Here is a 112,902-nt window from a genome sequence, read left to right as displayed (position 1 = left end):
ACTCACCAACGAAGACAGAAACACAGTACTACAGACTGAAACACTTCTACAGTTCACTGTTCAGGACTTGAAGCTTTTCAAGGATTGAAACGGAGCCAGTTTTGCAGAAACAGCAAATACAAACTTTGAGGCCTCCTTTTTTTCAGCCCTCACTTGTTGTAAGGCATCTAAAGAAAACAAAAACAAACAGGAAGTTAAAACTGCACAATGTTCTTAAACATTTGATCTGTAGTAGTGTACGACTGACTGAAGGTGGGTCATAAATATTTGGAAATGTGACTGTTACAACCCACACAGCAGGAGACTCCTAGGCGGATCCGCATTCAAGTCGCCAAACCCGCGTGACTGTCACATTCGGTTTGGCGCCGCCCAGAGGATCAGCTCAGCCTCCGGGCGGCGCCGTAAATTCTACTGTCAATCAGCAGATCCTGAGGGCTCAGACTAAATACTTGGGGTTTCGAGTCTGACGACAGCACGAGGGCGTGGCTTGTTCGCAAGGTCAAGGATCATGCGCCGTTTACATGCCCCGAAAAGACGGCGAAACAGCCCCAGAGAAACAACGTCGATCTAGGTTACTTAAAGGTTTGTTTAATATTCTCTTTTTTCAAACATGAACGGTCAAATGTCATCAAATAATTACTTACAAAGTTCATTTGTAGAGTGAACGTCCTAATTACGGCTCACAGGATTCAAACACCTGTCTGTGTAGTTTGGTGTTTCAGCGATTGTAAGTGTCTGCTGTTTTAACGTTACTTATCTTAACTGTATACTGAAACGTTATTACATATTGGCAATTGGTAATGTTTTATATGTTGCGTGGTGTCTCAGTCCAGATGCTTGGTGTTTCAGTCTAGATGCTTGGTGTCTCAGTCCAGATGCGTGGTGTCTCAGTCTAGATGCTTGGTGTCTCAGTCTAGATGCTTGGTGTCTCAGTCCAGATGCTTGGTGTCTCAGTCTAGATGCGTGGTGTCTCAGTCCAGATGCGTGGTGTCTCAGTCTAGATGCTTGGTGTCTCAGTCCAGATGCTTGGTGTCTCAGTCTAGATGCTTTTGGTGTCTCAGTCCAGATGCTTGGTGTCTCAGTCCAGATGCTTGGTGTCTCAGTCTAGATGCTTTTGGTGTCTCAGTCCAGATGCTTGGTGTCTCAGTCTAGATGCTTGGTGTCTCAGTCCAGATGCTTGGTGTCTCAGTCCAGATGCTTGGTGTCTCAGTCCAGATGCGTGGTGTCTCAGTCCAGATGCGTGGTGTCTCAGTCTAGATGCTTGGTGTCTCAGTCTAGATGCTTTTGGTGTCTCAGTCCAGATGCTTGGTGTCTCAGTCCAGATGCTTGGTGTCTCAGTCTAGATGCTTTTGGTGTCTCAGTCCAGATGCTTGGTGTCTCAGTCCAGATGCTTGGTGTCTCAGTCTAGATGCTTGGTGTCTCAGTCTAGATGCGTGGTGTCTCAGTCCAGATGCTTGGTGTCTCAGTCCAGATGCTTTTGGTGTCTCAGTCCAGATGCTTGGTGTCTCAGTCCAGATGCTTGGTGTCTCAGTCCAGATGCTTGGTGTCTCAGTCCAGATGCTTGGTGTCTCAGTCTAGATGCTTGGTGTCTCAGTCCAGATGCTTGGTGTCTCAGTCTAGATGCGTGGTGTCTCAGTCCAGATGCTTGGTGTCTCAGTCTAGATGCTTTTGGTGTCTCAGTCCAGATGCTTGGTGTCTCAGTCTAGATGCTTGGTGTCTCAGTCTAGATGCTTGGTGTCTCAGTCCAGATGCTTGGTGTCTCAGTCTAGATGCTTGGTGTCTCAGTCCAGATGCTTGGTGTCTCAGTCTATATGCTTGGTGTCTCAGTCTAGATGCTTGGTGTCTCAGTCCAGATGCTTGGTGTCTCAGTCTAGATGCTTGGTGTCTCAGTCCAGATGCTTGGTGTCTCAGTCTAGATACTTTTGGTGTCTCAGTCTAGATGCTTTTGGTGTCTCAGTCCAGATGCTTGGTGTCTCAGTCCAGATGCTTGGTGTCTCAGTCCAGATGCGTGGTGTCTCAGTCCAGATGCGTGGTGTCTCAGTCTAGATGCTTGGTGTCTCAGTCTAGATGCTTTTGGTGTCTCAGTCCAGATGCTTGGTGTCTCAGTCCAGATGCTTGGTGTCTCAGTCTAGATGCTTTTGGTGTCTCAGTCCAGATGCTTGGTGTCTCAGTCCAGATGCTTGGTGTCTCAGTCTAGATGCTTGGTGTCTCAGTCTAGATGCGTGGTGTCTCAGTCCAGATGCTTGGTGTCTCAGTCCAGATGCTTTTGGTGTCTCAGTCCAGATGCTTGGTGTCTCAGTCTAGATGCTTGGTGTCTCAGTCCAGATGCTTGGTGTCTCAGTCTAGATGCGTGGTGTCTCAGTCCAGATGCTTGGTGTCTCAGTCTAGATGCTTTTGGTGTCTCAGTCTAGATGCTTGGTGTCTCAGTCCAGATGCTTGGTGTCTCAGTCTAGATGCTTGGTGTCTCAGTCCAGATGCTTGGTGTCTCAGTCTATATGCTTGGTGTCTCAGTCTAGATGCTTGGTGTCTCAGTCCAGATGCTTGGTGTCTCAGTCTAGATGCTTGGTGTCTCAGTCCAGATGCTTGGTGTCTCAGTCTAGATACTTTTGGTGTCTCAGTCTAGATGCTTTTGGTGTCTCAGTCCAGATGCTTGGTGTCTCAGTCCAGATGCTTGGTGTCTCAGTCTAGATGCTTTTGGTGTCTCAGTCTAGATGCTTTTGGTGTCTCAGTCCAGATGCTTGGTGTCTCAGTCCAGATGCTTGGTGTCTCGGGTTAGATGCGTGGTGTCTCAGGTTGATGAAAGATGTCAGTGTTTCTCTCTTGTGGCATTCTAGTACAGTGCTGAGGTCTGATTTATTGGTGACGAAGCCAGACACAGTGTTTTTTTAAATGTTCAGCACTTTAAAACAATCAGGGAGCCATTCTGTTCCAAAAGACTTAGGAAGGTAGTCTGTAAGGAAGGACTAAGGGAGAACATTGTGCATTTGAATAGACTTTTGAACTTGAAATGATATATTATAAGATATAATGTACACCTATATGATATGATACACACCTAGAGTATTTCTGGTCTGCCTCTGCCATTATGCACAGGAAACAGAGGACCTAAAAAAAATGTATAAATGTGTAAACAGATTCTTCTTATATCATATATTGTATGTGCACTTATACATTTTTTTTTTAGGTCCTTTGTTTCCTGTGCATAATGGCAGAGGCAGACCAGACCAGAAATACTCTAGGTGAGCTTATAATATATAAAGTTCAAAAGTCTATTCAAATGCACAATGTTCTCCCTTAGTCCTTCCTTACAGATTACCTTCCTAAATATTTTGGAACAGAATGGCTCCCTGGTTGTTTTAAAGTGCTGAACATCTAAAAAAACACTGTGTCTGGCTTTGTCACCAATAAATCGGACCTCAGCACTGTACGAGAATGCCACAAGAGAGAAACACTGACATTTTTCATTGTTTGGTAAGAATGACAATAAGAGATGATTTGGTTGCTTTTATAGAACTGAAGATTATTATTACAATTTATTGTCTTTTCATTGTAGGTCTGATGATAAAAGAAAGAAAGAAAAAGGGCCACATCGTCTGGTTTGGCAGGTGGAAGATTTATCAGAGAATGTACCACTTACCACACGTACCACCTACCTAAGCATTGTTGCAGACCATGTACACCCTTTTATGGAAACGGTATTCCCTGGTGGCTGTGGCCTCTTTCAGCAGGATAATGCCTCTGCCACAAAGCAAAAATGGTTCAGGAATGGTTTGAGGAGCACAACGAGTTTGAGGTGTGTATATATATATATATATATATATATATATATATATATATATATATATATATATATAATGAATGATTCCACCAAAACAGCTTATCTTTGTAAAATGGCACATCTTTTCACATTAAAGGGATAGTTCACCCAAAAATGAAAATTGTCATCATTTACTCACCCTCAAGTTGTTCCAAACCTTTATAAATTTCTTTGTTCTGTTGAACACAAAGGAAGATATTTTGAGGAATGTGTTAAACTGAACAGTTTTGGGGCACCATTGACTTCTATAGTAGTTTTTTTCCTGCTATGGAAGTCAATGGTGCCCCAAAGTTGCCTGGTAACAAACTTTAATCAAAATATCTTCCTTTGTGCTCAACAGAAGAAAAAAATTTATACAAGTTTGGAACAACATGAGGGTGAGTAAATGATAACAGAATTTTCATTTTTGGGTGAACTATCCCTTTAATGTAAAAAGATGTGCCATTTTACAAAGACGAGCTGTTTTGGTGGAATCATTCATTATATATTATACATTTTATTTTTTCTTATTATAAAACTTAAAGGAACACTAAGTGACAGCGAGTCATGCACATTCACAGAGTTTACGGTACGTCAAATACATTGCATCCATTGAGATTAATTGAAATAGTGCAGAGCGAAACTTTCAAGCACTCAGTGTTAAAGACAAAGCAAGTGAAAATATATCTGTGCTAAACTTATACTGGACTTAGCATCTAATTTAAACACTGGCCAGTTAAATGTAATTTATTAACCAATGGCTGATGATAGACATTTAGTCTCCTAGCATTAAAGTTTAATCGCATATTTACATTGTAGTGGGTTGCTTGTTTATCGGCCATCATATTGATCTTTAAGGGCTTTCACACTGTCGTCATCGGCTAAACCACATGCCCAATTTACTTTACTTCCTGTACAAATGCGAACCTGAGTTGCTTTCATATTCACGTGAATCATGCCATAGTGATTAGTGCTACAGTGATTATTAGTTCCAGTGCTACAAAACTCGCTGAGCTCAGACCACCTCCTACAGGTAGTCTCAGGTTCAGTACCCTGGTGTGCTCCAGGGTGTTATAACAGGTTTCACATTATCAATTTTTCATGCGACCTGTGCTCTGTTTAGAACTAAACTGCCAGTGTGAAAGCACCCTTAGATGTAATCTAAAGTTGAACTAGGCCAAATTATGGAAACATTATAAATACTCAATTTAACATTGTAAATAATTGAATGTATTCCACTTATTTACTCAGGAGGTATATGGCTGTGAGGTACAGTCATACTAATGAATTGGGAGGATTCTGGGAATATGGTGGTCTCTGCTCTGCACCACAAAAAGATGCCAGCAGTTGGGGGGCTTTTGTACTACTGGTAAGGCATTACAAAGCTTCATAGCCGCAACTTGTTTCTTTGTGCAACATTTTCTTTTGAATACATAAACGGACTTTTATTTGGCATTAAATATTTTACTTTATCTGTCCAGAATGCTCTTGCCCTGACGAGAGGCATCAGTCCAAGCCATCTGACACAACGCCATGCAGTGGAAATGAGGAAGTTTGTGTACCACAAACTCAAACAAAATGCATTATGTTAAAGGTTAAGGTAACCCAAAAATGACAATTCTGTCATTAATTACTCGCCCTCATGTCGTTTTATACCCATAGGCCATCGTTTATCTTCAGAACACAAATTAAGATATTTTTGATAAAATTGGAGAGGTTTCTGATTCCCAAGAGAAAGCAACATAATTACCACATTCATAGATGCAAACTCCTCACCTTTCAGTGACAACTCACCTTTTTGAGATCAAAATGGGTCACTTATGGGATTTGCATAGATCCAATGTTTTTATGGGGTGGGGGGGTCTGAGATGTGGGAACGGTGAAGAGAGAGAGGGCAAACAGTTTGCAGTTTAGCTCAGTATTGCCGTCTAATCAGCCAATATTGTCTTAAATAGCCATAGCACTTCATCTTTTTATAACATGAGGTTTTGACCAAATGTAGCCTATTCAATCTTGATTTTGGTGAAATGTTGCAACATTTTTTTGTGTGTGTGTGAAATTACAGTTTTGGACATACATGGTAATAACAAATAAATTAAAAAATCAAAGTAACTACAAATGAGCATGTAAAGCAAATATCTTTAAAAAAAACTATGTTCGGAGCATGCCCCCGCCCTAATGTTCTCACTTTTTTTCCCCCTTACCTGTTTGCATCCCTGAGGTCCAGAGAAGTAGTAAAAACATAATAGAAATAAAATAGTCAATGTGACTACAGTGGTTCAACCTTAATGTTATGAAACAAAAATAATGACTTTATTTAATTTCTTCTCTTACCTGTCCTACTCTGTTTACGTTGTAGAGACAGAGAAGTGTTTCCGGGTTCTACATCAGAACGCCGGCTCATAATTGGTCTGCCTCAGTATCACACACATGCGTTGTGTTGCTCATGTGAAGAACATCGGCCAAATTGAGATTCACGTTCTGATGTATAACCTGGAAGCGCTGCACTGTCTCTACAACTGTCTCTGTAATTAATAACAGAAATTTCACTTTTGGGTGAACTAACCCTTTAATGTTTGTTCTTTTCTTCCCTTGAGTGCTTTCCCTACTTTTTACTTTCTCTTTCATAGTGTCACAGCACCTGACTCTGTGTTTACCGTTACGTCATTGACCCCATCTCCAATGTGTTTGCTGCACCGTGGCATAAAATTGGAGTCAAGACACCACTCGCGAGGCCTTCTGTTGTTGTGTTATAGCCTCTGTCTGTGTTTTCTATAGGGACTACAGTGTAGACCCTGTGAGATTAGATTAGCATGTTCCCAGTTTGTGTAACTGTACTCTTGTGTATCTGTAATCATTCATCTTGCCTCTCATGTCCCTTGACCAATTCTCCTCCCCTTCCCAATTTGTTACTCATTTGTAATTTGTAATAACTTTTTTTGCATATGTGTAAATAGTATATTTTCTTTTTTATTTCTATTTCTTCATTGTAAACACATTTTCCCCTTCTCATGCTATTTTCATACCCTTACATATTGTAAATAAATCATTTGCTTGTTCAGACTTGTGTCCTTGCCTTGTACACATCACCTGGTTATGACATATTTGTGTATGTGTCTTCTCCCAAGTTTAATGTTACAACCCTTTACCCCTTGATTCAACACTATCAGGGGTCGTAACAGTTGGTTTTGTGTTCCAGGAGTAGCAGAGGGTTACTTAAGTTTCATTGAGTTTGTTGTTCTCTGGGTGCATATAAATGAATTGCATTCCAAATAACAATTTAACCACACAAAATGCTCTTGTCTTTTGTATTAACATGCAAATTGTGTAAACTTGATTACCTTTAGATATGTTACTGAACACCATGTATTATTTTGTACTATGAATTTGTGTGAGAGACCAGTGAAGAGTGCATGTTTAACATTTTATTGAAACATCTATAAATGCCTCCTAAGCTAATAGATGTGATTGACACATTTAACTGCCTTCTATAAACGTTTACTTTTGAATAAACAGTCCTTTTAACAATACAATGTTAATATAGTTCAGATTTATTACACTGTCATTTGAAGACATGGAAATATTACTTAAATAGGTCTGACATCACACCAGTGAAATACAATTGATCTGAAATTACACTATGAAAAATGTAAGCTGTGTCAAAGGGATTATTAAAATCATTTAATCACCCTCAAGTTGTTCTAAACCTGTGTTAGAGTTTCTTTTGTTGAACACAAGAGAAAATGTTTTAAAGATTTTTGGTAACTAGACAGTTCATGGTGGCCATCAATTGTCTGGTTACCAACATTCTTGTTCAACAGAAGAAAGAAAGAAAGAAAGAAAGAAAGAAAGAAAGAAAGAAAGAAAGAAAGTCACAGGTTTAGAACAACTTGAAGGTGTTTAAATGTTCATTTTTGGGTAAACCATGCCTTTAAGCAAGTCTATATATTCATTTATATATACACTACCAGTCAAAAGTTTGGAAACTACTATTTTTAATGTTTTTGAACAAAGTCTCTTATGCTCAATAAGGCTGCATTTATTTCATAATAAATACAGAAAAACAATACTATTGTGAAATATTATTACAATTTAAAATTATGGTTTTCTATTTTAATATACTTCAAAACATAATTTATTTCTGTGATAAAAGCTGAATTTTCAGCATCATTACTCCAGTCTTCAGTGTCACATGATCCTTCAGAAATCATTGTAATATGCTGATTTATTATCAATGTTGGAAACAGTTGTGCTGCTTAATATTATTTTATAACCTGTGATACTTTTTCAGGATTCATTGATGAATAAAAAGTTAAAAAAAAATATCAGCATTTATTTAAAATAGAAATCTTTTGTAACAATATACACTACCATTCAAAAGTTTGGGGTCAGTCTTTTTTTTTTTTTTTTTTTTTTTTCTTTTTTGAAAGAAATTAATACTTTTATTGAGCACGGATGTGTTAAATTGATAAAAAGTGATAGTAAAGATTTATATTGTTAGAAAATATTTATATTATGAATAAATGCTGTTCTCATAAATGAATCCTGAAAAAAGTATCACAGGTTCCAAAATAATATTAAGCAACACAACTGTTTTCAACATTGATAATAACTGAGTATCAAATCAGCATATTAGAATGATATATTGATATGAATTATATTTTAAAGTATATTAAAATAGAAAACAATAATTTTAAATTGTATTAATATTTCACAATATTATTGTTTTTCTGTATTTATTATGAAATAAATGCAGCCTTGCATAAGAGACTTCGTTCAAAAACATTAAAAATAGTAATGTTTCCAAACTTTTCACTGGTAGTGTAACGTTACGTGCCCTTGACACCAAGCAACAGTGTCACGTGATTTTACAGTATTATAAAACATTATTCGCAAATGCCAAATGAGCTTCTTTTTTCAACGTTTAACATAGTACTATCATTCTTGTTTTAAATGAGTAAAAATGAAACAAACACAACGAGGGCTTCTGCGCGATTACTATAGAAGTTTGCGGTGTTCCGGGAGCATGTAAACGGCGCATGCTCCTTGAACTTGCGAATAAGCCACGCCCTCGTGCTGTCGTCAGACTCGAAACCCCAAGTATTTAGTCTGAGCCGATCCTGAGCGGACCCATGTTGGATCCGCGGACGCGCACGCGCCTTTACTGTAACGGTTGAACCACAGTACACCAAGAGCCGAGACGAGAGTCGTATCAGTGGAGACTTTCTTTGCTGGGACACGGTTGCGCTGAACCCTCTTGAGTAAGTTTATTGATATCATCATGTATATTAATCCCAGATAGCACACATACGTGTGGCCGACTTCGGCCTCATATCTGTAACATCTAATAAGGATCGGCCAGGCATAGGCGCGTGTCTTCAGTCAGTGCTCTATTTCCAGCTCGTCGGCTTTGGGTCGGATCACGACTGCAGGCCGATGCCGCGCTTATCTGTTTGCGCGTGACCATTCATCTCTGCAACCGACGAGAGAAATGGCGACTCCGGCGACATCTGTGGTTTTCAGGTAAGTTTTCACTTTAAGTGAATTAGAAAAATCTTTTGTTAATTCTGTGACACTTAAAAAGTTACTAAGGCACTCGCTTTACTACAGGCAGTTTGTAATCACAATTTATCTGAATTTGTATCCAAATTATCTGAACATATCTCGTCCTCTGCAAAATAAACGGATCAGGTCATAAGCCGGTAATGGTAGATGTTTATTTGTGTAAATGCTGCGTAACTTTGACGTGTTTTAATGGGCGCGCGCTTTGAAAATTCAAACACTGGAGGAGTTACCATGGTAACGCGGCAAGGCAGAAACGGACAAGCTGCAAAATCTCCGTCTCTCGCTGTTGTTTTCTCTGCTTTCGGCTGAGTTTAGTCCCCAAAATCACATAAATAATATAAAAGTGTTCTGGATACGTTTCTTACCTGTAATTGACAGCTTCTGTCGAATATTTACTTTATTGAAATAGTTTATTTTCTTCGAAAAAGTCCGTTAGCATAACCGTTTTCAGAACTGTTTGGCTAATATACTGAGCTCTTATGAAAGTTTGCGTTTTTAATCACATCTTTCTGTGCAGAAGAGAGGCTTTGATAGTTTTGTTAAGGTTTTGTTGGTAATCTGTCAATGGGTAATTGGAAGTGAGCTAATTTATTTAAACTGCTGTACTGACATCCCTTACAGGAAGCGCGAAAATCAAATGAAACGAAATGAAATGATCTTTCATGGTAAACAAATTACCTCGATTACATTTAATGTTTAATAATTTAATACCAATCACATTGAAGAAAAAATGTTCTGTGATTTCAGGAGTGAAAAAATAATTCTACAACACCGGAGGGGGAAGAGCTGCTGACAGAGGAGAAACTTTATGAAACTCAGGTGAACTGAGAAAGCTCATTAAATAACTTAATACACATTTTTTCCACAAAGGGTAACACTTTAGTATGGGGAACAATACTCACTTTAAACTAGTTGCTTGTTAGCTGTTTATCATTACTTATAAAGCAGATATTAATGCCTTATTCTGCATGACCTTATTCTACAACATCCCTAAATCCTACCTGATATCCACCCTTAAACGCTATAACTACCTTACTGTCTATTAATAAGCAACATATTAAGAGTTTGAGGCAAAAGTTAATAGTAAATATGTTTCCCATACCAAAGTGTTACCCCACAAAATATTTTACCTATATCACCATGCATGTTATTTTCTTTTGCAAAATTATTTTTTAATATTACAGTTTGTAAGGTTCTGACATCCAAACGTAAGTAACACAGAGCAATATAAAATGAAGTAAGCCTAAAACAAATTCTGTTAATAAATTTTTGTATATTCTGTATATTCTACTTTCTCTTACCTGCATTTCACCTCTGCTGTAGCTGGTTTGAGTCTAATGAACCTGACATTAAATAGGCTCTGTGATAAACTGTTTATGTTCCTAGATTCTTCCATGCTGATGGCCTGCACTCCTCTCAAAGAAAATCTCAGGCTAAAAACCATATAACCAGTAAGCAAATCCTCAAACATACACTACTGTTCAAAAGTTTGGGGTCTAAGATTTTTTTATGATTTGAAAAAGAAAAGAAAAAAAAAAAAAAAAAAAATCACATTTTAAAATCATTAAAGGGTTAGTTCACCCAAAAATGAAAATTCTGTCATTTATTACTCACGCTCATGCAGTTCCACACCCATAAGACCTTCGTTCATCTTCAGAACACAAATTAAGATATTTTTGTTGAAATCCAATGGCTCAGTGAGGCCTCCATAGCCAGCAATGACATTTCCTCTCTCAAGATCCATTAATGTACTAAAAACATATTTAAATCAGTTCATGTGAGTACAGTGGTTCAATATTAATATTATAAAGCGACGAGAATATTTTTGGTGCGCCAAAAAAACAAAATAACGACTTATATAGTGATGGCCGATTTCAAAACACTGCTTCAGGAAGCTTCGGAGCGTTATGAATCAGTGTATCGCCAAACTGCTGAAATCACGTGACTTTGGCGCTCCGAACAGCTGATTCGACACGCCAATTCATTATGCTCCGAAGCTTCATGAAGCAGTGTTTTGAAATCGGCCATCACTAAATAAGTTGTTATTTTTTTTTTTTTTTTTTTTTTTTTGGCGCACCAAAATATTCTCGTCGCTTTATAATATTAATATTGAACCACTGAACTCACATGAACTGATTTAAATATGTTTTTAGTACATTAATAGATCTTGACAGAGGAAATGTCATTGCTGGCTATGCAGGCCTCACTGAGCCATCGGATTTCAACAAAAATATCTCAATTTGTGTTCCGAAGGTTAATGAAGGTCTTACGGGTGTGGAACGGCATGAGGGTGAATAATAAATGACAGAATTTTCATTTTTGGGTGAACTAACCCTTTAACCCCTGGTTGTTTCAGTGAGAGTGTCTGAAAAGCCTTTAGGGTAAAATAATCAGCAAAATGAGATGAGGTGACAAATAATGTTATATTGTTTGTATTTATGATAAACTATTATGATAACAGGATGTTATGGTCATTAATATATTTTCTCTAGGTCTTTTTGAGTTATTAATGTATATGTATTTTTTACTAATACATTCTTAAATACGTTTTACTAAATATTTGGTAACAATTTACAAGATGTTTCATTAGTTAATGTATTAACTAACATGAACTAACCACGAGCAATACATTTGTTGCTGTATTTACTAATCTTCGTTAATGTTAGTTAATGAAAATACAGTTGTTCATTATTTGTTCATGCTAGTTCACAGTGCATTAACTAATGTTAACAAGATTTTAATAATGTATTAGTATCTAATGTTAACTAATGAACCTAATTGTAAAGTGTTACCAAATACTTAAATACTTTAAATGCTGACTGGTTCAGGGGGTCAACAACTTTAGGCATTTAAGTTATTTTTCACATAAATCTTGTCAGTTTACACACTGCTCATACTCTTAGCCTTTAAAATGTTTGAATTGAATCACAAATACAATATCAGGGGGTAAAGATGTCATTAGAGTTCTTACAATTATGGCTGTGCTCTTGTTACTAGATGAGATGTGATCCCCAGCGTTTGGCGCTGAGATTCTTCAGGACAAGGCCTTGATGCCATGAAGATGGTGAGTTTCCCCAATAGCTGCCACTACCCAGATCAAGAGATTGAACACAACTTCAAGCTGTATTAGTCTAATTTTGATAGGTATATATGTAGTGCTGGGCGGTAAACCGGTTCATACCAAATGCCGGTATTTATTTTTGTTATGAAATTAATTTTGATGATACCACAATACTGGTATGTGTCGCTTAACCAACGTTCGGAACGCGGCGCAGCCTGTCACTAATAAATACATTAATAAATACACTGACAATTCAAAGAAGAATGAGCAAAAATTTAACTGCTTTATTCTTTCTGTGTTAAACTTACGTGTGTCATTTATTCAGAGACTGTAGTGCTCTTAAATGTACTGAAAATATCCTTAGACAGTCTAAATGTTCTTCCGTGTTTCTCCCTCGTTTTGGCAGTTTGTTGTTATATAGGGTTAGATTTTTAAAATGCTTAAGGTGCCCTCAACTCTTTTTTTTTTTTTATCCCTATGGTCATATTTTAATATTCATGTGTCTGTAACGAGTGTGTTGCAGGTCTGTGTTTTATTGATTGTTGTCTCCCCACAGCATCATTTTGTGGGGCTTTGTAAACCTGTATTACCTCTAGTGTGGAATTTTTCTACAATATTCACTCATCATGACAGTAAAACAGGGCATTCTAGTCAATCTACTGCAGTTTTTCCTCTCTCAATCAGTAGAAAATGTGGTTAACGCCCGGTCATGCATAGGGGAAAAAAATACCGTCATATACTGTGAAACTGATATCATTTTGAAAAATACCGTGATATAAATTTTTGGTCATACTGCCCAGCACTAGTTAAGAGTTTATGTAATGTAATGTTAAGAGTTTACCTCCAAATAGAATGTATGTAGGACCCTAACAAACTTAAAACATTACAAAACCACACTGATTTATCCACATACAATATGTGCTCTGATCAAGGAACCATTTAATACCACTGATATTGTTTGAACATTTTGGATGTCTTTTTTTAAACATCCGATAGCAAAAGGCGCAGCACACCTTACCCTGATCACGAATTCATAGTTTACCCACCTCTTATTTTAACCACCACAACCCTGTTTATGGCTTTGTAAGTCATGTTTCTTTTTTAATTTAATCTCCTTAATGCCTATCTCATATATTGTATTGTGTAAGCATACTTGGCTTTGGATGCTACATTCCATAAACATAAACATATCTGTCTGTTTGATTACAGGTGCTGTGAGGAAAAACACGGTGACACAGTCAGCCACGGATGTGGAGGTCACCAAGCACGCAATCAGGTGGTTCAACCTGGCGGCGGATCGGGCAGCGAGGAGACGTGTCCCGCCTCCATCCACACAAATGGAAAAATAAGCAATAAATAATAAATGTTTTTATTGAACTTCTTGTCATTCGCCAGTTATTCATTTTCTGATATTTTAGCTGTGCATTTCATTGAAGGTGTAGCCTAATAGATAAAATATTTTATGTTTACACCGACCTAGGCCTATAAAGCACTAAATTAGGTTTTGACCACAAAATGAATGTAGAGTAGCCTCGCCAACGTAGGCTACTTAACAAAAACAGAATAGGCTATAACCAATAACTTAACATAAATATAAATATCAATTTTATATTTCCATTGAGTTGTGATTACTTTTGTACAGTAAATTCATGTCTTGTCTTGACTTGAACCTTTTCTGTTAGGCCTATTTACAATATTGTTAGGGTAAAAATACAAGGCAATGCAGATTTAAGCTTAGGCCTATATTGCTGTAGTAGCCTAGGCCTAGTGATAGTTTTAGTTTTATCCTATTTTATCCTACAGCAAGAACAGAAGGGATTTTGAAAATGAGATAAACGGGTCCAAAACGGACCCGGGCCTGATGAGCCAGGATTTTTATCAGAGTCCGTTGCGGGAGGTAAGGTTTTAATCGCGGATGCGGAGCGAATGCAGCGCGGAGCCACGGCGGGTCCGCGATCCGCCTTCGTTGCGGATCCGTCACTGCGCGCAAGTGGACGCCGATACGGGTCCGTTTCGCGGATACGTTCCGGAAGCCGCGATACCTCCGCGGCTGATCCGCCGCGGAGTCCTTTTGCTGTGTGGGAATGTACTACAAAATTAAGTGCAACTTGAAATATGATAAATAATAAAAAAAGGTTTGAGTTAAAACACGCTGAATTCAAATGTATGACTATTTAATATAAACCACTATAGGTTGATGTATATCATACCCAGAAGCAGGGCACAAGCTGATGTGACTGAAGTGAGTTGATTCAAAACTTTAACTCCCTCGATCACAATGTCAATGTCAGCAGGCGGTTCGTGAAGTTCTCCCCCTCCTTCAGAATAATGAACACCACCACGAAGAGCTGCTCAAGGTCACCCTCACAATCATCTGTCTGGTTATCCTAAAGTTGTGTACATAAAACAAACAGTTTCATTGCCTTTTGCTAGAATGACTACAAAATAAACAAATTTATACTTTTTCTAAAAAAATATATAACACATGGGAACACAGGCAAAACAAAATTATTACAAAACAGATATTTTCCAGGAAAAAACAACACAAAAGTCACATGCATTTGGGATGGCATAAAGGTGAGTTAATGAACATCTGGTTTGGACATTAGTAATTCATTATCTATTAACAACTATCAGTTTTTTATAGAAATTGCTTACCATGTATTGTAAAGTGTCCTCAGTCATCAAAAAAAAAACATTGAAAAGCTTTAGGTCCTAAGGGGAGAAACATTTTTACAGCATTATTAGCGGTCGATAGTTGTTTGCAAGGTCAATTAATTAGTTGTGCAAATACTACTATTATAATCTACTATTTCTACTACTACTACAAAAAAAATCATGATCATAATTTATACTAAAAAAATCCTAACATTTTTCCCTGGACGAAGCAAAACACCAAGTTAGGCAAATGTAACGTTAGCTCTCAATGTCTTTACTTACAGATTTGGATTTTGGGCAAACATATACATGAAATCAGAGCTAACATGTCAAAGACAAATAAAAGAACAGACAAATATTAATTCAAAAACTTAACTCAATATTATAATGCAGGATTCCCCACAGCCTCGGGCGTTTTCTCCCGCACCACGCGCACTTCCCACCCACAGCATTTCAAATATCTCGCGCTGCTACACGGTAAAGGAGGAATTCATTTTGAATTCGATTAATTGCGATTTTGTTAGGATTCATGTCCACAAACAACTTTAATGAACTATAAATCACACATTCAAACGCTGCATTATCTAATATATTAAAGTAAAACAAATTTCCAAATTCAACCTACCTTTCAGTCCGAGAAAATCGATCGATTCGAGCAGAAAGTTCAAGACTCTCGTGCGTCGTGACATCAGAAAAACGTCTGACGCGGGATCCTTAAAGTGCAGGTGAGATGTTTTAAGTAGTTGTGAATTTACTGTTTAAGTTGAAAGAGTGTAGCGTTATTATAATAATAATGTCCAGCTTTTTCATCTCACTGACTTCAAACTGGTTGGAGTTTATCTACACACAGATAAAGTGTTGGCAGAATTATTTATTTATTTATTTATTTTTTTTTTTTTTTTTTTTTGTGGGACTAGAGGGAAGGGTCATGAGGAGCATGAATGCTAATGTGAATAAAGTGTTGAATGAGGGGACAGATGGATTGACATAGCTTAGTCTAAGTTCCACCAGTGATGAAGCTGACCAAAAATCAACATTGATTCAATGTTGTCTTTTTCAACACTGACAAGCATTGAAATTTCAACGTTGATTCAATATTATTTAGCATTGAATTTTCAATCTCAACCAAAATGATGATTCTGATGGAATTTCAACATTGAATCAATGTCACCTTGCTATCTGGGTCCACTTTTGGTATGGCAAGATGTCTTAAAATGTATTTCTTTTTTCTAACATTTAAACTTAGACCACATTATTAGATTACTCTTTGACTTTGTGAATACACATAAATGACAGCTTAATGAATTTTTTTTTTTTTTTTTTTTTTTTTTTTTTTTTGTGCATTTACAAACCCGATTCCAAAAAAGTTGGGACACTGTACAAATTGTGAATAAAAAAGGAATGCAATGATGTGGAAGTTTCAAATTTCAATATTTTATTCAGAATACAACATAGATGACATATCAAATGTTTAAACTGAGAAAATGTATCATTTTAAGGGAAAAATAAGTTGATTTTAAATTTCATGGCATCAACACATCTCAAAAAAGTTGGGACAAGGCCATGTTTACCACTGTGTGGCATCCCCTCTTCTTTTTATAACAGTCTGCAAACGTCTGGGGACTGAGGAGACAAGTCGCTCAAGTTTAGGAATAGGAATGTTGTCCCTTTCTTGTCTAATACAGGCTTCTAGTTGCTCAACTGTCTTAGATCTTCTTTGTCGCATCTTCCTCTTTACGATGCGCCAAATGTTTTCTATGGGTGAAAGATCTGGACTGCAGGCTGGCCATTTCAGTACCCAGATCCTTCTTCTACGCAGCCATGATGTTGTAATTGATGCAGTATGTGGTCTGGCATTGTCATGTTGGAAAATGCAAGGTCTTCCCTAAAAGAGATGACGTCTGGATGGGAGCATATGTTGTTCTAGAACTTGGATATACCTTTCAGCATTGATGGTGCCTTTCCAGATGTGTAAGCTGCCCATGCCACACGCACTCATGCAACCCCATACTATCAGAGATGCAGGCTTCTGAACTGAGCGCTGATAACAACTTGGGTTGTCCTTGTCCTCTTTAGTCCGGATGACATGGCGTCCCAGTTTTCCAAAAAGAACTTCAAATTTTGATTCGTCTGACCACAGAACAGTTTTCCACTTTGCCACAGTCCATTTTAAATGAGCCTTGGCCCAGAGAAAACGCCTGCGCTTCTGGATCATGTTTAGATATGGCTTCTTTTTTGACCTATAGAGTTTTAGCTGGCAACAGCGAATGGCACGGTGGATTGTGTTCACTGACAATGTTTTCTGGAAGTATTCCTGAGCCCATGTTGTGATTTCCATTACAGTAGCATTCCTGTATGTGATGCAGTGCCGTCTAAGGGCCCGAAGATCACAGGCATCCAGTATGGTTTTCCGGCCTTGACCCTTACGCACAGAGATTGTTCCAGATTCTCTGAATCTTTGGATGATATTATGCACTGTAGATGATGATAACTTCAAACTCTTTGCAATTTTTCTCTGAGAAACTCCTTTCTGATATTGCTCCACTATTTCTCGCCGCAGCATTGGGGGAATTGGTGATCCTCTGCCCATCTTGACTTCTGAGAGACAATGCCACTCTGAGAGGCTCTTTTTACACCCAATCATGTTACCAATTGACCTAATAAGTTGCAAATTGGTCCTCCAGCTGTTCCTTCAGTGTACATTTAACTTTTCCGGCCTCTTATTGCTACCTGTCCCAACTTTTTTGGAATGTGTAGCTCTCATGAAATCCAAAATGAGCCAATGTTTGGCATGACATTCCAAAATGTCTCACTTTCAACATTTGATATGTTATCTATACTCTATTGTGAATAAAATATAAGTTTATGAAATTTGTAAATCATTGCATTCCTTTTTTATTCACAATTTGTACAGTGTCCCAACTTTTTTGGAATCGGGTTTGTATTTAAAGACCGCATGTACCATGTTTTTGTCACTGGTGTTATCTTACTTCTCTGGCAATTTTAAAGGTTTTTTATGAAATATTATTTCTCTTTTTTTTTTTTTTTCAGCACATGCAGTCAGAGTTGCAGAAGAATAATGATAATGCAAAAAATAATGTAACCCAGACAGTCCATAGAAAAAAAATCTTTTTGGCATATTTACCCTTCTAGTAAAACTTTTATATGTGAAAAAAAGAGACAAAGATAAAAAAAAATTCAGATAAATAAAATGTTTTATTAATTATATTAGTATGCAAATTACTGCAGAAAAATATACCTCAATCCATCAGAGTTTAAAAGTGATGATACCACTAAGTTGATGAGAAGATAAGAAGTTGAAGATCCAAATTCAGTCTGGGGGACTCGCCATCTTTCTTTTCCATCAGCGCGGCTTGATGAATCCACACCATGCACGTAAATCACAGCAGAAAAACTTCTACACGTACAACAAAAACTGGCCTGTACACACAGGATAACATTTTTAGAAAACTCATTTTTAACTCTGTTTCAACAGTATTCACTCTTCACACCAACATTTAACGTTCATTTACAACGTAGGCCATACTTCACCTACAATGAACATATCACCAGAGGTGGAAAGAGTAACAAAATTTTGTATTCAAGTAAAGTTACTGCTACTTCAGTAAAATTTTACTTAAGTACAAGTAAAGTTACCAGTAAAGTAAAAAGTAGCTCAGAGTAAAAGTTACCAAGTTACTTTTTTAACAGCGGGGGTGGGGTGGGAGATTCTAGTGTAGTTCAAATAAAGACAAGGGAATATGAATCTCAATCTATTTGTTTTTAATTGAAGGAACACCTTTACAAATGAAAGTGCAATAATAAAAAATGTAATAACCTAAAACATGATGATCATATTAAACACTGACTGATTGATGTTCATTTAGATGATCTAGTGTTATTAGTGTTTGTCTGTGATCAGTGTTGTGTGTGATTGTGTTGTATGAGCAGCTGCAGTATCTCTCAGCTGTATCAGTGCATCACTGTGACGTCTGACTGACCGAGGTTTTTGTACCACTCTTTATCACTGTGTGAACACAGCTTTACTGTTGATGCTGTGTGCACTCTGACAGTAATAATCTCCTGTATCTTCAGTCTGGACTCCACTGATGGTCAGAGTGAAATCAGTTCTGGATCCACCGCCACTGAATCTAGATGGAGTTCCAGTATGACGGATTGATGCTGCATGTATGAGGAGTTTAGGAGCTTCTCCAGGTTTCTGCTGGTACCAGGCCATACAAGTATATGAACCTGTACAGCCATCAACCACTGCTGTGTTTGTTTTGCAGTTTATAGTGAATGATTCACCAATCTGAACCATTTTTACAGAAGGAGTCTGAGTCACAGTCACCTGTCCACTGAAACCTGTTAGAAGCAGGATATTTGTGTTAGATTTACTGTTAAAGATATTATTATATTTAGCATTAAATTTTGTTTAAACATTTACCTTGAATACACACAGTCAGAGTCCAGATGAAGAAGGTGATTGTGTTCATTGTTGTTCTTTTGTCTTGTGTGATGATGAAGATTGTGTTCTGTTCTGCTCTCAGTCATGAAGTGTTAAACTCACAGCACTATAAACACTCTCAGAGCACTGAAGCATGTGTGACAATGCAAAGAAGTGGGCAGGATTTACAACAGACAAACTAATATACACTAGAATTACAGAATGATCATTTACATTCTGACTAATGTTAGTTTTAGTTAGTTCAGTAGTTTTATTTTTACTCTGACTATTGAGAAACTGAGGATGTGCAGATGAACATCTATCCCATGTAGGAGGGGACATTCTCATGGCCTTGCACACCATTCCCTAAAAGTTCTCTAAATGTGACGGAAATCCTGAACCTTCACATTAGAGATGTTTGTAAAACATCCTCTTTTGGTTATGAAAGTGCTGCAGTTCAAGTTTCTTTATATGACTTTAGAGGGACGTTCCATATTGGTTATTCTATGGTCACATAAGATCGTTACAAAGAGGACATTTGGGACATTAACAGAACGTTCCCATACGGTTCTCTGTTAGTCAGATGGGGATGTTTCATTCGGGACCGTGCTGCTCCTGAACCTTTTTTGAAACGTCGTTTAAGAAGCACCCATTTCACCTATAGGTGAATTGAAAATTTCTCATAAAAATAATAAAAAATAAATTACATTCAAATAGTAAATCCTTACTATCTGTAATTTCCCTATATTTGTGGACCATTGGATACCTGGTGTTTCTTTAAACCAATTAAAAAGGTCCTGGGTGGCATTTACGCCCCAATGGACACAGTCACTTCCACATTTTTCCTCAGGCAGCCTATTTACATCGGCGCGGCATCGGAAGTCATTGTATTTAATATTAATATTATGTAAAGTAGTTTTATTGCACCATAATCCATTGCTACAAACTCCTGTACAGTAGGTGGCGCTATGCACCTGATAAGTCATGATTGCAATCCGCCAAAAAACTAAAAGAAGAAGAAGAAGGAAGTCATTGTTCCTTACGCAGAGCTTTCAAAATGATAGAGAAGATGACTTTTCAGCTTACAAGAACATCGCTGGATTACTGTAAATGATCATCATCATGTTGCGAGTCTGTCAGCTGTCACACCTAAATGGAGAAGATCATTAAACATTTCAAGTTACATCAACAACTTTAGGGTGAGTATTGTGCTTTGTCTACTAGCGAATCTAGTTATTAAAGTTGACTTTGACATGCTAAAATTACTTGATTTTGAGTCATTTTACTTGATTAGCTAGATTTAAAACCTTTTCAAACTTTCAAATGCAGATTGACCACCCAAATCAAGACTAGGCCTACATGGTATATCAGCTGGTATGTACGGGTGGGCAAGGGGTGGGTAATATGACCATAATATGATAAATTTTATAATTGTATAAGTTATTTTTGTTAGGCTATATAAAAAGAAAGAAGCAAATTAGCAAATTACAAATACAATAGTCAATAGCCTAAACTCTTTTTTCAGATACAGTAGGTTTATTTAACATTTATTTAACATCTTCTGTTGTTTGATTTACATTAATGACAGACAGGTATTTAATTGGGCTGCTGAATGCATGTATGATATATACTGACACATATCCAGTTTTTACCCACCTGTTTACGTCCACTTGAGCCATAACCGACTGTATTCACGCGAGATACTCCAGACGATGGACATTTTGACATCTCTGTGTGTGCGTGTATTTGACTATTCAGGCACAAGGAGATCTGATCGCGCACGCGAGAGAGCTTCTGTAGTCATTCAACGCGATTCCGCCAATCGCCTTCACTAACTGCAAGTTAATCGATAAAGAATTGTGATTGGATTGTAATTTTGTCTTGATTGTAATTTTAATTGGCTACCTTTGATTAGGCTGTAAGCTGAAATTATATTCAACCCGCAAAAGTGGCTGTCTTACCCGCCACAGCTGAAATCTACCCACATTTGGTGGGTTGGTGGGTGTTAATGTCAAGCCCTGTGTATGTGTATATATATATATATATATTATTGTTTTATTGACCACAATATCATTGATGATGATTGTTGTGAGGGGCACTTTTGGTTCATTTTGAAAAAGGGCAGGGGCTCGTTATTTGAGCACATTTTCACTGAAGATTGAAGTCTGAAGCTGCAGGTTTTTCTGTGAATCATGATGATTGAGCTTCATATGAAGAACAGAAGATCATTATGAGAAACTCCACAACATCATCCATGATAAAAGAGGTCAAAGGTCACCTCAGAGGTCACAGATCATCAAATATATTTCTTTACACAGTGTTATATCAGCACACGACAAGAAAATGAATGAGAAATATAGGATATAAAGTCAAAATGAATCATGTCTGTTGTAAATGAGATCAATAAACTCTTCAAATGATCATGAAAATAGTTACACTTTTTCAAGTGATAACAAACATTTTGAATAAAAGTGTGTTTGTTTTTCCTTTTTTAGAAGCATTTCATCCAAACTGAATGTTTGAGTGTTGAGAAGATCTGAGTTTCTTCTAATATCAGTGTGTTGAAGTGTTGTTTCTCTCTCTCTGCTGGAGTTTGTGTTCACTCGAGTGGAATAGAGGTTTTTGTACGACCGTTTCATTAGATTGTATCACTGTGGTGCACATTCGGTGGAGGAACTAAACTGGTGCTCGGTAAGTCGGTCTATTTATTTCCTTTTAAACAAATATAATTTAGATTTTTAACACAAGAACAACATTTATTAATTATAATTAGTATTATATATTGTGGTAATGCCTTACTTGGATGCATGTTATAATGCCTTATATCTTGTCATAAAGTATTGAAATATAAAATGCATTATAATATTTCTAGATTCCTTGTTAGATCTGAAACTGGTTGTTTGTCGTTTTTTAATGCATTATACTTTCTCAAGTCGTGACAATGAATAGATTATATTATTATGAGGTATAATGTGGTTACATTATTCACAGTATCAGACATGCATTATGATGTGTATTAAAATACATAATTCATCAAAAATACTTGGTAACATTAACTTAAAGTGCTGATGTATAAAGCATTATAAACATATTCGTAATGTACATTATAATTCATTATATATTTTCATAAATAATTATAACCAAAGTTAAAATGCATTGTAATATTTGCAGAATCTGAAATCGCTTTGATTTAAGTTATTATAGTTTCTAAAAGAGTGTTCAATTAATAAGCTTTAAAATGTATTACAAATATGGTTACAATTATTCATGAGATCAGTGCATTATAAGGTACATTAAAAAATAAAATTAAATGCATTATAAGGGGTTTAAGTAAAGTGTTACAAAGTGTTTTATGATTATATGATCTAAACATTCAGAAAAAAAATCTAAATGTTGCTACTTTCTGTATTTCATTCAATAATACTGAATCTCTTTTGTTCATGTTGTGCTTATAATTCAGTGCTTTATAATCCAAGTACAATTTATATAATTCTTCTCCTGTGGCCTCATGGGATAGTAAAGTGTCCATCAGAAGTAGCAGGTCATCTCAGTACTTTTGGCCTGTTCTTTTATAAATACTGTGAATTCAGACACACTTCTTTTGTCACATACTGTTTTTGGCCTACTAAGTATGTGATTTTGGATGCAGCAACGGTCTTAAAGGAAAGGTGTGTAAAATTAATTTATATTAAAGACATGTGACCCTCTAGTGGTGAAGTATGGAAGAGCAATTAAAGGGATTGACTTTCCTACAGTAAATAATACAGATAATATTGTAGTGTAAAGTTTTGCAGGGACGAGCACCACTCACATTTTCTCCAGATTTTAGTCCAGTTTAGTAAAGAATATAAGATTGTATGTTACATGTTTACTTAATAAATCATAATAAATAAATAAAGTCTCTGAAAGGTTTGATACACCATTGCGTTGTTTGTGATCCTCCATCAGCAGCTGCAGTATCTCTCAGCTGTATCAGTGCATCACTGTGACGTCTGACTGACCGAGGTTTTTGTACCACTCTTTATCACTGTGTGAACACACCACCACTGTGGTAACTCAGACAGTAATAATCTCCTGTATCTTCAGTCTGGACTCCACTGATGGTCAGAGTAAAATCTCGTCCAGTATATCTTGTTCCACTGCCAATGAATCTAGATGGAGTTCCTGACTGGAGGCTGTTTATATAATAAATCAGGAGTTTAGGAGTTTCTCCAGGTTTCTGCTGATACCAGGCTAAACGATCATCGTATATTCCTACATCTATATGACACTCTATTGTAGCTGTTTGACCCTGTTGGACAGTTTTAACTTCAGGTTGAGTCAGAGTCACTCCTCTGGATTCTGAAGAAGAGAAAAGAAAAACAATTAGTGTTTAAAACTACTACCATCATATACTTTTACAAGAACACCAAAACCAGAGTCAGTTTTTATCAGTCTTACCCTGAATAAACAGAGTGAGAGTCCAGATGAAGAAGGTGATTTTGTTCATTGTTGTTCTTTTGTCTTGTGTGATGATGAAGATTGTGTTCTGTTCTGCTCTCAGTCATGAAGTGTTAAACTCACAGCACTATAAACACTCTCAGAGCACTGAAGCATGTGTGACAATGCAAAGTGACTCTCTCTATTTAAATCACTATCCTGAAGACTGTAGATCAGTCTCATTTTATAACAAATACAGGACATAGACACAGAAGCTCTGCACTGCGTTCACTGTGTATGAGTCTGACAGGGTAGAGAAGAGATTGTTGAATAAAGTCGTTATTTTTGTTTTGTTTTTGCGCACAAAACAAAACAAACCTTAAAGTTATGTCGTTGCTTTCATAACATGATTAACAATCTGAATTAAATGAATCTTATGATGAGGTTTTTACTGAAAAGTCATCTTGAATCTTCACTGAAAGTTAGTGTTTGATGAAACAGGTTACAGCAACACACAGGTGTCAAAAAGAACAACTGACTCTCAAAACAAATCACTCCCTCTTACTGTGTGTTAGATTAAAAGACAAGTAATATAAATAAAATAAAATAAATAAAAACTTTAGTTTTGTAAAGAATGCAATCACAATATATGTGGTGTATGTGTGGAGTCATATTCAACATTTAAATTTAGATGAAACTTACAGTCCTGGCTGTGGTGTGGGTCAGCATCTGTCTGTTCTTGTTCAAGACCATCCCCTGGTCAGTTCCTCCACCTGCACCACCCTGGACTTTCTGTTTGTTCATCCCTCTCCGGATCTCCATCCTCCACCGAAGCCTCCTCCATCCATCTGTTGGTGTGAGGTCTCACCTGTCCAGGAGGGGGCGTACTGTCACAGTTTCACTTAGTTTGGACTTTGTTTCAGTTTCCACTTTCCCCCTGTTGAGTTTGTTGCCGGTTGTTAATTTGATTCATCATTCAGTTCAGGTGTGTGTCGTTAACCCATTTTAGCCCACCGGCAACTATAGTTGCTGCAGTGTATAGTTGTCATTTTCCTTTTGTTAGTATTTTTCTAGATGTTATCAATGTTTTATGTCTCAATGACATGCAAGAAAACAACCAAATAAAGGATTTCAAGAACAAAAAAAAGGTATTCACTTCCTTCCTGTCACATGAGGCTGTCAACTTCCTACCCATACTTCCAGGAAGCATGGCGAAGGCAAACCCTCCCAAAGAAAAGTAATTTTCATGTTACTAATAAATATTTTTTGTTGACACATACAGGTGCTGGTCATATAATTAGAATATCATCAAAAAGTTGATTTATTTCGCTAATTCCATTCAAAAAGTGAAACTTGTATATTATATTCATTCATTACACACAGACTGATATATTTCAAATGTTTATTTCTTTTAATTTTGACGATTATAACTGACAACTAAGGAAAATCCCAAATTCAGTATCTCAGAAAATTAGAATATTACTTAAGACCAATACAAAGAAAGGATTTTTAGAAATCTTGGCCAACTGAAAAGTATGAACATGAAAAGTATGAGCATGTACAGCACTCAATACTTAGTTGGGGCTCCTTTTGCCTGAATTACTGCAGCAATGCGGCGTGGCATGGAGTCGATCAGTCTGTGGCACTGCTCAGGTGTTATAAGAGCCCAGGTTGCTCTGATAGTGGCCTTCAGCTCTTCTGCATTGTTGGGTCTGGCATATCACATCTTCCTCTTCACAATACCCCATAGATTTTCTATGGGGTTAAGGTCAGGCGAGTTTGCTGGCCAATTAAGAACAGGGATACCATGGTCCTTAAACCAGGTACTGGTAGCTTTGGCACTGTGTGCAGGTGCCAAGTCCTGTTGGAAAATGAAATCTGCATCTCCATAAAGTTGGTCAGCAGCAGGAAGCATGAAGTGCTCTAAAACTTCCTGGTATACGGCTGCGTTGACCTTGGACCTCAGAAAACACAGTGGACCAACACCAGCAGATGACATGGCACCCCAAACCATCACTGACTGTGGAAACTTTACACTGGACCTCAAGCAATGTGGATTATGTGCCTCTCCTCTCTTCCTCCAGACTCTGGGACCCTGATTTCCAAAGGAAATGCAAAATTTACTTTCATCAGAGAACATAACTTTGGACCACTCAGCAGCAGTCCAGTCCTTTTTGTCTTTAGCCCAGACGAGACGCTTCTGACGGTGTCTGTTGTTCAAAAGTGGCTTGACACAAGGAATGCGACAGCTGAAACCCATGTCTTGCATACGTCTGCGCGTAGTGGTTCTTGAAGCACTGACTCCAGCTGCAGTCCACTCTTTGTGAATCTCCCCACATTTTTGAATGGGTTTTGTTTCACAATCCTTTCCAGGGTGTGGTTATCCCTATTGCTTGTACACTTTTTTTCTACCACATCTTTTCCTTCCCTTCGCCTCTCTATTAATGTGCTTGGACACAGAGCTCTGTGAACAGCCAGCCTCTTTTGCAATGACCTTTTGTGTCTTGCCCTCCTTGTGCAAGGTGTCAATGGTCGTCTTTTGGACAACTGTCAAGTCAGCAGTCTTCCCCATGATTGTGTAGCCTACAGAACTAGACTGAGAGACCATTTAAAGGCCTTTGCAGGTGTTTTGAGTTAATTAGCTGATTAGAGTGTGGCACCAGGTGTCTTCAATATTGAACCTTTTCACAATATTCTAATTTTCTGAGATACTGAATTTGGGATTTTCTCTAATTGGCAGTTATAATCATCAACATTAAAAGAAATAAACATTTGAAATATATCAGTCTGTGTGTAATGAATGAATATAATATACAAGTTTCACTTTTTGAATGGAATTAGTGAAATAAATCAACTTTTTGATGATATTCTAATTATATGACCAGCACCTGTATATATCTACATAATCATGAAAGTCTCTAGAATCATCCAAACAAGACAAATCTTACAAGAGATCTATAGTTTTTGGCATACTTAGTCAAAAGTCCAAGCAGCAACTATAGTTGCCGGTGGGCAAATGACTTGTAAGTACATATATGACGGGGTAAATGGGGTATACTGTGTTTAATGGGTTAATAAATCAAGGTTATTGGTCTTGTTTAGTGCTTTTTGCTTTTATAATATCACACCTAAAATATACACTCTAAAAAATAATGGGTTAAAAACAACCCAAGTTGGGTTGAAAATGGACAAACCCGGCAATTGGGTTGTTTTAACCCAGCAGTTGGGTTAAATGTTTGCCCAACGTGCTGGGCAGTTTTATTTAAACTATTTAAAAAAAAAAAAAAAAAATTACTATATGGCTGACTTAAAATGAATCCAAAATAGGTTGGAAATTAAAAATCAGACATAATTACTAGAGGCAACAATAATAATCAAAAGGTGAACATTTATTAATAAGCAATTTAATAAATATCTGTTGTTTAATTATTAATCATTTAACTTATAAATAAATGCTCATTTATTAACCCTTAAATAAAGGTTAATTTCCAACATACTTTGGGTTCATTTTAAGCAAAAAATACAGTCATTTTTAATCAATTGTTGAGTTAAATAGAGAGAGCAATCTTTCTAAAGCTCTACTGTCCACCCCCATGTCCCGTCTAATTTTTTTCTTCAATCTATTTATTTTTATTTATTTATTTTCATTTAACTTTTTGATACACACTGCCCTGCTGGGGCAACTTAATGGCTGCACTTTGTTCTGCACTAAGTTCAACCACTTTAAGACAAATGGATTTGTTGTTTGTTTTTTCATAGATGCAGCCTTTTTGGGTTCACATCGAATTTTCGACTTTGTGGTAGATTTTCCATGACGCACCTGACTTAAGTTTACCTGTTCCTGGGGCGTCTCCTAATCGACACTCAATAAATTTCCTGATCTTTCGGAGCGTCTCCAAATCGACACTCAATAAATTTCCTGATCTTTCGGAGCGTCTCATAATCGACACTCAATAATATCTCGGTCAACATCTTGACCCTCAAAAACCTAGTGTTCCCTAACCTGACATGCTGCAGCAATAACCAGTTTTTGTCCTTTAAAGCTTTAATCACGGCCGGGAGAGTTCCCATCAATTCCAGAGAATCTCTCTCCGAACAAAGGAATACAGCAGGTTTATAGGATTTCAGGTGCATTTCACAGTCAGTATAGCATGATCTATTACTCATTATCATCAGTCTTAATATGATTGGTTCAGATTTAAGAAAAACATCTCAGTTCCTCTGTCCTGCTTACTGGAGGAGTAAATTTAGATTAGAACAACTGAATCACAAGATCATCAAAAAATATCGCCGGGTTAATAGTTCAGATTACTCAATAGGTTAAAACAATTTTTCAAAGACAATTTTTTACCGTTAGAAGGATGCTGTCTAGCCAGCACAGCAGAATTTTTCCACTTGTTACAACACTCAGTCCTAGTGACTATTTCTCTATTTCAAAGTTAGCTTATTAGGCCTGTAGAAGAAAAGAAATGTTAGTTCATTATTAATTAGGTCCAAATTTCCATCACACTTTCATACATAATAAATCTGTTTATGAATAAAGATTGATCTGTTGAAAGCAGTTATTTTGAGTTAGATGCCAAATGTTCTCCTCCTAGTTAAATTTTACATTGAGGGGGTGCATACAACATATTTGCCCACCAGCAACTATTGCCGCACATTCAAATATGATTTTCAAGAAAAAAAAGAAAAAAAAACTGGGGAAAATAAATGCAGAACATGTTCACATAGGACACTATTAACACGACTATATGCATGAAACCATTCAGAAAAATTTGGGCACAAATGGGTTAATTATCCTTGTTTCCCGGTGTACGTGCGTTAGATTGTGGCAAGTTTTGCAGGGCCAAGCACCACTAACGTTTATATAATATAAAGATTATGTTACATGCTTAGTACATCAAAATACATAAATAAGGTTTCTGAAAGGTTTGATACAACATTGTGTTGTTTGTGATCCTCCATCAGCAGCTGCAGTATCTCTCAGCTGTATCAGTGCATCACTGTGACGTCTGACTGACCGAGGTTTTTGTACCACTCTTTATCACTGTGTGAACACCCATACACTGTTTGGATAGTGTGCACTCTGACAGTAATAATCTCCTGTATCTTCAGTCTGGACTCCACTGATGGTCAGAGTAAAATCACTGCCAGATCCACTGCCACTGAATCTAGATGGAGTTCCAGTATAACGGCTTGTTGCATAATATATGAGGAGTTTAGGAGCTTCTCCAGGTTTCTGTAAGTACCAGTATAAGTAATTACCATTATACACTGCACTGCTGGTTTTACAGTTTATTCTGACTTCTTGTCCTGGTTGAACTGCTGTTATTGATGGACTCTGAGTTACAGTGTACTGTCCTCTACACTCTGTAAGAAAGAACAAGACGAAGAAGAAAATAATAATAATACAATTATAAATTCTAAAAAATTATTATCTAAAATTATAAACATTTAATATTTCAAGAGAATAATTGTGGAGCTGCATTACACAAACCTTGAATAAACAGTGTGAGAGTCCAGATGAAGAAGGTGATTTTGTTCATTGTTGTTCTTTTGTCTTGTGTGATGATGAAGATTGTGTTCTGTTCTGCTCTCAGTCATGAAGTGTTAAACTCACAGCACTATAAACACTCTCAGAGCACTGAAGCATGTGTGACAATGCAAAGTGACTCTCTCTATTTAAATCTTCACCCTGAAGACTGTAGATCAGTCACAAACACATTTTCCAACAACTTCCTCATGTTGTGAAACATGTCAAACAATTATACACACATTTCTGAAGTCTATTGACAGAATCATGTATATTATTGATTTGGTCATTATTAATATTGTAGGAAACCCCCCATCGTCCCAAAAACGGAATCTGACGGCCTGGGCGAAGGTTTAATGCGTGTATGCCTTTTCAGTGCTCCTGTTGAAGTTCACTTAATTTCTAGAATTCAGTTTCAATTTTACTTTAGCTGCTCGTTTAATCTGACTCCAATTTCAAATGATTATTACTCTTAGATGGTGTTTCCAATTAGAAATTAATCATTGGTTATGCATTAATTTAGATTTTTGATTATTCTGATTACCTTATATCTTCAATTATTCATTCACTGCGGTCCCAGTATCGCTTAGAAAAGTCACTTCGGCCGCAGGGCAAATATCTACCTTTAAGTAGGTCGCGCTCTGCTTACTCGTAACAAAAAGCATAGTTTTTATATATTTACGAAAACTACAACTTATTTAAGGCAGCGATAGTCAGAAATCGAAATGGACTTAATTGATGTGCCCTATGCTCCATCTATTACAGTTTTTCTCGATTGCTTAAACACATTTCTTGAAACTATGCCTCATATTCTCAAAACAGTGAACACAAATCCACAACGTCTCACCCAATTCCCCAAACATCCTATTTTCAGGTCAAAATGAAGCTCTACACTCAAAACCATTCACTCTTACTGAAAAAACAAACTTTGCCCTCAGACATCATACACAAGCCCTCAAAAACACACACACTACAACATAATCTTACACACTAGTGAGATAAATTCAAAACAATACTACTAAAACCAAAAACAAAACCCAGTAATAAGTTGTGTTGCTTGTGGTTCTCCCTCACGGAACTTTTCACATGATGAACATGTGTACATTTGCAAATTTTTTTTATTCCTTAATGTACTGTACAGTACAATACACCAAATAACAACAAAAAATATTCTGCCCCAGCATCACATTTTGGTCTGGGACAGGACAGGCCATCTCATCAACTTCACAGGCTGTACTGGTCCTAGCCAGGCAGCGGGGGGAAAATCCTCTTGCATGCCTGATCCACCCCTGCCACACATCAACTGAAATGTCTAGTCAGGCTTCTTCCATTCCATCGTCTCTGTGTCCTCAAAAATAGAAGTAACTGTAACACATCCTTTTTACAAAAATGGAAGTAGACAGAAACTCTCTGTATGTAAGGCAGTGTGATGCATGTGTTGTAACAGAGTACAGCACTCAAAAGTTACAGTAGATACACTGAGGTACACCTACCTGTTTTCCTCCCTGTAGGTTCTTATGATCGCGGTGAAGCAACTTAGTTTTTTTCAACTGCTTACACACAAAATCTTTACTTGTCACACAATTTCTGAAACCTGACACTCAAACAGCAGAACCACACACCAAATCTGCAAAACCATACACTAATTCTCAGCCTTCGACTCAGTTTTCAATTTCATAAAACACTTTTTGCAAAACACAACACACAATTCTCTATGTAACACACAAAAATCTAACAGAAAGTATCTTGAGTTCCTTTTTCAAACACAACCAATCAAAATGCCACACTAATTTATCAGTGCCTCACACGAACTCCTCACATGTGCAAACACTCACTGCTTTACTTAACACCAACCAATCATGGCTTTAGAATAGGCCTATAAATAGACCAAAGGTCAAGTTATAGATTTTGAACAACTTTTCTGTTGTTTACTTGCTTCCATATTCATCATTTCTAAACCCTATTGAGGATTTTTTTCTCCACATGGTTGCTGGAAAGTGCATGTTCGTCATCCCTATGTCAACATAACACTTCTCCAGGCAATGGAGGAGGCATGTGGAGACACTGACGCTGCTTCCATCCAAGGTTGGATACGCAAGAGAGAACATAGCATGTGACGTGGATGAAGTATTGTGGCCGGACCCAGCCAGGAGGAGAGATGAAGCCTAGATACACCCAACCATCTCGCCCACCAACAAACACACACGCACACAACACACACATGTTGGGTTTCCATGTGCTATGGGGACATTCCATAGGCGTAATGGTTTTTATACTGTATGTTCTGTATATAAATGTCCCCACAAAGTCAAAATGCACTGGTATTACTATACTTGTGAGGACATTTGGTCCCCTACCAGGACACACATAAACACCATTACTTTGGAATATTCACCTTTTTCAAAAATTATGCTAGTTTTTTTTTTTTTTTTTTTGGTTGCTAGTTGTTTTCTTTTTTTTTTTTTTTTTTTTTTTTGTCCAACTACACATGGTTGATGTATTATATATTATATTGTACTGTGCAATACTGTATTCACAACCACAAATGCTTACAGTAAAAAAAAAAAAAAGTTTGATGTTTGTGATATTTTGAATGCAGTGCTTCATTTTGCAAGAGATGTGAGGCATTTTGCATTTTGTGTGTGCAATTCTTGGATTTGTGTGTAAAGGTTTGAAAAAAAAGAGGCAAAGTTTTGAAAATGTGTGTAAGCAGTTGAAAAAAACTGTAAGTTTGGCTGAACTCATTGGCCAGCCTCCCTCATAGTCATACCATGGACAAGGACATGGTCAACTAGAGGCACGAATTTCATCTGAGACTCCTTGTCTCCTTGCACCTCATCCTCATCTTCGTCCTCCTCCTCTTCCTCCACTCCTTACTGCTCTTGCTCATCCTCTTCCTCCTCCTCCTCTCTGGTGTCCTCGACCTTTTCAATCACGTCTCTCTGGATCCATTGTTGCAAAACTGAATGAACTGACTTGGGCTCTTTTATCTCTCTATTGAAGGTTCTGATTGGTGTGTGATAAATTTTGACTCTTAGTGTTTCCACGTGGGTAACTGTGTGCTAATTGAGCTCAAGCTATGCTGACTTGAGTGAACAATATTTAATGCTGGTGCTTTATAGATGACAACATGGTGTAGGCAATGAGAAATGAAGGGATTTGTGCGTAGAGTTTTGCAGTGACAGTTCAACAAATCTGATTCATGTGTCAAAACATGGGAATAGTGTTTAGAGTTTAGGGAAATGGGTGTGCTTTTTGATAAATGGCGTTATGGTTTTGAATTTTTTTTTTTTTTTTACTGTGTTATGAATGAATAAAAATGTGCAGTGTATACATTGGTTGTGTCTTTTGTGTTCATTATGTGAAAAGGTTTTTGAGGGGGGGAACCACAAGCAACATAACTTACCAGTTTTGGAAATGGTGTTTTGAATTTATTGCACCAGTGTGTAAGATTATGTTGTAGTGTGTGTGTTTTTGAGGGCTTGTGTGTGATGTCTGAGGGCCAAGTGTGTTTTTTCAGTAAGAGTGAATGGTTTTGAGTGTAGAGCTTCATTTTGACTTGAAAATAGGATGTTTGGGGAATTGGCTGAGACGTTATGGATTTGTGTTTACTGTTTTGAGAATATGAGGCATAGTTTCAAGAAATGTGTTTAAGCAATTGAGAAAAACTGTAATATGTTAGCCTTAAAGTTATGAATAAGCTGATGTGTTCCAAAACAATGACAAAATTCACATTTAGGAGATATAAGCATTCAAAACTCACAGTCTCTCACTTGTGCTAAAGTGGATCAGGGATTTTCCTGATCACTGCGGACTTCAGCTTCTCGTCAGATCTTCTGTCCAATCAAATGCTCTCTATATCTGAAGCGTCCCGCCCCCTACATTATAAATAGACGCTGAAGCTGTGGCTAAAGTCAATAATTTGTTAACACATTTACTATTTTCTACATGGTGAATGGCACATAGTGCACTATATAGGGGATAGTGAACGATTAAGACAGTGTAAATATGTTTTCCATTGAGGCGAATGAAGTCTGGTTTCATGTTAGTGTCACGTGACCCGCCGCAGCGCGAGCACAGTCTGCTCCGGTCCAGAGACACGAGAGCACAGAGCAGATCATATGCGCGAGTCGACGCAGACCACAAAACATATCAGACACATGTGAATTCTGCACAGAAGCTGTATTTTAATGTGATATGGAGGAGATTAGAAACTGCTAGAGATTCGTAGGTAACTGAGGCTTTACCGAGCTAACGGCTCTGGCCGAGCTGTGATATAAACAAAACGCTATTGGCTATTTTATAAAAGGGGAGGGGCTGTTCGATAAGTCCCACCCCATCTTCCTGTTTCAGTTGAAATTACATCAACACATTGAATAATGCTGCGCGTTTCAAGGCACTTCAGTGGGCCTTTAAGGCAAGTCATTTCACTCGGCGGCCATCTTTGAAACGCCTCTCGCGCAGCTGTTTCAGTCGTGCAGTACAGCTCCTATCTCTTTCAATGAGGAAACATCAAATTCTCCAAAGCTGTTCACCAAGCTTATGATTAAATTGCATTTTTTAAATCGGCAATGAAATCTGAGATCAACTGTCTCATCAATTTTGCTTCTAAACGCTCAAATCATGACCAAAAAAAAATCTGTATTTTTCAGGCTGGACCAGGAATGTGTATGTTACAAATGCCAGCGAAGATCCCTCAATCAGCCACCGGAGGTCTCACTCTCCCGAGTATTAACTGGATTACAAATCCCAGCACCCACATTAGTTATTATTATTTAGTCACCACTTGTAGTACACTTATGGGTTCAAGTGTAAGCAGTAACTAAATAAGTTTTTTTCTTAAAATACAGAGATAGTATGTTAAAAGCACATTTTATTTCATATTCATGGTGTCTCAAAATAACAGTTGAGTACACTTAGATGTTCTTAAGATTATCTTAAGAAGTACTAAAGAAGAATTTATTAAGTACAAAATTAGTGTGCGAAAATAGAGCACTTTAAGTACATTATGAAGGTGTACTTTTTTCACCTGGGGGAACAAGTAAGGGATATAAGATTAAATGTCACATGTTTACTTAAATAAATGTATGTTTCTGAAATGTTTAATACACCATTGCTTGTGATCCTCCATCAGCAGCTGCAGTATCTCTCAGCTGTATCAGTGCATCACTGTGACGTCTGACTGACCGAGGTTTTTGTACCACTCTTTATCACTGTGTGAACACCCTAGTGCTGCCCGGCCAGTGGAAACTCTGACAGTAATAATCTCCTGTATCTTCAGTCTGGACTCCACTGATGGTCAGAGTAAAATCACTGCCAAATCCACTGCCACTGAATCTAGATGGAGTTCCAGTATTACGGCTTGTTGCATCATATATGAGGAGTTTAGGAGCTTCTCCAGGTTTCTGTAAGTACCAGTGTAAGTAACTACCACCCCACACTGCATTGCTGGTTTTACAGTTTATTCTGACTTCTTGTCCTGGTTGAGCTGCTGTTATTGATGGACTCTGAGTTACAGTGTACTGTCCTCTACACTCTGAAAGAAAACGAATGAAAATGATATCTGACATTTTAAAAGAATTAAAAATCACTGTTAAAAAAAAGAAGAAGAAAGAAACTGTATTACACAAACCTTGAATAAACAGTGTGAGAGTCCAGATGAAGAAGGTGATTTTGTTCATTGTTGTTCTTTTGTCTTGTGTGATGATGAAGATTGTGTTCTGTTCTGCTCTCAGTCATGAAGTGTTAAACTCACAGCACTATAAACACTCTCAGAGCACTGAAGCATGTGTGACAATGCAAAGAAGTGGGCAGGATTTACAACAGACAAACTAATATACACTAGAGTTACAGAAGAGTTACTTTACATTCTGACTAATGTTAGTCCACACTTTATTCTCTGAAATGAGTCAGAAGAGTTGGACTAATGGAGAGATGAGGTTTGTTCATGTTCATCAGTTTATAATGAAACACTGTCAGTGTCTGAAGCCTCTGGACTGCTGAGATCGTCCTTGACTCGGTTAGAGAGTAAGAGCTCCAAGAGTTCAATCCACAAAACTATTAATGATACGCTGGATTCAGAAAACAGGTCACGTCTGTAAGCAGTTGTGTTTGTGTGAATGAATGAGGGTGAGTGTGGTCTGAAACAATGACAAATTATGCAAATTAGACACAAATATGAACAATCCTTCTGTTAAACTGTTACAGATATTAAACATTTATCATCATAAACATAAATGAATAATAAACAATCAACCATCATGAGAAATGCACTGACACTTCCACAAATATGGTAAGGAAGAATGTGATTTTGAATGCAGCTACGGTCTTAAAGGAAAGGTGTGTAGATCTCAGTTATGTTGAAGACATGTGACCCTCTATTGGTGAAGTATAGAAGAGCAATTAAAGGGATTGACTTTCCTACAGTAAATAATACAGATAATATTGTAATGTAAAGTTTTGCAGGGATGAGCACCACTCACATTTTCTCCAGATTTTAGTCCAGTTTAGTATAAGGGATATAAGATTGTATGTTACATGTTTACTAAATACATCATAATAAATAAATAAATAAAGTCTCTGAAAGGTTTGATACAACATTGTGTTGTTTGTGATCCTCCATCAGCAGCTGCAGTATCTCTCAGCTGTATCAGTGCATCACTGTGACGTCTGACTGACCGAGGTTTTTGTACCACTCTTTAACACATATTGACTGTTTGGATAGTGGAAACTCTGACAGTAATAATCTCCTGTATCTTCAGTCTGGACTCCACTGATGGTCAGAGTGAAATCACTGCCATATGTAGATCCACTGCCACTGAATCTAGATGGAGTTCCAGTATAACGGTTGTTTATATCATGAATGAGGAGTTTAGGAGTTTCTCCAGGTTTCTGCTGATACCAGGCTAAGTCATTATCAGTTAGTGCAACATCCATATGACACTCTATTGTAGCTGTTTGACCCTGTTGGACAGTTTTAACTTCAGGTTGAGTCAAAGTCACTCCTCTGGATTCTGAAGAAGAGAAAAGAAAAACAATTAGTGTTTAAAACTACTACCATCATATACTTTTACAAGAACACCAAAACCAGAGTCAGTTTTTATCAGTCTTACCTTGAATAAACAGTGTGAGAGTCCAGATGAAGAAGGTGATTTTGTTCATTGTTGTTCTTTTGTCTTGTGTGATGATGAAGATTGTGTTCTGTTCTGCTCTCAGTCATGAAGTGTTAAACTCACAGCACTATAAACACTCTCAGAGCACTGAAGCATGTGTGACAATGCAAAGAAGTGGGCAGGATTTACAACAGTGTGTGCTGATAACAAACTAATAAACTCTCTACATATAAGATTTGGTATTTCAGAATGTTGTTGAACCATTTAGCGATTAATTGTTCATATTGATTAATTGTGAATATTTTTGTTTGTTTTGCAGACTGATAAGACACTAGTCTTTGACTTTATATGAACATCTGTCAGTGTGGATGAAGCATTTTCAGCTTTCAGTGCCGCTGTAGAAATAATCTATTCACTCTCATTCATGATTCATTTATATAAGGTGAATGTTTCTGATAATATGTGACCAAGATAAAGTGAGCAGCATTCATCTGGTCATGTGATCTCAACATGGTGGCCACCATAAGGAGGGACAAAAGAAGATTTTTCTAGGCCACTGAAATGACTGGAGAATCATGAGTGCAGATCATTTTATACGTATTCGTCAAACACAATAATTATTTCGGTAACACTTTCTATGAAGACCATGCTTATAATGAATTATAGCTCCATTTATACTTATTTATAAGCAAGTATTACTATTTTATATACATATTTATAAAGACTTAAGACCTATACCACATAAGAACAGTTGTAGTTACAGTTACATTTATATTATTTTTATAATTACTTATAAGTCATGCATTTTCTATGGAAGCCCGTTTCCGCCACTAAATAAAAAAAATAAAAAGACTAATTGCGACTTTTTATCTCAGAATTCTGACTTTTTTTTCTCGCAATTAACTGACGGACAGTTTCTCTGTCTGTAACAATTCCGGACATCCAACATTTCTGGTACATCCAACGATAGCCGTGCTGCCGTTCTGATGTCTGAAGCTGTTGGTGTAGAAAATGTGCCACTTCAGCTTCGTCTGTTTTATTGCGCCTCCGCCACAGCTGATTCTTATTATTACTATTATATTATTATTATTGTGTCAAATTCATTAATGTATCCATTCTGTTAAAAACAACTTTTATTCACCAAATACTTCCACTGTATTTGCAGAATTGCATGATTCTACCCTTGAATGCCCCCTTTTATGGAGCCACCAGACTTGAGTTGCAAAGTTACAAAGTTGATGAAACATGATAGGTATTGGTGTTTTAGTATTAAGCCCACTAGATGGCAGTAAAAGCTGTTTTTTCTCCTTGAAACGCTGTACTCAGGTACAAGGTTACCGTGGAAACATGCTATATGCATATTCCTGCATAATGCATATGTCCGGAGACTAATCTTTATGTGTCTCCTCCAGTAAAATCAAAATTTCTTTATTGGTAAATCCGCGCTAAAAATAATCCTTTATAATGTCTTCCATTTTATATAGAATGATAACGAAGCAGCAATCCTGATGGTCAGTCGCAATGAAAGGAAACACAAGCAAAGTAAGAACTGTGAGAAATAAAGTCAGAATTGTGACTTTATATCACGCAATTGCGACTTTATATCTCAGAATTGTGACTTTATAACTCGCAATTGTGAGATAAAAAGTCAGAATTCTGAGATAAAAAGTCGCAATTACTCTTTTTATTTTTTTATTTAGTGGCGGAAACGGGCTTCCATAATTTTCCTTTTCAATGCATGTTCATAATTCATTATGCACTGATTTATAAGTATTAATTAGTCCGTCGTATGGTTCCATGAATGTATTTATAAAGATGCAGCTTGCATTGCTATAATGTTATATTATAGTTACAATGACTTCTTATTCAGATTTATTTCTGTCAAATTAGTGAATATATTGTTATTAATAGCCGTGTTGTGTTCTTATAAATACTTACTGTGAGTAATATTAGTTACTAATCTCTATAAATATATCATTGTTGGCTTTAAGTAAAGTGAAAACATAAATCAAATGTTAAGAAATCACGAATATGTGCTCATTTTACATTTTAAGTTGCTTACTTGTAAATGTAACTAATAAACAACAATTCCTGTAATAAAAAAAAAAAGAAATCATTAATACAAACAGTTGAAAAAAAAAAGTATCTTTTTTAATGTTACATACTAGCAAAACACTGCAATAATATTTTTAAAGTATAATTCCAAACTGCTATAAGCAATACAAATGGCTGAGGAGATATAGAGTTTAATAAATCAAAATTACCATTCATCACCTCTAATGCAAACTTTAGCCATTAAAGACATAATAACTAGTTGATAGAGCAAACAAGTGTCTCTGGAACTATTTTATATGTGATAATTTATAAATCAGTGTATAATGGCTTATGCACTGTCAGAAAAAAGGGTACGGTTGGGGTACAATTGTGAGCACTTTGGGTACAAATGCTTTGGTTGTACTCTCAATGGGTCATATTTAGAGTAGCATCTGCCTGCACAACCGGAGGCTGCATTTTCAGGACCTCAGTCCTAGGACCCTAGATGTTTAGTGACAACGCCACCTACCAAATTACAGGACCAGTGACCGCATGTTTTTCTGGATGATGGACGATATTCAGAGTGTGAGTATCAAATGTGAATCAATTTTTATTTGTTTAACATTAAAAACAATTGTGATGCATTTAAGTGTGAAGTGAAGCGATCGTGAGTTGCTAAGTAGTCTTGAATGCACTTTATAGCCATCATACATTAGCTTCTAATGCTGTAAAACAAATTTGTTAGCATATTCGTTTAACAAAACTGTAGCACGACTGGCAAGCTTGTGTTGACTTAGTGACTATGGTATGATTATTAATCCTAGCCAGTACATTAACCTGTAGCACGCTCGTTGTAAAAGCTTGTTAGTTACTCAATGTTTTTCCATTTTAAGTAAGTTAAAATAATCTTAATATTTTAACTGTCATGTGCGTGCTCACTGTCAGCCTGCCCAGGTCAAAAAATACTATAGTAAATACTATAGTTGTTACAACACAGAAGGGTCGGAGACAGGAGATCACAGACAAGGATGTTTATTGATACCAGCAGAGGTTAACAGCAGTGCAGGTGAGTATGTGACAACGTGAAGATGACAAACTGAAGTGAAGATAGATGATACTGTCCTTTTGTGGTTGCAGACGTGGAGATCTTGAATGGCGTTGGAATGGATGAACGTAGAACACGGAGAACACTCACACACGGACTGAAGATCACACGAGGAGAACAGGAGACGCTGGAGACTGGTAAGTAGTTTAGTAGGAGTCCTTGAGGTAAGCATACAGGTAAGTTTACATGCAAATGAGACCGGACAATGTGGCTGTGTGTGTGAGTGCTCTTTATACTGGTGTTGATGAGGTGGTGATGAGGTGCAGGTGCCGGTGATCAGTACTCGGGAGAAGTGGTGCGCTGTGATTGGTGAATGGTGGAGCCTGGCATGTGTGTGACAGTACCCCCCCCCTCCACGGCCCGCTCCTGAGGGCCGAGGACCCCGACGTCGTGGTGGCCGTCCTCTTCCACGTGGGGCAGGTCTGTCAGGATGGTTGGAGTGGAAGGCATGAAGCAGGTTGGGGTCGAGTATGTCGTTTCTGGGGACCCAAGAGCGTTCCTCGGGGCCATAGCCTTCCCAGTCCACAAGATACTCCAAACGACCACCACGGCATCGGGAGTCCAGGATCTCGTGAACCTCGTATGCAGCTCCATCGTCCAGGATAAGTGGAAGGGGGGGGTTCAGCAGCTGTTACGCCAGGCCCTGTGGAGAGAGGAACAGAAGGGTAGTGAGGTTTAAGGAGGGAAACATGGAATGTGGGATGAATCCGATATTGTGGAGGTAATTGGAGTTGATACGTGACGGGGTTGATCTGCTTGATGATGGTGAACGGGCCAATGAATCTGGGACTCAGCTTCTTGCAGGGCAGATGCAGTCTGATGTCCCGTGTCGACAGCCAGACCTTCTGTCCCGGTTGGTAGGAGGGGGCGTTGGAACGGTGAAGGTCGGCCGTCATCCTGCGTCTGCGCAGGGCCCGCTGTAGTTGGTGGTGTGCAGAGTCCCAGACCCTCTCGCTCTCTCGGAACCAGTAGTCGACTGATGGAACGTCCGATGGTTCCCCGGTCCAGGGGAACAGTGGGGGTTGGTAACCGAGTACGCACTGGAGTGGGGTGAGTCCAGTAGATGGCTGACGCAGGGAGTTCTGTGCGTACTCGGCCCAACCCAGATACTGGCTTCAAGAGTTCTGGTGGCCGTGACAGGAGGTACGGAGGAAGCGGCCGATCTCCTGGATCTTCCTCTCCGTCTGCCCGTTCGACTGAGGGTAGTAGCCGGATGAGAGACTGACGGTCACACCTAGGAGCGAGAAGAAGGCCTTCCATACCCGTGATATGAACTGGGGTCCTCTGTCTGAGACGATGTCCTCGGGAATTCCGTAGTATCTGAACACGTGATTGAACATAAGTTCAGCGGTTTCCATGGCAGTGGGTAAGCCCCTCAGGGGAATCAGACGACATGACTTGGAAAATCGATCTACGATGACGAGAATGCAGGTGAATTCATCGGATGCTGGCAGGTCGGTGATAAAATCGACTCCTAGGTGTGACCAGGGTCGATTAGGAACGGGCAGAGGATGGAGCTTGCCGGATGGAAGATGGCGAGGGCTCTTGGAGATGGCGCACTCCCTACAATCCTGCACGTACCTTCTGACGTCAGCTGCCATGTTAGGCCACCAGAAGCGCTCCTTTAGCAGCGAGAGGGTTTCATTGACCCCCGGGTGGCCAGTGCCAAGTGAAGTGTGGGTAGAGTGAATGAGTGGGGTGCGTTGTGCCCTGGTGGTGTAACGCAAGCCTGGTGGACAACCCGACGGAGTGTTGGTGGAGGCATTGGAGGAGGGCAAAGTTTCCTCTGACCAGGTGATAGGACTGACGAGGATGGTTTTACGGTTTTACGGAGAATTTCTGGTTCTTCTGGTCTTTCCTCAGGAGCATGGAGACGAGATAGGGCATCCACCTTGACATTTTTGGAGCCGGGACGATAGGAGATGGAGAAGTCAAAACGGGTGAAGAATAAAGACCAGCGTGCTTGCCGAGGGTTCAGTCTTTTTGCAGCTCTTAGGTACTCCAAGTTCTTGTGGTCAGTGAGAACTATAAAGGGGTGTTTAGCTCCCTCCAACCAATGCCTCCACTCCTCAAGGGCCAACTTCACGGCCAGAAGCTCGCGGTTTCCGATGTCGTAGTTGGTCTTGCGAGAGAAGAAGGCGCATGGGTGAAGTCTACTTGGGGTCCCCTGCTGCTGAGATAGCACCGCTCCCACTCCCGTGGTGGAGGCGTCCACCTCTACTACAAAGGGCAGGTCTGGATTGGGGTGGACGAGGAGGGGAGCGGTGGTGAAGGCTTCTTTAAGGGTTTCGAAGGCATTGGTGGCAGCCGATGTCCAGGACAGAGACTTGGGCTTATTACGGAGCAGGTTTGTGAGTGGATGGGCGATGGAACTGTAGTTTTTGATGAAACGGCGATAGAAATTAGCGAAACCAAGGAAGCGTTGGAGTTCTTTAATAGTGGAAGGAGTGGGCCAGGTCTTGATGGCTTCCACCTTCCCCTCATCCATCCGGATGCCACTGTGGTCGATGATGTATCCCAGAAAGTGCACTGAGGGCTGATGGAAGGAACACTTTTCAGCTTTCAAGAAGAGGTGGAATTTTCTCAGGCGTTGGAGGACCTCCGCAACGTGGTGGCGATGTTCGGCCAAGCTCCGGGAGTAGATTAAGATGTCGTCGATGTAGACTAGAACGAACTTATGGAGGAACTCCCGGAGCACCTCGTGGATGAAGTCCTGGAATACGGAGGGGGCGTTGACCAGGCCATACGGCATAACAAGGTATTCATAGTGGCCGGTAGGTGTCACGAAGGCGGTCTTCCACTCGTCCCCCTCACGTATCCGGATGAGGTTATACGCGCTGCGGAGGTCCAGCTTGGTGAACACAGTGGCACCACGGAGATGTTCCAGGGCCGCTGGGACGAGAGGAAGGGGATAGCGGAACTTGACGGTTATCTTGTTGAGTGCACGGTAGTCAATACATGGCCGCAAGCCTCCGTCCTTTTTTGCCACGAAGAAGAAACTCGAAGCAGCAGGGGAAGTAGACTGGAAGATGTAACCTTGAGCTAGGGCCTCCTTGATGTATTCTTCCATGGCTTTCTCCTCCGGGATTGACAGGGGGTAGATCCTTCCCCTGGGCACTGACTCACCCGGAAGCAGATCGATGGCGCAGTCCCATGGCCGGTGTGGAGGCAGCTTGGAGGCTCTTTGCGGGCAGAAGACGTCACTGAAGGGGGCGTAACATGTTGGGATGTCGATGGAACGTTTCTCCACAGGACTCTCGATGGACGTGGCACAGATGGAGATTTCTTCAGAACGAGGAGACGAAGGAACTGGAAACTTGGAGAGACATCTGGAGAAACAGGTTTCGCCCCACTTCAGGATCTCGCCGTTGCTCCAGGAAATGACGGGGTTATGCTGCTCCAACCAGGGACGCCCTAGGATCACGTCAGAGGTGGATTCCTCCAGAACCAGCAGATGTATGTTTTCTTGGTGCAACACTCTGATTCGAAGCTGTATAGGGCCAACACAGCAACTCACGTGTCTTCTGCTGAGGAGTCTGCCCGTTACGGAATGAATTTGGTAGGTGGTCGGAGATGGTGTGGTCTTGAGCTTGAGTTGTCGGCAGAGGGCGCCGGAGATGAAGTTGCCGGCTGACCCTGAATCGAGGAGCGCCACCACTGGAAGGGAAACATCAGCGGCAGTAAGGTTTACTACAGTGGTGAGTGGCTTCATCTTATTCATGGAGGGAATGATAGCACTCACCATAGGACGTGGAGGGCGAATTGGGCATGCGGAGATTACATGCCCAGGGGAACCACAGTACAGACATAGATTCAGGGTCAGCCGCCGTTGTCGCTCAGCAGAAGAGAGGCGTGAATTTTCCACTTGCATGGACTCACTGGCTGGTTCTGGAGGGCTGACGGGTTCTGGCCGACGGAGGAGGATGTTAAACAGTGACTGGCCCTGGTGTTCTTCAATACACGACTGCATACGGGAGGCAAAGCGGATGGAAAGCTGGATGAAGCGCTCGAGGCCGATGGAATCCTCGTATGCAGCGAGATGCAACCGCACCCGAGGATCCAATCCTTGTCGGTAGGTGGTAATAAGGGCTTGTTCATTCCAACCACTGGAGGCAGCTAGCGTTCTAAATTGTAAAGCATATTCGTTGACAGACATAGCACCTTGTTTGAGATTGTATAATTTCTCACCGATTGACCTTCGAAGTGATGGTACTTTATGTAACATTATATAAGTTGACATTTGTGCTGGCTACTGTATACAGGCCACCAGGACACCATACAGACTTTATCAAAAAATTTGCTGATTTTCTATCGGAGTTAGTACTAGCTGCAGATAAAGTCCTTGTTGTTGGTGATTTTAATATCCATGTAGATAATGAAAAAGACGCATTAGGATTGGCATTTACAGACATTCTAAACTCTATTGGAGGTAGACAACACGTGTCAGGACCCACTCATTGTCGTAATCATACTTTAGATCTAATATTGTCACATGGAATCGATATTGATGCCGTTGAAATTCTGCAGCAGAGCGACGACATCTCAGATCATTATCTAGTCTCGTGTATACTACATTTAGTCAAGGCTGCTAAACTGCCTCCCTGCCATAAATATGGTAGAACCATCACTTCTACCACTACAGATCGCTTTATAGATAATCTTCCTGATCAGTTTCATCGTCTTAGCATACCAGACAGCTTAGAAGACCTCGATGTTGCAACAGAAACTATTGCCTCTGTCTTTTCCAGCACATTAGACTCAGTTGCTCCTTTGCATTTAAAAAAGATTAAGAAAATTAATCCAATGCCGTGGTACAATGAGCACACTCAGGCCCTAAAGGTAGCAGCCAGAAAAATGGAAGAAAACAAAACTAGAAGTTTTTCGCATTTTGTGGAGAGAGAGAATGATTGAGTACAGGAAGGCCTTAAAAACTGCTAGATCTGCCTATTTTTTAAAACTTTTAGAAGAAAATAAGCACAACCCTAGGTATTTATTTGATACAGTGGCTAAATTAACAAGAAATAAAGCTTCAACTTCTGATGTTTCCAAAGAGCACAGCAGTAATGACTTTATGAACTTCTTTACTTGCAAGATTGACAATATTAGAGAGAAAATTATAACCATGCAACCATCTACTACAGTATTGCGTCAGACAGTGCGTTGTAGTGTCCCTGAGGAAAAATTCAATTCATTTACTGCTTTAGAAGAGGAAGAATTGTCTAAATTTGTTAAATCATCAAAATCAACAACATGTATGTTAGACCCTATACCGACTAAGCTATTGAAAGAGATGCTTCCCGAGGTCATAGATCCTCTTCTTAATATCGTTAATTCATCTTTATCACTAGGATACGTACCGAAAACTTTAAAGCTGGCTATTATTAAACCTCTTATTAAAAAAACACAACTTGATCCTAGAGAATTTAGATTTAGACCGTACCATAGTACTGAGACTGCTCTCATTAGAGTTACTAATGATTTGCTCTTATCATCAGATTGTGGTTGTATCTCTCTATTAGTGTTACTGGATCTTAGTGCTGCATTTGACACTATTGATCACAATATTCTTTTAAATAGACTCGAAAATTATGTTGGCATTAGTGGAATTGCACTGTCATGGTTTAAATCATTCTTATCTGACCGTTATCAGTTTGTAGTAGTAAACAAAGAGATGTCATATCGATCACAAGTTCAATATGGAGTACCGCAAGGCTCAGTACTAGGACCGTTGCTGTTCACTCTGTACATGCTACCCTTGGGAGATATCATTAGGAAGCATGGCGTTAGTTTTCACTGTTACGCTGATGATACTCAGCTCTATATTTCTTCGCGCCCTGACGAAACTTACCAATTCACAAAATTAACGGAATACATAGCTGATATAAAAAACTGGATGACCAGTAATTTCCTACTACTAAATTAAAAAAAAACAGAGATTCTAATTTTTGGACCAAAAACTTTTTCACGTAATAACCTAGAATACTGTCTAACACTTGATGGCTGCTCTGTTAAGTCTTCGTCGTCAGTTAGGAACCTGGGTGTGCTCTTTGATACCAATCTTTCATTTGAAGGCCATGTTTATAGCATTTGTAAAACCGCATTCTTCCATCTTAAAAATATATCTAAACTACGACATATGCTCTCAATGACAAATGCAGTTAATTCATGCGTTCATGACCTCAAGGCTAGATTACTGTAACGCTCTACTGGGTGGTTGTTCTGCTCGCCTGTTAAACAAACTACAGCTCGTACAAAATGCAGCAGCAAGAGTTCTTACTAGAACTAGGAAGTATGACCATATTAGCCCAGTTCTGTCAACACTGCATTGGCTTCCTGTTAAACATTGTATAGATTTTAAAATCTTGCTAATTACTTACAAAGCACTAAATGGTTTAGCTCCCCAGTACCTGAGCGAGCTCTTAATGCATTATAGTCCTTCACGTCTATTGCAATCTCAGAATTCAGGCCAGCTGATAATACCTAGAATATCAAAATCAACTGCAGGCGGTAGATCCTTCTCCTATTTGGCACCTAAACTTTGGAACAATCTTCCTAGCATTGTTCGGGAAGCAGACACACTCTGTCAGTTTAAATCTAGACTAAAAACGCATCTCTTTAACCTGGCATACACATAACACATTATCAATTTATTTTTTCAAATCCGTTAAAGGATTATTGGGCTGCATAAATTAGGTCAGCCGGAACCGGGAACACTTCCTATAACACCAGATGTACTCATTACATCAGAAGAAGAATGGCATCTACGCTAATATTAGTCTTTCTGTTTATCCCGAAGTTTACCGTAGTCAACCGGATCCAGGCCGTATCCAGGTGAGATTGAGGACCTACGCCTTGACACGACCACAACGCACCCCTGAAGTGTCAGTAGAGATTGAGTCAACTAGATCATCCATTGACACGACAGCCAGTGGCACAGTGAACTGAAATAAATACTTTGAATGTTGCGATCCTATCGGGCTTATGATAGCTACCTGAATCGTAACAAAGCACTGTTTGCCAGAGGAGAACTGGCCCCCTGACTAAGCCTGGTTTCTCCCAAGGTTTTTTTCTCCATTTTAACACCTATTTGCCACCTGATGTCACCTGTTGGAGTTTGGGTTCCTTGCCGCTGTCGCCTTTGGCTTGCTTAGTTGGGGACACTTGACATTTGACATTTGATATTCAACAGTGCTTTGCATCTGCCTACATTGACAGCATTTTCTTTAAGAGCTGCTGTGCAGCCAAAATTATATACCATTTATCACTGTAAAGCTGCTTTGACACAATCTGCATTGTAAAAAGCGCTATATAAATAAAGGTGACTTGACTTGACTTTAAGGCAAGTCATTTCACTCGGCGGCCATCTTTGAAACGCCTCTCGCGCAGCTGTTTCAGTCGTGCAGTACAGCTCCTATCTCTTTCAATGAGGAAACATCAAATTCTCCAAAGCTGTTCACCAAGCTTATGATTAAATTGCATTTTTTAAATCGCCAATGAAATCTGAGATCAACTGTCTCATCAATTTTGCTTCTAAACGCTCAAATCATGACCAAAAAAAAAAAAAAAAAACTGTATTTTTCAGGCCGGACCAGCCAATGCACATGTGCTGTTATACGTCTCAGAACACTGACTGTTTCTATAGCAACCGGAGCTTCTAAAGGCAGCTGCAGTGACCCAATGACTTTATCAATCAGCGATTGGCTCTTTTATTTAGAAGGCGGGACTTATTCCACCATATTTCTCTCATAGAGTGGTGCAGGTATGACATCAGAACATCATTTTGACTTGTACGAATTTAAATGGACTATTTCAGACTTTGGCAAATCTGAGCAAAGTTTGAGACGATGTTGAGACATATTTGAGGAGAGCAACCCAGTCTCTGACAGTAAATCATTCAGTGGTGTGAGATTTGAAGATGTGGCTTACATTCACTGTTGAAGAGTTGAGCTTGAGAACATGTTTGCATTGAATTCAGATCGTTGAATATAATTTACAGAAAAACTCAAGTGAACATCATGTGGAACAGAGAGATGATGAAAAACACTGAGAGTGAAGATGGAGAAGAGACAAACACAACAGAAGAGATCCACAATCTCTACATACAACAAATGAAAACATCACTACAATCATTCTATAAAAAAATATAAAAATGTAATTAAATTATGACAATCATATTATTAAACTGGTTTTGGCAATCAGTCCTTACTATGAAACACTAATAAAACAATAACAGTCCTTACTGGAATAAAAGCCATGATCACATCAACAAAATATTCATGTTATATACAAAAATACTGATGAGCTTCAAGCAAATTTATGTTCATTTAGATGATCTAGTGTTATTAGTGTTTGTCTGTGATCAGTGTTGTGTGTGATTGTGTTGAATGAGCTGATTGTATCTCTCAGCTGTATCAGTGCATCACTGTGACGTCTGACTGACCGAGGTTTTTGTACCACTCTTTATCACTGTGTGAACACATCTTTACTGTTGATCCAGTGGTAACTCTGACAGTAATAATCTCCTGTATCTTCAGTCTGGACTCCACTGATGGTCAGAGTGAAATCACTGTCAGATCCACTGCCATTGAATCTAGATGGAGTTCCAGTATAACAGATTGATGCATCATATATGAGGAGTTTAGGAGCTTCTCCAGGTTTCTGTAAGTACCAGGCTAACTCATTACCATTATACACTCTACTGTTGGTTTTACAGTTTATTCTGACTTCTTGTCCTGGTTGAGCTGTTATTATTGATGGACTCTGAATTACAGTGATCTGTCCTCTACACTCTGAGGGAAAACACAAACAAAAATGAAAATGATATTTGACATTTTAAAATAATTAAAAATCATTGTTAAAAACAAAACAAAACTGTATTTCACAAACCTTGAGCGATCAGTGTGAGAGTCCAGATGAAGAAGGTGATTGTGTTCATTGTTGTTCTTTTGTCTTGTGTGATGATGAAGATTGTGTTCTGTTCTGCTCTCAGTCATGAAGTGTTAAACTCACAGCACTATAAACACTCTCAGAGCACTGAAGCATGTGTGACAATGCAAGGAAGTGGGCAGGACTTATAACAGACCAACTAATTTACACTAGAGTTACAGAATGATGATTTACATTCTCACTAATGTTATTTTTAATTATTTTGCTAGTTTATTTTTATTCTGACTACTGAGACACTGAGGATGTGCAGATGAACGTCCATCTCTGTGTCCATATTCAGTCATGTGACCATCATCACTGCTACACTTCCACTAGATGAACCTCCATCACTAAAGTAAGATCATGAATCATGAGTCTGTTCAGAAAGTATCAGGACTGATTGTGAATCTCTAATCTCTAACAGAAACATCATTATGAGAAACTCCACAACATCATCAATGATAAAAGAGGTCAAAGGTCACCTCAGAGGTCACAGATCATCAAATTTATTTCTTTAAACAGTGTAATATCAGCACACGACAAGAGAAAGAATGAGAAATATAGGATATAAAGTCAAAACAAATCATGTCTATTGTAAACAAGATCAATTAACTCTTTAAATCAGTGGTCGATCTTTATCATTGTCCCAGTAGCTCCCGAAAATAACAGAAATATTAGTACAAAAATACATTATATTTCTCCAGTCTTTGTACTGTATGTTTGTATTTATTTTTCTGTTATTTTCGGGAGCTACTGGGACAGCGATAAATGTAAATAGCCCAGATCATGCCTGAGTCTGTAAACGGCTGTTAATAAAAGAAAATATAAATATTGAATTGGGGCTGAGGGGTTATATGAATGTATCTCTGAACTTACTGTCTTCAGAAAAGTTTCGAAGGCAATAGCATTATATTTTCCTCTTACCTCCGAATAAAGTAGTAGGTCTATTTATAAGCGCAGTGCTGCTTTGTTTACAGCGGTAACCAAGGAAAGGCTGTATCAATGCTCTTCCATAAGCGCCACCTGGTGTCAGATGCTGCGCCTCATTCAGTCTTGAAATTTAATCTAATTCAAATCAAAAACAACTGCTCATGTAACGTGTGTAGCATCTTTGCTTGGATCATGAGTGGTTAGCCTACCTATAATTTGAAATGGCTAGATATTTTTGTTTATAATAATAATAATAATAAAATATATGCAACCAGTATCGGAATCGGCCAATTTGCTTGTAAAATTAAATAAATAAATCAATCAATCAGAATCTGAATTGGCCATGAAAAAATCCTAAATACAATCTGGGCTGTCTTTTTCTATCAATTCTTCAATAGGTAGATCTTGTCTTTCATAAAGGTCAAGGTCAGGGATCTTGGGCTTAAAAAGGTTGGTGATCAGGGGTGGTTTCTTCATTAGGGCAATAGGGCGACGCATCACCAGTGAGAAAGGGACAGATTTTTTTCAACCACAGTGTTACGCTAGCTGTCACTGCTAGGCTGTTCTGTTCTGCCTCTGGATATAGGCTATAGTCCAATCAGCGTCAATCACGTTCTGTGGAGTACCGCCTCTTTTTGGGCGATATCACTCTGGCCGAGATTTGCCTCCAGTGCTCCCATAAACTTCCATTCAAAAAACTTTTTTTTCGAACTGCAAGCACTGCAATGCATTCTCTATGGGTTCCGGGAGGGCTAGCACTAACATGCTTTCGTCATCATACGTAACCTTAACTTGTGCAGCGATTGGTGGAAACGTCTCTATTTATAATCTTTAAGCTAAAGTGACATCCAATAATTTCCTCAGTGCATAACTTACATTTCACAGACATTTTCTCCATCTGTAATGTTAGAAAGTCAAGAAAATATTTCCATTTTGCTGTCCAGGAGTGGAAGCACAAACTTCCGTGAACGAGCGCCGCCGTGCGCATGCGCGCCAAACAGACGGAGCGCAATAATTCTGACTAAAATATACATTTACCTAAAATATTTGTTGTTGATTATTTGTTTTTGTTTGCGAACATAAATGTGGCATATGTAGAATTTCGAACCTACACCTAAGTGTATTTTTATGATAGCATAACTGTAAAGTGATTATTGTAGGGTAATCATAATAGATTAATAATTAGTCTGTGCTTTTTTTATTTTCAGTTTTAGTTTAGTGAATGTAACTTCTGCTTTAAAAAGCATTATTTTGTTTTTAGACTGTAGTGTCACAATGTTAGGATGTAGACCTCATGTAATTTGACCCCTTTTTTGCGCATAATATAACATAGACTACATGGTTACATTCATGTTTGTTTTCATAGCCTTCAATACGAACATTGTTTGTAGGAAAATATTGGGCAGGATATGAAATAAAAAAAAAATATTATTTTTATTACAAATTTTATATCGCCCAGCCCTATGGCATGCTTTAAATACTGAATTTTCCATGTTTTAGATAAGCAGTAGTGATACATTACATCACATTATTTAACAATTAGCCCATTCTGCATCTCTAGGCTAATTCTTTTTTTTTTTCTTTTCTTTTTTTCTTTGTGCCCCCCCAAAAAAATTTAGCACCAGCCACCACTGTTGGTGACCACTGCTTTAAATGATCATGAAAATAATTAAACTGTTTTTCAAGCAATAACAAACATTTTGTGTGAAAGAGTTTGTTTTTTTCTTTTTGAGAATCATTTAGTCCAAACTGAATGTTTGAGTGTTGAGAAGATCTGAGTTTCTTCTAATATCAGTGTGTTGAAGTGTTGTTTCTCTCTCTCTGCTGGAGTTTGTGTTCACTCGAGTGGAATAGAGGTTTTTGTACGACCGTTTCATTAGATTGTATCACTGTGGTGGACTTTCGGTGGAGGAACTAAACTGGTGCTCGGTAAGTCCTTTAAATTACATATTTAAAAATATATACAATTTAGATTTCAGAAAGTGTTTTACAGCTGAAACAAGAACAACATTTTTAAAGAATAATAATTATTAGATTTCGGTGAGACTTTACTTGAAGCCTTAAAGGTATTCATAATGTACATTATAATGCCTTATATCTTTTCATAAATAATTGTACCCAAAGTTGCATTATAATATTTGCAAATTTCTTGCAAATCTCTACATCTGAAATTGGTTGTTTGTCATGTTTTTTAAAACATTATACATTCTAAAGGTGTAACAATTAATAGAACCGTACAAAAAAAAAAAAAAAAAAAAAAATGTTGAGCTAACTTAATAATAATAATAATAATAATAATAATAATAAAGCAACCTATCCGGATTTAACTTTTTACTTTTACTTTTTACTAACTAATTTGCTCCAGTTAAAATCAACATGAAAACTTTTGTTCATCTTAATGAGTAGCAGGTAGTTTTTTGAACTGAAGACGTCTTGTCAAGACAACTAAAGTATATTTAGCATTTATCAATGCGAGCAGCTAATCCTTGTTTTTTCATCTCCATGTTTTATTTTCAAAGCTAGCTAAGTTGAAAAAAAAAAAAAAAAAAAGAGGTAATTATTATTAAAAAAGGATTATTGCTTTACATTTGCTGGCTTGATTTATGCTGCTGCTGTTGTTTTTGTTGTCAGTTATTCTGCTGTCATATGGTTCAGAGTTCATATTTTTACTGGATTATAATTGTTGATCATCACCATGTTTGAGATTTGTGTGTTGAGGTATATGTTTTTCTCACTGCAACTTTTGCAACTTGTTTGCCTGGGTGAAATTGGGTAAAATGTGTGCCTCTAGTTTTAAGAGGCAAATGATGTTCATGTCGTGTAGCTTTGACAATAAAACATGGAGATGAAAAAACAAGCAGTGCATTGCTAAATATTCTTTGACAAGAAGTTAAAAATACTACCTGTTACTCATTACATATTAGATATTATCAGAAACAAAAGTTTTTACATTGATTTTAACTGGAGCAAATTAGCTGAATGCGATAGGTTGCCTTATTTTTTAACAGTGAAACTGTAGTTACAATTATTCATGAGATCATACATGATTATAATGTGTATAACAATGCTTAATTAATACATTAAAATACTTTTATAATGCATTGTGTATAAAGGCTTCAAGTAAAGTGTTACTGATATTGTTTTATAATTATTCAATCTAAAACAATGATATTGTCATGTATATTCATTCAGAAGAACAGCATTATTCCTTTAAAAAAAATCTACACATATTTACATAATGTATCTCACTATGAGTTTAATCTGTTTTTCTTTGTGTTTGTGAATGTGTTGTGTTTGTCTCCTGCAGCTGGTCCCACAGTGAAGCCCTCAGTGTCTCTGCTGCCGCCCTCTTCTCTGCAGATCTCTGGAGACTCAGCCGCACTGCTCTGCCTGCTCAGCTCTTACTCTCCACAGGGGGCGCTGGTGAGCTGGACACTGGACGGGTCAGAGGTCACCGAGGGGGTCGTGACCAGCGCAGAGAGCCAGCGGGACGGCCGCTACAGCCGCAGTAGCGTCCTGACCCTCAGCAAAGCACGCTGGGAAAAGGGAGAGGTGTACGTCTGCAGAGTAACACATGATGGAGCTCCTCATGAGGTCTCGTTCCACAAGAGCTCTGAGTGCTGATGTTTCTCTCCTGAAGATGAGCCGTATCTGAGTGTCCTGTGTCAGGCAGGATTCACATGAGTCTAGTGCTGCAGCTGTAGTGATTTACAACTCAATACTGAAAGAGAGCTGGCGTGTCAAAGCACTGTGTGATCTTTCAATCTGCTGTAACATTCAATAAAGCTTCTCAACAAGTTCACTTTGTGTCTGACAACATCATTCAACTAACAGATGAAGATGCAGGTGCTTTTCACAAGCTTGATGTAAATGTCAAATAAAGCTCTTGGGGTTTGAACATGGTCTCTGGAGACAGAGCTGCTCTATTCTGAGAGGATCAGAATCACTCCACCCTGACAATGCAAATGGGCTTTTCAGTCTCACTGTTTGATTGGTCACATGATCTGGACTGGAACACACCAGTTTCACTTCTGCTGAAAATGTGGTGATGAAAATATATATGAAAATGTCATGAAAATCACAACTAAAACTAGTCATGTTTGTTGGTTGATGAAGAAGAGCTCTTGATCATGTCATGTTCAGTTCATAGAGCTATAAACACATTCAGAGCAGTGAAGCATGTGCCGCTCATGTAAAACACCCTCTGAATGCAAAAGACAGAAGAGAGATCAGGACGATATACATTCAGAGTCCAATAGTTTTACTGACAGGGTTAAAAGAAAGGCTTTACATCGCCAAAGCACAGTAACAGTAAATATACAGAGTCAGATACACATTTACACATCATTCTCTACAGGACACAACTGAATGATTCCTGCTGTATCAGTAGTCAATGATCTTGCTGCTCAACATTCAAACACTTGTCTATTGTTTGCTGTAGCAGTGCAGTGTACTTTCAGAAACCCTCCACCTCCCCCAGCTCCACCTGTCCAGATCTGCTATGGGGTGATTCATGTTTGCTCGTACAGCAGCAGCATGTTGTGTGTGTTTTGGCAGTGGAAAGTTCTGTACTCTACAGCAGATATAATCAACAGCAGCAGACCAAACACATTAACATTGTCATATTCATTACCACGACAAACTCTCCAAGAATTGTCATGTCAGAAATCTAGTTCAGTCATGAAACTGAAGATGGCACAGGCTTCGATCGGTCCTTTACATGCAGTCTGTAAGCAATCACATCAATACCTAATGACTCAGGCTGATTGGTCTCTGCTGATCCTGCAGCCAATGAGATCCCTTGCTCAACATTTAATAGTCTGGTTCAGTGTTTGCTGTAGGCTAGTCCTGCAGCGCTATAAGAGTTCCTCAGAAATTCAGAGACTTAAGGTAAGTCAACAATGTTTTACCATTCCAGATACAATGTTACAAACAAAATGCAAATGTTTTATTAGGGCCCGAGCACCGATGGTGTGAGGACCCTATTGTAATTGCTCAACCAATTATTCTTATTCTCTGAAATAAATCGCATTTTTGAGGGCCTAAACGTGCTCGAAAACTCATGAAACTTTGCACACGCGTCAGAAGTGGTGAAAATTTACATCTGATATGAGTTTCAGAATTAGGTGTGGCACAATGGCTCGATAGCGCCACCTACAAAATTTCAATTAAGCACCCTTCGTGCTATGTTTCACGTACAGTTATGAAATTTGGTAGACAGATGTAACAGCCCAATACCTACAAAAAAGCCACCGGGTGCAAAATCTGAAAACCCAACAGGAAGTGAGATATTTTGAATTTTCTCTGCTAAATTTTGGCAGTCTGATGTATCAATGAATATAAAGCCAAACATACACATGTTCAAAATGTTTGCTGTAGTGATGAGAGAAATTACGTTTTTGAAAACTTTTTTATTATTATTATTAATTATTGATGATTATTAATTATTAATAAATCGGTTGACGAGCATAGTTCCTGCATGTGTGCTGGGTCAGGACTATCCTCGTTCATGTCCGTGGCATGTACAGCAGAGACAGCCTGTCCAACAGCATTAAGTTCTTGTTATCAGGGACGACGTGAACCGACAGGCTTTAGATGGGAGTCTCAATCGTTCTGTTGGCACAGATGCAATCACTCGACCTGGATAACATCAGAGTATTATAATTTAGCAGAGGGATTTCTTTTAAGTTATAAAGCATAGCTTTAATTTACCAATTATGTTTTCAAAAAGAATATTAAAGAATATTACAAAACATGCAGTAGAAGAGTAATAATGCAAACAAATGTTAATAAAAAGGTTTAAATACAAACACTTTTCTCTCTTTGCTGTGGAAGTTCAGTATAAGAGGAAATGTCAGGCATCTTAGGGGGGCACTGCAGTATTGATCTGGTGAAGGAGGAGGCCATCGAGTAAAAAAGGTTGAGAAACACTACACTAGTGTCATCACATCGACACAACGTCAAAGTGACTGACAGATAGGGAACTCAGTTATGTAACAGACACGCCATCTAGTGATGAAGCATGGAAGTGCAATTAAAGTGACGGACTTTCCTGCAGTTAGATAGTACATTGTAGTGGCAAGTTTTGCAGGGCCAAGCACCACTAACATTTATATAATATACAGATTATGTTACATGCTTAGTACATCCAAATAAATAAATAATGTTTCTGAAAGGTTTGATACAACATTGTGTTGTTTGTGATCCTCCATCAGCAGCTGCAGTATCTCTCAGCTGTATCAGTGCATCACTGTGACGTCTGACTGACCAAGGTTTTTGTACCACTCTTTATCACTGTGTGAACACATATTGACTGTTTGGATAGTGGAAACTCTGACAGTAATAATCTCCTGTATCTTCAGTCTGGACTCTGTTGTGTATTGAAGTATTAAACACCAGACCGGAGTGGTTCCTTCGATGCTCTTTTATTTAACACATGCCAAACTTGTCTTTCTAGAACATATCACCTCTCGTTCTCTTTTCCAAGCAGCACTTCAACACTTCAACATTCCATGGCCACCTTGTGGTTAACTATGAACACAACATTTCCCCTCTTACTTGAAAGATTCTTCATATCACAGATTAGTATTCAAAACAAAGTTACTCTTGTAAGGTAACAAAATCACGTAAAATTACTGTGTACTTGTTAATAACTCACAACAACTTAACCAATGTAACTGACCTTGTTTTACTCTTTCTAATGCACAGTTTTAAGTATTTAAGCAATTACAACTGTTCACAAGCTCACGACATAACCAAAACAAAGATGCATGTTTTCTTTACTTTTTTTTTTCTTTCATGCATGTACAACTTCACTTCACTTCACTTTAAATCATATTCCTTCAACCACGTTGGCATTCTACGCACTCTACTACTTTTCCTGAGATTAAATGTCACTGGTGCTTGCAAGTTCTCATTCTGTGTGGTAACAGGGGCTGTAAAGCGAGCTAGTTTCGATACATTCCATTTCTTTTTGTCACTCAGAACGAAAGTACTCTTTCCGATTTGTTGCTCAATGTTCAGTGGTGGTGAGAACTGAGAAACACCCTTCTTCACATGCCCAGGTTGTTTCACTCTCACCTGGTCTCCTGGTTTGAAAGTGTGGTACTTGGTACGTCTTTTGTCAGTGTACTCTTTACTCTTGCACTGTTTGTTACTCACAGTCTCTTTCACTCTAGCACATTTGTCGCTTTTGGGGCCAACAGGAAAAACATTCAGCTTTGTACGCATTTTGCGATGATGGAGAAGCTCAGAATGTGAAACGGCTGTAGTACTGTGAGGGGTAGCTCTGTAGCTTTGCAAGAACTCAGTCACTGCATGTTTCCATGGTTTCCCCATCTGTTCCGCAGAGAGGATGCATTCTTTCAGGACTCTGTTCCACCTCTCCACAGCCCCATTGCATTGTGGAAAATAGACCGTACTACGCATGTGACTTATTCCTCTCTCCTTTAAGAATGCTGCAAACACACTGGAGAGGAATTGAGGCCCGTTATCAGTCACAACACACTGTGGATTTCCCTCTCTACTGAAAACTGATTGGAGGAATGATGTGACCACCTCAGCAGTGACATTCTGAGAAAATGCTACCTCAGGCCACTTACTATAGTAATCCACCAGACAAATGGCAAAACGGCAATCAGAAGGTCCTCTCTCGAAAGGTCCAACGATATCGATCGCTAGTTTCTGCCATGGTCCAGATGGCAGGCTGACAGGCTGAAGCGGAGCCGGTGCTGTTTTAGCCAATTTGTCATTCAATTGGCACGTTAAGCAGGAAGAGACAGCCGACTGTACTTGAGCATCCATCTGAGGCCACCAGAATAATTCACGCAGCCTCTGTTTCGTCTGGACAATTCCTTGGTGTGTCTCATGTGCTAGGCTTATCGTCTTAGAGTGCAATGTAGAAGGAACAAGAACACGATGTTCACCTCTCCTCACTAGCACACCATCCACACACAGTTCATCACGAATGCGAAAGAAGGGCACCAGAACAGGATCCAGGTCACAGCATTTTTTCGGCCAGCCCTGCCCGATTCGCAAGCGCAGCTGGGTTAACTCAGGACAAGCTTCCGAAGCAGCCATGAAATCCTCGACAGACAATGTAGGCAGTCCAGTAACGAAAGCAACCATCTCTGGTTCCACAGCAGCACTATCATTTCCTGTCGGTAATGGCAGCCTGGATAGACAATCTGCAGCACAATTAAGACGTCCAGGTCGGTAGATGACGTCATATGTGTAGCAAAGCAAGCGTGCCGACCACCGGGCGACCCGCATACCGGCCCGGCCAATGCCTTTGGTTGCCAATAGTGTAGTGAGCGCACAATGATCAGTTCTGAGCGTAAAGTGTCGACCCCACAAATACGGCCGCCATTTTTCTACGGCCCAGACACAAGCCAACGCCACCTTCTCGACCGTAGAATATTTCCTTTCGGCAGCAGTAAGGGTTCTAGAAGAAAACGCTACAGTTCTCTCTACACGGTCTGGGTGTATTTGTGTCAAACCCCCCCCCAATCCATAGTCAGAAGCGTCAGTCGACACTATAGTGGGGAGGGAAGGGTCAAACAACGCAAGCACCTGACTTCCAGAAAGCAGTTCTTTCAGCTCTTTGAAGCTGCGTTCAGCAGACACAGTCCATTCAAATTTAGAAGTTGACGCATCTCTAAGTAGCGCACGCAACGGCTCAGCAACAGAAGCGAAGTTCGGCAAGAACTTGCTGTACCATGAAATCAGTCCCAGAAATGAGCGCAAGGAAGCAACATCGTGTGGCGCAGGAGCCTCAATGATCGCGGACTTGTGTTCCTCATCTGGGAAAATTCCATGTTTGGAAATGACATGTCCAAGGAATTTTAAGGATGACTGGCTGAACGTACACTTGTCCCAGTTCAGTTGTAGTCCTGCGTCTGACAAGCGCTGCATGACTGAGCGCAGCGTCGCATCATGACTTTCCTGGGTGGCACCGTATACTATAATATCATCCAGGTAGTTCCTCACCCCACGTATGCCTTTCAGGACAGTTTCCATCATTTTTTGAAACGCAGATGGCGCGGAAGCAAGGCCATATGGAACCCGGCAGTACCTGAAGAGACCATCATGCGTAATAAACGCGGTGATGTCCTGGCACTCCTCGTGTAAGGTAAGCTGATGGTAAGCAGCCGCTAAGTCAATTGTAGTGAACACTGATGTGCCTCTTAAGTCACTCAACAGTTCGTCCATATGCGGCAGAGGGTGGCTGTCAACAATTTACCTCCTTTCTTCGTGGTGACAACAATAGGCGAAATCCATGGGGAAGAATCTATTTTCTCAATTATGCCATTTTGCAGTAATGAGTCCAGTTCTGCAGAAACAGCTTGTCGAACGGAGAATGGAAGTCGACGAAGCTTCTGTCGAACTGGAGTAGCATCAGGTTTGACTGTAGGCTTATGAACAAAGCCTTTCACGCACCCCACAGAAGCATCTTGAGCAGAAATAGTTTCACCAACGAGTGCATGTAGGTCGTTAGGGGCAGTAACAGTACCAAAGTGAAAAGAACAGTTCAAGGCTCGAATTAGGTCCATGCCCATCAAAGCAGAGCCACCTTTCACAACGTAAAAACAAGCGGTGGTTACCTTTTCATTCAGTGAAACGTCCGCATGTAAACATCCTAGTACGGGGATATCCTCTTTCATGTACGTAACCAGTTTCACTTTGGGAGCAGTAAGTGAACAATCCGAAAAGTGTCGTTTGTACACAGCCACAGGCAGGATTGACACTGAAGAGCCTGTGTCCACGACTAATTCAGTCTCAATAGAAGCACCATTTGCCGTTGTAACATGAACATTGCACAAAAGTTTGTCTGCAGAGGTATTTACAGTATCAGTCAAAAGAACAACCACGTCCGGGACCACTTCCCGAACGTCCTTAGAAGAACGGCAAACTTTAGAAAAATGTCCGGTCTTACCACAAGTACGGCATTTGGCTCGAGCAGCTGGGCAATTGGCAGCATTAGCGAGGTGATTTGTAGCTCCGCAACGGTAACACGCGCGATTTGCGCGCCGTGTAGTATCAGCCACAGATTTTGCTCCGTTAGAATGTGCATCACGCTTCTTCCGATGAAAGGGTTTAGAAGCTACGGCCTGAACTGCACTTTGTGCCGTGAGCACGTCCGAATTAGAGAGCGCTTGTTCCACCTGACATGCAATAACAATAGCGGTGTCAAGTGTCAATGATGGTTCAAGCAGGAGTCTGTCTCGCACTGCTGGAGCATACGATCGTTCGACCAGCTGATCGCGCAGCATTTCACTTTCCATGTCACCATAAGCACATGATGAAGATAAGTCCCGCAAAGCAGACAGGAACTGTGAAATGGTCTCATCAGCGCGTTGAGAACACTGGCGGAAGCAATGTCGAGCGACCACAACATTCACCTTTGGGACAAAATGATCCTCCAACGCTGACATTGCCTCTGCAAATGTAGTTCCAGTATTAGGAAACGTGTAAAACAGCCTCTGGCCTTCAGTCCCCAAACTGTGTAGTAGAATAGCACGTTTCCTGGCATCCGGCCATGAGTCTCCTGTAGCATTAATAGCAAGCAAGTAATTTTCGAACATTTTTCGCCAGGTAGCAAAAGGAATCGCAGGCTCTCCACTGCATGGCAGAAAAGATGCAGGCGTAGGCACGGAAACCATCGTCGCCAATTGTTGTGTATTGAAGTATTAAACACCAGACCGGAGTGGTTCCTTCGATGCTCTTTTATTTAACACCTGCCAAACTTGTCTTTCTAGAACATATCACCTCTCGTTCTCTTTTCCAAGCAGCACTTCAACACTTCAACATTCCACTGCCACCTTGTGGTTAACTATGAACACAACACTCATGTTGAGAGAAATAAAGTGCAGAGGTGTTGTGTGTGAATGATGGTTATTGTATAGACTAAATGTGAATATGCATTTACTCTTCTCACTTACACAAAATCAGAGTCAGTATTCCTCAAAATGAATAAAAACAGTGAAATGCAATATTGAAATGTATTTATTTTTAATTTTTTTTGCTGAAGTAAGAGTGTTGAACTTTCTTCTCCTGCATCCTATTCTTCTGCAATCCAGAATGGCAGCACAGCCTAAAGGTTTGTCTGAGCTGCGCCCTCTACTGTACAGCTGGGAATTTGCATTTCCTTCAGCCTGAGGCTTATTCATTTCACTTTTGGTGTGAAATGAAACTTTTTTGTTGTTATTAAAAACAAGCAAGCCCAGCCCAGGTGAGAAAAAGTAACACAAAAGTAATGTAATGCATTACTTTCCACAATTAGTCACTTTTTTAGGGAGTAACGCAATATTGTAATGCTGAGGATGTGCAGATGAACGTCCATCTCTGTGTCCACATTCAGTCATGTGACCAGTTTGACTGACAGTTTGACTCTGGCTTTAATAACACAACTGTGATTGGTTTATTTATCATCAGCACTGAGAAATTTATGAGGAATCATGTGACCAAGTCTCTGCTACATAATGTGAAATTTACATACATACTATTTACTATATCAGAAAAATATTGTGACAAGCAGGGCGGGGCGAGAGCCGTGAGAGAACAGCACCAGGCCGGTGGACTGATTGCTAAGGAGCGTCACCTTCACACTGCACCGATCTCGTATCTCTCACGGAGGAGCGACGACAGTGAAGGATGAGAGAGGACCAGGCCTGGACTTTATGTTATGCTTTATTTATGTTTGTGTTTGTTCATTTTACTTTCGTTTTGTATTTGTTTATTTTGTATTAAAGTAATGTTGAACGTTTGCCGGTTCCCACCCTCCTTCTTCCCACAACAATGAACTGTTACAAATATCTATGAACTTTAAGGGAGTTAACTAGTTAGCTGAGGTTCGGGAGCGGGGCCGCGCCTCAACCAATCACCTGACTTCTCAAATCCTACAGTACTGTTTGTCTTGTTCTCTTGAACCCTCCCTTCCCCTCCCTCTCTCTCATCCATTCAACCATCCTTATCATCCCCTCTTCTCTTCCTTTCCAGGTTGTATCGGGGTCCTAATCACTCAGATCAACCTGACTATCATCCCTTTCCCTTCCCCTTCATCCTCTCCCTATTCATCCCTAACTTTCTTCAGAAAATAATTCTCCAACATTCATGGTTGTGGTGTGGTCATATTAAAATCACACTTTCAAACTCCAAAAATTACAAACAAAAAAAGTTGAATGAATGAATGATCATGTGTATCTCAGCAAGTTTTTATCAGATGTGCTTCAGTAATTTCCACAGTCGCTTTGGGATCATGCAGGTTTTCCTGAACTTTGGTGTGTATTACAAGGGACAAGAGAAGAAAAAGGAAGAAAAGGATATGAAACAGATAAACAGTTCATTGTTCTGTATTGGGGTAAAACACAACTGCATCTAGCAGAAACAAACACATCCTTACTGTAATGTGGGCGACAAACCCCGCTGTTAACAAACACTAAACCTGCGACTGCTTCATCTCCATTTATAACCTGATCTCCAGTAATTATTTGAGTCATACACGACTGTTTCTTCAACATCAAACTTTTTAAAATGTGAAATGGGTTTATTTATTTATTGTTCCTTTTAGTAATAACAAGGTCTTATTGAACTTTCCCAGTGTATCTCCAGAAACAAGAGAAGCAGTGGATTCCAGTAACATGAAGCTCCTGTGAGGACGCTGAACATCTGCTGATGGAGCTGCTCTATTCTGAGAGGAACAGAATCACCTGATGATCAAATATGAGTTTCACTGTCCACACTTTATTCTCTGAAATGAGTCAGAAGAGTTGGACTAATGGAGAGATGAGGTTTGTTCATGTTCATCAGTTTATAATGAAACACTGTCAGTGTCTGAAGCCTCTGGACTGCTGAGATCGTCCTTGACTCGGTTAGAGAGTAAGAGCTCCAAGAGTTCAATCCACAAAACTATTAATGATACGCTGGATTCAGAAAACAGGTCACGTCTGTGAGCAGTTGTGTTTGTATGAATGAATGAGGGTGAGTGTGGTCTGAAACAATGACAAATTATGTAAATTAGACACAAATATGAACAATCCTTCTGTTAAACTGTTACAGATATTAAACATTTCCCATCATAAACATAAATGAATAAATGAATCAACCATCATGTGAACTTCACTGACACTTCCACATATATCATGTAGTGTGACAAAGTAATCTTAATCTGAAATCACATACTCTCTTCAGTAGGCACTTATTTTGATCAATTACTTCACGATCGCTAAAAAAGTATGTTCTGTATAGTATGAGTGTGTATGAATGTAATCTGGACGTACTACATCTGCCATGTTGTCATTATCTTCAGTATTACTCAGAAGTCTTTCAAATATAATTAATTCGAAGTGATGGTGCTTTATGTAACGTTGTCTAGCGTACGATCCTGTTTGACATTTGTGCTGGCTACTGTTTACAGGCCACCAGGACACCATACAGACTTTATCAGAGAAAAAATCAGACTGTGAATTCAGACATACTTCTGTTGTAACATACTGTTTTTCGCCTACTATATAGAGAATGTGAAGAATGATTTTGGATGCAGCCACAGTCTTAAAGGAAAGGTGTGTAGACCTCAGTTATGTAAAAGACATGTGACCCTCTAGTGGTGAAGTATGGAAGTCCAATTAAAGGGATTGACTTTCCTACAGTAAATAATACAGATAATATTGTAGTGTAAAGTTTTGCAGGTACGAGCACCACTCACATATTCTCCAGATTTTAGTCCAGTTTAGTATAAGGGATATAAGATTGTATGTTACATGTTTATTAAATACATCATAATAAATAAAGTTTCTGAAAGGTTTGATTCACCATTGTGTTGTTTGTGATCCTCCATCAGCAGCTGCAGTATCTCTCAGCTGTATCAGTGCATCACTGTGACGTCTGACTGACCGAGGTTTTTGTACCACTCTTTATCACTGTGTGAACACACCACCACTGCTGTGGTAACTCTGACAGTAGTAATCTCCGGTATCTTCAGTCTGGACTCCACTGATGGTCAGAGTGAAATCAGTTCTGGATCCACTGCCACTGAATCTAGATGGAGTTCCTGACTGGAGGCTGTTCACTCTATAAATCAGGAGTTTAGGAGCTTCTCCAGGTTTCTGTAAGTACCAGGACAGACAGGGTGTAGGACTACAGCCTGTTAAAGGAGTGCTGGCGCTGCATCTCATCACAACAGTTTCTCCTGGTGTGACTGTATGAACTACAGGAGTTTGAGTAACTGTGATCTGTCCACTGGAGCCTGAAAGAGAAATGAATAGGATTTAAATTAAAAGTACATCAAGAAAATAGAAAAATCATGTGTCATATTAGAAATAGATGTCATATTCATAAAATATAAAACTTTAGTATTTTTAGTTATAAGCAAGTCAGAGTTTCACTGTATACCTGATATACAGATCAATGTCCAGATGAAGAAGGTGATTTTGTTCATTGTTGTTCTTTTGTCTTGTGTGATGATGAAGATTGTGTTCTGTTCTGCTCTCAGTCATGAAGTGTTAAACTCACAGCACTATAAACACTCTCAGAGCACTGAAGCATGTGTGACAATGCAAAGTGACTCTCTCTATTTAAATCATGTTCTCTTGTGCTTTGGAGGAATGTAGCCGTTTTCACAACTCATGAAATATATTTCTTTAAACAGTGTTATATCAGCACATGATAAAAGAATGAATGAGAAATATAGGATATTGTCACATGTATAAACGATCCAAAAAGAGCAGAATGCACAATGAAGATACCTTCAATGAAACAAACATTACTTCAGTAGAAGATGAAGAACAGAGGAGAACTCAGGGTTTAAATACACAGAGGAAGAGAATTAACTGAAACAGAACAGGGCCGTATTTATCAAGAATTGACTTAAGAGTAAAACAATTCTTGACTCAAAGCTGCGCTTAAAACTTAGTTATCAAGCACGAACACAAGCATGTAATCCGCTATTGTTGTTGTTGTTGCTGTTACGTGACGTAGCGATGTCTGACTAGGGTCGAGACGTGGGGGGATGACATCATTGTTTCACTAAATATACGGATTGGCTGTTCACACAAAAACACAAGGGTGCCAAGATGCCGGATCCGTCTGGACAAAACGCTGATGCAATACAACATTTTTTTACATATACAGCTAAACACGTCTGGTATTTATCAATATGGATGTGAGCGGTGGATACGATCAAATCTCGTGTCAGGTCTCAGCTCGTGTACGCAAGTTTTTGAGTTCGTGTGAACTATGTGAGCGTAGGGTGACCAGATTTCTCATGGTGGAATATGGGACGGGTGAGCAAGGGGTGGCCAATATGACCATATTTTTATTTCACTATATATATATATATATATATATATATATATATATATACACACACAAACAAATTACAAACAATACAACAAATACGATAGAGATACAAATTAAATAAACTTGTTTACAGTGGGTTTATTTACCATGTATAAATGTATTTAACATGTTGTTTTATTAACATTAATGATAGACAAATATTTAATTAGGCTACTGTCCCTTTAAGACCGAATCCATGGATGTAATATTTAATATACTGACACATATCCTGTTTTCACCCACCTGTTTACGTCCACTTAAGCCATAACCGACTGTATTTACGTGAGATACTCCATACGATGGACATTTTGACAACTATGTGTGCATTTGATCATTCAGGCTCAATGAGAACTGATCGCGCGCTGTCCGAGAGAACTGGGATCGCGCGCGAGAGAGAATGATTGGGCTGTCTGTGCGTGACAGAACAGTCTACTGCTACTCATTCTGTGATCACCCAGTTGTAGGGTCATTCTACAGAAACGTCCACTTTTGGTATTTGGTATTTCTTTTTTTTTTTAACATTTAAACTTAATGTGGCCTATTAGATTACCCTTTGACTTTATGAATACACATAAATGACAGCTTAATGATTTTTTTTTTTTTTTTTTGTGCATTTATTTAAAGACCGCATGTACCATGTTTTTGTCACTGGTGTTATCTTACTTCTCTGGCAATTTTAAAGTTTTTTATGAAATATTATTTCTCTTTTTTTTTTTTCAGCACATGCAGTCAGAGTTACAGAAAAATAATGATAATGCAAAAAATAATGTAACCCAGACAGTCCATAGAAAAAAAAAAAATCTTTTTGGCATATTTACCCTTCTAGTAAAACTTTTATATGTGAAAAAAAAAAGAGGCAGAGATAAAAAAATTCAGAGAAATAAAATGTTTTATTAATTATATTAATATATTAGTATGCAAATTACTGCAGAAAAATATACCTCAATCCATCAGAGTTTAAAAGTGATGATAGATAAGAAGTGGATGAGAAGATAAGAAGTTGAAGATCCAAATTCAGTCTGGGGGACTCGCCATCTTTCTTTTCCATCAGCGCGGCTTGATGAATCCACATCATGCACGTAAATCACAGCAGAAAAACTTCTACACGTACAACAAAAACTGGCCTGTACACACAGGATAACGTTTTTAGAAAACTCATTTTTAAATATATATATATATATATATATATACACAGTATCTCACAAAAGTGAGTACACCCCTCACATTTTATCAACCATTTTATTATATGTTCTCAAGTGAGTAGACAATGTGCAGCTTGTATAGCAGTACAGATTTACTGTCCTCTGAAAATAACTCAACATACAGCCATTATTGTCTAAATAACTGGCAACAAAAGTAAGTACACTCTAAGTGAACATGTCAAAACTCTGTCCAAAGTGTCAATATTTTGTGTGAGCATCATTGTTATTTAGCACTGCATTAATCCTCTTGGGCATGGAATTCACCAGAGCTGCACAGGTTGTTGCTGGGATCCTCTTCCACTCCTCCATAATGACATTATGGAGCTGCTGGATGTTAGACACATGGCACTTCTCCACCTTCTGCTTGAGGATGCCCCACGGGTGCTCAATAGGGTTCTGGAGATATACTTGGCCACTCCATCACCTTCACCTTCAGCTTCCTCAGCAAGGCAGTTGTCGTCTTGGCGGTGTGTTTGGGGTCATTATCATGCCGTTCAGCCCAGTTTCTGAAGGGAGGGCATCATGTTCTGCTTCAGAATGTCACAGTACATGTTGAGATCCATGTTTCCCTCAATGAACTGTAGCTCCCCAGTACCAGCAGCAATCATGCAGCCCCAGACCATGATGCTACCATCACCATGCTTGACCGTAGGCAAGACACAGTTTTCTTGGTACTCCTCACCAGGGCGTCGCCACACATACTAGACACCATCTGAGTCAAACAAGTTTATCTTAGTCTCATCAGACCACAGGACATGGTTCCAGTAATTCATGCTCTTGGACAGGTTGTCTTCAGCAAACTGTTTGCGGGCTGTCTTGTGAGCCAGCTTCAGAAGAGGCTTCCTTCTGGGACGACGGCCATGCAAACTGTCTTGTTGCAGTGTGCGGCGTATGGTCTGAACACTGACAAGCTGACCTTCCGCTTCTGCAACCTCTAATGCAATGCTGGCAGCACTCGTGCATCTGTTTTTTGAAGCCAGCTTCTGCACCTGACGCACAGCACAAGGTCTCAACTTCTTTGATTCAACTTCTGTGGCCTGTTCCAAGTGGAACCCGTCTTGGAAAACTTCTCTCTATGACCCTGGCCGTTGTGCTGTAACTCAGTTTCAGGGTGTTACCGATCTTCTTATAGCCTAGGCCATCTTTGTGGAGAGCAACAATTCTAATTCTCAAATCCTCAGAGAGTTCTTTGCCATGAGGTGCCATGTTGAACATCTAGTGATCAGTATGAGAGAATTGTACTCAAAGCACCAATTTTTAACTGCTCTAATACAAGATACACACATTTGTATGGTCCTGTCAAGCAGACAAAAACATGAACATGATGAATAGGACATGTGGCTTTGCATGGTTAAACAACATATAACTGTTATCACTTAGGGTGTACTCACTTTTGTTGCCAGCTATTTAGACAATAATGGCTGTATGTTGAGTTATTTTCAGAGGACAGTAAATCTGTACTCCCATACAAGCAGCACATTGACTACTCTAAAATATATCCAAGTTTCATTTCTATAGTATTGTCCCTTGAGAAGATATACTAAAATGGTTGCTGACATGTGAGGGGTGTACTTAATTTTGTAAGATCCTAAAGAGCCAGAGAATGTGTGCTGCATGAAGTCAGAACAGGTAAAGTTTAGTTTAATTACGGTTATAACTTGTCATGTTATCACCTTGCTTTTATGACATGCTATTGCATTTGTGTTATGTACTGTATTGCAATAACATGGCCTCGCCCCCTTTCTTGTGTGTTCTCAGGGCGGGGTTTATGTAAATTGTAGGGTTAGAGATGTTACCAATCCAGGAAGAAGCTCGTTGTAGTCCCTACCAGCCGTTTGTTGTAGTCCTTAAACAGAATTCTTTAAAAGAAAATATCTCCCTTTGCTTTGAACTTTGAGCATCGTAACTTTGCAGATGTTGTTTATGCTCAAACAGCAACATTACACACTAACTAAAGATAAAAAGTCAAATCATAATCAACCACTGCTTTAAGAAATGCGCATTGTGCAATAAATAAATACTCCAAATAGAGTTTAATTATAATTTTATATCAGTAAGTTCTAAATGATATGTTAATAAATATGTTAACGGATTTGAAGGATACTTAGTTTGAAATAAATGTATTTTAAATAGATTTTGGTATTGTCACAGACACGCCAGGCTCCACCATCAGCCAATCACAGCGCACTCCCCTCATTTTGCTGTTGCACATTTATCCTGTATTTGCTTTACTGTCTCTTTATATCATAATCGCTGTATTTATGATGTTAGAACATTGTTAAGGGTTTCTGTCATAATGTGCATCAGTGTGATTAGTGAATTTTCCTTTAAAGTGCTGCTTTTAACCATTGAATTTGCACACGTGTCTTTCTATGCAGGAATGAGAGAGTAGGGCTTCTGATGTGTGTAAACTAATCTTACCTCAAAGTTTATGATTATTAATTATTGATGATTACTAATTATTTATAAATCGGTTGATGAGCATAGTTCCTGCATGTGTGCTGGGTCGGGACTATCCTCGTTCATGTCCGTGGCATGTACAGCAGAGACAGCCTGTCCAACAGCATTAAGTTCTTGTTATCAGGGACGACGTGAACTGACAGGCTTTAGATGGGAGTCTCAATCGTTCTGTTGGCACAGATGCAATCACTCGACCTGGATAACATCAGAGTATTCCCTGACTGCCCCAACACAGAGGGTAGTGAGGGTGGAGCTGGCAGTAAAAGATGCCTTCCACAACTTTGAGCTCCTCATGCACCTCTGGGCAGAACGCTCAGTGCAGGGTGGAGGGTCCACATGAGCACAATGTTTGCAGCAGCCCGGGCAAACACAGCAGAAATCTCAGCGTCAGACTCAGTCTATGCAGCCACCCCTGATGGTGAGGCCCAGGTGAATCTTCCACTTCAGAAAGAAAAAAAAAAGAAAAAGATTCCCCTGATGCTGGCGAACAGGACCACACCAAGAACGATAACTATAAAGATAACGATAAAGTTCTAAAAATAGTTCTAAATATAAAGGAATAGCACTGTCCACACCACAGCTATAACGATATACAGAAACGATATAATTAAGATCACTTACAGAAATATTTTTTTTTCCAGCCATTGAATGATAAAACACTGACAGCCAATCAGAATCCGTTCTAATTCAAGGGCTCGCGCATTTAAAATGGCAGACGACTTTGTGGATGTAACGATGGGTCGACAGAATGTGGATCCATTTGCAGCTAGTTTATTAAAAGTACTTACAGAGTAGACAGGGCAAAGGCAGAGGCATAAACAGTAACAGGCAATGGTCGGGGCAGGCGGCAGACAAACAGAGTCAGGGTACAGGCAAGGATCAGGGCAGGCAGCAAACAATCACAGTCCAGGAAACAGGCAAAGATCAGGGTAGGCAGCAAAGGGTCGCAGGGAATAAACAGTCCAATCGGTAACAGATAAACAGTCCACAGAAAAACGCTCAGAAATGATCACCTCGGCAAATCAAGACTTCGCAATGAGGTGGTGTGTGTGTAAGTCCTTTATAGTCCAGGTAGTGTGCTAAGCTGTATGTGGCAACTGGTGATTGGTGTGGAGTGTGCATGTGATTGGCAAGGAGGATTATGGGAAATGGAGTCCAGGAACTGACAGGAACAGACAGTGATCGTGACAGTGGAGAATTTAATCGCAGAGGTCCAGAAAAAGCCACCACTGTTTGAAGTCAAAAAACGAGATCCTAATACCAGGCTAGCAAACAGTGTAATATAAAATTACCTCAGGTATCCAGTGCTAGTTTCGACAACATTGTCCTGCTTCCTTTGAAGTTGCAGTGAAAGAGACTAGGTGTTGTTTTTATTCCACTATATTGACTTTGTCAGCTAAATTCACTGTTGGATTAGGTCGGCACTGCAGTTTTGATTTGGTGAAGGAGGAGGCCATCGAGTAAAAAAGGTTGAGAAACTTTCCTGCAGTTAGATTACATTGTAGTGGCAAGTTTTGGAGGGCCAACCACCACTAACATTTATATAATATAAAGAATGTGCTACATGCTTAGTACATCAAAAAAATAAAAATAAAATAATAATAATAATAATAATAATAGTAATAATATAAAATAAATAAATAATAATAGTAATGTTTTTGAAAGGTTTGATACACCATTGTGTTGTTTGTGATCCTCCATCAGCAGCTGCAGTATCTCTCAGCTGTATCAGTGCATCACTGTGACGTCTGACTGACCGAGGTTTTTGTACCACTCTTTATCACTGTGTGAACACACAGCTACTAGGACAGTGTTCACTCTGACAGTAATAATCTCCTGTATCTTCAGTCTGGACTCCACTGATGGTCAGAGTGAAATCACTGCCAGATCCACTGCCACTGAATCTAGATGGAGTTCCAGTATAACGGCTTGTTGCTTCATATATGAGGAGTTTAGGAGCTTCTCCAGGTTTCTGTAAGTACCAGGCTAAACGATAACCACCATTCACTCTACTGCTGGTTTTACAGTTTATTCTGACTTCTTGTCCTGGTTGAGCTGTTATTGATGGACTCTGAGTTACAGTGTACTGTCCTCTACACTCTGAGAGAAAAAAATAAAAATAAAATTATAAATTCTAAAAATTCTTATCTAAAATTATAAACATTTAATATTTCAAGAGAATAATTTATATATAATATATTTTAAAGGAATTATTAATCATTATGACTATTTTACTACAAACCTTGAGCAAACAGTGTGAGAGTCCAGATGAAGAAGGTGATTTTGTTCATTGTTGTTCTTTTGTCTTGTGTGATGATGAAGATTGTGTTCTGTTCTGCTCTCAGTCATGAAGTGTTAAACTCACAGCACTATAAACACTCTCAGAGCACTGAAGCATGTGTGACAATGCAAAGTGACTCTCTCTATTTAAATCATGTACTCTTGTGCTTTGGAGGAATGTAGCAGTTCCCTTTCATGGGAACTGACGACGCTACGTCATATGACGTTATGGGAACCTTCTGCGTGATTGCGTCGTGAAGCACTCTTGTATCTAACCAATGATGAGACGAGACGTCAGAGGCGGGTGACGTCACGGACCAGGAAACTATAAAGCATACCCAGAACAAAGAACGCTAGCTTCTGTTGTCTTCAGCAAGCGCTCTGTGTTATCGTGTGTCTTATTTGGTGTTGTTTGTCTTATTACATAAACGAGTCACAATCTCTTCGTCTGAGGACAAGAGTATCTCACACCAATCCATATATTTATATATAAAAAAGACACGTATTATGGCGAAAAACAGCAGTTGAATGGGAGTTGAGCATGCCCAGGCAGCTCTTGAGGGAGCTGTCTGTGCGCATTGTAAAAAACTCACTCTCAGGACACTGTGTTCCTGTGTTCCCCGCGGATCGGGTCCCGCTTCTGCTGAGGCAGAGCGGAGGCTCCATTCGTGGGGTTCACAATTGGATCTGACAGAGTGGTTAGAGACGGGCGCCGCCCTTTCTCTGCCCTTACCTGCCAGGTTCAGTGCCGTCTCCCAGGTGGAAGCACGCTCTGCGGTTTCTTCCCCCGGATTGAGGCACCGGTATTTCACATGTCCAGCTCTGAGGAGGTGGAAATTGTGATATCGATCTGAGGACTCGCCACCTCATACACATTTCGTGTTTCAAAATCACACGTTTATAACAAATCAATAGTGAACAGCAGTTTGAATCGCGTTTCCCCCTGTGCTACACTATAAAGCGAGTGGGGATACACGTGGTTTATGTGTTGTTTGCTGGGAGTGGAGCATGCACGTCAGCTCACAACTGACAGTGAGCAGTGTTCGTTCATCAAAATGTCCCGAAGAGAAGCATGCACTAGCGGGAGTTTTTTAGCTCCACTCCTGTTGGCTTTATTCTCGAGGGAATAAAAGTCTAACGCAAGGCTCGGATCTCGCGCTTGCCGAGGCAGCGCGTGGATTGAGTTTTCATTAAAGAATATATAGCTCGGATCTCGCGTCGCCGAGGCAGCGCGTAGATTAAGTCTGCAAGAGAGAATATACGGCTCGGGTCTCGCGTTTGCCGAGGCTGCGCATAGATCACGTGTCCGTAATTTTATATATATATATATATATATATATATTATATATATATGTATTTATATTTGGAGGGAGCTGAGTAGACGGGAGTCTCCCTTTCTCTCTTTCCCTAAAATACCTTGCGAATTATTACGAGCTATAATTCTTTTGTATTCTAAATATATTCAGCCTGTTCAAAAAAATCTGGCTGCATTTAATTTGAGGATTAGATGAAATATTGAATACATTAAAATGCATTAAATTCTGAGGAATTTAAAAGAAAATAAAGGAGACCGTTCTGCCAACCCTGCCACCTCGTGTGCTTCAGGGCGCAGTGGTTTCCAGTGTTCCTCCAAGAAAGAGGAGGGTTGTAGAGCGGTCAGTTCAGATGTTCCCTGCCGGCTCGCCGTTTCAGGGCACTGGTCTGACCGTTCATCCAAAGAAAGTGTCGCCACCCGTGCTCCCCCGCAGAAAGCTTGGGGACAGGGACAGGCGACACAGCTGAAGTCTTTGTGGGGTAACACAGATCTGCGGACTGTAATTATCACCAAGAAGGCTTCGAAGAGGTCCTGATGCCAGTGGCGAGGGACATTGGAGGGCAGCCCCCTCCAGAGAGGGTCGGGTATTAAAATACTTGGTACCCATCCCTTTTTGGCGCCCTCAGGGGGCCGTTCTGCTAACCCTGCCAGCCAGTGTGCTTCAGGGCGCAGCGGTCTCCACTGACCCTCCGAGGAGGGCCGGTCATCACTTGATTCGGCTGTTCCTTGCCGGTCCGCCGTTTCAGGGCGCCGAATTAAGTGCTCAAAAAACACCAGAGGCCAGTCTCGAGAGACTGGTTCCCTTAGTAAATTTTCTGGCAGAATGGAAACTTCTCCCAAATATTTCAAAATGGGTGCTGCTCACAATAGAAAAGGGTTACAAATTCGGGTCTCGCCCGCCCCAGTTTATTGGGGTCCTTCCCACAGTGGTGGCCCCCGAGCAGTCTCTGGTAATGGAACAAGAGGTTATGACGCTCTTGCAAAAAGGAGCTATAGAAGGGGATCTCCTCCCAGCAAGCTGTCAGGGTTTTATAACCAGTGCTTCATTGTTCCAAAGAAGGATGGAGGATTATCCCACAGATCAGGTCCGAGGACTGGTTTGTTGCGATAGACCTGAAAGATGCTTACATTCATGTATCCATCCATCCTCAACACAGGAAGTTCCACAGGTTTGCTTTCGGGGGCAAAGCTTACCTGTACAGGGTTCTTCCCTTTGGCCTTATCACCCCGCACATTTACGAAGTGCGTGGATGCAGCTCTGGCTCCACTGAGACTCCAGGGCATCCGCGTACTGAACTATATCGACGACTGGTTGATTATAGCTCAAACAGAACATCTGGCAGTTCAACATCGAGATGTTGTTCTGTCACACATGAAGAGGCTTGTGCTGAGGCTCAATGCCAAGAAAAGTGTGCTGGTTCCGGCTCAAATTACCAACTACTTAGGGGTAGTTTGGGACTCCACCACGATGCAGGCACATCTGTCTCCTGCTCGTGTGAGTTCCATTCTTAATGCCGTGAATGGGGTGAAACTAGGCCAGTCACTCACTGTTAAACAGTTTCAAAGACTGTTGGGTCTCATGGCAGCTGCGTCCAACGGGATACCTTTTGGCCTGCTGCACATGAGACCCTTGCAGTGGTGGCTCAGGACCAAGGGGTTTCTCCGAGGGGAAATCCTTTTTGCACGATCAAAGTCACGCGGCGATGCCTTCGTGCTCTGGTCGTGTGGAAAAAGCCTTGGTTTCTGTCCCAGGTACCTGTGTTGGTGGGTCCTTGTCGTCGCGTAATGCTTACGACGGATGCTTCCCTCACGGGCTGGGGGGCGATCATGAGTGGTCGCTCAGCTCAGGGTCTCTGGGAGGACCATCAGAGTTCCTGGCACATAAATCGGCTGGAAATGATGGCGGTATTTCTTGCAGTAAAATACTTCCTCCCAGACCTGAGGGCCCATCACATGTTGGTCCACACGGACAACATGTCGGTGGTCTCATATCAACCATCAGGGGGGTCTGCGGTCTCGCCAACTATGCAATTGGCCCGTTGGATCCTCCTGTGGGCCCATGGGAAGCTCCTCTCACTGAGAACAGCTTATATCCCAGGGCATCAAACGTGGGAGCAGACGCCCTGTCGAGGCAGGGGCCGAGGCCCGGGGAATGGAGACTCCACCCTGAGGTGGTGGAGCTCACTTTGGAAAACTTTGGTCGAGCGGAAGTCGACCTATTTGCTTCAGGGGAATCAACCCAGTGTCCACTGTGGTTCTCCCTATCTCATCCAGCACCATTGGGTCTGGATGCCATGGTATAGACGTGGCCGAGGCTGCGTCTGTATGCATTTCCCTGTTCGCTCTGCTCCCGGGAGTTCTGGAGAAAGTACGCCAGGAAGGGGTCAGTCTAATATTGATAGCCCCGTACTGGCCAACCAAAATATGGTTCTCAGACCTACTGTCACTTCTAGATGGCTCCCTGATGGAGCTTCCTCTCAGGCAGGACCTCCTGTCTCAAGCGGGCGGCATGATAATTCATCCACGCCCAGAACTACGGAGACTGTGGGCCTGGCCTCTGAGGGGGCCAGGCTCATAGATGCTGGTCTCCCAACTGAGGTTGTGGAGACCATACTCCACTCCAGAGCTCCCTCCACGAGGAAGTTGTATGCGTATAAATGAAAACTGTTCTCTACTTGGTGTAGACAAAGCAATGTGGACCCTGTCCACTCTTCTATTAGCAATTTCTCGAATGTTTTTATCCCCTTCAACCTTGAAGGTTTATGTTGCGACCATTTCGGCCATGCTCCTCTGGGGGATTCCTCGGTAGGTCGAGACCCCCCTTTTTTATACGCTTCCTCCGTGGTACTCTGAGGCTGAGGCCTTCAGTACGTACAAGGACTCCGGCCTGGGACTTGGCCGTGGTATTAGAAGGGTTAGCTGAGGCTCCCTTCGAACCACTAGAGGAAGTTTCAGAGAAACTCCTCACCCTAAATACCGTATTTCTACTGGCTATTTCATCTCTTAAAAGAATAGGAGATCTTCAAGCACTTTCAGTTGCTCCTTTGTGTTTGGAATTCGCACCTGGAATGGTCAAAGCGTTCCTGCACACTAGACCAGGCTATGTGCTTAGGTCCCCACCAACGTCCCGGGTCCCATCGTACTTCAGGCCTTCTATCCTCCTACATTTACAACTTCGGATCAGGAGAAACTCAATCTGCTCTGCCCAGTGAGGGCTTTAGATGCATATGTCCACAGAGCTGCCCTGTGGAGTAAAAAAGATCAATTGCTTGTGTGTTACGGGTCTCCTAAGAAAGGAGGCCCAGCATCTAAGCAGAGAATGAGCAAGTGGGTGGTCGAGGCTATCTCACTTGCTTATGAGGCGACCGGACAGCCATCTCCATTAGCTGTCCGTGTCCACTCTACTAGGGGTATGGCGGCCTCAAAGGCCTTAATGTCAGGAGTATCCATTAATGACACATGTGATTCAGCTGGATGGTCATCCCAGCACACATTTATTAGGTTTTATAATCTGGATATAGGCTCCACTCTGGGGTCGTCAGTTCTGTCTACAAGATAACAGACAGGTACTTGGTTCTACGGCGTAGTTGGGACAGTGTTCCCATAACGTCATATGACGTAGCGTCGTCAGTTCCCATGAAAGGGAACGTCTCGGGTTACTTGTGTAACCCTGGTTCCCTGAATAGGGAACGAGACGCTACGTCGCGTTGCCGTATCCCTGGCATACCTGTGAGCGTCTTGCTTCAGCCATAATCCAGAAGCTAGCGTTCTTTGTTCTGGGTATGCTTTATAGTTTCCTGGTCCGTGACGTCACCCGCCTCTGACGTCTCGTCTCATCATTGGTTAGATACAAGAGTGCTTCACGACGCAATCACGCAGAAGGTTCCCATAACGTCATATGACGTAGCGTCTCGTTCCCTATTCAGGGAACCAGGGTTACACAAGTAACCCGAGACGTTTTCACAACTCATGAAATATATTTCTTTAAACAGTGTTATATCAGCACATGATAAAAGAATGAATGAGAAATATAGGATATTGTCACAGTTAGCATGTATAAACGATCCAAAAAGAGCAGAATTCGGTAACACTTTAGAATAATGGTCCGTCATTAATAAGTAACTATGCAGGAAGTAATGCAGGACTAATGAGTAGTACTACTTTAACACTTCAGCTACTACTATTAACTAATATAGAAACAAGCTTAACTAATCAGTAAGTAATATCGAATTTAGTACAAAGATAGTTCCTTATTAGCTAATCAATAATTACAGAATGAGACTGGCATCATTAATAAATAATATGTAACTATGACAAATTTTAAAGAATTACTAATGAATTACTAATCAACATTAAAGTGTCTGAGATGTGAGCAATTGCCTTTTTTTTTTTTTTTTTACACTCAACGTGATCATGAAATGCATAATTACTCAAGTGTTACCTATAGTTTTCCTTAAGGAAATGAAACTGCGATATGTAATAAAGGTTGGTTTATTTTGATGGTGTTGAAGCGATAATTGTTAAAATTAATGTTTTGCATGTAATATTTCAGACTTGTTGCGCTTTGTGTGTTCATTTGGCCCGCGCCGGGAGTAACGTTAAACGACAGGCGACTGCTGTGCGAGGATGCGCGATCTTCTCAGCTTCTTCAGAAGAGAGGGAAAGACGATTTATGGTAAGTTTAAAATTCCACGTCGTTATCAGTTGTTTTTTTGATAAAACCATGTTTGTTTTTGTAGATCAAGCCAGAGACCTAAGGAGAGCTTCATTCTTTTGAGTTTATGTGAGTTTATTTTTAGAAAATGAATGTTTCTGTTGTCTTCTGCCTGTTTAACGTTACTTAAAATGTTTATGCAGCAACAGTGTGACTTCTTGACATTTTTTAAAATAACTGATGTCCGTGTTATTCATTGCAGAACTCAAACCAACTGTGGAGAGGAGCCCTTCTCCTTGGTCTCCCTTTCTTAAAGGAATAGTTCACACAAAAACAAAAATTGTCACCATTTACCCAACCTCATGTTTTTCCAAACCCAAAGATTTTGTCCATCTATGGAACACAAATGAAGATAAATTTAATATTCTCATCTTTTTTATTTATTTATTTTTATCCATTTACAGTCTAGATAATCAGTATTTTTAGGCTTCACAAATGCAAAGTTATTGTAGTAATCCATACCAATATTTATATATGAATAAAATCCTAAATTATATCTGTTCATATCATAAAAAGCAATCATGTCTGTTCAGAAAATTTGAAAATGTTGGACTCCCAGACTTGCAATTTATGGACAAAAAATTGAGAGAATATTAAAAATATCTTCATTTGTGTTTCAAAGATTAGCAAAAGTCTTACGGTTTTGGAACGACATGAGGGAGAGTAAATTTTCTTTTTTGGGTGAACTAATACTTTAAAGAGCAGCCCTCCAAGTTCATCAGAATGTGTGAGGTATGTCATGTCTGTTTTAATACTTCAACAAAAAAAAAGTAGTAATTTATATTTTTATTTAAATATTTTTTTGGCATGTTAACTGTTAAGCTTCATAATGACAGAAAAACATCTCACTGGACTCCACACTGCATGCTGTGTAGGGAGCCACTGGCCCCTAAATTAAAGGGTTAGTTCACCCAAAAATGAAAATAATGTCATTAATTACTCACCCTCATGTCGTTCTACACCCGTAAGGCCTTCGTTCATCTTCAGAACACAAATTAAGATATTTTGATTAAATCCGATGAGTCCTGCATTCAAAAGCAATGGTACTTCCTCTCTCAAGATCCATAAAGGTACTAAAAACATATTTAAATCAGTTCATGTGAGTTCAGTAGTTCTACCTTAATATTATAAAGCGGCAAGAATACTTTTTGTGTGCCAAAAAAACAAAATAACGACTTTTCAACAATATAGTGATGGCTGATTTCAAAACACTGCTTCGGAGCTTTACGAATCGAATCAGTGACTCGGATCTCCTATCAAAAGTACCTTTATGGATCTTGAGAGAGGAAGTACCATTGCTTTTGAATGCAGGCCTCACTGAGCCATCGGATTTAATCAAAATATCTTAATTTGTGTTCGGAAGATGAATGAAGGTCTTACGGGTGTAGAACGACATGAGGGTGAGTAATTAATGACATTATTTTCATTTTTGGGTGAACTAACCCTTTAAATCATAAAACATAGAATCCAGAAAAATATAATGGAAAACAGAATGGGGCCCTAAATTAAAAGGCAACTTACTCTGTGGAGTTTAACTGTAAATAAATTGTTTGCATTTGTTCTCAAGTTCTAACAAATATGTAGAATTTCCTTCCCCATTAATGGTATTGGATTATCGTGATAAATATCGCTATCGTATGATATGGAAAAAAGTATTGTGACAATATTTTTGGCCATATCGCCCAGCTCAATTTTTGAATCATGAATCATTTGTGTCGGTCAATAATAATCTAATTAAATGCACTCACTGGTGCTGCCATTGTAGCATTCTAGTGTGCTGTGGTAGAAGATACATTAAACAACTACATTAAGTGTTTGAAGTGATTAAACAGACTATTGACCTACCCTTACTGATGTGGATGCACCTGTCTGGAAATTACTCAGTTTTAACCTTCAAATGTTTTAGGAATTTGTTTTGTGTTCCTTAGTAATTTTCTTTTTCCTCCTTTTAACCCAATGATGAACAGGTGATGACAGGGATGAATACTGGTCAAAAAGGAGAATGACCTTCCCCAATGAAGATCACTGATGTGACCGTGCTTTTAAAGGAGAAGATTGTTCTGGACTATTTAAGGGATGTTGCGTGCCTTTGCTGAGCTGATGGAGCTTCTTCATGACTGGACATCAGTTATACTAAGGAGGTCATGAAAATTGGCAGTGATGCATGTTCTGTATGTATTCATGGACTCAACGAACTTTTAGCATATAATCTGACAAATGTTCAATGCTTGTTCATTGTTGTTTAGTGGAGGAATTCACACACTCATTCAAACTCACATTCTTTCACATGTATACTTGCCTCAGAGAACTCTATAACTAACAAATGTTATAATGTCAGTGTTAATGTTGTGGTACATTTGTGTTCAGTCATGTTTGTAAAAAAAAAAAAAAAAAAAACAAAAACAAAAAAACCTTTAGTCATGTTAACTTGTGTTAGTTAGTAAAACTCTTATAATATAGCTCCATATTTTAGGCAACAATAGAGATTTTAGATAATTATTACCAAGTAGTTTTGTAAACAACTTAAGGTTATGGATTTATAGTTATAAGTTTGAAATTGAGTGAACTTTGGAAATTAACTTGTTACCTTTGTTTGCTTTAATAAATTATTGCAATATTTAATACAATTACTTAAAGTTGAAACCAGTGAATAATTTTATAGTGTAGTGTTTTTGTTGGCGGTGGATAATATTTTTTTTTTTGCAGTCTTATTTGGTCATTTATATTCATCACTGTTCACTGAAATGTGAAAAACAATTTAATTTATCTGTATAACTGTGTGGCTGTTGATTTGCAATTCTTTTCTGATTTTCATCTCACATGCATGTTGTTACTTTTGACCACGTTTGCCCTTGTTCTTGTTTTTAATGAATTTTTACCTTTTGTTAGTCATTCTGTGTGTACAAGTGATTTTTATAATGTCTAATATTTCTGGGTTTAATTAAAAACCCATTTGGGTTAATTTAAATACTGCAATGTAGTCATTTTACACCAAAATTTAGGTTACAAAAAACAACCCAGCGCTGGGTTCGTCCCTTTTTGACCCAGCGCTGGGTTGCCAAAATAACCCAAAATTGGGTTGTTTTTAACCCAGCATTTTTTAGAGTGTACCTGGGACCTTTCTGTGGTTCTTAGAGGCCTTAAAGGTCCTCACTTTGAACCAATCCAGACTGCTGACTTAAGGCCCCTGTCTCTGAAAACTGCCCTACCGCTAGCTTTAGCATCGGTTAAGTGTGTGGGAGATTTACAGGGGCTCTCTGTGAGCCCCTCGTGTCTTGAATTCGGGCCTAACGACTCCAAAGTCGTCCTGAAACTAAGACATGGATATGTCCCGAAAGTCTTATCTACCCCCTTTAGGGCGCAGATGGTCATTCTCTCCGCTCTTCCTCCTTCTCGGGATGATCAGGAGTTGAACCTACTCTGTCCTGTCAGGGCCCTGAGGACTTACATTGACCATTCTGCCTCTTTTCGTCAGGCAGAACAGCTTTTGTTTGCTTCGGTGGCAGCACTAAAGGTCTTCCGGTCACGAAGCCCAGGCTTTCCAGATGGATAGTCAACGCTATAGCACTCGCTTACTTCTCCTTAGGCCTTCAATGCCCCTTGGGGGATGCGCTCTTGGGGTAAGAGCGCATTCCACGAGCGGTATGGCCTCCTCGTGGGCGTGGTCTTGTGGAGTTTCCATTGCTGACATCTGTGTGGCGGCCGGCTGGGCCTCACCGTCTACATTTGTCAGGTTTTATAATCTAGATGTCCCTGCGCTTCAGACGCAGGTCCTTTCTGCATGAGCCTCCCTGCTGTGTCCAGCTTATGGTTTTCCATTACGCCCCCGACCACGTCCGGGTGTAACTATGTTCTGTGCCCTCTATATGCACCCTAGGCCCCACTGGTGCCCTAGTTTATGGGCTTGGGAGGATGACTACAGTGTTTCAGTCCCTGTTGTCTGGGCCGTCCTGTCTTATGAGTATCTGCGTCTTGTCTTATTAATAATTAATAATAATTAATAAGACGAACGACGCAGTACTTGTTCCGTATCTAAGGGAACCGAGGTTACGTTAGTAACCGAGTACGTTCTCTCCCATCCTAATGTATGCATGCATAAATACCTACCGATCGTCAAGGGGATTATTGTTTTATGAAGAGCCAACAAAACAGTAGCTTTTCCAGCAAAGGCCAGTACAGAAAACAGCGATCCTGCAACTGCGTCAGGTTCTCACAGCTGAAAAAGGGGTCGAGTTAGCAACGTACTCAATTTGACCAGCGCTTCCAGAATGCGTACATCACATAACTAAACACAGTTAATGAGAAATTAACAGAGCATTCGCCCTACCTTCTCCAATGTCTATACCCGGTTTGTGTAAACGGTAATAAACGACATGGCAGCAAAACTCATAGAGTCAAGACAGAAGCACTCTCCAAACAAGTCAGCGTCTCTAAAACATACGTTAGACAGAGAATGCACCTCTCGTAACCAAACACATGCCATAGCCAACAAAATAACTAGCAGCGCGTTCTCCTTACCGTCAAAAAATATGACAAGAAGCGAAACTCAATAGAACGTTACATTGCAACACCAGCACCCAGCAGCAGCCCTGCGTTTCAGCCATTTTGGGGTGAAAGCGACTTGGCAGTCCACTAGTTTCTATTGCAATGTCAGCTGCTTTGTTAAAAAAAAAAAAAAAACATACATTAAAGCTAAAATCCAACCTGAATGATGACAACACAGAATAAAATACTATCGCTAGTGATCATCAAATACTTTTAACAGTTTATTTTACAGACTTTGTGTTTAAGTCTTCCACTTTTTTCACAAAACCTTTGCTCTCTAGAAACCCAGTCAGTTTGGGTTAAAATTCTTTGAAGTTCAAGTATTAGCATTATAAACACTGAATTAATACCAACATATGAAATTAAATTAAGGACATGCATCAGAAAAATTGGGAATGTTACAGTATAACAGCTTGACAGTAAACTGTTTTTGCAGTGTTGTCTTATATTAATGTCCGTTAAAGCAAGACTACGTAAACAAAAAAAACACAGCAACTGTGTCCAAAAGTGGCAATTATGGGATAACAGACACAGCAATGCACCATGTTCTGTAAGATCATTATGTTTGCAGCATGATCCAGGGGATTAAAATGTATTTCAGACCTAGTAATAAAGTAGGCTAACTAAGTTACCTCAGATGTGTAATGGTTGGATTCCACAACTGATCACATAAAACATATATAGGTTAAGACAATACAAGATTTACTGTAGGTGTCATAAAATTTACTGAATTTGAGAAATTTTCTATTGCGTTTCTGATTTGGCTGTGAGATTCGCCGATTTTGTGTGCGTAAGATGTGATGGATTCTATTGTCCAGTTGGCATTTTCACCCCAAAATGGCTGCCGCGCTACCGATGCGCCTCCTCATGGCTGTTACCCAAAAAGCATCAGAGTTTTGCCTCTTGGCTTCTATACTCTTTGATACCGTCTTGAGTACTCGCATCCAGTTCCAGGAAATGTGTTAACGACGCAGCAGTTCACCAAGTGAGGTATTCTGTTTTTATAGCCCAGGGACGCTGCCAATAGGCTAAAACAGCACCATGACGTAAGAAAATCACCCCTCCTGCCACATATATTTACTCTTTAAATTAAAGTCTTTCGAAACTTTGCTAAACATTGTCATTGTGTTGTTTGTGATCCTCCATCAGCAGCTGCAGTATCTCTCAGCTGTATCAGTGCATCACTGTGACGTCTGACTGACCGAGGTTTTTGTACCACTCTTTATTACTGTGTGAACACAGCTTTACTGTTGATGCTGTGGTAACTCTGACAGTAATAATCTCCTGTATCTTCAGTCTGGACTCCACTGATGGTCAGAGTGAAATCACTGCCAGACCCACTGCCACTGAATCTAGATGGAGTTCCTGACTGGAGGCTGTTCACTATATAAATCAGGAGTTTAGGAGCTTCTCCAGGTTTCTGCTGATACCAGGCTAAGTAGTTGCTGTATATTCCTACATCTATATGACTGTTACAGTAGGACCAGCCAGGAGACAGGAGATAGGTTAACAGGTTGTTTATTGAACATAAGCAGAGTAGATGGTGACAACAGGTGAGTATGCAGATGCAAAGTTTGTGACTGATGAATGGTATAGAGAACGATACTGTCCTTTGTGGTTGCAGAGTGCCGATGGAGAATGATACTTGCTGACTGGAGATGATAACTGCAGACAACACTTCACACACAGACGATGGAGGGAACTCGGAGACAAGGAAACAGGTAAGTAGCGAGGAGAGTCCTTGAGGTAAGCATACAGGTAAGTCCTTAGATGCGAACGAGACGGACAATGTGACTGTGTGTGTGAGTGTCTTAAGTAGTGCTGGTGATGAGTGAGCTGATGAGGTGCAGGTGGCGGTGATTAGTACTCCAGGGAAGGTGTGCGCTGTGATTGGTGGATATTGGAGCCTGGCGTGTCTGTGACAATGACACTCTATTGTAGCTGTTTGACCCTGTTGGACAGTTTTAACTTCAGGTTGAGTCAGAGTCACTCCTCTGGATTCTGAAGAAGAGAAAAGAAAAACAATTAGTGTTTAAAACTACTACCATCATATACTTTTACAAGAACACCAAAACCAGAATATTTTCTCCAATGAAAAGTGCTTTTTTCACTTGTTTGTATCCATTTAATCACCCACAAAAAATACGAGTCACCTTCACTGGCAAGTAAAGAAGTATTTTCAAGAACTTTACATTATATATCATCAAATGTTTTAGAGAAAATAACAAAAAACTGTGTGTTGCCTCAAGGCAACATTGTACCATAATGGAATCACATGAGGCCATACAGGCATAATAGGTGTGAATACAAATGTATTATATTTGTAAGGAAAAGAGTGAGAATTATCTAAATATATTTGCATTTTCACATGATTTTGTAATGCACTTATAAGAATAGTAATTCACATACTATATCTGCATATATTATGATCAGCACATTTTCTATATCACTTCAAGAAGCTATAAAACACAGGTAGCACTGGCAGTTGATGAGGGTGATGATGAGGAGTCATGCTGTGATGAGGAAGATGAAATCATAGTGACAATCCGTCAGGGAGAGAGTGAGGGTGAGAGAGAAGATGGAGCTGAGGATGAAGATGATATGATAACTTGATATAATAACATAATAATATGATGGTTTGGTAATACTTGTGTTCCACTATGGTACAGTGTTGCCTGAGGGCAACAGCTGGATATAAAATGTTACTTTTTATTAAATATGAAACTTTTAATACATTAAAATCTGGATAAATTTGTTTGTTCAAGTGTCTAGTTAAAGAAATTGATGTTTTCAATAAATATATTTCTTTTTTCTACATGAAAATGCCAAATGTTTCAATTTTTCCATTGTGGTACAATGTTGCCTCGAGGTAATAAACTTATAAAAATAATAAAATAAATGAATTAAAAATTTATGAAAATGTTTATTGATTTTGTTAAAGTGTCCAATTTTAAGCAGGAAAAACAACACAAATAATTTTTTCCTCATTGATATGATATTGCATACCATGTTAACAATGAGAAAAAGTTTTACTGTATTTAGAGTAAACAAACAAACAAACAAAAAAGATACATAATGGTGTTTTGATGAAGGTTGACATGTTCATCAGGACTCATAATCAGGTCATGTGACACTAGATTAAACAATGTGCATATGAAATGTTCAGAATTATTGATTTATTAATTTGAAGCTGCAGGTTTTTTTGTGAATCATGATGATTGAGCTTCATATGAAGAACAGAAGATCATTATGAGAATCTCCACAACATCATCCATGATAAAAGAGGTCAAAGGTCACCTCAAAGGTCACAGATCATCAGATATATTTCTTTACACAGTGTTACAGTATATCAGCACACGGCAAGAGAATGAATTTGATTTCATTAGATTGTATCACTGTGGTGGACTTTCGGTGGAGGAACTAAACTGGTGCTCGGTAAGTCTGTCTATTTATTTCCTTTTAAACAAATATAATTTAGATTTTTTTTAAAAAAAAAAACAACATTTATTAATTATAATTAGTATTAGATATTGTGGTAATGCCTTACTTGGATGCATGTTATAATGCCTGATATCTTGTCATAAAGTATTGAAATATAAAATGCATTATAATATTTCTAGATTCCTTGTTAGATCTGAAACTGTTTGTTTTAATGCATTATACTTTCTAAAGTTGTAACAATGAATAGATTATATTATAATGAGGTATAACGTGGTTACATTATTCACAGTATCAGACATGCATTATGATGTGTATTAAAATACATAATTCATCAAAAATACTTAGTAACATTAATTTAAAGTGCTGATGTATAAAGCATATATAAACATTTTCGTAATGTACATTATAATGCATTATATATTTTTATAAATAATTATAACCAAAATTTAAATACAGTGTCATATTTGCAGATTCTGAAATGCTTTTTTTTTTTTTTTCTAAGACATTATACTTTCTAAAGGTGTGTTCAATGAATAGATAAGTATTATAATGTATTATAAATATGGTTACAATTATTCATGAGATCAAACAGTTCATTATAAGGTGCATTAAAAAAACAAAAAAAATGCATTATATATAAGGGGTTTAAGTAAAGTGTTACAAAGTGTTTTATGATTATATAATCTAAACATTCAGAAATGTCATGAAAATCAAATGGAAAGCATCACGTCCAGACAGCAGAAGTGACTGAATTCAGTCTGTTCAGTTTGATTGACAGGGATCATATATTACACCTAAAACATGATGATCATATTAAACACTGACTCATTCTCTTCATAAACACAAGATTGATGTTGATAGTAATGATCTAGTGTTATTAGTGTTTGTCTGTGATCAGTGTTGTGTGTGATTGTGTTGAATGAGTAGCTGCAGTATCTCTCAGCTGTATCAGTGCATCACTGTGATGTCTGACTGACCGAGGTTTTTGTACCACTCTTTATCACTGTGTGAACACAGCTTTACTGTTTAGATAGTGGTAACTCTGACAGTAATAATCTCCTGTATCTTCAGTCTGGACTCCACTGATGGTCAGAGTGAAATCAGTTCTGGATCCACTGCCACTGAATCTAGATGGAGTGTTTGAAACTCTTTGGTTTGCAGAGTGAATCATGAGTTTAGGAGCTTCTCCAGGTTTCTGCTGGTACCAGGCCATACAAGTATATGAACCTACACAGGCATTGCTCACTTCTGTGTTTGTTTTGCAGTTTATAGTCACTGATTCACCAATCTGAACCGTTTTTACAGAAGGGGTTTGAGTCACAGTCACCTGTCCACTGAAACCTGTTAGAAAAAGCAGAATATTTGTATAAGATTCACTGTTAATGATATTATTATATTTTAGCGTTAAATGTTATTTAAACATTTACCTTGAATAAACAGTGTGAGAGTCCAGATGAAGAAGGTGATTTTGTTCATTGTTGTTCTTTTGTCTTGTGTGATGATGAAGATTGTGTTCTGTTCTGCTCTCAGTCATGAAGTGTTAAACTCACAGCACTATAAACACTCTCAGAGCACTGAAGCATGTGTGACAATGCAAAGAAGTGGGCAGGATTTACAACAGTGTGTGCTGATAACAAACTAACAAACTCTCTACATATAAGATTTGGTATTTCAGTGCTCTACTTTAGACATTCTACTGACTGTAAGTAACTTTACAACTACATGTCAACTTATTCTACTTACCCGAACCCAAACCTAACAGTCTACTACAGTCTACTAATACACTAATGAGAGTTAGTTGACATGTAGTTGACAAGTCACTTATAGTTAGTAGAATATCAAAAGTGACCCTCGAAATAAAGTGCAACCTAATATTGATGTCGTTTGTAATAATTGTAAATATTGATTATTGTAAATATTTTTTAATTTTAATTATAAAATGTTTTTTATGTTTTGCAGACTGATAAGACACTAGTCTTTGACTTTATATGAACTTCTGTCAGTGTGGATGAAGCATTTTCAGCTTTCAGTGCCGCTGTAGAAATAATCTATTCACTTTCATGCATGATTCATTTATATAAGGTGACACAAAGTACATACTTTAGCAAAAGAGTAGACAAGCTTTGGGACATACTATCACGTCATACAATTGCGTCTTTGCTCTCTGTCGCATCCTGTCACCGTAAACTGGCCTGTCAATCATCTTACATCCTCCACATTTCATTTAGCTAATTTCCTACCGTATCGGAGAGAAATGCAGTAGCACGTTGATCTGCAGTCGCGGGTCTTTCATGTGGAGAACTCTCCTCATATTAATGCATAATGATGCATTTAAAAGTTAATGGCCAATCGGATCTTTATAAAAGTCCACATTGGTATTAGATGAAATATAACACGGATAACATTAAATAAATATTTTCTATCAGGTTGAACTGATTATTAGTCACTCAAACCTCTCAGCGTCGGTCGTGCATATCCACCCTGTTTTGTAGTTTTTTAACACTTTTTACTCGTGTTTGTAGTTCTGAACTGAATCCTCATCCAAAGCGCAATGGGTTGTGGGCAATATTAGCCTTTGTAGTGTGCACGGATCCACACTTCCAAAATCTACCGGAAATAGTAGACCATCCGGGGACTTTTGGCATACTCTTTCCAACATACTATGCTTTGAGACACACTTATTTTAATCTCACATACTATTTAGGATGGATAATATGGACATTGGGACGCAGGGAAAGTGAGCAGCATTCAGCTGGTCATGTGATCTCAAAATGGTGGCCAACTTAAGGAAGAAAAATAAAAGATTTTTTTTAGGCCCCTAAAATGACTATAGTATCATGAAAGTCGATCATTTTAAACATATTTGTCAAACACAATAATTATTTCTTTGTGAGTACAGTAATGTACTACATCTTTAAAAACATGTTAACAATGAGAAAAAGTTTTACTGTATTTAGAGTAAACAAACAAACAAACAAACAAAAGATACATAATGGTGTTTTGATGAAGGTTGACATGTTCATCAGGTCTCATAATCAGGTCATGTGACACTAAATTAAACAATGTGCATATGAAATGTTCAGAATTATTGATTAATTTATTTGAAGCTGCAGGTTTTTCTGTGAATCATGATGATTGAGTTTCATATGAAGAACAGAAGGTCATTATGAGAAACTCCACAACATCATCCATGATAAAAGAGGTCAAAGGTCACCTCAGAGGTCACAGATCATCAGATATATTTCTTTAAACTGTTATATCAGCACAAGACTAAAGAATGAATGAGAAATATAACATATAAAGTCAAACTAAATCATGTTTTAAATAAGATTAATGAACTCTTCAGCTGATCATGAAAATAATTACACTGTTTTTGCAACAACAAACATTTTGAGTGAAAGTGTGTTTGTTGTTCTTTTTTGAAAATCATTTAGTCCAAACTGAATGTTTGAGTGTTGAGAAGATCTGAGTTTCTTCTAATATCAGTGTGTTGAAGTGTTGTTTCTCTCTCTCTGCTGGAGTTTGTGTTCACTCGAGTGGAATAGAGGTTTTTGTATGACCGTTTCATTAGATTGTATCACTGTGGTGGACTCTCGGTGGAGGAACTAAACTGGTGCTCGGTAAGTCCTTTTAATTAACAATTTAAAAAAAAAAAAAAATACAATTTAGATTTCAGAGAGTGTTTTACAGTTGAAACAAAAACATTTTTTTTTTAATAATAATATTGTGCTGAAACTTTACTTGAAGCATTTATGTATAATGTGTTATGAAGGTATCCATAAATAATGCCTTTTCATAAATAATTGTAACCAAAATTAAAAGCCATTATATTGACAAATTTAATGTTACATCTGAAATTGGTTATTTGCAATTTGTTTTACCCCATTATACTTTCTAAAGGTGTAACAGTGAATAGATGATATTATAATGTGTTATAACTTAATGCTTAATGAATTATTCATGAGATCATACATGCAGTATAATGTGTATAATGATGCTTAATTAATGCATTAAAAATACTTTTATAATTCATTGTGTATAAAGGCTTTAAGTCTTACTGATACTGTTTTATAATTATTAAATCTAAAACAATTATATTGTCATGTTTATTCATTCAGAAGAACGACATTATTCCTTTCAAAAAAATCTAAACATTTTTCCATAATGAGTCTCACTGTGAGTTTAATCAGTTTATTACTAGTTTAATTTTCTTTCATTTATTTCTACACTGTGTTCATATAGTTCATCTTTTATTGTAGATATCATGGGGGAAAAAAGAGATTTGGCATCAGATTGTAAATGTTGATATTTTCTGTAGTTCAGTCAATGATACTGAATCTCTTTTCTCATGTTAGTGTTTTTTAATACAAACAAAATATATGTATGATTCAGTTGTTTTAATTCTGTTTGAAATTGAGTTACATTTTGAGCTGAATATCTCAAGTAAAATTTAAGAACTTAATGTTCAGAGTTTAAAACTGCTGGAATTAAAGCAGTCAGTGTCTCAGTATATTGAGTTTCATTTCTGAGGTTTGATTTAAATGTATACAGTGATTGTGTAATTTGTATATTGTATATTATATCAGCTCTAGTGATGTTGAATGACATGAAGGATCAGATTATCGTGATTTTTACTGCTGTTGAAATGCTGTGAGTGAAACAGTGTGTTTTCTTTGTGTTTGTGAATGTGTTGTGTTTGTCTCCTGCAGCTGGTCCCACAGTGAAGCCCTCAGTGTCTCTGCTGCCGCCCTCTTCTCTGCAGATCTCTGGAGACTCAGCCGCACTGCTCTGCCTGCTCAGCTCTTACTCTCCACAGGGGGCGCTGGTGAGCTGGACACTAGACAGGTCAGAGGTCACCGAGGGGGTCGTGACCAGCGCAGAGAGCCAGCGGGACGGCCACTACAGCCGCAGTAGCGTCCTGACCCTCAGCAAAGCACGCTGGGAACAGGGAGAGGTGTACGTCTGCAGAGTAACACATGATGGAGCTCCTCATGAGGTCTCGTTCATGTCATGTTCAGTTCATAGAGCTATAAACACATTCAGAGCAGTGAAGCATGTGCCGCTCATGTAAAACACCCTCTGAATGCAAAAGACAGAAGAGAGATCAGGACGATATACATTCAGAGTCCAATAGTTTTACTGACAGGGTTAAAAGAAAGGCTTTACATCGCCAAAGCACAGTAACAGTAAATATACAGAGTCAGACATACACATTTACACATCATTCTCTACAGGACACAACTGAATGATTCCTGCTGTATCAGTAGTCAATGATCTTGCTGCTCAACATTCAAACACTTGTCTATTGTTTGCTGTAGCAGTACAGTGTACTTTCAGAAACCCTCCACCTCCCCCAGCTCCACCTGTCCAGATCTGCTATGGGGTGATTCATGTTTGCTCGTACAGCAGCAGCATGTTGTGTGTGTTTTGGCAGTGGAAAGTTCTGTACTCTACAGCAGATATAATCAACAGCAGCAGACCAAACACATTAACATTGTCATATTCATTACCATGACAAACTCTCCAAGAATTGTCATGTCAGAAATCTAGTTCAGTCATGAAACTGAAGATGGCACAGGCTTCGATCGGTCCTTTACATGCAGTCTGTAAGCAATCACATCAATACCAAATGACTCAGGCTGATTGGTCTCTGCTGATCCTGCAGCCAATGAGATCCCTTGCTCAACATTTAATAGTCTGGTTCAGTGTTTGCTGTAGGCTAGTCCTGCAGCGCTATAAGAGCTTTTGAGAAATTCAGACACTTAAGATAAGTCAACAATGTTTTACCATTCCAGATACAAAACAAAATGCAAACGTTTTATTGAAGTTGTAGTCTACTAAATGCAACTATCAAATCATCTAATACAATTAAATATGAAGTGTCTTCATAATATGTGTTATTTTATTAAATTATAGGGCTTGTTTTGTTTGTTTTTATTTAACCCTCTGGGGTCCCTGATAATATATCCATCATGAAATGTCGATAAACAGAAAAGGCTGCACCCACTTCAGCTCCTCATTTCATTGAACAGACGTGTCATATATAGATCCAGTGTGAAGTCCAAAAACCTTTTATGTTGCCCGAGGGCGACACCATGCCATAGAGAAATAAAGAAACAATTCTATAATTGAGTTAACTTCAGCAAAACTTGTATGTAATGTTGTATTTTCAGTGGTTTAATCGGGAACAATTACTGGGACACCATAGGAAGATTTATTGTTTCCCCTTTAAGCATTTGCGCTCATGCTGTATGTCGACGGGGAAGCAGAGGTCGTTTTGACATAAAAAGGCTTAAATACAAACACTTTTCTCTCTTTGCTGTGGAAGTTCAGTATAAGAGGAAATGTCAGGCATCTTAGGGGGGCACTGCAGTATTGATCTGGTGAAGGAGGAGGCCATCGAGTAAAAAAGGTTGAGAAACACTACACTAGTGTCATCACATCGACACAACGTCAAAGTGACTGACAGATAGGGAACTCAGTTATGTAACAGACACGCCATCTAGTGATGAAGCATGGAAGTGCAGTTAAAGTGGCTGAATTTTCTGTGGTTAGATTACATTGTGGAGGCAAGTTTTGCAGGACCAAGCACCACTAACATTTATATAATATAAAGATTATGTTACATGATTAGTACATCAAAATAAATAAATAAACTTTCTGAAAGGTTTGATAAAACGTTGTGTTGTTTGTGATCCTCCATCAGCAGCTGCAGTATCTCTCAGCTGTATCAGTGCATCACTGTGACGTCTGACTGACCAAGGTTTTTGTACCACTCTTTATCACTGTGTGAACACACAGCTACTAGGACAGTGTACAGTCAGACAGTAATAATCTCCTGTATCTTCAGTCTGGACTCCACTGATGGTCAGAGTAAAATCAGTTCCATATCTAGCTCCACTGCCACTGAATCTAGATGGAGTTCCTGACTGGAGGGTGTTGATCTGATAAATCAGGAGTTTAGGAGCTTCTCCAGGTTTCTGTAAGTACCAGTGTAAGTCATTACCATTATGCACTGCACTGCTGGTTTTACAGTTTATTCTGACTTCTTGTCCTGGTTGAGCTGCTGTTATTGATGGACTCTGAGTTACAGTGTACTGTCCTCTACACTCTGAAAGAAAGAACAAGACGAAGAAGAAAATAATAATGATAATACAATTATAAATTCTAAAAAAAATATTATCTAAAATTATAAGCATTTAATATTTCAAGAGAATAATTGTGGAGCTGCATTACACAAACCCTGAATAAACAGTGTGAGAGTCCAGATGAAGAAGGTGATTTTGTTCATTGTTGTTCTTTTGTCTTGTGTGATGATGAAGATTGTGTTCTGTTCTGCTCTCAGTCATGAAGTGTTAAACTCACAGCACTATAAACACTCTCAGAGCACTGAAGCATGTGTGACAATGCAAAGAAGTGGGCAGGATTTACAACAGTGTATGCTGCTAACAAAAATAAACTGAAAAAAAAAAAAAATAATAAAATAAACTCTCTACATATAAGATTTGGTATTTCAGTGGTCTACTTTAGACATTCTACTGACTGTAAGTAACTTTACAATGTCAACATTTACATGTCAACTTATTCTACTTACCCGAACCGAAACCTAACAGTGTACTACAGTCTACTAATACACTAATGAGAGTTAGTTGACAAGTTACTTCCCAGATAGCAAGGTGACATTGATTCAATGTTGAAATTCCATCAGAATCATCATTTTGGTTGAGGTTGAAAATTCAATGCTAAATAATATTGAATCAATGTTGAAATTTCAATGCTTTTCAGTGTTGAAAAATATGAACATTGAATCAATGTTGATTTTTGGTCAGCTTCATCACTGGTGGAACTTAGACTAAGCTATGTCAATCCATCTGTCCCCTCCTTCAACACTTTATTCACATTAGCATTCATGCTCCTCATGACCCTTCCTTCGAGTCCCACAAAAAAATAAAAAATAAAAAAATAATTCTGTCAACTGAAGTGTGTACATAAACTCCAACCAGTTGGAAGTCAGTGAGATGAAAAAGCTGGACATTATTATTATAATAACGCTACACTCTTTCAACTTAAACAGTAAATTCACAACTACTTAAAACATCTCACCTGCACTTTAAGGATCCCGCGTCTGGAAATATGTTTTACTTTAATATATTAGATAATGCAGCGTTTGAATGTGTGATTTATAGTTCATTAACGTTGTTTGTGGACATGAATACTAACAGAATCGTAATTAATCGAATTTAAAATGAATTCCACCTTTACCGTGTAGCAGCGCAAGATATTTGAAATGCTGTGGGCGGGAAGTGCGCGTGGTGCGGGAGAAAACGCCCGAGGCTGTGGGGAATCCTGCATTATAATATTGAGGCAGATCGAGGCTTCGCGAAACACTGAAGCAGTTGAAGCAAATGTGCCATAATGTGTCGAGGCTTCGAAACAATCTGACACCCGTCTCCACGGTGACCCCTAGTGGTCAGAACCGTGTAAATGCAACAAAACTGAGGCCAAACATGCATAAAAGCACCTTTTACAAATGTATTGCAAAAGTGTTATTGAAAGTAAAATCTATCCAATTAACTAATCATCTAATAAGATTAAATATAGAGTGTCTGTATAATATGTGTTCTTTTATCAATTTTCAGGGCTTGTTTCTCTGTTCCATGGCTCAAGCTAAACAGGCAAATAAGAGATTAATAACTACCATTATTCATTTTAATTATTCTAATGTCTAATTACATAATGTCTTAAAACATCTACAAATATATAAAACTGATCAGAGATCAGGTAAAACCATAGGGTAAAGCAGGCACGTGCACAGGTAGGGCTGTTTTATTTTATTTATTTATTTTCTTCAATAAATCAATGCTATTGGTCACCCTTTACGTCTGTCTGTCTGATTTACAAATATATTTAGCCAATTAAAGGTATTAAAAAGAGCTTGTGACAAAATCTTTTTGGATCCGCTCAAACTGTCAGTCAAACCTCTTAACTCCGCCCCCTGAGTGCAGATCCACAGCAGAGCAGTTGAACGTCTTGCAACGGTAAATAAATATCTTGTTGTTTGAATAAGTACAACGTTGTCTTTACAGAAGAAACACTAGTATGTCTATAAAGGCTCATTTTTTATGCATTTGAGGCCTGAGACCGGACCGGCGGCGGAGAGAGAGGGAGGGGGCTAGCATTTGCCAGCTAAGTTAGTCATAGCCAATACCCTACAAATAGCCTTAAATAGCCTGTGCATACAGTAGTATTACATCTTTTATAGATTGAGATTTTGGCCAAACGTATTTTACAACAGGAAAAACTGAGCGCTCATAACCTATTGATGATGACTTAGCCTAATGTGATGCCGTCGTTTTAATGACGGACAAATCACACATTTGCACACATTCGATGGTCAAAAACCCGGCGTAACTGCATTTGAGTTTGACACAAAGCGAGTGATCCTCGTCAGCTAGGTAAAATATATTTCTAAGAAATTTCTTATTTGATTTATGATGGCTATCTGCTAATACACTTAATTTATTAACATTTAACCATATTATATATGGTCACACAGTATGGTTAATGTTTAAGATGTTAATATGCATTATTAGGGGGGTGCCCTTTTTCAGTTTCAGCACATGCCCCTCAAAAGGTCTGTGCACGGCCCTGGGGTAAAGCCCATAGACACTTGTTCAGTTGTTCTCAATGAATCTGGGTTCACTTTATCATCGTCCTCTACAGGTGAACCATTGAAATTTCGAACTGTTTTGAAATGTTTTGAAACAGTGATGACGTAATGAAGACTCGTTTACTGAAATCACGTGACCTTGGTAGTTTGATACACGCTCCGAATCACTGATTCGAAACAAAAGATTCATAAAGCTTCGGAGCTTCATGAAGCAGTGTTTCGAATTCGGCCATCACTACCTGTATCCCATTGTGCTATCGGTGGGTATGACTGCGACAAACTCGTGCCTATAAAGCATTCTATTTGCCGTGATATCCTGATGGATTCTCCCTCTCGTTCTATGCCGTGATTGTTTGCTGCCGTGATCGTTTGCTGCCGTCTTCAAGCTATTAAAAGGAGCTGCTGTTTATACAGCCGCGCAGACTAAATTATCGCCATTTATTAACGGGGACTGCTGGTCTGATTTTTACGTGCCGTTCTAGTGCCCTGCTTCATGTTTTGGTTTGTTTGGGAGGCCTGAATAGCTCTTTCATTTATAGGAAGAGATTAAACTGGCCTCTGTTTCTCTTCTTTTTCTTTTCTGAGTTAAATCATTTAACCTTTTTGTTTTTCTTTGTTAATTTTGTGGAAGTTTTGTTTAATTGAACTGATTTGATTTTCTTTTCTGTAAAAGCATTTAAGTTCTGTGGTTGTATTTGCATGTGCTCAATCTATTAATGCAACTCAAATTGTGTGATCAGCTACTGATGGAACAATTTCAGGAGATCAACTATCTGATTCTAAGGTTACGTTGTTGCTTCTCCTTACTTCTGTTTGTCCTTGATACCATTTACGTGAGGAGTTGCTTCATTAGTGATGTCCATACTGCCATTTCTGCCAAGTCCATTTTTATAGTTATTTATTTTCTTTTTGATTTATTGCAGGAGCTGAGGTCCCACGGGTGGATTGGTCTCCCTCCTTGTGGTGGTGGTTCTCTTTCATCGTGTGCGGTGTACACTTTGAGTGTTTGATAGTGTGATTAGAGTGCACGGGTGCAGGGATGTGCACAGACATTTTGGGGGGCAGGGGCTCAAGTGGAAAAAAGGGCACTTCTCATAAATATATTAAGACAATTTTGACTTCCTTACCAATTTATTTTAATTCCCTTACACTTACTTACGCAATTGTTTTATACTCCACAGGTTTCTACAAAATAATCAGTTCACACAGAGACCATGGTCTTCTTTAGTATTCACTAGGTTTATCACAAGAGAAGGCAACAGCAACTATTTTCAAGTAGCTATATATTTAGAATAAATGACTGCACCAAGGAGAGGGACATTGTTTCACTAATAATTTGTTTATTTTGCACAAATCGATAAATCGTTTTAATTCTTTTGGTGTTATTGGAATACTTCTTTCATGTAGTGGACAATTTTAAGATTGTGGTCCATTTTTGCTTCCATGTCTTTTACTCTAATGGGAAGAAAACTTAACTTTGACCCTACACATTTAGATGCAGTTTGTTTTAAGCCTACTACCTTCCGTCTGTTTGTATCTGTAGATTTCTTCTAAATTAACCAAAACAAGCTAATCTGCATATTTAAACACATCAAGAGTTTTTTTTTTCCCCCTGAAATGTTTTAAATACATTACATATTATAACAAATGCCTGCAGAGGGCGCCAAACGCCTGCTGATTTTTGTTGTTACACAGCACAGCACGATCAAAGCCAACCACCATAATTAAAAATATATTATTAGTTAAATAATAATATTCGGACACTTTTTTTTTATAGAAATGCTACAGCCGCTGTAATTTCTTCAACAAGAATATGACATCAAACATGCACACTCAGAGTGAGGGTTTAAACTTTTATTGATGTATTATCCTGTGTAAGCGTAGATTTAAGAATAGCATTATGTAATGCGGTATTATGATTTTTAAATAGTTTTAATTGGAATAATGCGGTTCATGGATGCTCGTCCGTGGAATTCTCCTCTTCTGGTATTGACAGCCCTACAGATATAACTTTACCATGGTTCAAAACGCAATGCATGGCACATTAAAATAATTCACATGTTTGAGAACATACATAGGCTACCTGAAAGAAATGAACGGGATGGATCCATCTAGGGCTTTTTTCTTTTTCGCTTCTCATCGCCAGACAACAGTTGCACTTTCCCGGGCATAGTTGTCACAAGTTTTCAGCCAGCAGCAAATACGAGGTGGGGCGTGGCGCACATGGGTGCGGGAATGAATGGCGTGTCGAGGAGGGAGGGCATCTGAACTCGACAAAGCCGACCTGATATAGTTTTTTTTTTTTTTTTTTTTTTTTTTTTTTCAGCAGCCTAAATATATTTGTTTGACATGGAAACAGGAATATATGTTCATTAAAAAAAAAAAAAAAAAAAAAAAAAACACCCCAGAAAAAAAGGGCACTTTCTCTCGAGGAAGAAAAAGGGCAGGGGCTCAAGCCCCTTTTATGTCTATGTATGCGCGTGCCTGTGTGTGTGTGCGCGTGGAAGTGTGCTCTTGTGAAACCAAACTCTACATTAATTCCTGCCGTTGGGAGCCTCAGCCCTGCTGGTATCATTCCGTTTTGTTTTACATATCCACATATAATTGCTACTTAAGTTGGTTTGTTTGTTTTATCTTTTTCTTTGTGTAATTTGTTTTCTTTTGTTTGAAGTGGGGTTTCAAGTGTTTTTTTGTGATTCAGTGTTTTAAATTATTCTTGTATTAATAAACATTTTGTATTTTTATACTTAGGTCTCTGGCCTAATTTTATGAGGGAACCGAACCTGTGTGCTTTATTACTCAATTTGAGTGGTTTGAGTATTTTCCCTGGGGTTAATCCTTAGGGTGGCGTAGTCGGACTTTATTACTAGTGAACAAAAACGTGGGCTTGTCTTAAAAGTGCACTGCCCCGCCACATATAGGTTATTTAATGCTTCCCTTGTCAGTTAGAAAGTTTTGTTTGTTATGTTGGCCTGGCCCTCTCCTGAAGATTTGCTTCCTTTATTTCTTTCTTTTTGTTGATGTTATCTTTGAATTGTTATTAAATACATTAAGTTATTTTGCTTAATTTGGTGTTTGTGGCTTTTCTGGATCAGGGGATTGAAGTGACCGTCAGTCATTTTCGTTTTATTTATTATTTTTATTTTATTTACAATAATTGTTACATCCTCCTACCCCTAGACAAACTGGGAGGATCGTAACATCAGTGATGCATCAAAGTCATCAGCATATACACCATAGTGAAGATGTCTCTTTAAGAACAGTGTACATTTACTGCTAAATTGTAATATATTTGCATATTCATTGCCCAGTATATTATTATGGAAATGAATGGAATCATTTGCAGATTTAGTTTAGATGTTTTATTGTTAATCACTGTTAATTCTGCAATAAGCCTCATTTTTCATCATGATCATAGTCAGTACAAATATTGCATTCATAACTGATATTTATGTTTATTTCTCTTTGTTTTCCACATACATCACATGTCTCATATTTAATCTCAATCATCTCCACTGACACTATTGTCTCTTAAACAGTTGGAAATGATGCTGAAACTATATGGTCATCATTTTTGAATAATTGTTTCAGTTTATTTCACTCTTTGTTTATTAGGTCATCATAGATTTAATATGTAGTAATATTAGGATATCTTTGATGGATTTTCACAGGCTTAGACTGAATGTTTGAGTCTGGGACAAGAGTGTAAAAAATCTAAGATATAAGATAAAAACACATTTGCAAAGCAGTAAAATCTAATGATGAAGGCGTGATAAAAGGTTTCCAAGATGGTTTCTGGATTCTGCTCCATGTTGACATGATTGAATCCCATAATATCTGCAGATCTCTTATTGTTCCAAAGGTTTTCTGTTGGATTCAGATCTGTGATCTTGAAGGCCACTGAAGAACATTGAACTGATTGTCAAGATCACAAAACCAGCTTGAGACGACTTCTGCTTTGACACATCATCTCACAAATACATGCAGGTCATTTGCATTTCTATTGAATTTGTGTCTCTTAAAGGATTAGTTCACTTCTGAATGAAAATTTCCTGATAATTTACTCACCCCCATGTCATCTGTTTTTCTTTCTTCAGTCGAAAAGAAATTAAGGTTTTTGAGGAAAACATTCCAGGATTTTTCTCCATATAGTGGACTTCACTGGAGTTCAAATGTCAAATGTCAATTTCAGATCATTTTTCATCGGAGTAAACCAGTTCTGTATTATTGTCTTCTTTGCCGCTGTAAAACCAGCAAACAACATTCTCTTCTTTAATGAACTCATACAGCAGTTAGAATCGTCATTGAGAAGACATAAACCTGGATTAGAGACGTAATCAATTTGTAGTAAAAAGGACAAAACAGAATTCACATGAGTCCATAACAACAACTGGACATTCCCAAATCATGTGGAGAAAAGTACCTCATGATAAAGATGTATGCTAGATACCAATCCATCGCGATGCATAATCCTTTTAAAAGAAAAGCAAGATAAATAAAAGTATTGATGCCTGTTAAAGAGAACAGAAAAAAACAAAACAAAAACAAAAAAAACAAGATAAAGGAACGACAAACAACAATGTACATGTACACGAGAATGTAGGTGTGTGCAAACAACAGAAACAAATGTTGACCAGTCCACTTCAACACAAGACATGTCCCCAGGCCCACTGAGCCAGAAACTGCTCTCCATTTGCCCTGAAAAAAATAAATAAATAAAATAATTTGTTATTTACGAGTCAGCGGACGAGCGTACAGGACAAGATTCCAAAAAGAAATGAACAAGTCGTCCCCTTGGAATTAGAAGGTTCTATCTGACATTTTTTGTCAAAATTGAGTTATTCACATATTCATATTCTGTGACAACTTATTTACATTATGTGATGTTTCTTTTTTTTAAGTTTTTGTACTTTTTTTAGAAAACAAAAAGGTTCTGTCTACAAAGTCGCACTCTAACTTGACTCTATAAGGTTCTATCTGCGTGAGCCAATCAGCACTTTGAATGCACACACAAGGACCAATCAGGATCAGCGTTCTTTGTCATGTCGCCACAATAGCGGAAGAGAGCGCACGAAAACGCTAAATCAGTGAAGACTAAATAATTTCACACAACGCGATGTTTATTAGAAAGCTCATGATCGACTATTTTATTTATGATCTTGACAATGACAGCAGCCCAAATTTCAGGGAATTACAGTCTTGTTGTGTGTTTTGCTGTATCTTTTGTTAGGGAGTTATTTTCAGTTAGACACCATGCTAACGTTAGCCAGCAGCGCTATTAAAAGGATAGGTCCGGGTTTTGTAGTCTATTTACTTATTTCCAGTCACGTCATTGTCATACGAGGGAAAGTTATGTACATATTAGGTTATGTTTTAACCTTGATCCATCCTGTGTGCTTGAATTGAACTGTATGTAGATATAAAGCTCTACACTATGGCATACTGGATTAAAGTGTATACTAGATTAAGTGAGATGAAATGTTAAATTTTAGATTGTTGGCAAAAACTGAGTTGTTGCATAGTTGAAGTAATTTAAATATTTTAAATGTGAAATATTTTTAATTAAATATAGTCAGTGAAACATTTTTCAATGTTTATTAAACTTTGTTAAACACCTTTGCTGAAGCATTGTCTGTTTTCTTGCAGTTTTTTAGTCTTAAAATGTCTTAAATTTTACAATATTGCTGCTTTCTGTCTAAACAAAAGGAAACTTATACTTAAATGGTTCCTGCAATAATGTGTTAAATTACCCATATATAAATATTCATTTAAAATATAAAAAATAAATGTCATAAAAACCATTAAATTAAACTTTCTCATGCATGTCAACACATTGTTACAACACTAATTTTATGTTTTAAAGGAAATTATAAGCAAACTGTTTGTGTTTCTTGAAAATTATTGCTTCAATTAATTTATTACCAGATAGAACCTTATAATTCCAAGCGAAAAGTGTTTTTTTTTTTTAGAATTAAAAGGTTCTATCTGCATTTGACCCGTTCCAAAAATCCCCATTTACAAATTTGAGAGGATTTTGATATTGTACATTTAGAATACATTTACTGTCCCTGTCATTTTCATGTTTGAAAGAAACTTGTTCCCCATATAGTTTTTGCTATATGGAATGCAAAAACTTTGAAGCTCAATATCTCAAAACCGCTCAGAACGCAGACAGAACCTTATAATTCCAAGGGGATGAAGTGTCCATGGCCACCTTGTTATCGTTCTCTTAAAGGGTTAGTTCACCCAAAAATGAAAATTCTGTCATTAATTACTCACCCTCATGCCATTTTACACCCGTAAGACCTTCGTTGATCTTCGGAACACAAATTAAGACATTTTTGTTTAAATCCGATGGCTCCGTGAGGCCTACATAGGGAGCAATGACATTTCCTCTCTCAAGATCCATAAAGGTACTAAAAACATATTTAAATCAGTTCATGTGAGTTCAGTGGTTCAATATTAATATTATAAAGCGACGAGAATATTTTTGGTGTGCCAAAAAAAAAAAAAACGACTTATTTAGTGATGGCCGATTTCAAAACACTGCTTCAGGAAGATTCGGAGCGTAATGAATCAGCGCGTCAGTCATACACGCGACGGGCCCGGTCAATCTCGATGTCAAGGCCTTTCAGTGAAGAGATCCACCTGGAAAGATTAGCTCTGAGGAAGCCAGCTGCATCGGAGCCCTCCGCCCCCTCAGGCAGAGCCACCAGTCGTACGTTATTTCTCCTGCTCCTGTCTTCAGTGTCCGTCATTTTTGGTGAGTTGGTGAGTTTGTGACTGTCCTCCTATCCTCACGTGCAGCAGCCTAAACAGAATCGACCCGGTCACGTGTCTGTTTTTCCGTGTTGGCTAGCTTTTCAACTTCTGCTTTTTGTTCTTTAACAGAATCGTTGGTCGTTTTTATATCCAAATGTAGATCACAGAGTGCTGGGATCAGTGCAGAGTCTATCACTTCTCTTACTGTCGAAGCCACAACCGAATAGAGAGTACTTTGTTGCTCTTTGAGCATTGGCTTGATACCGTTAGCAATAGCAGTGTTGAGATCCTCTCTGGAGATGGTGGAATCTTTGAATTTTTTCTTTATTGCCGATTGTTCAATCTCTCTTTTTCGATTGTCCTTGACTGCTGGTGTACTCATAGTGGGCTAGAAAAAGAGTGGTTCAGAATTTACTGACAGGATTATACAATATCTGACAAAGTGAGACGAGCGAAGGACTGTGTGTGCATTGCTGCCGAAGGGTCACGTGATCTCCAGGTGCTGTTTATTTCATCCTGCCACATTTAATCAGTTTCACATGATCAAGAGTGCAGTTATACTGAATATCAGCACGGCTGTGATTCTACCATAGACATGAAGAGCAGCACGACTGTGAATGTCATATTACTTTTATATAACACTTCTATAAGCAAGAACTTTCTAACTTACCTTTCAGACTAAATCTGATCAGTTAGTATGCATATTTTTCCACAACCACTGGAGAAAGAAACCGCTTCTTTCAATCCTGGAGTGAGAGAAAACACATTAAAAACAACTGCTATTTCTGCTTCACTCCACATCGCTCTCTTACTGTGATCTGAAACACAAACAATAAAACATCCCAGTGCTGCCATAATTCATATGAGTACTAACGGTTATTTCGGTAACACTTTACTATAAGGTTCATTAGTTAAACATTAGTTAATGTATTAACTAACATGAACTGACCATGAGCAATACATCTGTTACTGTATTTACTAATCTTCGTTAACGTTAGTTAATGAAAATACAGTTGTTAATTGTTTGTTCATGTTAGTTCACAGTGCATTAATTAATGTTAACAAGATTTTAATGATGTATTAGTAAATGTTGAAATTAACATTAACAAAGATTAATAAATGCTGTATAAGTGCAGATCATTATTAGTTCATGTTAACTAATGTAGTTAACTAATGTTAACTAATGAACCTTATTGTAAAGTGTTATTTCATAAAAAAATAAATGACTACATATAAATGTATATTCACTCTATTAATTAATTTTAAAAGTCTTTAGAAACTTTGCTAAACATTACCATTGTGTTGTTTGTGATCCTCCATCAGCAGCTGCAGTATCTCTCAGCTGTATCAGTGCATCACTGTGACGTCTGACTGACCGAGGTTTTTGTACCACTCTTTATCACTGTGTGAACACTCCACCACTGTGTACACTCTGACAGTAATAATCTCCTGTATCTTCAGTCTGGACTCCACTGATGGTCAGAGTAAAATCTCGTCCAGTATTTGCTGTTCCACTGCCACTGAATCTAGATGGAGTTCCTGACTGGAGTCTGTTGATCCAATAAATCAGGAGTTTAGGAGCTTCTCCAGGTTTCTGCTGATACCAGGCTAACAAGTCGCTGTATATTCCTACATCTATATGACACTCTATTGTAGCTGTTTGACCCTGTTGGACAGATTTAACTTCAGGTTGAGTCAGAGTCACTCCTCTGGATTCTGAAGAAGAGAAAAGAAAAACAATTATTGTTTAAAACTACTACCATCATATACTTTTACAAGAACACCAAAACCAGAGTCAGTTTTTATCAGTCTTACCTTGAATAAACAGTGTGAGAGTCCAGATGAAGAAGGTGATTTTGTTCATTGTTGTTCTTTTGTCTTGTGTGATGATGAAGATTGTGTTCTGTTCTGCTCTCAGTCATGAAGTGTTAAACTCACAGCACTATAAACACTCTCAGAGCACTGAAGCATGTGTGACAATGCAAAGAAGTGGGCAGGATTTACAACAGACAAACTAATATACACCAGAGTTACAGAATGATCATTTACATTCTCACTAATGTTAGTTTTAGTTAGTTCAGTAGTTTTATTTTTATTCTGACCACTGAGACACTGAGGATCAGTGTTGGGGGTAACATTAGTAATCAGATTACTTTTTCCAAGTAGCTAGTAAAGTAACGCATTACTTTTAAATTTACAACATTTTTTTTTTTTTTTTTTTTTTAAATAAGTTACTCAAGTTACTTGTTTTCCCATGTATTGACTGACAGCTCTCCTGTCCTCATGTTGAGAGAAATAAAGTGCAGAGGTGTTGTGTGTGAATGATGGTTATTGTATAGACTAAATGTGAATATGCATTTACTCATCTCACTTACACAAAATCAGAGTCAGTATTCCTCAAAATGAATAAAAACAGTGAAATGCAATCTTGAAATGTATTTATTTTTAAATTTTATTGCTGAACTTTCTTCTCCTGTATCCTATTCTTCTGCAATCCAGAATGGCAGCACAACCTAAAGGTTTGTTTGAGCTGCGCCCTCTACTGTACAGCTGGGAATTTGCATTTCCTTCAGTCTGAGGCTTATTCATTTCACTTTTGGTGTGAAATTAAACTTTTTTTTAAAAAACAAGTCCAGCCCAGGTGAGAAAAAGTAACACAAAAGTAATGTAATGCATTACTTTCCACAATTAGTTACTGAATGCTGAGGATGTGCAGATGAACGTCCATCTCTGTGTCCATATTCAGTCATGTGACCAGTTTGACTGGCAGTTTGACTCTGGCTTTAATAACACAACTGCGTTTGGTTTATTTATCATCAGCACTAAGAAATTTATGAGGAATCATGTGACCAAGTCTCTGCTACATAATGTGAAATTTACATACATACTATTTACTATATCAGAATAATATTGTGACGAGCAGGGCGGGGCGAGAGCCGTGAGAGAACAGCACCAGGCCGGTGGAGTGATTGCTAAGGAGCGTCACCTGCGCACTGCACCGATCTCGTATCACTCATGGAGGAGCGACGACAGTGAAGGATGAGAGAGGACCAGGCCTGGACTTTATGTTATGTTTTTATTATGTTTGTGTGGGCGGCAGTCACCCGTTTACTTTCATTTTGTATTTATTTTGTATTAAAGTAATGTTGAACGTTTGCCGGTTCCCACCCTCCTTCTTCCCACAACAATGAACTGTGTTACAAATATCTATGAACTTTAAGGGAGTTAACTAGTTAGCTGAGGTTCGGGAGCGGGGCCGCGCCTCAACCAATCACCTGACTTCTCAAAACCTACAGTACTGTTTGTCTTGTTCTCTTGAACCCTCCCTTCCCCCTCTCTCTTATCCATTCAACCATCCTTATCATCCCCTCTTCTCTTCCTTTCCAGGTTGTATCGGGGGTCCTAATCACTCAGATCAACCTGACTATCATCCCCTTCCCCTTCATCCTCTCCCTATTTATCCCTAACTTTCTTCAGTAAATAATTCTCCAACATTCATGGATGTGGTGTGGGCCTTGATCGTGAAATGTCCTTTAAATCGAAAAGCGGATTAATAATCGGCACAGCTGACGATGAAAGTGCTCAGATTGTCTTCAGTGTTGAGGAGACTGGTGAGTCTCACCTTGATACGTGTAAAGTAAAAATTATACTAAATTGAATGAATGAATGAATGAACAAATGAACGAATGAATGATCATGTGTATCTCAGCAGGTTTTTATCAGATGTGCTTCAGTAATTTCCACAGTCGCTTTGGGATCATGCAGGTTTTCCTAAACTTTGGTGTGTATTACAAGGAAGAGAAGAAAAAGACAAGAGAAGAAAAAGGAAGAAAAGAAGAAAAAGAAAGAAGAGGATATGAAACAGATAAACAGTTCATTGTCCTTTATTGGGGTAAAAAACAACTGCATCTAGCAGAAACAAACACATCCTTACTGTAATGTGGGCGACAAACCCCGCTGTTAACAAACACTAAACCTGCGACTGCTTCATCTCCATTTATAACCTGATCTCCAGTAATTATTTGAGTCAGACACGACTGTTTCTTCAACATCAGACTTGTGGTGAAATGGGTTTATTTATTTTTTTTCCTTTTAGTAATAACAAGGTCTTATCTGAACTTCCCCTATGTATCTCCAGAAACAAGAGAAGCAGTGGATTCCAGTAACATGAAGCTCCTGTGAGGACGCTGAACATCTGCTGATGGAGCTGCTCTATTCTGAGAGGAACAGAATCACCTGATGATCAAATATGAGTTTCACTGTCCACACTTTATTCTCTGAAATGAGTCAGAAGAGTTGGACTAATGGAGAGATGAGGTTTGTTCATGTTCATCAGTTTATAATGAAACACTGTCAGTGTCTGAAGCCTCTGGACTGCTGAGATCGTCCTTGACTCGGTTAGAGAGTAAGAGCTCCAAGAGTTCAATCCACAAAACTATTAATGATACGCTGGATTCAGAAAACAGGTCACGTCTGAGCAGTTGTGTTTGTATGAATGAATGAGGGTGAGTGTGGTCTGAAACAAAGAGAAATTATGTAAATTAGACACAAATATGAACAATCTTTCTGTTAAATTGTTACAGATATTAAACATCATAAACATAAATGAATAATAAACAATCAACCATCATGTGAAATTCACTGACACTTCCACAAATATCATGTAGTGTGACAAAGTAATCTTAATCTGAAATCACATACTCTCTTCAGTAGGCACTTATTTTGATCAATTACTTCACGATCGCTAAAAAAGTATGTTCTGTATAGTATGAGTGTGCATGAATGTAATCTGGACGTACTACATCTGCCATGTTGTCATTATCTTCAGTATTACTCAGAAGTCTTTCAAATCTAATTAATTTGAAGTGATGGTGCTTTATGTAACGTTGTCTAGCGTACGATCCTGTTTGACATTTGTGCTGGCTACTGTTTACAGGCCACCAGGACACCATACAGACTTTATCATAGAAACATTCAGACTGTGAATTCAGACATACTTCTGTTGTAACATACTGTTTTTGACCTACTATATAGAGAATGTGAAGAATGATTTTGGATGCAGCCACAGTCTTAAAGGAAAGGTGTGTAGAAAATGTAAAAGACATGTGACCCTCTAGTGGTGAAGTATAGAAGAGCAATTAAAGGGATTGACTTTCCTACAGTAAATAATACAGATAATATTGTAGTGTAAAGTTTTGCAGGTACGAGCACCACTCACATTTTCTCCAGATTTTAGTCCAGTTTAGTATAAGGGATATAAGATTGTATGTTACATGTTTATTAAATACATCATAATAAATAAAGTTTCTGAAAGTACCACTCTTTATCACTGTGTGAACACACCACCACTGCTGTGTAGACTCTGACAGTAATAATCTCCTGTATCTTCAGTCTGGACTCCACTGATGGTCAGAGTGAAATCACTGCCAGATCCACTGCCACTGAATCTAGATGGAGTTCCTGACTGGAGGCTGTTCACTCTATAAATCAGGAGTTTAGGGGCTTCTCCAGGTTTCTGTAAGTACCAGGACAGACATGCTGTAGGGCTACAGCCTGTTAAAGGAGTGCTGGCGCTGCATCTCATCACAACAGTTTCTCCTGGTGTGACTGTATGAACTACAGGAGTTTGAGTAACTGTGATCTGTCCACTGGAGCCTGGAAGAGAAATGAATAGGATTTAAATTAAAAGTACATCAAGACAATAGAAAAATCATGTGTCATATTAGAAATAGATGTCATATTCATAAAATATAAAACTTTAGTATTTTTAGTTATAAGCAAGTCAGAGTTTCACTGTATACCTGATATACAGATCAGAGTCCAGATGAAGAAGGTGATTTTGTTCATTGTTGTTCTTTTGTCTTGTGTGATGATGAAGATTGTGTTCTGTTCTGCTCTCAGTCATGAAGTGTTAAACTCACAGCACTATAAACACTCTCAGAGCACTGAAGCATGTGTGACAATGCAAAGAAGTGGGCAGGATTTACAACAGCGCGTGCTGCTGTTGTGTCTATCAGAATATCACTATATTTTACGGAGCTATAGATAGCAATAACACGATGGAGGCCGAGGCCGAGGGCACTTACAACTCAACTTTTACTTTCCATGAGAGAGGTATACGCCATAACACAGCGCCATCTAAAGCATAAGACAACAATTGCAGGATAACCCAGTTTCTAACACTAAATACATAACATTTCCTCCCAACTTAAATCAAAAGTGATCATACACAACATAGGGGTATTTCTTTTCTTAAATTCAAATTTAACCACAGTTTAGCAAGCACATCTTGTTCAAACTACTGCATATGAATCTCTTCCTTTAACATACATACACATTAGGATGCCTGATAACGGTCAGGTGTCCAAGTAAGACGGTTAGGATGATGCTTAATAGCCTTTCTCGTTTGTACAGTCCCCAAGGTGATTTGTCAGTGTTGCCAGTCCCTGATTTGTCACTTGTGATAAGTGACAAATCAGGGACTGGCAACACTGGCAACACTGACAAATCACCTTCGGGGATTTGTCAGGACTGTTTGTCCACAAGATTGTCAGTCTTTTCCCCGGCGTTCTCCTGAAGCAGATGTGCCTGTGAACTATCAGAATAAGCAGGAACTTCTGGTTCCATCTGGGTTTTAGAGGATTGAGTCCCTTGTTTCAGTAGTTGATCTACATGACGTTTCCAGGTTCCAGCCGCACCCACATTGACGATGTAGGAGACAGGTCCCGTTCTGGACATCACCACTCCAGGTATCCATTTTTCTCTTTTTCTGTAGAACAAACCAGGATCCATGAATTCTCTCAACAAGAGTGTTCTTGGTGTTGTAACTGCTGAGCATCCTGGGACTGTCTCATGATTTTGGCGAGACTAGGTTTTAGAAGATCCAGCCGGGTTCTTAGCTTGCGATTGAGAAATATCATTGCAGGTGGCTCTTTTGTAGTAGCATGTGGAGTGTTTCTGTATGTTAACAGAAATCCATCAAGTCTCTGTTGGATTTGGACAAACGCTCAGCTTGTCCATTACTAGAGGGGTGATAGGTCGCAGAACGGATATGTTGCACCCCATTTGCCTCCAGGAAAAGTGAAAACTCCTCAGCAAATAACTGTGGGGTGTTGTCACTGACAATGATATTAGGGACATCATAATGACTGAAATGCCCTCGTAAGACCTGAATAGTTTTGCTTGTGGTAGTACTGTCCATAATGGAAACTTCAGGCTATTTGGAGTGCGCATCAACTACGATCAAGCACATATGGCCTTCAAAGGGACCAGCAAAATCCATATTTATCCTTTCCCAAGGATGAGCTGGCCAAATCCATGGGTGAAGTGGTGCAGAACAGGGGGCACTTTGGATACGCTGACAAGACTGGCATGATTTGGACTGAGACTCAATCTGTCCATCAATACCTGGCCACCAAACGTAGCTATGGGCCAGATGTTTCACCCTTACCACCCCAGGATGGCTCATATGCAGATCAGTTAACACTCGGTAGCGGAGTTTTTTTAGGTACAACGACACGACTCCCCCACATTAAACATCCTTGAACGACTGTGAGCTCGTGGCGACGTGTCACAAAAGGTAGCAAGTCTGTGGGTACTTCTTTAGATTTTGGGAACCGTCCAGTTGAAACCATGTCCAGCACAGGTGACAAAGTGGGGTCCGTTAGGGTGTCACACCTAGTTTCAGCACTTCTGACAGGCAGGGTGGCTACATGGGCAGCATAGAACACATCCACTGTGTCCATTTTCTCAGTGTGTGTCACTGGTATTCGCAGCCATGACAGTCCGTCTGCATTGGCATGTAAAGCTGCTTTCTTATACTCAAGGATATAATCATGGGCAGATAATAGCAAAGCCCATCGTTGCATTCTGGCTGCTGCCATGGGTGGAATGCTCTTTTTGGGACTAAGAATAGCAGTTAGAGGTTGATGACCTGTAAGGAGGGTAAACCGTCTTCCATACAAGTACTGATGAAATTTGTGAATTCCAAAAATTTTACTTGGATTCCCGTTCAATCTGAGGGTAATTTTGTTCCGCTTTACCGAGTGTCCTGGACGCAAAAGCAATCGACTTTTCCTCCCCATCTAGACACACATGTGATATCACCGTCCCTACCCTATATGGGGAAGCATCACAGGTGAGACGAAAAGGTAGCTCTGGATCATAGTGTGTGAGTACAGCTGGCGAGGTAAGAAGATCCTTCGCTTTCTAAAATGATTTTTCACAGGCCACGCTTCAGCAACATTTCTTGTCTTTACATAAAAGAGTATTAAGTGGGCTCAGGACAGATGCCAAATTTTGAATGAAACGGACATAGTAGTAGATCATCCCAACAAAAGAGCGTAATTGACTGGTTGGTGCAGGTGCTTCCTTAATTTCTTTGATCTTTTCTGGTGATTTGTGTATTCCAGCTGCGTCGATGCAGTGACCCAGACACTCTTCACATTAAATTCGCATTTTTCACGCTGCAATTTCAGACTATATTTCTCCAGTCTAGTGAGTACTTGGTCTAGTGTCTTGAGGTGTTCCTCATCATCTCGTCCTGTTACCGGTATGTCATCTAGATAGCAGTGAGTGTTTGGAATCCCCAAGAAAACTTGATCCATTGCTGAAATAATGCAGGGGCCGGGGCAATCCCAAAGGGTCAACGGTTATAGCAAAATAACCCTTTTTGAGTGGATATGATGAGTAATTTCCTCGACTCCTGTGCCACTGGCATCTGCAAGTAAGCACTTGACAATTCCAGCTTACTGAATAATTGTTAAAAAGATGTTAAAATATGTTAAAAAGAATGTTTTGCTAATGTTCCCATTAAGTTATGAAAACATTATTTCTAAATATTCTCTGAACGTTAAAAACGTCCAGTTTTTTAAATGTTTTAAAAATGTTTTTTCTTGGTTGTGTGAATGTTAAGAGAACATTCCATTTTATCATTCTTCAGACATTATGGGAACGTCACTTTTAAATGTTCTTTTGATGTTCTGAAACAAGTAGCAACCTTTAAAAATCAAACAAAACTGATTCAGAAAAAAAAAAACATCATATATAAATAAAGTTATTAAAGACCAGATTACTTTAAACGAATGTTTTATTAACGTTACTGGAAGATGTTTGTTCATAACTATGAGAGAATCTTGCCAAAACGTTCCCTGTTAGCTGAGAGTTTGTTTACAGTCAGAATCAGCTTTATTGCCAAGTGTTATTGCACACACTAGGAATTTTCCTTGGAAGTGGAGCTTTCGGTATATATATATATATATATATATATATATATATATATATATATATATATATATATATATAGGTTCACGTGTACTACAAGCGGTAACTAAATACATTTTTTGAATACAGAGATAGTATGTTAAAAGCACATTTTAGTTCATATTCATGGTGTCTCAAAATAACAGTTGAGTACACTTAGATGTTCTTAAGATTATCTTAAGAAGTACTAAAGAAGAATTTTTAGTATATTAAGTACAAAATTAGTGTGAGAAAATAGAGCACTTTAAGTACATTATAGAAGTGTACTTTTTTTTCAACTGGGGAACAAGCAAGGGATATTAGATTAAATGTCACATGTTTACTTAGTACATCATAATAAATAAATGAAGTTTCTGAAAGTTTGAATACACCATTGTTTGTGATCCTCCATCAGCAGCTGCAGTATCTCTCAGCTGTATCAGTGCATCACTGTGACGTCTGACTGACCGAGGTTTTTGTACCACTCTTTATCACTGTGTGAACACCCAATTACTGTTGATGCTGTGGTAACTCTGACAGTAATAATCTCCTGTATCTTCAGTCTGGACTCCACTGATGGTCAGAGTGAAATCTCGTCCAGTATTTGCTGTTCCACTGCCACTGAATCTAGATGGAGTTCCTGACTGGAGGCTGTTTATATAATAAATCAGGAGTTTAGGAGCTTCTCCAGGTTTCTGCTGATACCAGGCTAAGTAGTTATACCTTATTCCTACATCTATATGACACTCTATTGTAGCTGTTTGACCCTGTTGGACAGTTTTAACTTCAGGTTGAGTCAGAGTCACTCCTCTGGATTCTGAAGAAGAGAAAAAAAGAACAATTATTGTTTAAAACTACTACCATCATATACTTTTACAAGAACACCAAAACCAGAGTCAGTTTTTATCAGTCTTACCCTGAATAAACAGTGTGAGAGTCCAGATGAAGAAGGTGATTGTGTTCATTGTTGTTCTTTTGTCTTGTGTGATGATGAAGATTGTGTTCTGTTCTGCTCTCAGTCATGAAGTGTTAAACTCACAGCACTATAAACACTCTCAGAGCACTGAAGCATGTGTGACAATGCAAAGAAGTGGGCAGGATTTACAACAGACAAACTAACATGCAGTTACAATTTCAGTTAAATTTAATTCAGTTCATTCAATTATTTGTATAGCGCTTTTCAAAATACATATTGTTTCAAAGTAGCTTTACAGATAATGCATTTTTCTACATTACAATTTAGAGTGATCTGTTATCAGATGTAACTATCACATGATGTCTATATTTCAGAAATGTACAGTCCAAGATAAGGCAAATATAGCAGTAAGCTAACATGTGTTAATTTAGGCAGAACAATGAGCTTGTTGAAGCAATTATTACAAGTTGTGATCACAGTGATTACAATATATAACAATTTTGGCAGTTGTGTATGTTGATTCAGGTTTTGAGGTCCTCACAGGAGTTGGGTCATCTCTTCACAGGTGTTGGGTCGTCTGAAGTCTTCCTAAGAGGCTAAATCCAAACTGGAACTGGAAAAATCCCTATAGTTACCTCGGGATGAGCATCTCAAGGTAGAAACAGAAAAGCAAATGGAAAACAATTAGAGTAGCTGCTGTTCATAATGTTTCAAACAAAATGTACTAAAAGTCCAGAGTTTTGTGATCTTAAAGAGGGTGATGGATTGTAGGGCAGTAGAAGATCAGTTAAATGCAGGAGCTAAACCATTTAAGGCTTTATAGGTCAGTATCAATACTCTGAAATCAATACAGAACTTAATGGGTAACCAGTGTAGAGATGATAAAATTGGTGTTATATGATCATATTTTCTTCATCTGGTCAGAACTCTAGCAGCTGAATTTTGTACTAATTGTAGCTTGTTTATTGAGGAAGCAGGACAACCAGCTAGTAAAGCATTACAGTAATCTAGTCTAGACGTCATGAATGCGAGAACTAACTTTTCTGCATCAGAAACAGATAACATGATCTGTAGCTTAGCGATGTTTCTGAGGTGCAAGAAAGCCGTTTTTGTAACATATGAAATATGATTTTTGAAAGATAAGTTGCAGTCTAATATAACACCCAGGTCTTTTACTGTAGATGATGAAGATTTGTTGAGAAGATCTGAGTTTCTTCTAATATCAGTGTGTTGAAGTGTTGTTTCTCTCTCTCTGCTGGAGTTTGTGTTCACTCGAGTGGAATAGAGGTTTTTGTACGACCGTTTCATTAGATTGTATCACTGTGGTGCACATTCGGTGGAGGAACTAAACTGGTGCTCGGTAAGACGGTCTATTTAATTCCTATTAAAAAATCAAATTTGCTTTACTTGGATGCATGTTATAATGCACATTATTCACA

General features: G+C 38.7%; 1 protein-coding gene and 6 long non-coding RNA genes across 12 annotated transcripts; 3 read left to right on the top strand and 4 right to left on the bottom strand.

Annotated features, from left to right (window-relative positions):
- Positions 1-276: 276 nt before the first annotated feature.
- LOC127506583 (uncharacterized) lies at positions 277-5,409 on the top strand. 3 transcript variants are annotated; one of them, XR_007928049.1, is made up of 6 exons: positions 453-582; positions 3,185-3,239; positions 3,339-3,471; positions 3,554-3,793; positions 5,048-5,165; positions 5,278-5,409. It is a non-coding gene; the product is annotated as an uncharacterized LOC127506583 (long non-coding RNA). The 3 variants fall into 3 exon arrangements; XR_007928048.1 differs by having other exon boundaries at positions 277-582; positions 3,185-3,471; XR_007928050.1 differs by lacking the exons at positions 3,185-3,239; positions 3,339-3,471 and having other exon boundaries at positions 282-582.
- Positions 5,410-8,914: 3,505 nt separating this feature from the next.
- On the top strand, positions 8,915-13,797 carry LOC127506584 (uncharacterized). The gene is made up of 5 exons (XR_007928051.1): positions 8,915-9,319; positions 10,109-10,180; positions 10,748-10,812; positions 12,359-12,425; positions 13,632-13,797. It is a non-coding gene; the product is annotated as an uncharacterized LOC127506584 (long non-coding RNA).
- Positions 13,798-23,774: 9,977 nt separating this feature from the next.
- LOC127506601 (uncharacterized) lies at positions 23,775-37,102 on the bottom strand. 4 transcript variants are annotated; one of them, XR_007928077.1, is made up of 2 exons: positions 36,592-37,102; positions 23,775-23,868 (listed from the first exon to the last, which is right to left on the bottom strand). It is a non-coding gene; the product is annotated as an uncharacterized LOC127506601 (long non-coding RNA). The 4 variants fall into 4 exon arrangements; XR_007928076.1 differs by lacking the exon at positions 36,592-37,102 and adding an exon at positions 35,112-35,793; XR_007928079.1 differs by lacking the exon at positions 36,592-37,102 and adding an exon at positions 29,444-29,548.
- A 10,544-nt stretch (positions 37,103-47,646) lies between these two features.
- Positions 47,647-48,775, bottom strand: LOC127506580 (uncharacterized). The gene is made up of 2 exons (XR_007928043.1): positions 48,617-48,775; positions 47,647-48,519 (listed from the first exon to the last, which is right to left on the bottom strand). It is a non-coding gene; the product is annotated as an uncharacterized LOC127506580 (long non-coding RNA).
- Positions 48,776-51,278: 2,503 nt separating this feature from the next.
- Positions 51,279-53,387, top strand: LOC127506563 (uncharacterized). Its single transcript, XR_007928022.1, has 2 exons — positions 51,279-51,514; positions 52,893-53,387. It is a non-coding gene; the product is annotated as an uncharacterized LOC127506563 (long non-coding RNA).
- Positions 53,388-61,781: 8,394 nt separating this feature from the next.
- LOC127506579 (uncharacterized) lies at positions 61,782-64,162 on the bottom strand. The gene is made up of 3 exons (XR_007928042.1): positions 63,974-64,162; positions 63,395-63,827; positions 61,782-62,574 (listed from the first exon to the last, which is right to left on the bottom strand). It is a non-coding gene; the product is annotated as an uncharacterized LOC127506579 (long non-coding RNA).
- Positions 64,163-82,659: 18,497 nt separating this feature from the next.
- Positions 82,660-107,295, bottom strand: LOC127507687 (uncharacterized). The gene is made up of 6 exons (XM_051884984.1): positions 107,109-107,295; positions 106,638-106,962; positions 105,427-105,524; positions 102,973-103,023; positions 83,385-83,435; positions 82,660-82,889 (listed from the first exon to the last, which is right to left on the bottom strand). The coding sequence occupies exons 1-6, from the start codon at positions 107,152-107,154 to the stop codon at positions 82,660-82,662; spliced, it is 801 nt and encodes a 266-aa protein (XP_051740944.1). The 5' UTR covers positions 107,155-107,295.
- Positions 107,296-112,902: the final 5,607 nt, after the last annotated feature.

The sequence above is a fragment of the Ctenopharyngodon idella genome, chromosome 24 (genome assembly GCF_019924925.1).
Source record: "Ctenopharyngodon idella isolate HZGC_01 chromosome 24, HZGC01, whole genome shotgun sequence".
Taxonomy (NCBI): Eukaryota; Metazoa; Chordata; class Actinopteri; order Cypriniformes; family Xenocyprididae; genus Ctenopharyngodon; species Ctenopharyngodon idella.
Note: the sequence above shows the minus strand (reverse complement) of the source record. Positions and strands in the feature narration are given on the sequence as shown.

Bases quoted from the DNA above. Each gene is read 5' to 3' on its own strand.
- LOC127507687 (XM_051884984.1), bottom strand. From the start codon at position 107,154: ATGAACAAAATCACCTTCTTCATCTGGACTCTGATCTGTATATCAG. The intron at 83,436-102,972 runs GTCAAACAGCTA...TCTCTTCTTCAG, and splicing joins AGTTAAATCTGTCCAACAGG to AATCCAGAGGAGTGACTCTG. The intron at 82,890-83,384 runs GTCAAACAGCTA...ATATAGATGTAG, and splicing joins AGTTAAAACTGTCCAACAGG to GAATATACAGCAACTACTTA.